This window comes from Mugil cephalus, chromosome 15 (genome assembly GCF_022458985.1).
Source record: "Mugil cephalus isolate CIBA_MC_2020 chromosome 15, CIBA_Mcephalus_1.1, whole genome shotgun sequence".
In the NCBI taxonomy this organism is placed as follows: Eukaryota; Metazoa; Chordata; class Actinopteri; order Mugiliformes; family Mugilidae; genus Mugil; species Mugil cephalus.
This window is the reverse complement of record NC_061784.1, coordinates 24,263,001-24,402,278: the sequence shown is the minus strand read 5'-3', so window position 1 is coordinate 24,402,278 and position 139,278 is coordinate 24,263,001. Positions and strand designations below refer to the sequence as shown.

Here is a 139,278-nt window from a genome sequence, read left to right as displayed (position 1 = left end):
CCCTGATAAGATAAACATCGAGTCCAAAAAGAACAAGTCATCCTGACGAGTCACTGGTGGTCCAAAAGCTACCTTAGTTACCCCAGAGAGAAAAAGCGCTTCAAATAAAATAAAACAAAGAAAAACAGACATAAACTAGTTACACAGCAATACTCTGTCCAGTGATTCCTCCTCTCTAAGAACTCCATAAAACATCTCCACACACTGTCAAAGAAAAGTACTTACCCTTTGACCTAAAAGAGAGTCTGACAGTTCTGCAAACCAGACACTAACACTGGGTTTGTTCATGGATTTCCATGATTTGGCTTCAATATATTTAACATGCAGAACGTGATCCTACATTAGACTGATTCTCCTGCATAAAGACTGGGTCAGGTTCACTGAGGAGGTTTAGAGACTCAGACATTTGGACGACTCCTGTTCAGTCTCCACTGTTCAAAGTGAAGCAGGAAGGAGAAACAAAAATTAACCTGGATGTCTAAAAAGAGACAGCGCCGCCTAGTGTTTGGGTGGAGTTGTTACAGAGTGAACCAGACTAACTAGAGTCCGGTAGAAATCACTTTTTATCCCTGATTAGTGTCAGACTTAAACTTAGACAGACTTCAATGATGCACGAGGGAAATTATTTCATAGTAGCTTCATTACTCATAAAAATAAACACTCGTAAAAACCACAAGAAAGATTTAATAAAATGAGATTAGATTAAAATAAAATACAACTAAGAATTATCTAGTAAAATAAAATAAACAGTCAAACACAAAAAGTCCATAAATAACAAAATAAAAACAGCACAAAAACACAAAAACGACTAAAACTATTTTAATTGTTTCAAGGCACAAAAAAAACACCCAATAACGCTGAGATTAACCTGAAAAGGTAAAAATCACGAGCTACTGGCAACATGCAGCCACACAAAACGAACAAAAAACAAAAAGAAGAAAAATGACGAAAGAGTTGAGTTTATTTATATATTTACTTATTTCTACTTCATTTATTTATTCCTATGTGTGATAAACGGGATCCATGTTGTTTTCACTGTGGTGATGATGTGAAGCTGCTGCTGTAACACAAGTATGAATAAATTATCTTGAATCTTGAATCTAAATGACTCGTACGTACGTCGTTTACGACCTCCAGGTCCAACACTACGATAAAAGACCCCGAACTCAGGAGCTGATTGGTTCAGAAGTTTGTTTTAAGTTTGACTATAAAACCTAGAGTATTCAAAGAAGAAATGAAGCTACAATTTCGGTCTGAAGATGAACTGATGGGGTGAGTTCTCCTGGTCCTCATCTGGGTCCAAACTGGGTTTTAAATCCTGTTCACACTCAGTCCAGTTTGGAGGTCCTCACAGAGATAGAAAGACGAGTTCACCTGGAGCAAACAAACAAACAAATGAAAGAAAAACGATTCATGTTTTTAATCCACGAGACTGAACCAAGATCATATGAGTTCACAGAGAATCTGTGTCCAACGACAACGGCTTCTTCCCATGACCCACTTAGATGTGTCACGCACAAAAACACACAAAAAAACAAAAAAACACACAACATCACACACGTGTGACACAACACAAATGCACAAGAACGCAGAAATTACACAAAAATACACAGAAAAACATGCAAAAAACACAAAACACAATATCACACATGTCTGATACGTCTAAAACTCACAAGAACACACAAAAATACACAAAAATACATGGACACATGCAGAAAAACTATGCGAAACACATCTCTGATATGACAAAAACACACAAACATAGAAATTTACCACAACATCATGCATTTTTTGAGACATCACAAACTCACAAGAACATACAAAAATACACACACAGAAAAAACATGCAAACACACGTCTGATATGACAAGAACAAAAACACCCCAAAATACATGGAACAACACACCTCTGACGTGACACTTTCTGAACGTTTCTTCTTTAATGTAAATGAAGGAGGAGGTGATTGACAGGTCATGTGACCGCTGGTGTTTATAGCCTCGAGCTTCTCTCACGGTTCTCACTCAGTGAAACAACACTGAGCTCGTTTCTGTCGTGATTTGAATAAACATGAGGTCAGTGAAGGCACCGTTAGATCTGCTTAATAAAGTTAAAGTTAAATAACGTTAATAAACTCAGGCTCATCGTTATTGACTTAACATGAACCCAACGAAGCTCAGAGTCTGGAGCACAGACAGTAAATAAATATGGAACAGCTCCCCTAAAGTGAAGCCAAAGCCACTAGAGCTCCCTCAGGTGGCTGGAGGCTGCAGTGTAGGTCTCAAGCTCCACCCCCTCCATGTTAGTGGGCGGGACTTGGGTCAAACTAAAACACTAAAAAATACATCAAATATTTTTTGTTTGTTTTTTTTTTGTTTTCCGGGATGATATTTGTCATTTTAGATAGATAGATCTTTAATCCCAAACTGGGAAATTTTAGTTAGTTAATATAATGTTGATGAATGTTGAAGAGAAAAGAATATTCTGCTGTTTCAGAAATAGTTATTAAGTTATGAAGTTAATTTCTCATCCTCTGCAGAGATGCAATAAGATGGAAAATTAAACATTGAAGCTTGAGACACAATAAAATGATTTAAATTCTTGAGTCTGAGGCTAAAATCTGAAGAAGATTCCATGACTGGCCGATGATTTATTGACCAGAGCTGGAGCTGTGACATCATGGCGACTATTGGTTGCCATGCCAACAGCTCCATGAAGAGGTCCCATGGGGCTGTGAGAGTTGTAAAAGCTATTTTTAAAAATATGTTCAGTGTATAACCAAACCTTTCCCAGACCGTAGCATTAATTAAATGAAAACACCAGCCTGGGCGGGGCATGGAAATCGTGGCTCCGCCCTCAGATCGTACTGACACTATTATCCCCGGGAAAAAACACCAGTTCGACCCATGAGAGGAAGTGGAGACGTGGCGTCCATATTTATATGCGGTCTATGGTCTGGAAATGTTCACGACGTTCTCAGATGTTGTGTTGGCCATGTTTTTTTTTTTTTTTTTTTTTTTTTTTTTCGTAGTCGTTTTGAGGATGCTAATGGTGCTGATGCTAACAATGCTAATGCTAATGGTAGTTACCAGACTGATCTGGATGCTTCATTTGGTGCCAGTGAGTTTTAATTAGCTTAGCCTCCTTAGCTCTATCGCTGTGACATCACGTCAGATTTTCTCCTGCATGGATGGAAATGAACCTTCAACATGTCTATGAACAAACATTTCTATATTATATTTATATTATTTACATTAATGTTCTGTTCAGCTTTCATGTCACAAAACACCTTAAAAATAAAAAGGCGCCGTTTTTGGACAAAGTTCATTCTTTAAGCACCGTTTCAGATAAACCCTGAACGCATCTCTATGTTCCAGAGGATTCATCCATTAATCAGCAAATAAATCTGAAAAGGTTGAGACTGTTTCAGCCAACTGAGCTGCTCTGAAGCTATTTAAAAAGTCTCCTCTCAGGTTTCCATTTTCCTCTGGAGGCGTTCGTGTCCCTGGGGCTGAACGTTGGATTGTGTCGTCAGGAAGCTTCACTCAGACCTGAATTATTCGTGCAGATGAAAACCAGGACATGGAGCCACAATGAGCTGATTCTCCTCTGAGACGCTGCCTCGCTCCGATAATCTCTGACCTGCGCACACTACAGGATGTGACTGAGATGATCCTGACAGACCAGGGTCAGTGAACGCACCATGCAAACAAAACCAAAATAAACACAAGACAGGGAGGAGGAGGAGGAGGAGGAGGAGGGAGAGGGAGAGAATTTCTTTGAAATTTATCCCAGTTTAAATCAAGAATAACTTAAAACTTCAATTAAAAAGAAACAAACACCATCAGACCCCATGTAAACAGTATTATAGTATCTAGTATTATTGTATTATAATGTTTCTATAGTATTCTTCTTCTGCTCAGTTTTCTTCTATTTAAATACATGATGCCAGGAAATAATGAGAAACTTGACTTCTGTTAAAACTACACGAAACCAAAACTAAAGAATATTCTGCTGTTTCAGAAATAGAATTAAATTATGAAGTTCATTTCTCATCCTCTGCAGACATCCAATAAGATGGAAAATTAAACGTTGAAGCTTGAGACAAAATAAATGATTTAAATTCTTGAGTCTAAAGAAGATTCCACGACCGGCTGATGATTTATGTAGCAGAGCTGGAGCCGTAGAAGGAGCAGTTCAGTCCTTCAGATACTTTAGAGGAAACGGGCTGAGCTGCAGAATGTGAGGAATGAACCAGAAAACGTCAGCAGCCTCCTCCTCCTCATCCCTCCTCTTCTCCCTCCTCCTCCTCATTCTTCTCCTCCTCCTCCTTCTCCTCCTCCTCCTCCTCATCCTTCCTCTTCTCCCTCCTCCTTTTCCTCCTCCTCCTCATTCTCCTCCTCCTTTTCCTCGTCCTCCTTGTTCTCCTTCTCCTTTTCCTCCTTTTCCTCCTCCTCTTCTTCATCCCTCCTCTTCTCCTCCTCCTCCTCAAATTCCTTGAATCACAACTTTATTAGAAAACTTCAGACTCATGTTCAGCATAATAATAATAATAGTAATAATAAGATGATGATGAAGATGAAGATGGAGATGAAGAAGATGATGAAGATGATGATGATGAAGATGAAGATGGAGACACTGAGTCCTGATGAAGTGAAACTAAACTGACAGTTAATCCCAAAGAGTTTGAGCTCAAACTCCTTCGCTCCATCTGGAGCTGAGAGATGGAAAAGATCAGCAGACGAAGAGGAGGAGGAGGAGGAGGAAGAGGTTGAAGAAGGAACCAGGAGGAGGAGGAGGAGGAGGAGGAGGAGGAGAGACAGGACGAGGAAGGGGGAGAAAGGTGGAAGAAGAGAAAGAGGAGGAGCAGGAGAAGTGGAGGAACAAGAGGAGGAGGAGGAAGGGGGAGGAGCTCCACTCTGATATGGAATATTGTCTCATTTTACTGAATAAACCAACAGACCAGAATAATATTTATGTTTTATTCTAATTTATATATATATATATATATCTACCAAAAAATGTCCCTTGAGGATCAATAGAGTCTAAATACGTTCACACTAATCATTACAATATCTAGTTTAATTTTTAATACGTCCAAAAGTAATACATATACATAAGACACTGTTTATTTATCCCACGTTTCCTTGGAACGGTAGCGCAGGATTAGACAAGAAACAACAACGGATTTGAAAGAAAATATACAAAAAGGATACAGCATGTTTCCTGTCTTTGATCGGGTTCTCTTTGTCGACTTTATAAAGAATTGTAGAAAATTGTGAAGCTAAAACTTTAAAGCAGCTCAGTGTCGGATGAACATGAACAGCTGATGAATCCAGATTGTGTCGTTATGTAACTGACTCAGAGATGGAGACGAGGATGATGATGGCAGAGGATGATGAAGACGAGGTCCAGCTGGAGTCTGATGGATGAATCTGAACATTTAAAAAACAACAACACTGTTTTTAATCTAAAGTCAGCAGCCATGTTTGTTTCCTTCAGTATGAGACAAACGAGTTTTCTTTGACTTCACAACATTTATAGTTGTAGAAATTAAAATAAAAATAGTTTGATACTTGGAGCCCTCTAGTGGTCATAGTAAATATGTCAGGAGGAGGTCTGAGCGATGGATGGGTGAAGACTGCTTCCTCTTGATGTTAATTGCAGGTTTGCTGTGACAGAATGCTAACCAACAGTATGCTAACGTAAAGGATGCAATAACAATGCGATGCTAAGGAGCAGGTTGATGACCAAAAGGGGCTAACCAAAGGAATGCTAGCTAACAGAACACTAACCAGTTGGATGCTAATCTAGTTGCTAGGCAACATTATGCAAATCATAGGGATATATGGGATATGTTCACTAGCGTACCTAATGAACTGGACAGGTCGTCTATTTAAACTTATGTCTACAGCCTGATGGATTTAAGTTATTTACGAGTTTTTGTAAATTTGATGGTTTATTGAAGGAAACATCCTCATGTTCCCAGAATAAAAGTCTCAAAACAGCTCAAGAGCAACTTTTTATAACAAGAGAAATTAAAGTGATGCTTGTCTGCTCTGATTTATTAAAATCACGCCGACCTCTGTAGACCTGGACAAATATATTCCTCTTCTATCCACCACGTTCTACTCTCAAGACTCTCAAAAGTCAAAAGTCTGAACACGTTCTTTAGGAACCTTTTTTATCTTTACCTCCATCTAGGAACAACTCTTAGAAAACATCAGGATTCTAAGAGTTTCTTAGAATTTGGCCACTGAGCAACTCTTACAGCTCCAGATTTACTGAAATGTTGTCTGTCACCTGAACGCATCGACCTCTCCTCTCGTCGGCCACTTGAGTTTTTCCATTTGAGGTGGAACAGACGAATGAAGCGACTCGTAAAGTCCACATCAAAGACCTGAAACAGGATCAGAGCTCTCAGCGCGTCGGCCGTTCGTTCATCCTTAAAACTGAAATGTAAATGATTCCCAGTGAGGCAGACACACGGATAAATACTGGAGATAAACACAGAACAATTTAGAAAAGATGATTTATATCAACTCCTCCTGGGCTCCTTCCTCTTCTCAACAAACTTCACACTGATTCTGTAAGAGACAGACTTTAAATGTCTCTATGAATGGTGACCAGCAGGATGCTAACCAACAGGATGCTAACTAGCAGGATGCTAACCACCAGGATGCTAACCAATAGTATGCTAACTAGCAGGATGCTAACTAACAGGATGCTAACTAGCAGGATGCTAACCAACAGGATGCTAACCAATAGTATGCTAACCAGCAGCATGCTAACTAGCAGGATGCTAACCCACGGAGCACTGACCTTAAATTAATAAAACTTTTACTTTCAGTCAGACTAATCCATGGAGAAGAAAAACTACAGACAGATGCATGATGGGAGCTCATCCTCCTGATGTTGATGCTACAGTTTAATATATTGTATAAATATATAAATGTACTAAGTGTTTGTGTTTCCAGTAGAAATCTGATTAAAGAGGAATGTGGCACAAAATCATGTCTGAGAGACGAGAGGCCAAAAACAACCGACCTCTGACCCCTGGATGTTTTCACTGTATGAGGAAGATGAAGATGAGGAGGAGGAGGAGGAGGAGGAGGAGAAACAAATCAGCCTCTTCTGGAGCAGGAAAAGCACAGGACTGAATTTGATTTTAACATTTAATTGGTCGGGTTTACGTGACCAGGAAATGTGTATATATGTCTATGTGGCGATGACAAACAAAATAATCTTCACTTTTTGATTTTTGATTGACAATTGAAAATAGAAAATGATATGAATGATACACAGGTTTACATGGATTCTGAATATATGGGACTAATAAAATCACCCAATATTTTATATATTTGCCATGATTAAACCATTTATATGCCTGTTTTATTGCACGTACTGGTACCAGTGACCAACGTTTACATAAACTTTTGAATTAAACCATTGTGTATTAATTAAACTCATTTCATGTGGTATGTTGTAATTAACCAACTCCACTCTGTCATTCAACTTTCTGAACGTGGTCATTGTGCCAGTTTACTGCAACGAAGAAAATCGAAACAACTGAGATTAAACATTTTCCCTGAGGGGATAAATGAAGTGATCTTGAAGTGATCCTGATTAACTGGTGGAAACATGTCCTCCTCCTCCACACTAGGTGGCGACATGTGTCTTATCAGCAGGTTAATGTTGCCACCTTTCCAGTTGATATATTATATCATGAACAACCATAGATATATAAACACTAGATGCTGCATTCTGTCTGGTCAGACCAGATCTAGTATATACAGTCACTGGGTCAGACACGTCAGCTCGGCCGCCATCTTGTTCAGGGGTCCTTACCAGTGTAGTCATTATATCTGCCTGAGTAAAATAACAGACTTTTGTGTCGTTTACAGATGTTCCCATGAAAGAAACACCAACACCAAGCAACAGGTAATAACATTTCACAAGTGAGAGGATGTTTAATATTATTAACTGTTATGAACGTTTTGAGTGTATCTCTAAAGCTTCCGTAAATCAAACTACTGTATCTTATTACTAAGGACAAGGAAACAAAATATGTTTTTTGTTGTAAGACATCAGTAATATGATAAAAGTGACATTTACAAAATCAGCCACTGTGTGTAACTGTATTAAGTAGGAAATGTTGTTCCTAAACCAGAAGTTTCATATATAACCTTCTTCTTCTTCTTCTTCTTCTTCTTTTTTTTATTATTATTATTATGTGATATATATCCCTCAGCAGACAAGGAAACACCATGCAATGACACAATCCATGCTAATCTTATTTTATTTGAATCTTCTTGTGTGAGTTTTTACAGCTACAGTGACAAAATAATTTCCCTTGTGGATCATTAAACAACAAGATGAACAAGATGGTGGCCACGCCGACGCATCGTTCACCTTCTTCTTCTTCTTCTTCTTCTTCTTCTTCTTCTTTTTCTTCTTCTTCTTCTTCTTCTGTGACTAGTTTTCTTGGATGTTTTTGTTTCGGGGTCAAACACCAGCTCAGTGGTTGTGGAGCATGAAGACACATGTTGTCTAGTTAAAGTCTGATTAAGTGAATACATGACAGAAAAACCATTTACAGTCTCATTATCTGGGTTAGTCAGAGAAGGTGAACTCTGATGTTAGTCGTAGTAGTAACATGTTTACATGCACTTGAGCTCTCTCTCTGTTTCTCTCTCTGTTTTTTCCTCCCTCGTTTAACTTTTTAGATTGTTAAGATCAGATTCTGAAAGAGGAAGTAGTTACAAAAAGGAAGTTACAAGCTCATCTGATCTGAAAATATAATATATGTAATATAAATAAAATATATCACAAATACACGGTGATGATGATGATAGAGTTACTGTAAGTATGTCATAGATCCAGGAACACCAAACCTTCATATATATGTGTGTGTGTATAAATTTACATACATACACACACACACACACATATATATATATATACATACACACACACATGCACATATATATGTATATACTTACTTTTGTACACACCGAAACAACAACAGTGTTTCGGCAAGTGGTGGAATCTTGCTGACGTTTTGACACTAATATTCGAGGTGTCTCAGATGTTGCTTAGTCTTCTTTTCCAGTCCATGCCTTACGTTGGGCGTCCTGCAGATGGAGGTGAACATCTTGTCTCCATGATGTGATGGATGATCATCAGCAGGAGACAGATGAGTCTAATGAATTTATAAATGAAATGACTCCCTGTGTCCATTTAAACTCAGATAAATGAGCTGCAGAGTTTCAGGTCCTCGGTGAGAAGCATCAGAAGCAGCAGCAGCAGTTCTGTGGTTTTCGTGAGAACAGCAGCTCTGTTTGTGGTTTTCCTTCTTTCTGCTGAGGGTGCTTCTAGTTTTTATTTTCATGGTAAGCGGCCAACGCTTATGAAGGCCAACCCATGTATGTTTTAACAGAGGGTCCTCACAGCGCTAGAAAGAAGAGGGAGTGTTTGTGTGGTGACGTGTTGTGTTAAAATGTGTTGAAATGTGTTGCAGAGTTTTCATGTTCAGACTTGAGTTTTCATCATGAGGATCGTACTGCTGCTCGCTCTGCTCTCAGGTAAGAGACACCTTTCTATCAGTTCATATAATATCATATAATATAATATAATATAATATAATATAATATATTGTAATATAATATAATATAATATAATATAATATAATATAATATAATATAATATAATATAATATAATATATTGTAATATAATATAATATAATATAATATAATATAATATAATAAAATATAATAACTTTGTGTTCTTCTTCTGTCTCCAGTGTCTCTAAGCAGCAGCAGCACAGTTCTTGTTCCATCTGGTTTAGACGTCACTCTGACCTGTAGCTATGATATAAAGAAACATGGAGCTCTGACAGTTTGTTGGGGTCGAGGAGATTTACCAGCCTCTGGCTGCAACGATCAGCTGATCTACACAGATGGATATAAAGTGAAAGAAAGAGCTTCCAGCAGGTATCAGCTGAGGGGTCGACTGGACCGAGGAGACGTTTCTCTGACCATAGAAAACGTCACTGAAGACGACTCTGGGAGATATGGATGTAAAGTGATGATATCTGGATGGTTTAATGATGAGAAATATTACACGGACCTGAGGGTGGACACAGGTGAGTTAGTAGAAACTGGATCCAGAACTAAAGTAATAATTATTATAAAACAATCCCAGACTGTGACTCTACCCAGTGGTTGAAGTTCATGACTGACATCAGGATGAAAGAGCTTCATGATGTTAATGGAGTTTGTGTCATTTATCTGTTTCAGCAACGTTAGCGCCCACAACAACATCCTCTCACACAGAGAAGCCGGCCTGGTCGACAACAGCCAATCAGATGACAGGTAATCAGACAACAGCCAATCAGATGACAGGTAATCAGACCAACCAGGAATTAGCTCAGGATAAAAGTAGATTACACTAGACGTCGCCTCGTTTCTGGCCGCCATCTTGTTCAGGGTGAATCTACTGTATCATTACGCCATTGAAAAGCGATATTAACAATAAAAACAGCAATGATTTATTTAATAATAATAACACAATAGAGTTTATGATATAATGATCAAAATAAAACAAGACATAGTTACAGGAAGAGTGTGTGTTAAATAACACTTAGACTTTAATGATCCACGAGGAAATTATCACCGTGGCTTCATTGCGCATGAAAGAAACTACAGGAAAAATTCAAATAAAATAAGATTAGCAGGGATCGTGTCATCACATGGTGTTTCCTTTTCTGCTGATGGATATATAGATCTATCATATATATAATAGTAACATTTTATTTATAACACACTTTACATTTTAAGGACAAAACAACTCCATGTGACCAACGCTGGGTTCTGTTTATGTAGCTACAGTTCAGACACTAAATCCAAAACAGTGTTGAATAAGGTCAGCTGGACTTTTAGAATTATTGAAGACGTTTCATCCGAGTAGCTTCTTCAGTTCTGATAAACTAGTGGGAAATTGAGGTTTAAATAGGAATAAACTCTGTGAGTAACACCCACCTGAAACTTGCTTGATCAGAAACTGGGGTCACTAATTACCATAATGGCTGGTACTTACCTGAGCTCTATTCATAGGATAAGTAGCCTAGTCACACAGTTCCCCCCATTCAAGGACAGGGAGGACCACTGCAACACATTTTGGGTACGTCAAGTGCAAAGTGGTTCACCATTAACACTAAAATTCCTTTCCAAAAATCCTCCTGGGGGAGTTTGCACTCTGGCCTGTTTCCCACGGCAACGATGCTGGTCGTTCCATCAAAAAACCGCGGAGGAGCAGAGCACAAGGTCCTCGCCAGGCTGAAACAGAACCATAAGGACAATATGGTGGAGACAGAACATGCTGTGCATCAAAACTGCTTAAAATAGTTGGGCTGTGGTGAAGCGGAAAGGTTTCCGTTAAGGGCGTGCACACACACACACACACACACACACACACACACACACACACACAAACAGGAGAGGAACCTGTAGTTGTGTTTGTAGGTCATGCTCTTGTAATCCATGTTTGATGTAGACTTTACTTTGACAGCAATGTCAGTGAAACAGTTGACAGACTGCACAGATATGTACAAAACAAAATAATACAGTCAATAAACTTGAACTAGAAACAGAAAACTGAAATTTTTATATTGAACTGTGAGCATGAATACTTTTATTTAATCTCTAGTGAACCTGAAGTTTTAAGTAGCTCTCGTTAGGTGTGAACATGCACAACAATATGAGTAAATGAAGACACATTACTGTGGCTGGTAAAGGACCAACATAATTCTCACTTTGAGGATATGAATAAAGGGAAATCACATCAATGACGCTAGATGCGAATGACTGACATAATGAACTGAGCATGCGAAGAAAATACTAAAAAATACTAAAAATATTAAAAATACGTTTTAAGATACCACATTTACCCTTAAAATCTGTTAATTAAAATGTATGTTAAATGGGAGTTATTTAGTATAAATAGTAATTAAAAAATAATTATTATAATTAGTAGTTTTTATCTGATTCTTTGTAAAATTGGTTGCCACATTAATGACATGTAGAGGTTGAGTCCTATTCATTTTATTGACCCCATGATCTCTCCTCTACCACCATCAGTTAAAAGTCTTTTTATTTATTTAAAATATAGCTTTTATCTAAATTATTTCAATAATGATCCCTAGATGATGAACCTTGATGATGTTGGTGGTGACCCCATGACTGATACACAACTACTTTGCCATAAGGGGCTTGATCAAAAGGAGGAGCAGCCTGCTTGTTGGTCACTGACATATTACATAAAATATAGCTCATGTGAAAAACGGACAAAAAATTAAAATAATACAGAATCAGCTATCTCAACATTTTAAATACCAGATTAGGATCTGAATGTTGAACATCAGTCTGTTGCATCTCTATGGAAAATCCCCATAGATCCCCATGTTAAAAAGGCCAACTTTACACCACTATTAAACATGTTTACAGCCTGGTGCAAAAAAAAACATGACAACTGTATGGGGGTGAATTTTAGTTAGTTTATTTTTTATTAACGCTTAAAATTCTTTAATTAAGGGCGTGAATTAGAGGCATTAACTTAAAGCACTTCGTAGAGGTTCAGTCCATTTCCTTTTATTAGTTTACGGTGCAGATCTGCCACATCCAATATGGCGGACGCGTTGACGTATCGCAGCAATGGACCAACCTGCTCAATGCAGCGTCTATGTATATGTCTGTGATTTCAGCTTCATTATTTAGAACCAGTTTGAATGAACTTTATCGAACAACAATAATTAAACAACCTGATTGGAACCAAACATCAAGAGGTTGATTTATTAAAGACACAAACGTACACAAACAATGTTACAGACACAAACTAGAGTTTTAGTTTGCTGAGACAGAGCTGATGAAAACACAAAGATTCGTTATTATATGTTTGGATGGAGTCAGTTCCTTATTTTCCAGCTGACGTCACGTTTAACTGGACGACCTGAGTTCAGTCCTCAACCAACAGACGGGAAGTTCCTGGAACCAAGAGTCCAGTTATATCAGTCCATCATGACGTCCTGCTGCTGACACAGCTGTCCTAAAAACATCTGCTTTCATTTCCTCCTCCAGGTCACATGACGTCCAACATCCTGACTTCCCCCTTCAGCGACGTCCAGGAGACGGAGGTAAGAAAAAGACATGGTTCAGTAACGATGAAATATTTTATTTAATTAGTTAAACTCTGAGATTCTTTAAGTCCTAAAAGAAGCTTTCAGAAGGTGTCCAACACATGACCCGTGGGACACAAGTGGCCTATCAGAGGGTCTGATCTGGTCCACAGCAAAAATTTACAAAAATTACATACAGTCCCCTCCAAAAGTACTGGAACAACAAGGCAAATTCCCTTGTTTTTGTTGTTCACTGAAGATATTTGGGTTTAAGATTAAAAGATGAGACCAGAGTTCAGAACGTCAGCTTTTATTTCCTGGTATTTACATCTTGATGTGTTAATTAACTTTGGATATATCACCGTTTGTATTACATCACAGCATTTTTAGGTGAACAAAAGTAATGGAACAAATAATCTTAAAGTAAATAACATTTAATATTTGGGCCACGGGGCAACGCCCGAGTCACTATTGTTATACCACGTGTTTCTTCTTCTTCTTCTTTTTAAATTTTTCATCTTACTCCTTTTTTTCATCCCTTAATGAGGGAGTTATATATCAAAATGTGCGGTTTGGTGGGGACTGGTGTGCTATTACTTTTCTCTACGAAATACGAATTTTTCGCGAAACTGTGAAAAATTTCCCATTGAAATGAATGGGAGGGGCGGGAAAAAAGAGCGAAAAAGAGTTTTTGAAACGTCTCCTGCTGAGGCATACTTTCACCTAGAGCAGGGGTGTCCAAAGTCTTTTTTAGTGAGGGCCAAATACAGAAAAATGAACAAAGGGCCAGGCCTCACACTAGAGGTGACACACTGACACATGAATACTGTGTGAGTTTCTAACTCACCTATAATGTGAAGAACATTGCACCCTGTGGGAGCAGTGATGCTGTCCTTTGGATTGAAGGATGCTGACATGTCAGGAGAAAGTTCACAGAGATCTCAGTCTGCTGTTGTTCTGATTTAACAGAGAAAATGTTTGTTCACATATGAATGTTGAGCCGAACTGGCTCATCATTCTTTTTGCGTGGCATCTCATTAGAGGAAACTTGGCATTATCCAAACTCTGATAGAAGTCAGGGAGGGAGAGAAGCTGATGTTGACTCTTCAGAGGATCATCACATTGCATTTCAATCAGTTCTAACTGCAGAATCTCTTCCACTCCTTCTGTATCCACCTGGAATGGGGTCGAGAACAGCTTGATTTGTTTTTCAAAGACAGAAAAATCTTGGAAACGCTGGTTGAATTCTGTCACGAGAGAAGCAATCACGGACACATATTTCTCCTTTTTAGCAGACAGCGCGGGGAAGTGTGCAGCGTTAAAGCGTCGTAGTTGTGTCTCAAACAGGTGGAGCTGTACACAGAAGGCTTTCATGTGGCATACAGGTGTAGAGCTGCTGGTTTAATGGTGTGTCTCTAAAAGGTCTCAGTGGTTCAGGTCATGATGTGAGTTAAGGCAGTGGTCTCCAACACCAGGCTGGTAGGTCGGTGGTTCAGTTGGTACTGGGGATGCACAGAAAGAATACATAACTGACATTATTTCCGTTTTATTTAGTATCTCGTTTTGGAAAATTACCGGATTCTCTCAACCACATCTGTCTATGACTCACTCTTGATGCAGCCCCACAGGGGACTGTGCTCGCTCCGTTCCTGTTCTCTTTATACACCACTGAATTTTAGCACAACTCAGAGTCATGTCACATCCAGAAATGTTCTGACAAGACCAAATAGATGGTGACTGACTTCAGGAGGAAGGGAACAGCTCCTCAGCCCCTCAGCATCCTGGGCAGGGATGTGGAGGTGGTGGAGGAGAACAGATACCTGGGAGTGAGCATCAGTAACAGACTGAACTGGAGGACCAACAGTACAGCTGTGTCCTAGAAGGCCTGCAGAGACTCTACTTCCTGAGGAAGCTGAGATCCTTCATCGTGTGCAGTAAGATGCTGGACATCTTCCACCAGTCTGTTGTGGCCAGAACCCTTTTCTCTGCTGTGGTCTGCTGGAGGAACAGCTACACACTGAATAACCTGATCAGGATGGCTGGTCTGTCACTTGCTGGGAGAGGAGGATACTTAACAGACTGATATCAGTCATGGATAATCCTGACCTCCCTCTCCACCAGACGATAGACATACAATGGAGCTCCTTCTCCAAGAGACTCAGACGAAGAACGCTACAGGAAATCTGTCCTGCCTCAAGCCATACACCTGTTTAATTCCTCACCTGTATGTGACAGATAACACTCTGGACATCTTTCTTTCTTGTATTCTTTTTTTCAATTCACTTATTTTTTATAATTCTGTAAATAATGTGTATATAGTAGATTGTGTTTTTCCTATATATACATATATATATATAGTATGTATGGTGTTGAGTGGCTGTAAATTGCTGCTGCAACTGTTAAATTTCCCAGTTTGGGGTTAGTAAAGCATCCATCCATCCATCCATCCATCCATCCATCCATCCATCCATCCATCCATCTATTTATCCATCTATCTATCTAATGGAAAAGAAAAGAAAAAAACATTTCAAAGCTTGCTTGGTTAGGATTAGGGGTGACGCTAGGTTTAGGAGTAATGCTAAGGCTAGGGATGAGGCTAGGTTAATGCTTAGGCTAGGGATGAGGCTAGGTTTAGGAGTAATGCTAAGGCTAGGGATGAGACTAGGTTAATGATAAGGCTATGGGTGATGCTAGGTTAATGCTAAGGCTAGGGATGAGGCTAGGTTAATGCTAAGGCTAGGTTTTAGGGTTTGTAGACTCATCATCATGTCCAGATAGAAACTCTATGTGTTGTCTCTGCTACAGGAAGCCGGTACTCTGGTGGTGGCTCTGGTGTGCGTTCTGTTCGGGGCGGTGGTTCTAGTCGCTGCACCTGTTGTCGTCGGTGAGTTCCACAGATTTTTTCCAAAGCTGACAACCTTTGTGCTGTGAAGACAAAATTGTCTCTGATCGTCCTGTTTGTGTCTCAGCAGCCAGAAGATGTCGGAGAATCGACAAAATGTGAGTGACTCAGATTTGATCTCCCACTTCATGATTCCTCTGATTTGCTATAGCGCTTTAAATTCAAGCCGTTACTGACTCAGATGTGCTGTGAGCCAGAGTCTGTTCAAACTGAAACTCAAGAACGAGAATGAGATCAGAAAACCACAAGGCAGATCTCAGAAGCTCAGAATCGAACACAAACCACAGCATCAATACTTTCTGCTCCAACAAGAAATGATCAGATGTTCATCATCTGCAGATGGAAACCAGGTGGTGATAGTATCTTAACTAACGGTCGTATTCACAGTCACAAAACCTCAACAAGTAAATATCATCACTTAACATTCAGCTAATTTCCCCTTCAGAGAACTTTACATTAATACCCAGAGTTAATTCAGTTAATGCAACGAAGCCCTTCACTTGTCTTTAGAGAAGTTCCAGTTCAAGGACTCCAAGTTAACCTTAAAAAACGTTAAGTTATTTTTAAGATTTAAGATTATTTTATTTTTATCTTATTCTATTTTTTTCCCTTGACTCGTGCTCTTATGTCTATGTCTGGTCACATTTATGTTCTCTGTTATCTTGAGACTCTCAGACAAAACAATTTCTCTGCAGGGACCAATAAAGTGCCCTTGAATCTTGAATCCTGAAATTCATAACTTTCAGAGAATCTTTTATGTGTCAAATTAAATATCTGGAACTGGTAAAAAGGCAAATACTGAACCATGGCTGTCACTTCTCAATTATCGTGGACAAAAATAAGTCACAATGACGATATTATCACAGTATCAACAAAAATGTAAATAATAACATCAAAATCCAGGAAATGCATCTTTAACTTTAGTTATGTAGTTTTCCCTACTTTAGGAGATGAATTACACTCAAAATAACAGGAAGAAAACAGATTTAAAACACACTGTGTTCAAGTGGCACTGGATCTTTTACACTATATCATTATATGCGTTTTTTTAACACCATATTCAAATTACAGTTTTTAATCTTCAATACCAGTATACTGAGACAGCCCTATACTGAACAGAACCTCAAAAATATTCAGATTAGAATGAAAATATAGAAGGAAAACAGAAAATCAAGGAATTTGAAACATTAAAGTTAAAAATGACTTTTAAATGTCAAAATAAAAGCCTCCTCCACCTGGATTTAACTGAGCTACTAGTAAGAATTACAAAGTATCATTTAAGTGCTGAGAGAAGAAGCTGTAGTTTTTGTACAAATTGAGGCTTTGAAATTAGTTCAGTTAGCAGCTGTCTTTTACTCAAAATGGCAAATTACGAGGAAGGCCAACAACAAAAGAAGAAGAAGAAATGTTTCCTGATGTTTCCTGGGTTTTCCGTTGGCCCTTAAACATGTTTTATGTCAGGTCTGGGACGAAGGGATTGTACAGTATTTGTGGTGTTTAGTTTTTAATCCTGACAGATGTTTGTTTAGTTTTGTAGTTGTCTTTGACTTGGTCGTGTTGTGTCTCTGTCTCAGTGTCCAGCAGCAGGTCAGTACATTGGTCCAGTTCACCTCCACCTCCTCTACGCTGCATCTGCACAGTCGAGGCTCAGCGGTGGAAAACAGAGACAGAGGCAGAGAATACGAGTGCTGTACATATGAGAGTCCAAAGGAGTCATTTAATGAATGAACTCTGAACACATTCCCCTTCTACGGCAAATGACTCATAGAGAATATCTCTCCTCCTCTTCTTTCCACCATGTTCTCCTCTCTAAGCCTCTTAAAGTTCTCCTCCCTGCTCTCAGCACATCTCACTGCAGACCCTTCTTTAGGAACCTTTCATCTCTACCTCTATCTAGGAACAACCTGGAGAAAACATCAGGGTTCTAGTTTAATGTTCTTATTCTTCATCCACTAGGATCAGATCTTTACTGAGAATCTTTAGGGATCTGGGTCCAGTTTGTTATTAACCTCTGTGTCAGGTCAACATGTGGAGAAAGAAACATAGAAAATAAATGAATTATATAATGAACACCAGCAGTCGTGTTCATTTGTTCTACAAGTCTGGACAGTTACAGGAACGTTAACAGGACCAGGCTTTATGAACGTTCAGTAAATCTAATTTTATAACCTTCAGAGAACCAGAGTTAATGTTTATGGACATGTCTGAGTTAGTCTCAGCTTTCATTTGAGTCATTTTTATCTTGTAAAGTTTTAGTCAGCGTCATTTCATTTTTGTTAACCTGTAGGTCAATAACTTCATGGAACTAGTGTCCTTAGATGGGACTTCTTTAACTTCATGACTTCCTGGTTTCAGATTCAGTTTCCTGCAGAGGTCACGTGTGATTCTGAGGCTTTAATTTACAGTTTTTCTCAGAGGCTGTGGTGCATTTCTCAGATCACTATTTACATTTGCTCAACAGTTAATGAATTTCTCAAAACAATTAGTACAAACTACAAAACCTAGTGGATAACCTGCTAAAGTGCCTCACTTGCTCAAAATGGATAGTTCGTTCTTCAAAAGCAAGTATTCATGTCAATGAAAGTGTCATCGAGAGGAAAAGTCCTGACACCGTCATCAGTTACTTATTTACTTATTTTTGATCATCTGTTATATATTATTGTTTTCATGTTTATTTTATATTGTATTTCACCTTCATTTTTTAAAATGGCCATGAGTTTCTGAAAGGCGCTTATAAATAAAATGTGTTATTATTATTTATGTACACGACAGTCGAGTGGCTTCATCATGTTTTCATTATGACAGTTTACTCTGTGAATGTTTTCCAATGTAAATTAGTCAGATGTTGGTGACACTACCTGAAAATGCCCCAGACAGAACTATATACTATTTACACAGCCATTTAAAAACCACAGTAAAGTTACACATTACTGTATTTAGTAAGGTAACTGAGTACACTGAATGTGCATGTTTCACATTTTTACTGCATGTGCTCTTTGTAATCCTAATTTGTTCACAGCATTGTGCAACAGAAAAAATACATATTTACAACAAACATAAAGTCCCTTTGGGTAGAGCTGCACACAACTGTAAACTATACTGCAGTACATACACAGTACTGTAAATCATTCACGCTCGTCCAGACGTTCCTCTCTGTCTGGCCACATAGTTTCCTCTACATCACAGCCAATATCATGTCTTGCAATGCAGCGAGGAATGTATCTGCTCCAGTGGTGAATCCACCCTGTGCAGGATTCTGCTGTGATGTCATCGCATGCTGCATCCATGGCTGCTAGCACGGCTGTCTGGGTATGTGGATTTGAATTTACAGTGGTTACATTTGGCTGCACCTTCACCAGCCCACTGTGAGGCCATGATTAACAACATGATCCACAACTGTAGCCCTGATTTCATCACGAGTCCACCTATGTCCTTGGCCTCTTCTTCTTCCCTTCTTCCCCCACTCTCACCCCTCTTCCATGATGCTGACCTTCCATTTCTGTGTCCCAGGAGTGGTTCCCACTATGTCCTGCTTGGTTCATATATGCTTGTAAAGATATGGTTTATGGGATTCAGCTCTGAGTGACTGTAGAGAAGTGGCTTATCACTGGTTGCAACTAATGCTTCACACACCGCTCCTCATCAGTGAAAGCTGAGGTTCACCTGAGAGAAACTGTTCATTTTAGGAGAAATTTTAAGGAAAAAAAAAAGATTAAAAATGAAAATTCAGTGGATTGAATCAGCACATCGTCTTTATTGTGGATCCTCTGTAGCTAAAATTAAACGTGATTAAGTTAAAAAGTCGCTCGTCTTCACAGCCAACGCTGGTGAACTGACAAATGTCTCCATCTAATGGTCAATGTCGGGTTTGACTCATCAGTTCAGACCACAGACTGTATGTAAAGGTGGAACAGCTCCTCTGAGCATTTAAATATAAATAACATATAAACATGTATAGTCCAGTGCAGTGAGGAAAGAACTGAAACCAAACAACTGCCCAAATAACACAGGTGAGACATGACTCAGATGTCCACCTCCACCTGGAAGACAAGGGACGTCTTCCTTTTGTTATGGTCCGGCTCATAGACCATCACAAATTTAAGAAGCACATTGGGATTTAAATGGAAACAAGTAGTTTATTTTAACAAAATGAATTCAAAAGTAAACAATATCACTCAGTCTTACTAAATTGAACCAAAGAAGCTAGCAGAAAACATACTGCCAGTTCAACTTAAAATAGAAAACTAAACAAAGAGAACTCAAACAAAGATGATCAGCTCCTCATGACTCCAGGGGAAAGAACAGAGACCGAACCCCTCAGGAAGGCGGGTTTTATAGGGCTGGAGACAGTGGCCAGCTGCCTCCAATCCGGTACAATCAGCACCCTGAAACATAAACACACACACACACACACACACACACACACACACACACACACCACAACAACAACACCACCACCAAACCCGGGTGGGGCCCTGGGGCCGTCACACCCCCCCCCCATAAAGACAGGGTCCCAACCCTGGACTGTTACGATCTGTCAACAAACTAAACATTTAATTTACACAACTACTTATTATGTTTCTGTTCTGTTTTTAAATCATCTTATTCTACATCAATGTATATATTTGAAATAACACAATCACAAAAATTACACTTCTCAAAATACAGATTCACCTTAAAATTTGTTCACTTGTCCGCCATCATGTAGTTCCTATTTCATCCCAGCTACTGGTACCTTGAAGCAATTTAAGAGAGACACAGAAACATCCACAATGAAGAAACACGAAACAATTACTGGCATGGGGCTCTAGACAGAGCATCCGCAACTATGTTGTCTTTTCCTTTAATATGTCGAATCTCCAACGAATGAGACTGGAGAAACAACGACCATCTCACAAGCCTCTGATTTGGACAGCGTAAGGAGTTTAAAAATGTTAAAGGGTTGTGGTCTGTGTAAACAACCACAGGCCCTGAACCCACATAAACTTCAAATTGTTGTAACGACCAAATCAGAGCTAAAGCTTCCTTCTCGACAACTGAGTAGTTTAATTGATGTTTGTTAAACTTCTTTGAGAAAAAGCTCACAGGTCTATCGACACCAAATTCATCCGCCTGAAGCAACACCCCACCTGCGCCCACGTTACTGGCATCGACCTGGATTTTAAAAGCTTTATTCATACAAGGGGCAGCCAGGACTGGAGCATCACAGAGGATCGTCTTCACATTCTCAAAAGCGTTTTGACACAATGGAGACCAGATGTATTTTGCATTAGCTTTCAGCAAATCTGTCAAGGGTGCGACCACAGTGGAGAAATTTCTACAGAAGCCCCTGTAGTACCCAACCAAACCCAGAAACCTCATCAGCTCTTTCTTTGTTGCGGGCGGCGGATACTGAACAATTGCCTGCACTTTCGCCTGCAGGGGACGCACTTCCCCATGCCCAACCTGCCGACCAAGGTACGTCACTGTCGCCTGAGCGAACTCACACTTCGCCAAGTTAACAGTTAGACGCGCCTCAGCCAGACGATCGAATAACGCTTTCATACACTCCAGGTGGTCAGACCAAGTACCTGAACAGACAACCACGTCGTCTAAATACACTGCACAGCCCTGCAAATTACCAACAACTCGATTCATTAACCGTTGGAAAGTTGCCGGCGCATTACGCAAACCAAACGGCATGACAGTATAAGAATACAGCCCACTTGGAATAATGAATGCTGCTATTTCCCGTGCCCTTTGAGACAAAGGAACCTGCCAATACCCTTTTAGTAGGTCGAATTTGCTAATAAACTTAGCAGCACCAACCTGGTCGATACAATCATCCATGCGTGGCAAAGGATAAGAATCGGGTTTGGTAACACTGTTGACTTTCCTAAAATCAGAACAGAATCGGGGAGTATTATCTGATTTTGGCACAAGCAAACATGGTGACGCCCAGCTCGATGATGACGGCTCAGCGATGCCATTCCTCAACATGTACTCCACCTCAGTGTCCAAGAATTTACGCCTCTCTGGGCTGACACGGTAAAAACGCTGCTTTATGGGCTTCGCCTCACCCACATCAATGTCATGCTCCATCAAGTGAGTTCGAGACGGCACATCCCCAAACAAACTCGGATATCCACGGATCAGGTCTACCAAGTCAGTGCGCTGCGACTCAGACAAATGACCGACAACACCATCCAAATCAGCCAATACATCAGAATTTTTTAGCCTACCTGTTAACACCGCCGAATCATGATTTGGCAAACCATCCTCACACAATGCTTCACCACACGTTGGAAGTGTGTTACAAACACACACTGGATGCACAACATCCAACGACATAGTCTGCTGCTGAGAAACCTCGGGAAACAACAAGATGTACAACACTGCCTTCACTCATGCGCAACCCAGGGCTACAACCCTCATAAAGTTGAGCGTCCCCTCTAACTGCCTAACCCGATCTACCTAACTCAACCCTAGTCTTCAGGGGTTACTGGCGGCGGGTACTTACGCACTAAAAACCAGTAATGTGGACAAAGGCGACCAGCACGCTGGCAACCCCGCCAACACTACGGACGTGCTCCCGAGACAACCGCTCCAACCACTTTCACCCCACACTACACATAAAGCACACGAATCCCAAGAGTGATCCGCGCTACGCCTACAGGGAGTCATCTCAACAGGTGCATTGTACGCATAACAACGTGCAGTGCTCACTTCCCGTTGTCCCATGACTGTCTCACAAAAAGGCAAAATCTGCACTACATGCTTTACTTCCCCGGACCACCTAGACAAGAAAAATAATTAAACGCACTCCAAGTCCCAACATGAGCTTCCTAAACTGAGCGCTAGAAAGGGAATTCCAAGGATGACGTCACTTCCTGGGGAAACCATCAATCCAGCCACTTCCCTGCTGGCACAAAGAAAAGGCGCGAACCCACAACAAAGCGCCCCAAAAAACATACATCACCGCGACCAAACACATGAATTAACACCACTCACAACCTATCCTCCTTTTAGACGAGCCCCCAATTTGTTATGGTCCGGCTCATAGACCATCACAAATTTAAGAAGCACATTGGGATTTAAATGGAAACAAGTAGTTTATTTTAACAAAATGAATTCAAAAGTAAACAATATCACTCAGTCTTACTAAATTGAACCAAAGAAGCTAGCAGAAAACATACTGCCAGTTCAACTTAAAATAGAAAACTAAACAAAGAGAACTCAAACAAAGATGATCAGCTCCTCATGACTCCAGGGGAAAGAACAGAGACCGAACCCCTCAGGAAGGCGGGTTTTATAGGGCTGGAGACAGTGGCCAGCTGCCTCCAATCCGGTACAATCAGCACCCTGAAACATAAACACACACACACACACACACACACACACACACCACAACAACAACACCACCACCAAACCCGGGTGGGGCCCTGGGGCCGTCACACTTTGAAGACAACAACGTCCAGATCTGAGAAGACAGATGGTTTGCAAGAAGAGAAAAGAAGATCTATGTCAGACTGAATACAGGAGGTGGACTAAAATATGTTTTTTTTCAGCCACTTAACTGTAAATTGGTTCATAATTCTGCACATATTTTGATGACATTGTTTTCTATTTTATTTTACTAGATTTAATAGATAATGCTTATTTTTATGTTATGTTACTTTAATGAATCTTATTTTGTTTCATCTGTTGTTTCCTTGTGGTTCTTTTATATGCAACTAAGCTACTGTGACCAAATCATTTCCCTCCTGGATCATATCAGTGTCTATTTACAATCCAGTCTTAACTTCTGTCCCCAAGAAGTTTCAACTCTATTTCCACCTGGAGACTGGAGCCGATGACTGATAATCATTCATAGGGACAGGGGATGGGACAAACAGCCCCCCTCAACTACAGACCAGTATCGATGCTAGTTGCAGCACTTACTGGTCAAACAAGTTTGTAATTTAAACCTCAAACTTCCCTCCAGTCCCATAGAACTGAAGAAACTGAAACCTCTTCCCAAAACTCTACATGTCCAGTTGCCTTTTAAAAGCCCCTGTTGGATATAAATGTGTGTAAGGAAACCAGTTACAGTCATATTCAATGTATTTAAATCGTTTGTAAATGAGAATCAAAGAAAACATTCAGATTCCTGAGTCAAAGCTAAGGTTCATGTGAGAAAACGCACACATGTGTCAGAACTGAAATGGTTCTGTTGTGAAGAATGGGCTCCAATTCCTCCAAACTACTGATCAACTGTTACCACTTATCATTTGATGTATATTAATTTAAACATTAATTTAACATCTTAAGAAACAGAATCAAATAGTTCCAGTAACAGAGAACAGCTCTGGGTCGTTTGGCTCCGCCCATCGCTTTAACTGAGACCATGTTCTCTATCACGTCCGCAGTTCGTATTTATATAGAGAGTCTCTGTCCGACAGACTCATATTCATCTGAGAATCTGTCAGATAAATAAACCAGCACCATGAGTGGAAGAGGCAAAGGCGGAAAGGGACTCGGAAAAGGAGGCGCTAAGCGTCACCGTAAAGTTCTCCGTGATAACATCCAGGGAATCACCAAACCCGCCATCCGCCGCCTGGCTCGCCGTGGCGGAGTCAAGCGAATCTCCGGCCTGATCTACGAGGAGACCCGCGGTGTCCTCAAGGTCTTCCTGGAGAACGTCATCCGCGACGCCGTCACCTACACCGAGCACGCTAAGAGGAAGACGGTCACCGCCATGGACGTGGTGTACGCGCTCAAGAGGCAGGGCCGCACCCTGTACGGCTTCGGAGGTTAAACCCGGACACGCTCCTACAAACACAACGGCTCTTTTAAGGGCCACCCACTCAAACCACAAGACCTCTCATTTCTGACCTTATACAGATTTGACTAATCAATACAGTCTGTGCCCAAACAGGAAATCATTGCATGTGTATGAGCAGTCCGTGGTCGGCAAGAGGATGAAACTCATTTCCTGTAAAGTTTAATAAAGAAAACTGGTGATTCAGTTATATTCTGTTAATATTAGGCCTATCATCATACAGGAATGATTTAGTTGCAATAAATGGTGTATTTCTTGGCCAAATATTTCGTACGTATTACATTGTTTTGCGAACACCAGGATCACTGTTTTCCATGTATATTAAAAATACTAGATTTCTATTTGTGCATAAATTATATCACAATAGAGAAAGGATTATTTAGAATTAATTCGTTATCAGGGTGAGAGAAAATAGAGAGAATAATCTGCGTAAAAGCATGGCAGCGTAGACCTTCCCTATGTGTAGTAATCGTTTCATTAAAGGATAATTGTTGGCCGTCTATATCAAGAAGTAATTCCAAACTGTTCTGGGCGTGAAATACAGTTAAAATGCGCATGCTCAGTCTCCCTCAGAAGACAGCCAATCGGATTCGAGCAACAGCACAGTGTGATTTACATGCAGTGGATATAAATAGAGCTCCGTGTGCATCCAGACTTCATCTTCTGAGGAAGTACTACCCGTCATCATGCCTGATCCAGTGAAAGCGCCCAAGAAGGGCTCCAAGAAAGCCGTGACCAAGACCGCCGCTAAAGGCGGCAAGAAGAGGAGAAAGAGCAGGAAGGAGAGCTACGCCATCTACGTGTACAAGGTGCTGAAGCAGGTCCACCCCGACACCGGCATCTCCTCCAAGGCCATGAGCATCATGAACTCGTTCGTCAGCGACATCTTCGAGCGCATCGCCGGCGAGGCCTCCCGTCTGGCCCACTACAACAAGCGCTCTACCATCACCTCCAGGGAGATCCAGACCGCCGTCCGCCTGCTGCTGCCCGGGGAGCTGGCTAAGCACGCCGTGTCTGAGGGCACCAAGGCCGTCACCAAGTACACCAGCTCCAAGTAGAGACTCCTCTACCGCCGCCACAACAACACAAAGGCTCTTTTAAGAGCCACCCACTGCTACTGGAAGAGCTCTGCTTTCTATACTGTTTTACATCTAACAATGTAGATCACAACACATTAACTCATCCAGATACGTTTCAATACATTACACAACTGAACTCCGTGTGTGCTTAATACTGACAAATGCACATGAAAAACCTGCTTATGTAACTACATAAACAGTACAAACTTGCTGGTCAGTATTTCATACCAGATTTGAGATATTCATCAACATTTTCTCTATCGGACACAGCACAGTGGCATGAAGCGTGCGAGAAGTACAAAAATACACTATTTAACACAACATCCTGGACTAAACAAAGTTGAGTCTGAACTAAATGTCCTCATGAAAATTTAAAAGGATGGTTTATTAAATATAAGTATTCTCATAATTTACTTTAATTGAAAAAGAGGAGTTGTTGTTACTTACAGGTAACAAAAAAAATCTGTTTTCTTAGTTGTTCTATTAATTTCTACTACTTTATACGCTGCTGGTAAGTTTACCTCCAGTATCTAAAATATATAACAGCTGTACAGGAAAATTTGAGCCGTTTTAACTTTTTATTTTTTTTTAAAAAAGATATAACAATTGGTTATGGAGCAGTGTTGTTTACCATCACGGTTATAAGGTTGAAACTACTCTTAGTAGCATTGTGGGATAAGCAACTAGACTCGCAAATGTGCATTAGAACACAACGTGTTGCCCATTTCTGATTCATCTCATGGCAAAATAGGATTGCCCTGTTTGGATTAATACATACACACACACTATATATATATATATATATATAAAACTAGCTCTGTCCACTGGTGATGAGTGGAACTGTGGGTGGATGTAAATAGATGTGTTTAACTGTGCTGTTTGAGAATTTATTGTTATTACTTATACACAAAAAATAGAAAGCAGAGCTCTTCCAGTGGTGGTGGGTGGCTCTTAAAAGAGCCTTTGTTGGGTTTGTTGAGTTCCTCTCGGGACCCGGGTTTACTTCTTGGCGGGTTTCTCGGTCTTCTTGGGCAGCAGCACCGCCTGGATGTTGGGCAGGACACCACCCTGAGCGATGGTGACTCCTCCGAGCAGCTTGTTGAGCTCCTCGTCGTTGCGGACGGCCAGCTGCAGGTGGCGGGGGATGATCCTGGTCTTCTTGTTGTCTCTGGCGGCGTTTCCAGCCAGCTCCAGGATCTCAGCGGTCAGATACTCGAGCACCGCCGCCAGGTAGACGGGAGCCCCGGCCCCGACGCGCTGAGCGTAGTTACCCTTCCTGAGCAGCCTGTGGACACGGCCGACGGGGAACTGGAGCCCGGCCCTGGAGGAGCGGGTCTTGGCCTTAGCTCTGGCTTTTCCACCGGTCTTACCACGTCCAGACATTTCGCTATGAGTTTATTTTCTCGGATAATGATACATGAAATCACGGAGCTATGTATTTATACCACTCTCATGCAAATCAGACTGTGCTGTTGCTCATAAGTGATTGGTTGTCCTCAGAGTGAGACTGAGCATGCGCTACACAACCGTCATTCCCGCCTAAGCCCTTTCAAACGTGAATGGTCTCACTATTTCTATATCATTGATTTCATTTCATATTTTATTTTATTTTAAAATATTTATTTTGCGGGAGCCAGTTCTTTTGTTTGGCTCTGTCAGCTCTGTCTCCTCCTCAGATATTTTTGTTGGTGTAAAGGGAATCATTACATAAATTGTTTATCATTTAAACAGCTTAATTTAAATCCTAATTGAACCGCTGCAAAAAAATAAAAATAAAAAATAAAACTTGACTTGAACTGGGAATCTTCACGGCTTTCTTTAAGTCGTTTTCCTCACCCGCCACCATCTTAACCAATCACGTTCAGTTTTAACAGACAAAATAAATAACCGGCTCCGATCGTTCACTCTCCATTACTATTGTGTATAGACTGATTTTATTATATTTGATATATAATGAATATACATTACAATTGCCCAAACGAAGTAGTGATTAGACGCTCCGAAAAAATAAACTCATAGCGTGATTAGACCCCATCATCGAGGTTCGTGACTAGGATCGTTATGTGACATTAGCCGCTTAGCTTCTACCTCATATATTCTCACAACATGGGAAACCGAGTGCATGTATTATACCGTTGCCGTTCGTCCGTGGTACAGTTGTTTTAATACACGGATAAAAACGGATTTATAGAATCATGGAAATGTGTTTCCATCACAAGCTTATATGGACATGATGCTGTTTGAGTTGAGATAGGTGGCTCTTAAAAGAGCCGTTGTGTTGTTGGGTTTCGGGGGGAGTGAATGAGTCTAAGCCCTCTCTCCGCGGATGCGGCGGGCCAGCTGGATGTCTTTGGGCATGATGGTGACCCTCTTGGCGTGGATGGCGCACAGGTTGGTGTCCTCGAAGAGACCGACCAGGTAAGCCTCGCTGGCCTCCTGCAGAGCCATGACGGCGGAGCTCTGGAAGCGCAGGTCGGTCTTGAAGTCCTGAGCGATCTCCCTGACCAGACGCTGGAAGGGCAGTTTGCGGATCAGCAGCTCAGTGGATTTCTGGTAGCGACGGATCTCCCTCAGAGCCACGGTACCGGGCCTGTAACGGTGAGGCTTCTTCACACCGCCGGTAGCGGGTGCGCTCTTACGGGCAGCCTTGGTGGCCAGCTGCTTCCTGGGAGCCTTTCCTCCGGTGGATTTACGGGCGGTCTGCTTGGTTCTTGCCATGGTTCTCTAGTTTTTCTGTATCAACAGAGAAGGAGTGAATAAAGACCGACCGCGAACGACGGCTTTATAAAGAGGTTGTCAGAGTCCGCTCAACGCTGATTGGTTCAGACGGGCTACGCACGCGCGCAGGAGCTACTCAGCTATTGGATTAGGCAAATTCAAAAATATAGCGTTAACAACGGCTGCTTAAGGAAAAAGAAACTCCATTGAATGCGTTCCATTTGTTTAAATCAAAGTTAAACCTTCAGAAATGTTAATGTTCTGCACACACTTTAAACAATCAGTTTGCAAAGTGCTATGTTTGCACTAGTTTAGGGACATTGAGCAGCTAGTGCTTCTATTTATTTAATGCTCAGTTCATCTGTAATGTATCATCTGAGATTTCCTTTATTGTAATTAATGTTATAGTTCCAGTTTTAAAGATGTAACCGAGTAAACAGTGTCAAGATTAAACACTCTTCATTCATGTTTTAAAGAACTGTTTCTGTGTTTTGTGATGTTTAAAGTTGATCTGTTCAAGGGATCAATAAAATGACCAGGTACATTCACACATGCATGATTACAGATAACACGTGATTACAGATCACTACGATCTCTAAGTGCAGGTCTACTTGTAGTTCCTAGAGTTTCTAAAAGTAGAACGGGAGGTAGAGCCTTCAGCTATCAGGCTCCTCTCCTATGGAACCTTGTTTCTCCTGTTCTTCTTATCTATCTATTTTCTCTATTGTATTGATGTGATAAGGTACAAGACTGCCTGTAAGAGTTTTTTTTTTTTTTTTTTTTAGTTTGATGTTTAGATGTAGTATAAAGACGTTTAACATGTGGGAGCATAGAACCATTTTAAAGAAATTCCATCTTGATAAGTGTTGGTTGAAGAACACGTGAAAAACTGTAAGACACAAGGAATGTCAGGTATTAAATATAAATGCCAGTTTAAACTGCACCTGGAGTAGTATTTAACCTGACTACCACATATAGCTCAGATAAGAGAGACATGTTTATTTATAACATGCACTGTTCTACATAGTACAACTGTACAGCGTTTTCTTAAGTCTATATGAAACAACAACTCTTATTTTTCCCCACTTATGGGAAACAACCTTGTCACAGTAGCACTGGATTTTGTACGAAAATATATACAAGCAATATTCAAACATTGAAAGACAATATCAACTATGAAAGAATGTACAAAATATAAAAATATACAAGAACATACAGCACTCTGGCAGTCAGTATATAGTTGGGAATTTAAAAAAATGCAAAAGAAATTGGAATATAATAGTCCCAGTTATTGTTAACTCAGGCTGGTGTTGTACAGCCCGATGGTAGTTGGGATGAAGGAGCTGTGGTAGCGTTCGTTCTTGCCATTGTTTTTTTTTTTTTTTTTTTTTTTTACATTGCATGTTGTGTGAAATTATTAGATATTACTGCAATCATTAGTGGCATGTGATGAATAAAACCTGGAATAAACCGTATCTACACTGCGCTACATTGCAGCACTGCCTACCCCTGTAGCCATCAACTAAGTGATATAAGTGATAAATGCTTAACAACTGTACAGGTTAGTTTTATAGCATATGTACAGTATTTAAAGATTTGAGACCATATGGCACAATATACTGTATGTACCATATACAGAGGACTAAGTATTATCCATGTGTATTTAATAAATATGTTCATACATTTCCCTTACTACTTTGCTTCCATGTGCCTTTTCACTAACTTGTCTGTAGTGTTACTGTATTAGTATTTGATTTATTAATTAATGTGGATGTAAGCAGACAGCTCTTTGGGGGAGGATGTGGTGGCTCTTAAAAGAGCCTTTGTTTGTTTGCAGTTTCCCAGAGGAGAGCTTTATTTCTTGGCCTTCTTGGCTGCGGTCTTCTTGGCTGGAGCCTTCTTGACGGGAGTCTTCTTGGCTGCCGCCTTTGGCTTCTTAGCGGCGGCCTTCTTGGGGCTCTTCTTCACCACCTTCTTGGCGGCGGCGGGTTTCTTGGCCGCTGCCTTCTTCTTGGGCGACTTCTTGACGGGTGTTTTCTTGACGGGCGTCTTCTTGACCGAAGCGGTCTTCTTAGCGGCAGCGGGTTTCTTTACCTTGGTGGCTGCCTTCTTCTTCACGGCCTTCTTTGCGGGCTTGGCGGCGGCTTTGGGCTCCTTCTTGGCGAGCTTGAAGGAGCCGGAGGCCCCGGTGCCCTTGGTCTGGGCCAGGGTGCCCTTGGTAACGAGCTTGGTGACGGCGGTGTTGATGCGCTTGTTCGCCTTGGCCACATCGACGCCTTTGCCGCCCAGCACCTTCTTCAGAGCCGCCAGAGACATTCCCTTGCGCTCCTTGGACTCGGCCACGGCGGCCACGATGAGCTTCGGGAGAGTGGGTCCATCTTTCTTCGCCTTGGGAGCGCTCTTCTTCTTCGGGGCTTTCGCCGGAGCTTTAGCCGGAGCCGCTGCTACTGGAGCTTCCTCAGCCATGTTCAGTATCAGATGTGGAATCTGAGCGTAAGATCTGGTCTGATCGGCAGGAGGCGGAACTTATAGCGAACACGAGAACCGTAGAGAAGCAACGCGCAGCAGGGGGCGGGGCTTACAGCGGCCATGAGAACCGTAGAGAAGCAACGCGCCGCGCCGCTCTGCCGCCGCCTCTCGTGCAGCCTCACTTTGTGTTTTCTCTTCCACTTCTAGGACACATAAAACACACAAAACTACAATGTACACTCACGAGTTGCACCGGAGCGGAGAGGACACCCGTGTCCCTCCACACTGAGCCCGTGTTTGTCTCCCTGGGCTCCTCCAGTGAGTCCCAGCAGGCTTCAAACCTCCCGGATTCACGGTGACTTTGTGCAACTCGCAGCGACTTTTCTCCACGTTTCGTCTCCAAAAAACTATCAAACCGGTTCGAATTTAGTAGACTAGATATGTCGATGGTAGCAGAGACATCTGGGGACGGAACCAGAGTCTAACAGCGGCTCTAGTGGGTTCTACTGCCTTTGAATTGAGACACTTTTCAGAGGGAGTAAACACACGGACGCCAGCGCTGCTCCGGGCGGATCTGTGTCGCAGATGATCCTCAGGAACAGACTTCCCTTCTCCACTAAACGATGCTGGAAACACTCAGTGACTCACTGATCATCACAATCAGAGGCTTCAATCTCTATCAAGAAATTATAGAGAGATTACAACATGTTTATTACATCTTCTGTGTTTGTATGATCTGTTCGTGGCTGGATGTGGAGCAGCAGATACCAGTATTCACACCTTATCAACATACATCAGTTTCGTTTATTTAGATAAGTTATTCACTTGTTGTTTCAAATAAAAACCAGCTGATCTGTGCTGATTTATAAAAAGAGATAATCCTTCATTCATCCCACAGTGGGAATGTTCATGGGATCAACTCGGAAATATTAATACGTTACCGTTATTACCATTATACGGTACATATTCAGAGATTACTGAATGTTTTTTATGCTGTTAACTACAAAAATGTCCCCATTGTGGTATGAATAAAGGCCTATCTATACTTCTATACTATATCTTGTCTTATCTGAGACATTTGTAGTTTGAGAAAGAGACACACGATATAAAGACAATAAAAAGTAATTATAAAGACATGGATTCCTACAGACAATCTGTGGAAAATCAATATCCCATGTCCTCTTACATTTATTTAACAGACCAAAATCATGTTAAATGAATAAAGTTTGGAGAAATAAACCTTTGTATGAACAATTTGATGGAAAGATTCAGACTTCACCTGGCCAGCACTACTGTTCTGTCTCTAACTGAATGGATTACCCACAACATAGAGTCTATTTGTGCTGAGATAGAAAAAAAAAAATCTTTACAAAACAGATGTGCACTGATCAATTGAGGTTTACTGGAGGATGTGTCATGAAAAAAAAAAAAAAAAAAGAGGGTTGTTAAGATGTTGGTAAATACTCAGATTCAGTGATCACTTCTGTTGAATTATTTGCAAAAATTCTGTGTAGAAGGAGACATGGACACAGAGTGGAACCTCAAGAGCATGTTACACCAAATGTTTTCGTCCCCTCATGTTGGTTCCATGTTGGGACACATGGAACCCTACTAACATCTGACTTCTGCACAGAAATGAGGTGAGAAGGTCAGAAGAAAGCATTTGTGAGGTGTCGCGCAAAACAGCACCTAGAAAGTTCAATATAACTGATCATGAACTCATGCTGAATTTATTTTGACTTATTGTGAACTCATGTGGGCTAAAAGCAAATGCAGACGTCGGATATATGATATATATGAGAGAAGTAAAAATAAAATTGTATTTTCTCATGTTTTTTTTAGCTTTTGTTCATTTATCACTGCTAACATGACGATAGGGGCAGAATTTTAGTTTGATTTAGTTTAGCTTACACACTGTGGTTGACTGAGTGAGACAAGACAACAGCGAGGAAGTACGGGGAAGAGAGTACAGTTAATTTCTGCAGCAGCAAATCTACTGAACTAGCAACATGAGTGTAGGAGGTTCAGTGAACAAAAGTCATTGTTAACCTACATTAACTTTGCACTAAACTAATCTGGGGAACAAACATTGAAGTGACTAAGAGATACAGAATGTATAAAGTAGGAACACGGGTGGTCTACGTGCTACTAACGTGATATTAAACTAAAAATCCATTTTATGAAAAGTGTTGTTGAAGCCCGGAGCAGAAATGTTCACTGGACAAAGGCCAGAACTAATGTTCTATATAATAAATTTCTCTTTGGAGACTGACAGAAGTTAATTATCTGAACATTAACTGGACAGTTTTCACCACCAAGGACATTTTTAAAATAATCAATGGCAATAAAAATGAGAAATTATTGATTATAAATAAGTAAACACGGGCTGAAAATCAGCAGATAATTAAAAATGTCAATGATAAACTCATATCCAATACCCTCAGAGACACCATCTGGTTGATCTCCGTTAATAAACTCCCAGTTAGAGCTATAGTCCAGTGGATCTGATACGTCACAACTAAATAATGTCCAACTGAGACGAGGATCAAATTAAGACACCTACTAAAAGGCTGTTACCGGACAAAAGAAATCAGGGACAAAATGAAAACTGTGGGTTTCAATGTTAGTATCAATGAGAAGTAAATAAAGAAAGAAAACTTTATTGATTCAAAGAGACGTCTGTTCTGTCTAGTGATGTGCATAATCAACTGCCACATATGGAAGATGAGCATAAACGGTTATAGAACAGAAGATGATCAACAGCGACAAATCTGCACAAGGACATTTATACCGTTCTGTTTTTGCTTGTGTGAATTTAAATGCAGTGTTTGACGCTGAGGCTCCAGAGCTTGTTTCACTCATATCATTTCACTGTGTCGAGGCTTCTATCAAATCTCTGATATCACATGAACAACGTCGCAATGAAACACCGGAAGTGGGCGTCAGCTTCGAAACGTTGGCACCTCACCATTCATTTAAAGAAACACGAAATCACGTGCTATAACCGCACATGGCCACTAGATGTCACTGGTAGGGGTTCTCTTTGACTCTTTTCGGGTCAGTCATAAAGAAGCATCAGAATCCTTTATTCACCATCTCTAAGCGAGAGTTTAGGAGTATAAAGTTAAGTGAGACAAGCTTAGCCATCAAGGCAAAAGACATATTCATTTGCCCGATCAGGCTAAAAGCGGGACGTGAACTAAACATTGTAACAGAAATGAGAGGTCTTCTGGTCTGAGTGGGTGGCCCTTAAAAGAGCCGTTGTGTTGTGTGTCGGGGACGTAGGGTTTAACCTCCGAAGCCGTACAGGGTGCGGCCCTGCCTCTTGAGGGCGTACACCACGTCCATGGCGGTGACCGTCTTCCTCTTAGCGTGCTCGGTGTAGGTGACGGCGTCGCGGATGACGTTCTCCAGGAAGACCTTGAGGACCCCGCGGGTCTCCTCGTAGATCAGGCCGGAGATTCGCTTGACTCCGCCACGGCGAGCCAGGCGGCGGATGGCGGGTTTGGTGATTCCCTGGATGTTATCACGGAGAACTTTACGGTGACGCTTAGCGCCTCCTTTTCCGAGTCCCTTTCCGCCTTTGCCTCTTCCGCTCATGTTGCTGATTTATTTATCTGACAGATTCTCAGATGAATATGAGTCTGTCGGACAGAGACTCTCTATATAAATACAAACTGCGGACGTGATGGAGAACATGGTCTCAGTTAAAGCGATGGGCGGAGCCAAACGACCCAGAGCTGTTCTCTGTTACTGGAACTATTTGATTCTGTTTCTTAAGATGTTGAATTAATGTTTAAATTAATATACATCAAATAACAAGTGGTAACAGTTGGTCAGTAGTTTGGAGGATTTTGAGCCCATTCTTCACAACAGAACCATTTCAGTTCTGACACATGTGTGCGTTTTCACACGGACCTTAGCTTTGGCTCGAATGTCGATTCTTATTATGAAAAGATAAACAACATGACGATGAACGTAACGGATAGAGTCGTGCCATATAATCGTATATCCTGGGTATCGGAACACTGCCTCCTCGTTAGTATAGTGGACAGTATCTCCGCCTGTCACGCGGAAGACCGGGGTTCGATTCCCCGACGGGGAGTTTATTTTCTATTCTCAAAAATAAATTTAGATCCTCAGTGCATGGACAGATAGACCTCCTATTTAAACACATAACTGTGTAACAAGGGATATGTAAAGAATATTGCCCCACCAAAAGTCCCTATTGCCTTTGTGATCCGTGGGAGGATCAGCAATTTTTTGCTTTGTTCCATTCTCTCTCGAGTTTCATCGGGCCTCATTTCATGGGTTAATGTGAATATATGTATCTGTGTTATGTTCACATTTTAGAGGCTTACTTGAGAAGTTTCATTCATTTCATCTTCCAAAAGGCATTGAATAAGTACAGGGCGACTGGACTTGTAGAATTTCTTCTTTGCCCTAAAACAAGTCTGGTGTTGTCGTGATTCATTCGTTGTGCTCTAAATAGGATTTGATCCTGTTCTAAAACACTGGTTTACTTGAACACATTGGAAAACATGTTCCCTGACCGGAAATCGAACCCGAGCCGCAAAGAAGAATTTTTTCAGAATTTGAGTGATAATTTTCTATTGTTTATGAACACAAACGTTTATTGAGACATAATTATCATACACAAAAAAATAGAAAGCAGAGCTCTTCCAGTGGTGGTGGGTGGCTCTTAAAAGAGCCTTTGTTGGGTTTGTTGAGTTCCTCTCGGGACTCGGATTTACTTCTTGGCGGGTTTCTCGGTCTTCTTGGGCAGCAGCACCGCCTGGATGTTGGGCAGGACACCACCCTGAGCGATGGTGACTCCTCCGAGCAGCTTGTTGAGCTCCTCGTCGTTGCGGACGGCCAGCTGCAGGTGGCGGGGGATGATCCTGGTCTTCTTGTTGTCTCTGGCGGCGTTTCCAGCCAGCTCCAGGATCTCAGCGGTCAGATACTCGAGCACCGCCGCCAGGTAGACGGGAGCTCCGGCCCCGACGCGCTGAGCGTAGTTACCCTTCCTCAGCAGCCTGTGGACACGGCCGACGGGGAACTGGAGCCCGGCCCTGGAGGAGCGGGTCTTGGCCTTAGCTCTGGCTTTTCCACCGGTCTTACCACGTCCAGACATTTTCTAGTTTCTGAGTTCTTGCGTTGAAGAAGAAGAAAAGAATGAAACCAAGGCCGTTAATCACCAAGTATTTATAGAAACTGAACTGCTCTGTGATTGGTCACAGTGAGCGTTTGCCTTATCGTCCAATCAGAGGAGAGCCCTGATAGTGCGTCACTGTGAGACGTCAGCCAAACCGTTACAGGCTGATCCGCACATTTCTGGCGCCAGCTTCGTATTTAAAATTTATTACATGAAAAAAGCGGCTTGTATTTTTGCTGTATTTAATTTATTATTTTTATTTAAAAAAAAAATGAGCCATAAACACCATTAAGCACACTGGAAGAAAAACAGGCCACAATAAAGCAAATAAATCTATATTTATGACCTCATAAAGGTTTGTTAGAATACCAAATTACCAGTTCACACAATGTCCGTATGTTTTTTATAGCGGGAATTTCCTCTTTACAGCAACTTGCAATTAATTGGTCTGAGTATAGCTTTGTTTTTCTTTCGATGTATGCGAAGATTGCCTTAACATATATATATAGGGTTAGGGGTTAGATATATATACACTTATATTTAATAAACCATCCTTTTAAATTTTCATGAGGACATTTAGTTCAGGCTCAACTTTGTTTAGTCCAGGATGTTGTGTTAAACAGTGTATTTTTGTACTTCTCACACTATTCACGCCACTGTGCTGTGTCCGATAGAGAAAATGTTCATGAAAATCTCAAATCTGGTATGAAATACTGACCGGCAAGTTTGTACTGTTTATGTAGTTATATAAGCAGGTTTTTCATGTGCATTTGTCAGTATTACACGCACACACAGTTCAGTTGTATAATGTATTGAAACGTATCTGGATGAGTTAATGTGTTGTGATCTACATTGTTAGATGTAAAACAGCATAGAAAGCAGAGCTCTTCCAGTAGCAGTGGGTGGCTCTTAAAAGAGCCTTTGTGTTGTTGTGGTGGCGGTAGAGGAGTGGTCTACTTGGAGCTGGTGTACTTGGTGACGGCCTTGGTGCCCTCAGACACGGCGTGCTTAGCCAGCTCCCCGGGCAGCAGCAGGCGGACGGCGGTCTGGATCTCCCTGGAGGTGATGGTGGAGCGCTTGTTGTAGTGGGCCAGACGGGAGGCCTCGCCGGCGATGCGCTCGAAGATGTCGCTGACGAACGAGTTCATGATGCTCATGGCCTTGGAGGAGATGCCGGTGTCGGGGTGGACCTGCTTCAGCACCTTGTACACGTAGATGGCGTAGCTCTCCTTCCTGCTCTTTCTCCTCTTCTTGCCGCCTTTAGCGGCGGTCTTGGTCACGGCTTTCTTGGAGCCCTTCTTGGGCGCTTTCACTGGATCAGGCATGATGACTGCTACTACTTCCTCAGAAGATGAAGTCTGGACGCACACGGAGCTCCATTTATATCCACTGCATGGAAATCACACTGTGCTGTTGCTCGGATCCGATTGGCTGTCTGCTGAGGGAGACTGAGCATGCGCAACTCAACCGTCATTCCCGCTCTAAACAGTTTGAAATTACCTCCTGAAGCAGAAGGCCTTTAGAAGTCCGATTATTTAATTTCCCCCAACGGACAAATAAAGTTTTCTGAATCCGAATAGAAGAAGTATAAGAATAGAACCTACAATAATAACTCAACATGAGTATAAATTTACACTCAAAAGATACGTTTTTTAATGCAGTGATAAAAAAATCTATAATATATATAATAAGTATGTAAGTCAAAGTATTATTCTCTGAAAGATGTAATGATAATACATATTTTTGTTCACATAAAAAGATCTATCTCTCCCAGTCAGTATTGCTTGCAAAACAAAATACACCTAAAACACAAATTCCTGCATGACAGACCCACAGGTGATCATATCACTGACTGGCCATTCTGACTCTGTACCACAGAGAACACCAGAAACCTTTAGATTTAAACATCACAGCATCAGGAAACAGAGTAATGACACCGATGAAACTCAGTGAAATCATCTGCTTAGCTGACATTTAACAAGTGTGCATTAAAGAGTCTGAGGCCCTGATTACAAGTGACTTAATCTTAATGTTAAAACACTGATCTGGTGTCAGTCCACATATGAAGCTCTGACTCTGTTGAACAACATTTGATCAGTTTTATTTTTTCATCTTCATTGGTCAACCTGGGTATTAATAGCCTTTTATATCTTGATACATTGATGCTGATCTGTATTTTACATGTTTTATACAACATGTTGAATGTGAAGCACTTTGGTGCAAATGCTCTTCGCTCTTAAGGTGCTATGTAAACGAAACAAACTTAAATGTACTGTGGATGATTTCCATCTAAATCCAGACTCATCACATTTCATCAGATATTTGCAGTTTTTTATTTTAGTTTCTATACAACATGAAACCAAGCAGGAAACTTTAAGTCTGAAACATGGAGCCTCCGCCTGCAGTTCCTCTATCCCCCACTAGAGGCTCCACCAGTCAAACACCATCGGTTCAAGGTTCTTTATTGTATTTTATACATTTACACAAACAAACAAAATTTATTTCTAGGGGCCAGGAGCATACATACAAAAATAATATAAAAACGTAAAATATAAAAATAGTGCAGAATTAAAAGATCTATTTCTGCATTAGAAGAGTCAGATGGAGAAGACCAGAGACTCATTTTTCATTGAAAAAAAGAGAGAGAGGTTATCAATAAAATAAGTAATATACAAGATTTAAATAAAAGTGCAGCCCTCACCGCTTCCTGCATATGGCTATTAACAAACCGTATATCACACATATTCCTGCACCGACTCCTGCTGCACCTACTGCTACACCTTTTGCACCTGAACCTGAACCTATTACTCCACTCACCACTGTAACTGCTACCACCTGTGGAATCACTGAATACAGCAGTCTTTCCAATACCCTAACTCTCCGTGATGGTTCTGGTTCTGGTTCTGGTTCCGGTTCCTGTGATGACTGGCCGCCCTCTTCTATGTTTAACGTCTCAGTTGATCCTGAAAAAATACTTCCATTTGTCTCCTCATCCAGGCTCCCCTCCTCTCTCATTAACCTTGCCTCCTCATGCAGGTTCCTCTTTTCTCTGATGTAGGTCTGAAACATCACGAACATGTCAGAGGTGTAATGTTTTCCACACAAGTAAAAAGTACCATGGTGTACTTAGAAGTATCACTACCAAACAGTTTCTTCAGTATCTCAAACATATTCATGTCTGCTTTGGAGATAATTTTACCTAATCTGACCACAATAACAAAGACATGTGGTCCTGGACTGGCCTCTACTATCATTTTACTGATCACCAGACCCATCTGTTTAGGAGTCAGATGGTTTTCAGTGAATCCTGGAGTGTCGACCACTGTGACCCATCGATCCTCCACTGTAGCTGACTTACAGATAGTGTTTGTTCCGTTGTCATGAAAGCGCCAAAGAGACCGTAAATAACAACTCATTGTGTTTAAGTGTGTGTTGTAATGACTTAAATGAGTGACACGACCATTCATAGAGGATCAATGAATCAGTCGCATTTTCCAGAGACTAAAACTGCTCTGGAAGCATTTGTTTTTTGGATATGTCAGTATTTAAGAATAAAACCAGACTTCTCTGAAGCAGCTGATCATCACTGATGTTCAGATAAATATCTCTGACTCTAGTGATACTAAAGGAAACTGACAACAGGAAGATCCTCAGCAGAGATGGGTTGTTACGGTTTACATTTACTCTTATATATACTTTACACAAGTATTTAAAAAAAAAAAATGTACCTCTCAGAGTACTTTTTTTTGCAGAATACTTTTTACTCTTACTCAGTTACATTTGCAGTGAAAAAAGTACTTCTACTCCGTTGCTTTTCGTTTAATTGATTGTGGTCATTTTTACATCCAGGGGAGCTCTCCTGGCGTTTTGACAGAGAGACCAACGAGCCTCGACACTGCAGAATGAAAACTGTGCTTAACCACTGATCCTCAGGCAGCTTCTCGAGTGGATTTTGTACCTGTCTGAATGTAGACTTAGAGTCAGGACTGACACTGACTAGTTTGACCTGGAGTGACCTCTGGTCTCTGGATGGCTGTTGAATTGTCTGAGCAGCTCTGATGGAGACAGAGTCTGAATCTGAGAGAAAACATGAGAGGTTTATCTTAGTACCTGGTGGCTCAGAGCGGAGGTGGCCCGACTTCTCCAGCAGTTCTTCAACTTGTTCCTGATCCTCGTTCTGATTGTTGAACAGATGATGCCTGCCTTCAAAGCTCATTTTAACAGCATTTAGACGTGAACCTCCAGCATCTGTCAGGAGGAACTCATCCAGCTCCATGTTTTTTAAGGCGTCACCACCTGTGAATAGCAGATAAGTGTTTTTGAAGCCCTGAGGCCCGATGACTCTGATTGCTGCCTCTACGGCCTCCTGGTCCTCCTCAGAGAACTGGTTGATGGAGGTCACCACCAGGAACAGAACAGGTCTGTTGGACTTCAGGAGGTCCTGACAACAGGTCTCAATCTCCTGCTGTGACTCTAATATTCCTGGAGTGTCAATGACTCTGATCTGTTTCCCAAACACTCGTCCTGTTTCCTCCCTGATTCCTTGAGTCACTGCTCTGAAGGAAGACTTTGACTCAAACACTGTTCGTCCTAACACGGTGTTTCCTGAAGCACTTTTACCAGCTCCTGATTTCCCAAGGAGGACGATGGAGAGATCTGGATCTGGATCCATGTCTGAGAAACTGGAGAAACAGTAGACCTGCAGGAGACGATAAGAAATTAGAAAATGTGTTACTGGAGTTCATTCAGCTCAGTGCAGCTCTATGAGGTTCTCTGGATTCACTGAGTCCAACATCAGCTGGCCTGATAACGCCTGGTACCATGTACTTGGTGATCAGCTGTTTCTGTTCCCTCTGGTTTATCTCTGAATACCAGCAGCTCCACGTGTTGGAGGAAACATGAATGAACATGTTGGACATGCTTGAATGAACCATAGGTTCAGGTCTAACCTGAACTTTGTCTCTAAAATAAAGAACTTAACCTGGACGTGTCGTTGAAGTGGCGATAAATACAATTGACCACACGATGTCGCTGTTGTCTCAAGGTTCATTCTATCGTCCTGATTTAGTCAGATCATCATCCAGTCTGACCATAGTGACGTTCACTCAGACTGAAACACCAACACCTGCTTCTCTTGGGTTTAAAACAGGACCTCTGTTGTGTAGTGGTCCTACTGAAACCTGGAGGAGAATCAAACTGAATCTTACCTGTTCATCCGCGGCAGCTTTATTCCAGGAGAGTCTGTCTGCAATAACATATCAAAAACTTTTTTCATTCATGTAGAGAAAAGAAAAGATTTGTTCCGTTTTTACTGTTTAATGTCAGGTTGACTGTTGCGGAAGTCAAGGAAATGTCACTGCGCCACTGCACGCGCCGTGGAGCACGTAAAATCCGACCGCAAACTTAATACTTGTTCGAAGTGACTAAGAAATCCAAAAGTCAGACAAAGAGAATAAAGCTGCACCCTGAGCACAAAACTAAACCAGAACCAGATTCATTTACCAGTCACACACACACCTGTCATCAATGACAAATAAGATGTAACTTATAAATATAATAAATGGACTGGCAACAGTAAAGATCAAATGAAGTCTCATTTAATATTATATTTAACATTCATATGTAATTGTAATATAAATGAACCAGGACCTCATCAGGTGCAGAGAAAAAGAAAAAACCCAGAATCAGTTGAAAATAACTCACTTAACATCTTCGGTGAAGAAGAGTCAGTCCATCAGCTGTAGAGTTGATCTGAGTTACTGATAGATGGCGTCACACTGCGCAGCTGCAGCAGGTTCGCCTTCACAATAAAAGCACGAAGAGTGAAAGCTTCTTCCTAGTTTCCAGTGTTCTAGATTTTATTTTGAATGATGCAGAAAGTCGAAGAAGGAGACGATGGTTTCAGCTTCCACACACTGGATCTATGCAATACGTATATTGTACATTGTCATGCGCTATGTCGTGTTCTCTTTAGTCTACTTTGTATTCAGTGTGTAAAATAAGTATTGAACACATCACAATTTTTCATAGTAAACATATTTCTAAAGGTGCTATTGACATGAAATTTTGAGCAGGTGTTGTTAACAACCCCAGTAATAGAAATAGAAATAAACCAAAACAAATACGTTAAGAAATTAAGTTACATGTAATAATGTAAGATAACAGAGGGAAAAAGTATTGAACACACACAGAAAGGGGGGTGGAAAAAGGCACGGAAAGGCAAGATATAGACCTATCAGCTGGTTCAGTCCAAACTGATGGCCTGTAAAAAGGAGTTACATCTCATGATGGTTAAAGCAAAGAACTCTCTCAAGACTTTCACAACCTCATTGTATAATAAGTGATGCATTGAGGGCATCACTTATTGTTTTCTTTGAAACTATTGTATGCACGCTCACAAGACACAAGACTCCATCTCTGAAGAAAAAGCATGTTGAAGCTAGATTAAAGTTTGTTGCACAACATTGGACAAGCCTGTAAAATACTGGGAGAACATAGTCTGGCCATATGAGAGCAAAACTAAACTCTTTGGATGCCATAATACACACCATGCTTGAAGGACAAAATGCACTGCACATCATCCCAAAAACACCATACTGACAGTGAGGACTGAAGGTGGGAGCATCATCATGGTGTGGCGTTCTCATTCCCAAGGCTGCAGTCCTCCATTCACTACAATAATAACCCGTTGGCGGCGAAATATAACGCTGCGAGCTTCAATCTGATTGGAGAATCGAGGACCCTCTGCCCGGAAGTGATTTCCCCACTATTTTAAGGATTTATTCCGATGACATCGTCAACATTTCTCAACACAAACACATCCGAATATTTCAACAATAAAGTAGCTTCATGTTGTGTCCTTCACTTTTAATTTTCCCTCCTTCGATTCTGAGAAATAAACTTTTATTCGTGTTTTGGATAGCGGGAAAGCCTACACTACCCATAATCCTCGACCACCGGCGATTTGTCACGCCCCTAAATTTAAAACTATCGCAATGGGTACTCTTTCACCTCTGTATGAAACGCTCTGCCATCACAGTGTTTTGCAGACTGATTCAGGATCAGAAGGTGAACAGATTTAACGTACTTAATGCTTTGTTAGGTTTATTATTTTCTTTTTACACGTAAAACATACTTATAGATTCATTCACCACTCCTGTCAGCTTTGGACGCTCTGAACTCCAACCAATCAGATGCAACCAGTGTACTTTCTTAGAAAGACAGATTAGCTTAATTCACTTCATTTTTTTTTCTTTCAGAAAAGCTTCAAACAAACAAAGGCGTCTGATTTTGGAAGCAGTTTAAGACCTTTAAAAATGTTTACTGTGTCCTTCACCATGCTTGATAAATAGAGTATAGTAACGACTACACGTGGCTACTGCAGCATTAGCTATTTAATCCACCAATGATGGATTAAATCTATTACAAACATTAAAGGAGTTGTATGTTGCTAAATAGCCAAATAGCCTCATCATTGTTATTATCAGTGTTGTTATGTCATGCGGATTGATTTCGTTATGTGTTTGTTTGTGTCACTGAGTTCTGTCAAAATGTTTTTCCTCTTTAGTTTAAAAAATGAGTGATTCAGAGGATCTTGAGTTGGAGGAAAAGCTTCAGGGGCCGACGAACTTCTTCAGGATATGGAGGTAAACACTTTTTAGTGCGCTGGAAAAAACGCGACAGACAGGAGATGTTATTCCTCAAAGGCCGTCATCCAGTCGAAGTACTAGTGGCTTGGCACCTGGTCAGTATTCACGCTCACAACTTTTATTCACCAAAGAATTTCAGTAAGTAAATATTCAATCTCTTTTTTCAGTGTCAACTGATCAGCATTAATGTCCAGGTGAAGGACCTAGTTGTGATGTTGCCAGTGTCGACCCAACAAAAGGTACTTTTGTTGACATTTATAGTTGTTGTTATAGTTGAGTTAGGCACAAGTGTAGAGGCTGTTGTGGAGTCCTAAGCCAAACCACCTACAGTATTTAGTTCACTTTGTGGCAGGTTTCTGTATTTCTTTATTTTTTCTGTTAGTGCTTCATCAGGATCTCCTTCAGTTGTTGGAGGCAGTGACTTGTGAGACGTCATCTGAGTTGGCTGCTACTGACTGGGAGATCAGAAACATGGACTCCTGTTAAAGCGGAAAGAGGCCAGGCCTTCTCTTATTGACAATATATTGGCTACTCTGGATCCACAGAGTCTGTGATATTACAGTTCACACACACTTTGTCCTGCACAGCAGAGAGGCAGTAACAGGAGTCACACTACTTTGACTTATGTACATGTCACTACATCAAATGCTTTCCAAAACATACATTTGATTAATAATAAGTGAGTCTTGATTGTAGTGTTTGCAGTCATGACTGGACCAACTATAGGAAGTTGTTTGTCATAGCATTTATATCAGGTATGTATAAAAATAGCTGTAAGAAGAACCACAACGTGGCATCCATCAGGGATGAAGCCATTATCATGGTTTGTACAGATTTCTATATGACATTAAACTGTTAAACTGGAAATATTTGAAGGTTCTGTGGTAAATACCTGGGAGTGACCATCAATAACAGACGGAACTGGAGGACCAACAGTACAGCTGTGTACAAGAAGGGCTGCAGAGACTCTATGTAGCAGACCCTTGGTTCAAAGGATGAGGCGGAGAGTTTCGTACGGGTGCCTTGGTTTATTATCTTGCATAGTCTACAGCACCGTGAAAACTATGCAGAAAGAACACAAAAGAAAAGGAAGAAACAGTTATACACATTAAACAAAATCTCGTTATTCAACAATACAGAGTTTATAAGAACAAACAAATAAAAATACATTTTATTAGGCAATTAAACAATGTTGCTAAACTCAAATAAAACATTAAAATGACGTGAGTGGCATCACCAGAGATAACAATAAATCAAAACATCAAAATGAAGCAATAACACAAATCTGAAGCCCACATACCTCGTTCCACTCTACCAAGGCTTGATTTTAAAGGTGCCGTCTCTGATTCTGCCTCCTAATAATAGCAACGACATCAGACTATGCTGAGACAGTATCAACGCAAAACGATACATAATTACAATACACCAAAGGAAAACTTAATCGAAGAGCCACAAAGATGAGCCAACAAAGAAAATGCCAGCCCAGAGAACAAATGATTAGGGATGGAGGTGCGTACAGGTGAGCGCACACACACACAGAGACACAGGTGGAGCTTGCAGGGATGCGTAGCCTCCTCCCTTTTATAGCCTGCTCCCTCCATAAAAGACACTGGCCACCAGATGGCAGTCATTCGCAGACATTTAAATAACCACAGGGCACAGGAAGACTGAGATGGCAACCCACAACAATTTACTGTCAGTTACACTCTACTTCCTGAGGAAGCTGAGATCCTTTAACATGTGCAGTAAGATGCTGGACATCTTCTACCAGTCTGTTGTGGCCAGAACCCTTTTCTCTGCAGTGGTTCTGGAGGAACAGCTACACACTGAATAAACTGATCAGGAAGGCTGATTCTGTGATTGGCTGGGAGAGGAGGATACTTAACAGACTGATATCAGTCATGGATCATCCTGACCTCCCTCTCCACCAGACGATAGACAGACAACGGAGCTCCTTCTCCAAGAGACTCAGACAAAGAACGCTACAGGAAATCTGTCCTGCCTCAAGCCATACACCTGTTCAACTCCTCACCTGTATGTGACAGATAACACTCTGGACATCTTTCTTTCTTGTATTCACTTTTTTTCAACTTATTTTTATAATTCTGTAAATAACTTTGCTGCTGCAATGGTGACATTTCTCAGTTTGGGATTAATAAAGCAACCCTTTTTAACCTGGTTAAATAAACTCTTTATCCAATCAAGCTTGGTCTTGTTTGTGAATCATTATTTGAAATTTGTAATTTAATCTGTTAAGAGTTTATCGTTTATTGAACATTGTTTATTTCTCTTATTTCTATTTATCTGGTGGAAATACAATTTCCCTAAGGGAGTCATCCCAAAGGGTTCAATAAAGTTGAATCTAAGTCTAAGTCTAATCTTATGGTACACTAGAATCACACTGTGCTGTAGCTCAAATCCAATTGGCTGTCTTCTGAGACTGAGCATGCGCAATTTAACTGTCTGTCCCGCCCAGAGCACTTTGAAATTACTTCCTGAAACAGGAGGCCTACAGAGATCTACATTTATTGTTAATATCATGATTATTTATAATAATAAAGAATAGAACCTAGAATAATAACACAACATGAGTATACGTTTACACTGTAAAGATACATTTTGCAGTGATAAAAAATCTATAATCATGGATGGTCGGCAGAAGACTTTCACTCACAAATCATATTTTTGCAAACGTGATCTAAGACCCATCTTTATTCCTGGGCCTTTAAACTCAAGGACAAGAAAAACAAGAAAGAGAAGCACAGAGGGACACACAGCTGTTAACTTTACATGACTAGTAATAGAGCTGAGATTAGAGGACAGGAACTTGGTGGCAGAGAACAGAAAGTAGACGACATGTCCTCAGTGCATCGTCCCCACTCTTAGGCTTATTGCAGCATCACTGAGGGACGGTTCAGTCCACTTATATCCAACTATGAGCTGGACAGGACGTCAGCGCTCTGTTTCTTATGTTCGTCTCTATTGTCTGAACAGAGATCAGGTCGTTTTATGGTTTTACCTTCAGTGTCAATGGAGCGCGAGCAGATTGTTAAATGTAAATCTACTGCCACCTGCTGGCAGATGTAGGACACTGACTCTAGTTTTACACCAGTGTAGTAGTGTAACAGTTCTACACAGTTTAAGGCTTTTCTGAGATACTTTGCAGAAACAAAATACACCGAGTGGATGACGTCATAACTGTGCAAACTTTAAAGTGTTATTTAAAATATGAACAGTGAATATAAAGAAATAAAATACAAAGTGTACCTTTCAACCAGTGGACCACAGTGGGTCGACAGGTCCCAGGAAACAGTTTCTCTTTTGGAGGAAACTTGTTTGATCAGTCTGTGTCACAGATATAAAACATGCAGTCAAACCAAAACTAGTCCGTGAAAGGGCCCGATCCGGCCCACAGGATTAAGTTCAAAAATCACATTGAAGACATTCACTGCATTTTTTCCAATAAAAGTAACTGATATTCCAAAGGTTCATAGTTGTGGACAGAACTATACAGAGATTTCACCTTTTCTTAAAAAATGTCTGGTTGTTAATTGACTAATTAAATAGCTCAACTACAAATAATTAAAAAATATCAATGATAAAATCTTGTGACGCCATCTTCAGTGATGGACGATGAAACTCTCCAACACCTTCTACTACAGCGTTATGATGGGATGGTGGTTTTTTATTATTTGTCTGGATCTGAAGACACATTTTCTGGCAACAATTTATTAAAGAAAAGCCACAATGAGACTTATCATCTCAAAATGTTTATTATTATTTTTAAATTTTTTACACAAACAAGGTTCATTGTCACCATGGCTCCCATGACTCACCAGTTGCTTGGCAACCGACTCCTTGCACCGAAACTGGTGCAACTGCTCCTGTCTTCAATAATTACAGGCTCCTTTACGATGTTTTCTTTTTTTATCACATTTAGTAAATGTTAAATCTAAATATAAATGTTAAATGCAGAGCCAAACAATATAACCCTCCTATTGTGTTCGGTCAAATCTGACCGATTTACAAGTGTTCTCGCTTAAGAAAACGCAGTTAATTTAATCTGTTTGTCATGCGATTCAGAACACATATGAGTCCATTTTTCACAGTTTATGATCACAGAATAACATCTGAACCCCTGCGCTATGACTGAGAAACTGCAGTTTAAGGTCAGTGAGGTCAAATTTCATGGACACATTTTGTCAGCAGAGGGACTCAGGGTGGACCCTGAGGAAGCCAGGGATGTTCAGGACATGTCTCTCCCCACAGACACCAAAGCAGTACAGAGACTGATAGGCTTCATGACCTACCTGGCGAGGTTCACCCCACACCTCTCGGAGGTGTGTGAGCCACTACAGAGGCTGCTGGACAGGGATGTCCCGTGGCACTGCACTGTAAAAAAAAAAGAAAAAAAAAAAAAAGGGGCGCCATAAAAATACCGTAAAATAACGGAAAATTACTTTCTCGTAAAAATACAGTTATTTTCCATAATTAAAATACAATTTGTGCTTGTAATTTTAACACGATGTTGTCGTATTTTCAGGTTGTTTTAACGTTTAATTAGAAACATTTTCACATTCTAAAACAATTAAATCACCTAGAAATATGGTAAATAAATGTTGTATTACGAACAATAATGCTTAAATTTACAGAAATGTGCTGTTATTAATCGGTTTTAATTACATTATTTTATGGGAAGAGATTGTATAATAATTTATATTTGATGTAATATAATAGTACATGACACAAAATAATGTGATTAATCTTTCAAAACACGTCAAAAAACTGTTGCAAAACTAGATATTTGGTTAGATTGCAAGAATTTACTGTTAATTTTAGAAAACATCAAATGGATATTTAATTGTTTTACGTTGTTTTTAATGTTTAATTACAAACATTTTACATTTTAAAATAATGAAATTACCCATAAAGACGGCAAATTAACATTGTAATATGATTAATAATGCTTAAAGTTACAGAAATGTGCTCTTATTAGTTTTTTAATGGCATTATTTTATTTTAAAAAAAAAAGGTTGTAGGCTATATTAGATTATATGTAATATAACAGTATACAACAATAATTTGATCTTTTCAAAACATGAGAACATGATAAAAAATGAGACCAAGCTGAACAAGAACAGCTACAATTTCCCATTCTCTGTATTTTTATTCAACTGTAGCAGGTAGCCATTATTACAGCAATATTCAAAAATCTGTTCAATTAAAATGACTGGTTCTGAAACAGAAAAACAAAACAAAACAAAAACAAAATTCAACTGAACTGGTAATGAAAGAAAAAAGTAAAAAAAAAAAAAAAAAATAGTTGAGTTACCAATTTACATACAAGTCACCATACATCCACAACACTGATTAGGAAATGAATCCATACTCTATACCAGGGGTCAGCAACCCTCCACACTCAAAGAGCCATTTGGAAAGAAAACACTGGGAGCCACAAAATCCCTTTGACATCATATCGTTTTTACCTCTATGCTAGGTCTATAGTGAGTTGTATTTATGAAATGAAATAACCGCTACAGAGACAACAAAATCGCATTATGCATACATAACGGGGATTTATCCACGGTTGGCTTACCTGGGGTCGAAAAGTTCAATAAATAGCGGGCGGGACCTGCAGGCGGGTGTCGCACGTCGGCAGTTGCGGCGTATATTTTGTGCACAAAAAATTAAATACATTTTACTTTAATGTTAAAAGATCACCATCAATTCAAATTAAGAATTATATTTAAAAAACTAACGCACTAAAATAAAAATACATTTGAATTAAATACTCGACAGCAACCAGTAAATGAGCTGCAATGCACTGTGGGAGTTCAGTGTTTTTTGGTTGATGTTACAACCATGAGTGTGGTGTGGCATTCAGTGTCATTCAGTTGTTGTGTAACTCTCACTCGTTCACTGATGAGTGACTAGTTGCCGCTATTCTGAGGCAGTTAGTTAGCCTGACAAAGTGAACACGTTTGATCAGCATCCTTGCTCCGCACCGCTCGCTGCAGAGCTGCAACAAAGGAACGAAAGAGGCTCCGGAGCCGCGAGTTGCCGCCCCCTGCTCTATACAGCTGACGAGGTGTGGTGTCCATACTTGAACTACTTGTCAATTGTAGTGAAGTTGCTGTTTCTGAGCTGTAACCACCTGAAGAGAAGACAGAAATTATTAGCGGTTATTAAATAATAACAGCTTATAACAGTTTAAGAGGCAGGACCAGGATAAAGGTGCAAGAAGATACAGCCTTTTCCAACACCACAGCAGTCACACGAGTCCCACTATAGATGACACCATTGCTTTGGGACAGACAAGCTTGCAAGATCTCTACAAAAATGTAGAGAACGATTCTTTGAAGTATAATTCGTAGTAGAACTGCTGTATTGGACTGCATTGATTAGTACAGGTGGATCTAATAAGTAGATTTTGACTATGCACATTTTTTAATGTGAAAGTTTATTCCGTACAAACTGAAACACATACTTGTCTTTTTGAGCAGTGACAGACATTTCCTGGCTTCAACTGGTCTCAGGACAGAAAGGAGGTCAGATTGTCCAGATTGTTTCTGTATTTTTAAAATACGGAAATAATCTGTAAAAATAATCTGTAAAATTCCGTTATATTACAATTTTTGTTTTTACAGTGTGGCTACCAAAACATGACTCTGCAGTTGAAGAGATCAAGCGTCTGGTCAATGTGGCCCCAATCCTGAAATACTATGACATGACCAAGCCAGTCAGGGGTGCTGTCTATTACAGGAGGGACAGCCGATAGGGTATGCATCACGGGCACTAAGTCAGACTGAACAGGATTATGCACAGATAGAAAAAGAGTGCAAAACACAACATCTGTAACCTGCAGAGGGCGCAGGAGGACACAGAACAGTTAAACCAGGCCGATTACCTAAATGTCACCAGCAAGCAATTAAGTCAGATCAAACAACACACTGAGGGAGATGAAGCTCTTCAGTTGCTGAAGGCAGCAGTGCTCCAAAGATCCGGGAGGACAATCCTCTGTCCATCAGACAATACGGGTCAATCAGGGACGAGATCAATGCACAAGATGGAGTGCTCTTCAAAAGCCAGAGAGTCATAGTCCCAAAATCACTGCGTGCTGAAATGTTGAGACGCATTCATGCCAGCCATGTAGGAGGAGACGCTTGCTATAGGCAGGTGAGAGACACGCTGTACTCGCCAAATATGCACGGGAAAGTCAGGACTACATGAGCCAGTGCTCAGCATGCAACGAATACTAACATGGAAGGCAGCGTGAAACAATGCTGTCACATGGCAGATTGTGAGTATGGACTTGTTCGGGCAGACAAAGACTTCTGCTTATTGTAGATCATTATTCAGATTTTTGGGAGATAGAATTGCTCCCAGATCTTTCAGCAGAGACCACAGGACTGAGATGCAAGGCCCAGTTTGCAAGGCACGGGCAACCTGACCAGGTGATAACAGACTGTGGCCCCCAGTTTGACTGTGAAATATTCAAAAGGTTTGCAAAAGAATGGGAGTATGAACACGTTCAGTCCTCACCCAGACATTCGAAATCCAATGGAAAAGCAGAGCGTTGTCACTGGGGTTCCAAGCAAAGTGCGGGTCAAACATCGAACAGCTAAGCTCTGGTTCGACAGGTCAGCCAGGGACCTGCCTGAGCTGAGTATTGGCCAGGTCATTGGAATGAAGGGACAGGCGGAGAAGAGGAGTTTGCATGCAGCAGGTAGGACCCAGATCATACCTGGTGGATGTGGAAGGGACATACTACAAGCGAAACCGGGTTGACCTGCAACCAGCAGAGGACAGAACGCCACCCCGAGCAGTACAGCAAGCAGCAAAGCAGCCAGCCTGTCGAGCAGCCCAGCAGTCCATCCTGAAACGCAGTGGACAAGGTCACAGGAAGTCCAGCCCAGGAGTGATTCTCCACCCACACCAGGGCACAGCATGGCCAGCGGCAGGCTGGTGAAGGTGCCAAACAGACTGAACCTATAGACTTGTCTAAATGTTTGGGCCAAATTTTGTTCTGTTACTAAACAAAAACAAACAAACAAACAAAGGGGGTAATGTGGAAACGATCTGGAATTTATTTTACTTTTTGTACTCATTCCTGAACAAGCTCTCAAACTGTGTTCACTGGATCCACTGGATCCAAACATGAATAAGAGAACAAATCAATAACCAGAGCCTCAGTCAGAAGAAGAATCATCTTTATTAGACGGATACACATTTACAATCACAAAGCCTGAGAGACACTACTGAGGGCTGAGAGAGTAGAGAGACACAGGTTTATCATGTCTGACATTAAATCATTTACTAGAACAAATAGAGCCATCATTTAGTGACTTCTGGTTCTATTTATTCACATGAATCATTACACATTTTACAAACAAACTAATGGTGTTAATAGAGACCGATGATTGGCTGAAATCTGAATGAGATGAAACAACATGACATCATGGTTTCAGAGCTGCTACCAATCAGTGTTTATGAAGATGCTCAGGATTACTGTGGATGATTTCATCTGAATCCAGACACATCACATTTCATCACATATTTATATTTATTTTAGTTTATATTCAACATGAAACCAAGCGGGAAAACCTTTGAGCCTCAGTTCCTCTATTGTCCACTAGAGGCTCCACCAGTCAGTCCCCATAGATCTCCATGTTAAATCAACATGTTTCTAATCTGCTAGTAAATTAGTTCTGGTCTCTAGAGATAATTCCTCTGATCATGATGATTGTTTTTTATAGCTCACTTGTTTAATTAGATCAAGGATTAAAGTTCTGCAAATTAAGGGTATGTCTGCTTTAACTACTTTAGATGGAGACGACCAGAGATTACACACTGAGCTTGAAAACAGACAACCTAGAGTAATAATAATAATGAAGTGATAAAGTGAACAGCACAGGACCCTGAACCCAGGGATACAGTAAACACATCTACACAGAACAACATGCTGGAGATTAAAGCTACACCTGATAACACCAAGTCAGTCTGACTGACCTCCAACCCAGGACAAAGAGAGACCAGTCTGACAAAGCTAAAACACCTGGTCACTGTCTGTATTTTATTATCTTTATCTTATTGGACAGTGTAGTTGAGTAATTATTAAACTTTCGGATCAAGTTTTTGTTGACAGAGAGATTATCAATAAAATCACCAATGAAAACAATTTCCGTAAAACTATAGTCTTCAGGGCTTAGTTCCTTTGACTGATGGTCCAAGACATATCTTGGCAGCTACTGCACCTCCTACTGCACCTCCTACTGCTGCACCTACGGATCCACCTAGCAAACCACCTACTATCAGACATATCACAGATGGCAGCAGTCCTTTCAATACCCTGTTCCTCCCCTCTCTACTGTAGGTCTCAACCATCCTGAACATGTCAGAGGTGTAATGTTTTCCTCCATTATCTGTGACCATCTCATCTATTTTCCTCAGAAACTCTCTAACCTGCTTCCTGTTTCCTCTCTGGTTGTTCTCAAACACACAGTATCTGCCACCACACATGGAGACCAGATCAGACAAACATTTGTTATCTTTGATTTTCTCCTCAATGGACCGACCTCTCAGCTCATCTCCACCAGTAAACAGTACCATGATGTACTTAGAAGCATCACTACCAAACAGTTTCTTCAGTATCTCAAACATCTTCTTGTCTCCTTCAGAGACACTTCCTAATCTGACCACAATAACAAAGACATGTGGTCCTGGTTTGGCCTTTACTATCATTCTACTGATAGCCTCACACATCTGTTCAGGAGTCAGATGTTCTTCAGTGAATCCTGGAGTGTCGACCACTGTGACCTGTCGACCCTCCACTGTAGCTGACCTAGAGACAGTCTCTGTACTGACTGAACCAAAGCTAGAGTCTGGTTTAAACGTCTCTGATCCCAGGATGGTGTTTCCTGATGAACTCTTCCCTGATCCAGGTCGACCAAGAAGAACGATCCTCCTCTCCTCCTGAATGTCTGGTTCAACAGATAAAAAATGTAGTTTGTGTTTCATTTCAGTCTCAAACTGCTTCAACACAAGAAGAAAGTCAGTGAAACTATTGAGAGCAACAGTAAAAAGAAGAATGGAAAGAGCTGCAGTGAACATCTGGACTACAACAGATGAACACATGTAGTGGACATGGAGGGTTCTCAGGTTAAAGGCAGTAAATGCAGAAGCTGGATGGAAGTCATTCATGTGGGTGAAATTCAGTCTGTGTTAATGAAGAGCATCATTATCTCCTCTCAGCAGTAAATATAGATGGTGGAGGTGAATCTATTGATAAGTTGCTATTCCCTTTACACACTTAATTTATCCGATTCTTAACCCTACTTGTTCATTGTGTTACAGTTCAAATTGCCTAAAGCATGTTTATTGTTTTAACCTTCACACCAGCGTTAAAGTACATCATTATCATCAATACTCCATAACTTAGACTTCCCAGATGCCATATTAAACTGTAGTTTACTGCTTCTTTGCATATGATAATCATGTCAATCATGTCTGTAGTTTTGCATATAGTTGTAGTTTTATTACTTCTTATATACTGTATAGTTATTGTATAGTTAGTGTACTTTATGTATAGAGTCATCATGTGCAAACTGTATTGTCATTTTAAGTGTTTAATTGTTGTATTATTACTATTATTATTATTTATTTACCTATTTACATTGTTTCATTTTGTGTTAAGGGTATTTAGATTATATTTTTACAGTTTTTATTATTTTTACTTACTTGGGTGAATATCTTAGAAATGAAAGACAATGGTAAAAACAATGCTATTTGATTTCCTTTCTGAACATATGTAAATATAAAACATTGAGACTCGGCTGTGGTCATAGATAATAAGACAGTTACTGACTTGGTCTGAGGTATCCAGCCTTCAGCAGCAGATTTCTGACTTGTTCCTTGGCTCCATCTTCATTGTTGAAGAGGTGATACGCCCCTCCAAACTTCATCACTACATCTGGAAGATAACCTTCACTCTTCTCAAATATAAAATTCGTCAGCGTCATGCCCTTTAAGAATTCTCCACCTGTGAAGAGCAGGTAACTCTTCCTCAGACCCTGAGGTCCAAGGACTCTCATTGCTGCCTCCAAAGCTTCCTTTTCTTCATTAGTGAATCGACCAATTCTGATCACCACCAGGAACAGAACAGGTCTGTTGGACTTCAGGATCTTCTCACAGTAGGATTTAATTTCCTTCTCTTTGTCTAATATTCCTGGAGTGTCGACCACTCTGATCTGTTTCCCAAACACTCGCCCTGTTTCCTCAGTGATGGATTTAGTCACTGGTTTGAAGGAAGACTTTGACTCAAACACTCTTCGTCCTAAGATGATGTTTCCTGAAGCACTTTTACCAGCTCCTGAGTTTCCAAGGAGGACGATGGAGAGATCTGGATCTGGATCCATGTCTGAAGAATGGAAGACAGGGAATTATAAAACGTGTAACTGGAGTTCTTCCAGCCCAGTGCAGCTCTATGAGCTTCTCTGGAGTCACATGTTCATTAATACAGTCATTCTCAGCTGGTGGGTTGCGACCCAGAAGTGCGACATGGATTTTCTTACTGGTGAGGCAGTGGGGTCAAACTCATTTTAGTTTCTTTCAGCCCAGATTGATCTCATGAGGGCTGGACCAGTCACACAACAGAATAATAACCTACAAATAATGACAACTCCAGATTTTTTCCATTTGTTTTAGTGACAAAAAGTGCAAATTATGAGAATTATCACATTTAGAAAGACATATTTTAAAATTGGGTTTTGTTTTGTGTTTAAATGAAAGCGACATTGCTCTCTGCTATGTAGTCCTTGGTCTCAGTGTTCACTTCTTAGTGGAAAAAACTGAACACACTCAATCAGAGAGGGAGCCAAAAATAAGAACAAACTTCAAACCACAGGTCAACCAGAACAGTCCACAGTTTGGTTTCCTAATTTTATCTGTATCTGTATTAATTGTTGTTATCGACCTCACATCCATGCGATCTGATAGAAAACATGGTCCATCAGACCAGAACCATCTTCTTCCAAGTCTCCATGGTCCAGAGGTCAGAGGTCAGCATGGACACTCTGACTGGTCTGAGGCTACAGCCACAAACTCTGTATAACTCCTTTCTATCAGAACCAGCATCAACGTCTTAATCAGTCTGAGCTACTGATTTGTTTGTCTGTTGGGTCAGAACCACATAGACCTGGAAACACTGACAAGAATAAACCAGCAGATGAATGTGTAAACTGTGAGACTTGCTTTGTGTATTGTTTGAAGAAATGGATTTGTTCATATTATTTTTTCGGTAAAAGGTGATAAGAGAGACGAGGGAAGTCAATGAGTCATTTGGTCTGAACACAGTGATAAAGAAGTTGCTACAGAAACGCAGGTAATAAGGAAACAGAAATAAAAGAGGACATAAAAGTGTGGAGAGATGTCCAACTGAATTACTGGAAACTTTGGCAAATTAGTTTATTTGCCACAATTACAGGAAGAGTTTCCTGACATATCATAGAAACAAGTTATACAGTTGGACCTGAACTGGTTCAAGTGCTCAGTAGTTGTACAACAACCCTAGAGCAGCAGCAGCTATCTCTTTAATCCAGACACGAGGAGGACCAGAAGCTCTGGGCGTCAATGAATGAAAGAATAATGTGTATAGTAACACCCACTGCTTTGCTGTGTTCTGACCTTTGCCCACATGAACAGAAAGAGAGCAGGTTTCATAATATATGACATAATGCAGCTGTTTATTGTCCTCATCCTGCTCATCCACCTGTGAACAATCGAACTGATTCTCACCTGTTCGTCAGCAGCAGCTTGTTGATCTCAGAGGAGTCTGTCTGCAATAACACATCTAAAATTGGTTTCATTCATGCAGAGAAACAACAAATCAGTTCATTTTTTACTGCTTATTGACAGGTTGTCTATTGCGAAAGTCAAGGAAATGTTACTGCGGCACTGGGCGCACCCGTGGACCGCGTAAAAGCCTGACCTCAAACTAAACTACAACTTGTACAAAGTGACAAAGAAGTGTAACACTCAGACAAAGAGACTAAAGATATAGTTTGCGTTTAGTTTTGGGCTTATCATTTACATAATTTATATACTTGTAACTGAAATGAATCAGGACCTCATCAGGTGCAGAGAGAAAGAAAATAACAGTTGAAAATAACTCACTGAATATCTCCGGTGAGGAAGAGTCAGTCCACCAGTAGAGTTGATCTGAGTTACTGATCGTTGACGTCAGACTGTCACGGGTTTGTCCAGACTGAGAAGCCTCCTGTCCGGCCCAGCCCTCATCCTCATAAACGTGAGGCGGCTGCACCTAGAACAGAAACACAGGACAAACAAGCCAACACCCACCAGGAAGACGTACAGCAACTACTTTTACTTTCATCATGCCTCCATTTTAAGGCCAGGGACAGTTTGAGAGGAGCAGCCATCTTGTTTGTCACTGACCAGAATAAAATAAAGTTTGTCAAAGTGCAGCCATCAGAAACATTCTTAGTTTATTAGATTTACAACCAGTCACCTCCTGACATTTTCATTTCATTCACTTTCAACACACACACAACACAAAGTAAAGGTTCACATTTCTGACGGATATGATGTGGTTTAAAACTCTCTTTTCATGTTGGTCATTATGTGAACACATCAGCACTTCTCTGTGACCATCTGGAGGACGTCTGGTGTTTCAGGTCCTGGAGAACAACTCTACAAACACCCTGAACATCGTCTCATCGTCTTCTCTGCTTCGTCCTCTTGGATTTGTTTCTGTTTGTGGCCTCCAGCTCAAACCGCTGCTTAAATTCACCACATTTTAATGTAAATGTCCTGAGTGAAGTTCCCTCCTGGTCGGACCAGTGTCTTTCTGTCTGAACTTCAGCAGCAGCTCAGGTCAGTTCAGCTTCAGGCTCTGATGGAAGTTGCTGCAGATTTCTTCAAAGGAGTCATCTTTGGTCATCTGCTCTACAACGTGACGGACTCCGCTCTCTAACGCCTGATAGAACCTCCTCAACTCCTTCAGCTCAGACTGCAGTCGTTCCTCCACCTGCTGTCGTTCCTGCTGAGCCTCACTCAGCTTCTTCTCGTACTTTAACTCCACAGCTTTTACTTCTAGTAACAATTAACAGAATGTAAGAAACATTTGGAGTCGCAGCACGGCACAGTGAACATCTTGAGGAGCAGCCTGAGGAAAAACATCCTCTACTGGGCCCGTTTGATGACCTGAGATGAGTGTTTCTCCCACTTCAAGTTTCAGATTAGTTTTCCAAGGTAACTGTGGCTTCTTCTTGGTGGCGTTAAACTCAAGGACAAGAAAAACAAAACAAAACAGGAAGAAACGGGATGATGATACAAATACAAGAAAGAGAAGGACAGAAGGACACACAGCTGTTAACATGTTGTGTAACAGTAGCACATGACAAGTAGTAGAGCAGAGATTAGAGGACAGGAACTCTTTTGGAGATGAGATGGTTCAGTCCACTTATATCCAACTATGAGCTGGACAGGACGTCAGCGCTCTGTTTCTTATGTTCGTCACTATTGTCTGAACACAGATCAGGTCGTTTTATGGCTTTACCTTCAGTGTCAATGGAGCGCGAGCAGATTGTTAAATGTGAATCTACTGCCACCTGCTGGCAGATGTAGGACACTGCCTCTAGTTTTACACCAGTGTAGTAGTGTAACAGTTCTACACAGTTTAAGGCTTTTCTGAGATACTTTGCAGAAACAAAATACACCGAGTGGATGACGTCATAACTGTGCAAACTTTAAAGTGTTATTTAAAATATGAACAGTGAATATAAAGAAATAAAATACAAAGTGTAGCTTTCGACCAGTGGACCACAGTGGGTCGACAGGTCCCAGGAAACAGTTTCTCTTTTGGAGGAAACTTGTTTGATCAGTCTGTGTCACAGATATAAAACATGCAGTCAAACCAAAACTAGTCCGTGAAAGGGTCCGATCCGGCCCACAGGATTAAGTTCAAAAATCACATTGAAGACATTCACTACATTTTTTCCAATAAAAGTAACTGATATTCCAAAGGTTCACAGTTGTGGACAGAACTATACAGAGATTTCACCTTTTCTTAAAAAATAAATGGATCTCAAGACACATTTTCTCGCAACAATTTATGAAATAAAAGCCACAACGAGACTTGTCATCTCAAAATCTTTATTATTATTTTTAAATTTTTTACACAAACTGTTGGTACCACGTCTCATTGTCGCCATGGCTCCACTCACCAGTTGCTTGGCAACCGACTCCTCCTTGGAACTGATGCAACTGCTCCTGTCTTCAATAATTACAGGCTTCTTTACGATGTTTAGCAAAACAAAAAACTAAAACAACAATAGAAGCCAATTATCTAATGAAGCTGGAACAGAGTCGGCTCTACGCTGCAAGAGTAACACGTCTCTGAGTCTGGTGGAGAACGCTGTGTTTCTTCATGTATCCGTGGGTTTTATCTTTGTTCCTGCTGGTCTAGTAAGTGATTCCTCGTCCCCCTGTAGGGAGGCAGAGCTCCTGAACCTGAGAAGCTGCTCTGAGCTCCAGGAAGAGCCGGGGAATTCACAAAAAGACCTGGAAGATAATTAAACATCTGTCAGCGATTTAGAGGCGTGAAAAACAGATAATTTCTCCGATGAGGTTTGAGAGCGTTTGTCAGGTGGTGGAGGAATAAACAGAATAAACAGGAATATCTGAGAAGACTGTTCATTGTGGATAGTTTAATTTATCCTGCATTGTTTATCATCCTTTAGCCTTTCTAGACGTTAGCTCACCCAGGTTCGGCCTCTTGCAGGATGAGTCTCTCTGGCTGGAGTCGGAGGAAGCTGACGTACTGTCTGTGGAACTGGACTTGACCGAACGCACCGATGGTACTGACACTTGTGGAGGTTTGATTTTGGGTTTGGCCTGAACTCCAACAGATGCTGAGTTGCTCCACTCTGGACCAGAACACCAGACACAGTTTAATAGAAATCAGGCCCAGATCTGAATGCATCATTTATCTCAACGCCAACGTGACAGATGATCACAGTGTTTGTGGTTTATTGTCGTACCAGAGAACTCCTCAAGTTTAAAACGTCCGAAGCAGAGATGAATCCTCCACTGTTTCCTCACGTTCTCCTTCATCAGACAGTGGAAGAGGAAAATGAAAAGTCCTGCAGTTAACAGAAAAGAGACGTCATCAGATTCTATGGCAGAGATCTGACAGAGCTGGTTTCATTAGACTAAGTTAAACCAACAGATGCATCATGAAGCTGCTGAATTTATTTTATCTGAGTTTCTTTTGGGGCACAGTGAGTTTAGGAAGACGAGGTCGTTCTAATCTTTCTTAAATGTGTCAGGAATTAATCTGAAGTACATCTCTGTATTTGCTCTTTAGAAATAAAACTGAATATCATCCCTGCTTGAACTACCTACAAATAAACAAAAGAATCTTGTCTTGTTTTCCAAATTGGTATAAATAATAATAAATAAAACCTTAAGTAATTTAGCAGCTCAAGAGATCAGAAGCTGAAAGCCATCTTTTTAAAACCATAAAACATTTATTGATCTCAGTTAACTCTCTGAACGTGTCATCTTTATTTGACTCCAGCCTTCAGTTAGTGTCTCTGGACAGAAACCAGACGAGAACCTTGCAGGGTGTTGAGTCCAGCGAACAGGTAGAGCAGAACGACTCTGGCTGGTCCCCAGGTGAAGAAGCCAACGGTCCACGTTAGTCCCAGTAGCAAGGTCAGACTGGAGACCGCCTTCAGGTCGTGCATGAGTCCACTCTGTGAACCCGCCGGGCTGTTGACACGCATCCGACGGATCTGGACCAGAACCACTGCAAACACCTGAGAGGAGGTGGAATGTTTTTATCTGAGATGTTCTGTGGGAGCTACAGAGCCTGGTCGGTCTGAGGGAAAAACATTTACCCCAGTGTTGAAGAGAAAGACGAGCGCAGCGTAGGCAACCACGGTCACGTAAAACGTCACATCGTCCTGGATCCAACAGCTGAGGAGAAACAAGGAGGAAGAAGAGAGAGGCAGAGGAAGAGATACATCATGTGTCGATATTTAGATGCATCATTTCACCACGTAAAAAGATGGATCACAAGACTGCTAAGAGAATCGGTAAGGAGGTCTGGAGATACAGACATTTGCGTGACTTGTGAAATTCGGCGGAAATTTCAGTAAAAGTTTCAGTCGCCATTGTTGAAAGTCAGTGTGTTTACATCCACAGTTTAATGGAGCTATGCTCAAAATTCCGCTTTCTGAATGAGGTCCTTGATCCTTAATGCAATAATTTGTTTTGTTTTGTGTTCATGTCCATGTAAATAGAAATGACTCAGACTGTCATTGGCTACGTACGTAGACTATGACGTCTAGGTAATGCACTACTATAAGAGTCTTTGCTGCTGATGTAAACCTCTGTGTTTGGAAGATGAAGCCAGAACTCACAAGTTGTCAGCGTTGCCCGGTGGTTCCAGCGTAGACTGAGTATCTGTGTAGAGGTGACGGCCGTAAGCCTCTCTGTCCACGATGAGCACCAGGATGCAGGTGACCAGAGGGAGACCTGGACCAAGACATGTCGTTTATTTACGTTCAATGTATCAACACCTCCTCTCAGTGTCTGAGGACTCACCCCATCCCAGAGCACAGAATTTGAGGATGTACGAGGGCACATAGACGTTGAACACTTTGACGAGGGCAAAGTACATGTTGACGGCCTCCAGTCCCATCCAGGTGAACGACGCCAGGAGGAAGTAGTGCAACATGGACGCCACAGCTACACAAAGACCATCCAGGGCCCAGGAGGTCAACCAGGAGTTGAGCAGAAAGACCAGGTTCAGACCCAGTAGAGCCAGAGAGAGGTTGATGAGGATCTGAGAGGGATAGTCTCGACGAAGCTTTCTGGTGATGGCAGAAGATGTCAGACACAGAGACATTAAACCCTTTATTCTCATTTTTATATGATGTTAAATGTTGAGTCTTTTAGGGGCATTGAGTTCATATAACTATCTAAGGAATCAGCACCGTGAGCAATCTGTGATTCATAAAACAAGTTTTAGATTTATCAGTGTCAGTGATTCTTAAATTCTTCTTGAGCAGCTGCATGTGAATACTGTCAGGGTATGAAATATGAAACAACTTTACTCGAAGGCAATGTAAGTGAGAATAGTGATTCCCAAGAAGAGTGAGGAGACTCCACAGCCGGCGTAGGTGATGATGGTCAGGATCTGTTCATTAGCCGGGTCCAACTCAGTCCTGGACACGTCCTGGACACAAAGTACAACAAATCAGGAGGCTATGTGTCATTTATATTATCCAGTAAAAGCTCTGAGCTGGTCCAGTCCTGGACCTGAATCTGTCAAACCCTCCTTCCGTAAGATTATCTGGGTCCATATTCCTAAAGATTCTTAGGGCAAAGCGCTGCTCCTAGTGGACAAATTCTAAGAAAACTCCTTTTTCCCTCCAGGTTGTTCCTAGATGGAGGTAAAGATGAAAGGTTCCTAAAGAACTTTCTGCAGTGAGATTTGCTGAGAGCAGGGAGGAGAACTTTAAGAGGCTTAGAGAGGAGAACACGGTGGAAAGAAGAGAAGGAGAGATATTCTCCAAACACTGAATGATTGGATGGAGCAGGAATCCAACCCCTGAGCCATTTTCCCTGGTTAATACCAAACGGATGAAGAGCAACAATGAGCATCTTCATGGAGATCAGATTCTAGGATTCAGTCTATTGATCACAGTTTCTGTCCATTCCTTCATCAAATGTCCTGAGTCCCTCCTCAGATCAGATCAGAGTCCTTTAGGCTCAGCTAGGACCTACACCAGAGGACTCTCAGAACCTTTACTATCTCGTCTGTAAGAGACGGTTCTTACCAGAAGAACTCCAAAGTGTGTGAGATGATCACACAGGCAGGTTGTGTATTCAGAGCTGGTGTTGTATTTTCTGCAGCCGTGGTCGTCCCAGCCTCCATGTCCATCTGGACAGAGGACACTGACATTTAATATCATATCACACCTGGTCCAGCGTTTAAAGTCTGATGGCTCAGGACCTACCGTTTTTATTGAAGTTCCAGTAAACGCACTGAACGTCCTTGGAAAGCTTTAACAGAGAAGAAAGTGCAATCAGACAACTCAGCCTTTCGCTACAGTGGCAGGAGTTTAAGCAGCGTGTTAGCATGTCCTACTGTGTTAGGTACGAGGTGGTGGAGGATGACTTTGACGTCTTCAGCCAGGTCTTTGATTGGAGAGCTGGCGTTGGTCACACAGGCAGACACCACGAAGGTGTTCAGGGTTTTCCCAATTTCACCACTCTGAAAATAATGACAAAATACAAAAGAATAACTGTTCTAAATCTAAGTTTTCTCTCTAGAGGAAAGTGGATTTGTATGAAACAGTACATTGAAGAGCAGCGGGATGCCGTAGAACTGAAACTGGACCCTTGGTGGGTTCTGGTCCGGGTCTCGCTGGGGGAAGCTGTACTGCAGGGCTGAGGGCAGCGAAATGAACGCTACAGTGCCATTGAAGGGATGCGTGTTGATAAAAATCTGCAGCATCAACAGAAGTATCTTAATTCTCATTGAAGCTTAGACACCACAGACATCTTACAAGTCTCCAGACGTACTGGATTTTTATTTTATACTTGACTGGAAATTAACTGATGTGCGAGTCATTGGAGATTTAGATTTGACTGAATTCAACCCTAAAGACGTTTTAAAGCAAAATCAGACCAAGATCATGTAGAATAAACGTTATGTCAGTTGGTGGTGATGCAGACAACATTTACATCACTAATGCTACTGAAAAACAGATAACTGCATGTTAGGCTGTAGTTTATGCTTCTGCATAACTGACATGCACCTCCCCAGAAATGAAAAGGCTCTTTTATAATCCTTCAGGAACTTGATATAGTAATCTATGTACGAAGTCTACACTGGTGTGAGTCATTTCTACTTGCACCTTGTCGGTGTGTCTCACTCTGTAACAACTCCACCCAGACACTAGGCGGCGCTGTGTCTTTCAAAAAATTTTCATCAAACATGAGTCGTCCAAATGTCACCAGACCTCCTCAGTTAACCTCACCCATTCTTTATTGATCCAAAAGAAAACCGCGGAGATGAAGAAGCAGCCGTAAATACTAGAGAGGAAACACACTGCTACCGAGAGGACCAATCACAGCTCCAGTTCTCTGCATAGTTACATTTCTAGTGGACGTAAGTTACCATGCTAGGCTTTATGTCAACTTGACTTATAAGTATAAACTGCCTATACCTGCCATGGTGATAGCGTAAGAGCTGTGATTGGTCCTCTTGGTAGACGTGTGTTTCCTCTTTACTATTTCTGGCTGCTTCGGTTTTTAAACTGATTATTTCGCCTCAGTAAAGGTTAACTGGGTAAAGGTCAGGTTAACTGGAGGAGGTTTGGAGATACAGACATTTGGACGACTCATCTTCTGCAAAATTTCAGCAAAAGCTTCAGTCGCTGTTGTTCAAGTGAAGCAGGAAGTAAAAATAAAAATTAACCCGACTGAGAAAAAAGACACAGCGCCTACTAGTGTTTGTGAGTGAGACAGACTGATGAGGTGCAAGTAGAAATGATTCACACCGATGTAGACTATGTAGATAGGTTACTGCGTCGTGCGATAAAAGAGCCTCGATGACGTTTAAGTGGTGGTGTTGTTTGGGTGGAAGTAGGCTCATCTTCACATCTTTATATCTTAGGTGCTTTATCGTCAATGGCTCCTGTTCTCAGTAAGTTTAGTCAATCATCAGATTAACTGAAACATAATCAACACAATAAACTGAATGTAAAATTGTGGGAAAATGACCAGTTCTCTTTAGTTCCAGGTTCTCAAATGAGAATCTGCTGAGTGTCTTTGTTACAAACTAAAAACAGGATGACAGGAAGTTCCTGTTTCTCTCCATTCTTTGACATTTTGTAAATATTCTCGGTATTTTAATATTCCTTCTTCTCACACTTGACTCATTTCCTGAATACCAATGCATTTAAACTCATTTCATGTCTATTTGTCTGTTGACGTCCACCAACCTCTGGCTTAGTGCCGGCCTGGTCAGATGAAACTCCAAAAGTTAAACTGGAAAACTGTCCTGGGACGACGTCCACCACTGAGATAGCAAGAGCCGGAGCGATCAGGGTGAAGGAGCCCTTGTAGCCCACCATCTTGTCTCCCACCGCCTCCGTCATGTTCAGGATGCTGGAAAGAGAAGCGGTGACCTCAGCAGACATCGGAGTAGTGGAGCTCTCGTTTGGGTTCTCGGTTCCTTACGTGTTCGTGAAAGGCATCAGGTCGCTGTCTGACTCCAGGACGTCTGAGATGACGTTGACGAGCGCTTGGCCGAGGTTTGGAGTGACCATGCTGACGTTAACCACGTCCTCCAGCTTGTTGAGGATCGTGGCCAGTTCATCATAGTTGAGGTTGGAGTGGTTCCCAAGTAAACTTCCAATCACCTCCACCACGTTCAGAGCGTTATCTGGGGATAGAGGACAGGAGTCATAGGAGTCAAGGTTCTTAGAGCAGAGAGTTGCTCCTAGTGGCTGAATTCTAACAAAACTCATCCTGATGTTTTCTAAGAGTTTCCCTCCAGGTTGAGAGTAGTCAGGACTGAGTGGACGTCGGCTCCTAGAGTCAGACTCTGCTCCTTCATAGCTCTACACTGTCACCTTCCAACATTCAAACACAGCTTTAACCGGACGAGGTCCAAAACATGAAACGAAAACGGCCATTTTTTGGTATCTGTCACATTTTTACTCACTGTGGTCTCATTTTTCAGTGCACAGTGAAGCCCAACACCTCTCTAGATTCAGGACACACAGGGCTATAGGCTGACGTAACTCAATTATGTCTCCATGTAGTGTAAGAGTGTTTTATTGTGTGTTATGCTCCTTATCTGGTCCAGATAGAGGAGCTCAGGTGGTTGATACGCTTCACACACAGATATGTTGCAGTAATCAGAATATAACAATACAAACACATCACTGGGTTTTATGGCTGCCTTAAAGCTGAATTAACCTCTAAACCTGGAGAGAGGAGTGTACCCAGCACTTGATTACCTCAGTTAAATGATATCTGAAATCTGTTAAATATTTGATGATCACATTACGCGATTTAATTTCCTCTGATTTATTCTCCAAACACTGAATGATTGGATGGAGCAGGAATCCAATCCCTGAGCCATTTTACCCTGGTTAATACCACATGGATGAAGAGAATCAGGCTCAACCACCTCCTCACTAAGATCCGAGTTACAATGAGAATGTCCTGGAATGACTCCTCAGATCAGACTCCTTTAGGCTCAGATAGGAGCTACATCAGAGGACTCTTTAGGAATATGGGCCCTGGCCGTGAGATAATGCACTGATTTGTTGTTGGTGGGGATTTTTAAGATATTAAATGCATTGAAGCAGATTCGTGTATTTGGTAAAAGATACAAACAAACAAATATTTAACACATTTCTTCCAAACACACTGAATGGGATCGATAGCACTTTGTTACTGACTCTTCTGTGTCGCTTCATTTGTTTGAACAAATCCTCTTTTTGGATTTAGTGAGCACTACCAGTCTTCTTTGTTCTTTTATCTGGTTTTAATTAAGCTTTACTGCAAATTAATTCCTGGTGGAAAATGAAAAGATCAAACCTGATGTCATCTGATGAGAACGAGAGGCTTCACATCAGAATAAATATATTAGGAACTGTGCATCTAAAATACACTAATATGTCCAACTAAAACACAAAAATACTTCAACTGAATATAAAATTACATTCAAGGTTAATTGTTGGACAGAAAACGTCTCTAGATGCTGAGTATTGGACTGAGTGGAAGTCGCCTCCTAGAGTCAAACTCTGTTGCTTCATAGTTCACTCTTATGCTTCAACGTTCAAACACAGCTTTAACTGGACAGGGTCCAAAAAATGAAATGCAAAGAGTTTAACAGACCAGCTGTGACTTCAACGTGCTCCAGATCAGAGATGGTTTCCACCACTGGAGGGCAGTCCTCCACATCTGGAGCCATCCAGTGGGTACTGAGGTGAAGTTTGCTGTCAGACAGACGGAGGAAGCTTTAAAAGACTAAATGAAATGACCTAAATCACTATATCTGCAGTTTCTAAGACAAACTAATATGTCAACTGATCCATTCTGACGCCAAGATCCTGATTAATGCTTTTACAGCTCAGAATGAGTCCAGGGATAAAAACCAACGGATGTGATCAATACTGGGATAGACCCAGCTATAAAAACATTAAACTCATCAGATTAATTCTTCTGTAAATAGAAGAAACAACAGAACATTGTGTTTAATGAAGTTTGCTACAGATTCTAATTCATTTCCTGTTTCTGAGCGCTCACCAGTGGCGGGTGGCGTAGTGTGTTGGGTCTCTGGGACACGTCTGAGTGGCGTTTCTTCCTCCTGAGGTGTCGGGCCACGTGAACAGACCCTTCAGGCTCTGGTGGGTTTCTGCAGTGCATCTAAATTTCACTGAAGACAACACAAGAAGAAGATGGAGATGTGTTGTTTTATAGGTTTCTAATTTGTATGCGTTGCTGAATCCAGACGTCACTCACGTATGCGGCTAATCAGGATGTCCTCGGCCACTAAGGACACAGATCCGTCGTTGTAGGGCGTCAGGAGGAGGCCTCGGATCTGCTCCTCTGTTTCCTGTGGTTCTGACAGCAGCTGTAGGACCTGGACCTGGAAAACACAACTCTCTCTGCAGGAGGTGGTGGGTTAATTATGGTTTAACACACAAAGAACAGACGGTGAATGGGTTCTAGTTACTTTACACATAATCTGTACCTCGAGTCTCCGTATACGAACACCTGAGAATAAATGAGAATAAAAAGTTTTAAGGATTAGTTTGGGTAATTTACCACTAAACAATGAGCAGAAAAGCTGGATATTGTGAGTAAAGGCCTTTCAGGTCAGTAATCATGAGGCTACTCTTGGCTAAGCTCTGAGGAGAAGTAGTTTGCTAAGTTTTGGTGAGTAGATTGAATCATGTTTACGTCTTTTATGTATATTTTTGTCATTTTTGGGGGTCGACAGTGAAGCTTCTGGTTGAATTTGATATATGTGGTGAATGAGAGGAGACTTGGTGAATAGTTCTAAGAGAGTTTCTCAATATATGTGAAAATACATCTTGTTTTATTATGTATCTGTGTGTGGTTGATTGTTGCTACAGCATAGCAAGTTCAAAAGAAATAAACAGCGTAGACACCACTAGCATCTGCTCCAAGGAGTCAGAACCAGACCAGGGTCAGACAAATAAAACTGATGCTTCTGTATCGTATCGTATCGCATTGTATCGTATCGTATCGTATCGTATCGCATCGTATCGTATCGTATCGTATCGTATCACATCGCATCGTATCGTATCGTATCGTATCGCATTGTATCGTATCGCATCGCATCGTATTGTACCGTATCATCTTACCTTTCTATATTCACTCCCTCCGTCAGAGGTGGGGAGGTTTGACTGCAGCTTAGAACGTTGTCTGAAACAGAGACCAGGAGTTAAATGAATTTGTCCTTGTTTCCAGTGCGACGTTGATGGTGATCGACGCTGCAGGTGGCACCTTTGAAGCCGAGGGTTCATCTGAAAGTCGAGCACCATCATGGAGTCGTCGGGTAGACTGGAGTTGAGCTGTGGAGAGTGTTGTAGTGTGAGATGAGCTCACACTAATATAACATAATCACATCACGCTTAGAGGCTTCTGATGGACGTACCCAGGTGAAGAGGATCTGCTCTGGGTCGGGGGCGCCTGTTATGGACACGTTCATCTTGACCTCAAAGTACAGCTCTGCAGAGAAGAGACGTTTAGAGGTTTAACTCCTGGTCTGAATCTGTGATGAAGGCTGGTGAGGATCAGACTGACCGGAGATGTTTCCAGGACCGGCGGTGGAGGCTGGGGGTGTAGAGGAAGAAGAGCCTGTGGTGGCATTAGTGGTCGGGGTATTAGTGGTGGAGTCAGGGGAGGGAGTCGAAACGTCCTCAGGGCTGACGGTGGCATCGGTGAAGTTCTCTATGAAGGAGATGAAACGTTGCCATGAAGCTGAGTTTCTGGTCTTTTGTTCTTGTGTAGAACCGTTTCAGACCTGTAGGGGTGGTGTGAATGCTGTTGGCATCAGCCAGTAGCAGGAGCCTCCCGAGGGCTCTGTAGGGGATCCTCAGGTCCTTGTGCAACTCAAACTGCACGGCTGCCACATTCCAGCTGGGCTCGACGTTCACGTGAACCAGGCAGTGGAACCTGAGGAGAACCCTGGGAGTCATATGTTCTAAACCCTTGAACTAGCTTCAGGTTTTCTAACAATGTTTATTACTGGTGTCAATTTAAACCTCCAAAAAATTATCACAATTAAAAAAAATACCAATTTTATGTGTCAGGTTCTTTATGTTTGTTTTATTTAAAGAGCTATTTAGGTAGTTAACCAACCCCCCACCCCACATATCCATCCAGAACACCTGTTAATATGGAGAAATATGCAGATAAAATCACTGATTAATCTTAAAGTGGAAAAAAGGATACGCTTAAATGACTTAATAAGTTCATATATTTGCACACAAGACACTTTAACTAAATATTTTATTTATTATGTAAATTAGAATGTAAATTTTTTTGTAAATTTTCCTTGTAACTCATTTTTATTTTATTTTATTTTATTTTATTTTATTTTATTTTATTTTATTTTATATCTATGCCTTGTTCAGATTAGTTTTTTTGTTTGTTTCTTATCTCGTGACATGGACAAAATAATTTTGAATATTCTTGTTCTATAACATTTGGTAAGAAAAACTAAAACAGTAACATATATCATGTTGGGACCAGTGTCCCCCTTAAATTAGGTTAAGTTATTAAATAATGAAGCAGACGTGAGCAGATCGGCTCCTCCTCAGTTTGTTTCCTTTCATTGTTTGCAGAATTAGATATTAAATTTTATCTTGCCTCACTCCAAAATGATCGACATACTCCACGTTTGCATACATCAACACTGCGTGTGAACCTTCATCCTACAGCCTCCACATTATGACCTATTATTATCTACTGCACTGTTACCTGTTCATATTGGGAAGACCCCAGTTATATGGGACTGCTGCTCCGCGGAGCTCTGGTCTGATTACTGCACTGTCTCCATGTGATGCTTTTACAACCTCCTCTGTTGTGGGTCTGTGTAACAGATCAGAGAATCTCAATGAACTCCTCCGTTCTGACATAGGCTATAAAATGTTTAATTGATGAGACGTTCGGAGGTATTTTGTTACACGTTATCAGTGCTGTAAACCTGAATCTTCTCCTACCTGGTTACATCAAACACAGACACGCTGTGTAAATACATCCCGACCGGCAGCTTCTCTCTGAGCTGCAGGAACAACAAACACAATTAAACCAACAGACCAGACGTCTTAGAGAGAAACCATACAATGCTGCCTGAATATGCATTGACCTCTTATCATTTCAGCCTTTTTGCACAAAAAAAAAAAAATCCTTTTAGGACCAAAATAAACTGAATGCTGCTGATGAACATGTTGGAGCTCTTGGTCTCTGACGTTTCTATCAAAAAAGTCAAAATCACTCTACGTGGTTTTATTCTGGAGGAATCAAAGTCTAAGTTTATCAATGAAACCAGAAGAAAATGACACATTGCATCATGCAGCATTTACTCAAACACAACTCACAGTGTCCAGAGCTCTGATTGGTTCAAATAGATGCTGCCGTCCCATAAACCACCAGAGGAACGATGGAGGGTTAAACAGATACTCTCAGACTGTAACTAAATGTTCAGCTCAGGTTTCACATCTAAATAAGCACTTAAACTTTTTTTACCCATTGATGTGCGACGTCTCTGGCCGTGTGGAGCTCAGTCTCGTTCTTATCGAGACGTAAAATAACGAACATCAGTGTCACGTCGTAGAAGGACCATTCTGTCAAAGAGTAAAACGTCAGGAACAAATAGCAGGCAGCAGCATCAGGTTTTTAACCAGTTTTAGCTTCATTTCCTGTTTAGTTATTATCATGATGGATGTGTTCGTCAGGGTCAGGGTTCACGGTCGGCCTACACGCTATCAAACTTAATTTTCTCCCATTAATCTTATCTTATTGGAGCTAGCTAGACTTTTCAGGTCAGTAACTATTAGCGCTACCATTGACTAACAGGCTCTGAGGAGAACTCTGAGTTCTGGTGAGTGAAATTAATTCTATTTACATCTTTTCTGTATATTTTTTGTCATTTTATTGGGTCGCCATTGATGCTTCTGCTGGATTTGATGGATGGATGTAGTTGTGAGTTTCTTGCTTTAGTCAAGACCTTTATTTATGCCCTTAAGTCTCATCATTCATTATAGAGGACCAGTTCTCTGGAACAATCTGCCTCCATCTCTTAAAGCATCCTCTTCATCTTCAAAGACCAAATGAAAAAGAATTTAATCAATCAACTTAACTTGTGTGATATTATCATTTTGTAATTGTAACTGTTCGTACGCTACCAGAGTAAATCTGTCCTTGATTTTGATATTTTGATAGAAGAGACTCTTTGCTAAGCCATCAGTGGCTTCTAACCTCCTTTATTCTGTATTTTTAACATTTGTGCAAATAAACTAAACTAAAACTAAAAGATATGATGTGGAAAACAATACTGGATGACAGACATTGTTTTTGACCATTTTAATCCGCTAACACAAGGGACATCTGCAGCTTTCTAAAACATTATGAGGGTTGACCCAACAAAATCCCTGACTGCTGTTTGCAAAACGTGCTACAAAGTGGACTCACTGCACTGCAGGGTGGGATCAGGGAATGGAGTACAGAGCCGAGTGTCCCAGTAGTCCTCCTCCCACTTCACCAGGTCGCCCTCCGTACAGCTCAGTGACGCCAGCTCCTGTTCGCTGCGCTCCTTCGCCCACATCCGGAACAGGGACATCTTCCCAAACAGAACGGTGAAAGGGATGATCTGGATGTTCCCGTTGACGAGGCCGTGTCCGATGCCCAGAGTGAGCGATCCGTTCGCGGACAGGTTGCAGCTCGAGGGCGAAACGAAGCAAGAAGTGTTTGCGTCACGGTCTATGGAGACGTGACGGCAAACAGTGAAAACCTGGATTTATGTTAATATGAGACGTTATTAAAGCAAAGAGTGAAACCCACCTGCCGTTAGGACCACGGCGTCTCCGTTAACGTACAGGGTAGGTCTGTCCTTCGTATGTGACCAGGTCAGACAAAATGAGTACCACTGGGACAGGAGGAGGTCCATCTGAGGGGTCGTCCACTGCACCCCGAACAACCAGACCACCAAACTGCCCATCTGCCCCCCCAAGCCCAGCTCAACGTGCCGACCGTAAGGATGGCAGTACATGAAGGCGGTCCAAGGAGAGGAATCCCATGTCTAGATGTGATTGATGAGCAAGAGAGATCCAGTTACTCCAGGTTCAGCTTCTCTTCACTGGTTCCCCTTAAAACCCAGATTCATACTTTTCAACCCTTCAGATTAATATGAACCAGGAACCATATGTGGTAACCTGGTTCCTGGTTCCTCTCAGTGAGATTTATTGTCATGTGGTTTTCATTGAGTCAATCAGAGAAGATCAAAGAAACATTGTCAGGTCTAATCAGGGTCTAATGTGGTCTACAAGGTCCCCCTCTGCATGAACTCTGAGCACAACTGATTCATTAGGACCCATGAAGAAGAACAAGAAGAGGAACCAGCTCCCAGTTTGGGTTCTGGAGGCAGACACCGTCTCTACGTTTAAGGTCAGGACTAAGACTTTCCTTTTTGACAAAGCTTATAGTTAGAGCTGGACTTAACCATCCCTTAGTTATGCTGCTAAAGGCCTAGATCACCTATCCTCACACTGAGCCCCTGTCCTGTTACTACTCAGTATTGTGTGCTAGTAGCATGCTAATAGCTATGTTGTCCTCGCTCCATCTCCCTCCCTCCCCCTTTTTGAAGTGAATTGAAAATGACAGTGAAATGATTACAGCTGATTTGTGTCAGTGTTTTATCTCAATACCTCGAGATTCAGGTGGAAGCAGACGGTGAACTCCTGCAGGGCGGGGATGGAAACATGGGGCTTTAGTCTCCAGTCGCTGCACAAGAAGGTGAAGTCGGCCACCTCCCCCCACAGACTGAGCCAAGGCACTGACAGAAAACACGAGATAATGTACCATCAACATAAGGTGATTAAGTTTAAAGTCCTGCTCAGGTTCAGTTCTGCTCAATGCAGGACAGACCCTAGTGTTTCACATTTTATATTTGACTAGCTGCTATGCTAACTAAGTTGGCTAATGTCAACACAATGATTCTTCAAACTACTCGACATTCAACACTGTGGTTTCTCCTCATTTTATGCCCAGAAATATGTGGACAGTGACACAATGTTCATGATCTGGGTTCTCTTTGCCACCACATTGGTTTTGAGATTAAATGACCAGATGAAATGGAAGAGCATAAGTTTAGGCTTTAACTTAAACAAAAGTCTTCTTTCAGGGGCTCAAAGGTAATAGGACAAATTAATAAAATGTTCCTTTTTTTAAGTATTGTTGAGAATCTAATGACTGAATGAATAATGGGTCTGGAACCTGTGAACGTCCTTTGTGATCTTTTGCCAGGTCTTTACTGCGTTTTAGGGCCTTTCTGCCCTAAATTCTGTCTTAAGTAAATGAAATGCAGCTCAATCAGGTTCAGATCAGGTTGAGATCAGGTTCAGATCAGGTTCAGATCAGGTTCAGATCGGGTTGAGATCAGGTTCAGATCAGGTTGAGATCAGGTTGAGATCAGGTTCAGATCAGGTTGAGATCGGGTTGAGATCAGGTTTAGATCAGGTGAACCTAGAACACTAACGTTATTAATAGTTGCACCATCACTAATGTCAGATAGGTTGAAGTACAACAACAGATGGTAAATAGAAGTTCTTGTCTTAATAAAACAAAGGAAAGTTGTATCTCATGGAGTTCATATAAAAAATGTGAATCTTTAACAAATAGCTCCTTAAAAATTAACTAATAGCTTTAGGAACTTGAGACTGGGTCCACCTGTTCCTGGAACAAACATGGTTTATTATGGGCTGATCTGAGTAATTAAAAATGTTGCATTGATAATAGTCTACTCATAATAAATAATACACAGTAGATATGACTAATACCAATATGTTTGGCTTCCGTATGTAAGTATTAGGATAACTCAGGGCTACAGCTGGTGGAAGGTTCAGCTGGTGGAGCTGTGTGAGGATTAATGAAGCACAAGATACAGAACGGACGTTACTGCTATTATATTAAATATACATCGAAATGCATCAGTGAAAACAACAATTCAATAGTTTATATTTGATATTCTACTGGTAGCGGTTTCAGTGTAGTTTCTAGACTAGAGTCTATTATAGTTCATTATTCTTCAATTCAATTCAACATTTCAATCAATCAAATTAACGGTATACGACATTAAAATTATTTCACTTCATGCAATATTTCGTAGCTCATCAGAAATGATCCAGAAACAAAATGTTTAATAAACCAGGGAGTTAATGAGCTGGTGTGTGAGAGGTCACAGTTTAAACCTGAGAATAAATCAGGAGACGGATCCATTTTAAAGACTTCTCATGTATTATTTCTCACTGTTGAACAAATCAAATAGGAAGGACGATTTCTATCTGTTCTTTTACCTTCTACTTCTGATTTTTACACCAATCTTTTATCTGTTATTGACAGACCACACATGTATGAGTCCATACAGGGTTTAATGTCTCTATATGATGTTTGCTTTAGATATGAACCATGCAGGACCAAATCATTAAGATAATAAACCGGTTTAAAGCAGGTTTTTTGCTCTCTGGTTGTTTTTTTGTGTTCTTTATTGTGATTCATACCTGGCTCTGTGGTCGAGCCCAGGCTCCTCAGCAGAGACACAGCGATGAACGCATTCAGGAGGAAAAACATCACGAGTCTGCAAAAAAAAATATCAGTTTCAATTCAGCATTAACTACAAAACACATCAGACAGAAAAATGTCGAAAAGCTCTTACCTGGAACAGAACAATGTGAGAAGCAGAAGAGGCGACGCTCACGACAAACGCTGAGCTTCAAAGAGCCGGACTGAGTCCATGCATCTCGCTCTGAGATGGAGCCCAGATACCTGACAAAGCTCCCTCAGTAAATAAAGTTGGGACGAGCGTCGCCTCTCTGTGATTGGACGTCACGTTATTATGTTTGTGCAGGTGAGAGAGACACTGGTGAGAAGTCAGAGGGAAAGAGAGAGAACACATGTGGGAGCCTGTTGAATATCAGGAGCCAGTCAGTCCAAATAATAAAGAAAGAAAACAGGCTGCAAGGTCAACACACACACTGCAGTATAACACAACCTTTATAGCTTTATTAGTGTGTTAACATTAATTAATCATCATCATGATGATTAATGTGATTAATGAAGCATCTGCAGCAGAACGTGTCTCAGTTTGTCCAAGTAGCGTTAGCGTTAGCACCAGCTGATCCGGTAGTGACAGGCAGCAGAACCAACCCATAAAGATGGAAGACGCTAAACAGCACGTTGGTCCTCTCCATGGGACATTTGAGGACAAAGAAACCAAGAGGGACCAGTGGAGACACATAAAGTATCATCACACTCTGCAGGAAGGAGTTTTCTTTCCAGCTTCAAACAGCACATGAACCAAGCCAAGCATACGTTAGTCGGGGATTCTGCTAGCACTTGGGCTAACGCGGCTAACAGCTGGAGACAAACCAAGACAAACCAGGACAAAGACAAGCTGCCAATGCTGCTGCTAATATGTGTCCACTCCTGCAGCCACTGTTCACTGGGAGACACTGTTCTCAATAAGAAGCGTCAGCTCTGCTCTGGTTGGACAATGTCAACAAGTTAGTTTGTCTCCGTAGCAACAGGGACACATTCATGTGGACACATGGTGGACAAAAAAAGACACAAAAAGTTGTTTGAATTTGAAACTGTTGAATGCAGATATATTTTCTTCTTCCTAGAGTCTGTTTGCTCATCGACAGTGAGACAAGATTAATAGAGATTAAACATGAATGAAATTAACTCTGAGATTAATCTGATTAAATACTTTAATCATTTGGCAGCACTAAGAAAAACACAACTACTTTTCCATATTGTAGAAAGTTTATTAGATTTTAGCGACACATACATGTAATTGCACATATTCAAATTAAATGTTTATTTTCTCCTCAGAGTAAAAATAATGCATCAAGTTGTTTTACTTAAAATACAGATCAAGTCATACAGATCAGCTGAAGAGGTTAAAAACTATTCATTTCAGATTTAGATCCCCTCATTGAAACACAGCGTCAGCTTTAACCCTTATATTGTGTCAAATTTAACCTGAACACGAGTTCAAATGTGTAAAAGGGGAAATTTTCCTTGACTTTTTTGGGACGAGAACAGATACTTTAACACTACAAAAGAAGTTTTCATCATAGAAAATGTTTTAGTTTCTCTGTGGATCCAATTTGACTCAATGTACTCGTTTTTTTGGTGAATTCAAATAAAAAAAATAACATTTAATCCAGAGTTTACATGGATATGAATGAATGAATGAATGAATGAATGAATGAAGACAGATATGAGATGAACAGCGCTGGATGATTAGCACATTTTTTGGGGCTGGATTAAGTCATGAGTCAGTTTTGACGTGTTCAGCTTTCTGACACATTATAAGGGTTAAATAAAAATAACCTTTAGTTTTATATTGTTGAAAGTGAAAATCGGATCTTCCCCCATAATAACGTCACGGCTATGAGCTTTAGACTCATAGAAAGCATCAATGCATCATGATATACTGGATATTATTCATGCGTCCGGCGGTTTGGACAATAAACAGAGCGCTCACTGGTCTTTATGTGCAAACACACACAGCGGTTGTGTAGCGCTGCTACTTGTTGCCACAGTCGGTGCAGAGGACGTCTCGTCCCTGGGCCACGAACTTCTTGTTGGCCAGACTCAGGGAGCATCTCTTACAGTTGAAGCAGTACTCGTGCCAGGAGCCGCCCTCGTAGTTCACCACGTTCACTCCTTTACCGAAACCTGTGAGGAGACGCATCAGGGTTTATATCCGCAACCGACCGACTGTTACCTCAGACCAGCTCCTTCAAAGTCAGGACACAGTGATCACACGTCTCCTGTTAGTTATTTATCTTTGGTTTGACCCAATTCAATGTTTAACGTCTCTAAATATATGATTTACATTTTTTTTTTGCTTCATATTTAATGACTTTTCCTGATTTACTGGAGACACATTTTATACCAAGAATATGAACTTAGAAATGACATGAAGACACTTAAACACGTCTCGTTTTTCTAATTTAAGGTCACTCAGTGAGATTATATCTGTATATTAGAGGTGTAACAGGTGTAACATGTGTTTAAAGAGTTTTTCAGCAAACAAACAGGAAGACCTGGACCGTTTCCTCAGGTTTAACTTGCTGGAGTCAGACTGACCCAGTGATAAACGGTAAACTGAAGGGGACAGGACCTGTGATGGGGTTTTGGCAGCCGCTGCATTTCTTGGCCACTGAGCTCTTGTAGCAGTCCACACAGAAGACCTGGTCCTGGTGGTTGGTGAAACTGGTCCCGGCCAGAGGTTTGGAGCAGGAGCTGCAGACGAAGCAGTGGCTGTGCCACGGCTGGTCCTGGTAGTTCACCCCCCCAGAGGTTATAGGCTGGAGACACGCACGGAAAGTTAAATCCTCCTCACATTTCACGTACATGACGATGCGACGCTTCGCTGGACAGATTTTACCTTTTTGCAGCAGACGCAGGTCTTGGCGAACTTCTTGTCGTGGCAGGGGCTGCAGTACACGTCGCTGCCTTTGGAGAGGAAACTCTGGGATCCTATCGGTTGTTTGCAGCTGAAACAGGTGAAACATTCGTCGTGCCACGAGTTTCCTTTGTACTCGACGCTCTCAGTTCCTGGAGGAGATGAAGACGTACGAAACATCGTCAAAATAAAATGTTTACTGACGACATCGTGGTGGAAACATGAGAATCATATAAATAGTTTTTAATAAGAATTAATTCTTCTTTTTTAAATTGTGAAATGAAACAATTCAGATATGAACAGTTTGAACAAGACGTGTGTGTGTGTGGGAGCATAAATGGTTTATTGGCAGATTATGATCATAGTGACAGTTACAACTGCAATAATAATAATAATAGTATTTAATTATAATGATAAGAACAGCAGAGATGATGGAGGAAAGTGTCATATGAAACTGACAGACTGATCCATCGCTGCTCTTTGTTCCTGGTTAAAATGCCTCTGTGCATACTGGGTGTTTCATACTGAGGTTATTTATTTATGTGGCTTTTAAGACAAGAGTCTCTGCAAAATCTCATCATGTTTTCATAATGACAAAAAAGATTCTTAAAATCCGAGGACGGCTTATTGCGTCTGAGCTGTGGACCAGGTTGATGCTCGCTACAGTGACGTCCTCCTCCCTTAGCTTTAGCTTCATGTGTTGTGCGTCTGTAAGTGAAGCTGCAGGGTGTGGGTGGTCGTACCAGCCAGAATGGGCTTGTAGCAGCTGTGGCAGCGTGGAGCGTCCTCTCTGGAGCAACACTTCCCGCACATGATGCGATCATCCTTGGTGTTGAAGGGCTCCTTGGCCAGAGGCTTGTAACATTTGGCACAACGGAAACACTCCTCATGCCAGTAGCGTCCTTTGTGGCTGAGCTCCTGTTTCACATTCAGACCCAGTCAGTTTGGTTCAGCTTGGTCATTATTACACAACATGCAGATATAAGTGGAATAAAAAGGCCGAATGGAGCGAGTTAAAAGCCAAAGATCACAGTGGAATCAGTGGCTCTTATAGAGGTGGCCAACGCAGAAGATAAAATGTTGGTTCACATCCTACGAGTTTGTTGGTCATAAAAGTTAAGTCATTAAATTTCCCTCCTGTGATCCTGGAACGTGTTTTTATAATGTTACGCAAGAAACACGGGAGATAAAAGGCTGATAAAAACCACAGAAGATAACAGGACTGATACAGAAAGAATTGAGTTTGTGGAGAGGATGGATTCACAGTGTCTGCACTGATCCCTTCAATACGAAGCGACTTCTCCACATTGTGTTACAGGATGATGTGTCATTAATGCCCTGCATGCACTTTAACCTCCTGTGAGCTGGTACCTTGTTTTCCACGGAGATGGGTCGGTGGCACTCGGCGCAGGAGTTGGCGCAGAACTTGGTGTGGCAGCGAACGCACACCGGTCGACCCTCACTGCGCACAAACCTCTTCCCCCCGAGGTCCTCGCGGCAGTAGAAACACTGAGAGCTGTCGGACATGGTCACATCCACATGGACTCACACCTGGAGCCAGAACAGAGAGGACAGAGGGAATGAACCCTGCTGCAGGGAGACTCCTATTCCAAACTACCACAGGGGGGCGCTGTGGTGTGAAAAAGGCTTCAAAGAAGAAACCCCAGAGGTAAATAAAGAGGAGGCCGAGAAGTCAACGTCCACAGAAAAACACTTGTAACTTCATAACAGAAATCAAAACCTTTGTATTTCTGCAGAGTCTCTGAGGGGAGGAGCTTACGACTGGTGGATTTAAAGAGCAGGTCTTCTTGTTTTTTTTTTTTGTTTTTTTATACATTTCAACAGCTGCTATAGTTGTTGTTGCTGGCAACAGATAAAGCAACACGGCAACTTCCAGAGTTTAAAGAGATGACAGGAAAGAATCAACGTCAATAAAACATCTCGAACTTCATAAAAGAAATAAAAGTATTTACAGCCTGGTCCAATAAAACCAATAAAACCATCTTATATTTTTGTAACCATATTGTGCAGGCGACTCATCATAGGATGGACATGGACTTTCAGAGGGGGCTGAATGCTGTTAGTTGGGGTGGGGGGGTCTTTGAGGGTAGGGGGCACTAGGGTCTGGTCTAGCTGGGGCTACATTTCTAAGTAAGATCCACATGAATGAACACCAGGACCAGAGGTTTCCCTGCAGAAACACTGAACTGTCACACGATGGTTTAAACATTATGAACTTCTCCTGTGGGTGGTCATAATGTTGTGGCCGGTCGGGGCACTGAAGCACGTTGCTCTCTCTGAGTTGCACCGAGCTATTTGTTCAGCTGCCAGGTGCACACACCAGTGTCGGTGTTTTATTGTGTGCTATGCTCCGTCTCCATCGCGTCTTATCTCGTCCAGATAGAGAAGCTCAGGTGACTGATACGTTTCACGTCTGATCTGAGAGGAAAACAAATCTATGTGTATCTAGATACGACGCAGTAATCAAAATATAACAACGCGCACACATCAGTCGGTTTTATGGCTGCCTTAAAGCTGAATGAACCTCTAAACCTGGAGAGAGGAGTGTACCCAGCACTTGATTACCTCGGCTAAATGATCTGAACTTTGCTAAATGTTTGACGATCACATTACGAGATTTAATTTCCTCTGGTTCTGATAAGTGGAGGTCTCTGTTTGCAGGAATCAGTCACACAACACGACTCTCAGCATGAAACGTAACCACCTCCATCCTCGACTTGGGACTGATTGAGGCACCAGGGTCCATATTAATGAAAGATCCTTAGAGAGAAGAGCTGCTCCTACTGGACGAAGAATAAGAACATTAAACTAGAACCCTGATGTTTTCTCATCCAAATGGATGAAGAGCAACAATGAAATGAATCCAACTATTTTTATCTCTGTCTATATTTTCATTCTCTTCATTCCTCATTAAAGTTTGACTTTTCCTTTCTCGTGTCTGGACCAGGTTCATGTTCACTTCTTTAAAACCCGTCTAAACTTCTGCAGCTTCCTATTCATTTCTGATGTGTTTCTAACATGTTTTACATCCATATAACTGTTGTGAGTTGACGTAGAAGTGGAGCTGGATGCAGAGTTTTCCCACATCACGTTCACGCTGCCTGACCACCAGGAATCCTCCAGAACTCTGCACGGTGAGCGAACACATGAAGGAATGCCTGGTATGACTAATGTGGTGAGATCTGGATCGCTGACAACTCAAACACACATGAGCCACTCCCTTACAAACCACAAACTACAGCACTGGCCTCTCGGATGGAGCTGCACGTCGGAGCAGATGCTCCAGGAAGTTCTGGTTTTGGCCGATTACGTTTCCACGAGTTTGGGCTGTGGTGGAAAAGTCTCGGATGTTTCTCATGACCTTAAGTTCTCTGCAGAACCTGAGATGATTTGATTTGGTAACTTCTATTTTGAACACGTTTTGAAAATAAACAGATAAAAATGGCTCCACATAGATTCAGATTCTGTGTCTTTTTTCATAAGTTCCTGTTTTATTTTGTTACGTTCTTAGGTTTCCTGTCTTGTGTTCTCCAGCCTTTGTTGCTTCGTCGGTTTCTCCTTGTGTGTATACAGCCCTGCCTTCCCCTTTGTTCCCTGTCGTATCATTTTAGTCTCCATGCTTTTGTTTCCTTGCCAAGTTTTTGCCATGTGCCACGTTTTTGTCCTTGAGCCACGTTTTCTGACTCCTTGTGTATTTTTCTGTTTGGATGTGGAATATCTGCACAACCTCTGCAGCACCTTTTGTTCGATTTTCTTATTAAATACTTTTTGCCTCGATCTCCTGCACCTGTGTCCTATCACAACCTTCAAATCCTGACAAATAGTTAGAGTAGTGACGCATGCTGTGTGTCCATCCCCCTAGAAATGCACACAACCTAAATATCACAATAAAAACTGGTAATGGAAACACCTACATTTCTAAAAACAGACTTTGTAAATGTCAGACTTTGTAAATGCTAACCACTGACTGCAGACGTCCTCCCCACAGAGCAAACCTTAAACAGTTGTTTTATTTAGATACGTTAATTACATGAATTTGCTTAGAATCTCACAAAAACAAAAGACAGACAATGTACACTATAATTTAGCACGTATTAGTAAACACAGCTAAACTCGTACCTGAGGAAAAGTCCCTGGAGTTGATCCTCTGGGAACCACAAGAGTTCATGTAATGAATTATTTCAGTCTGTCCTGAGACTCACACTGTTAGCATCTGATTCACAGCCACATTTTTGTTGCAACACAATGAGTTTTCAAATGACATGACTCGGTATGTGACTGTTGCTTCCTATTAACCAAGATCTGGGCTGATCCTGAGTCATCACCAGATGATGACCTAGTTTGGTCTGAAATAATCTTGACTGTTTGCTCCTTTAGAAAATACTGAACTTATCAGTTTATCTTGTGAGTTTGGAGCCAGAGGCTGTTCAGTACGGCCCGAGGGCGGAGCCACGGTATCGATGCCCCGCCCACACGTGTTCTGCTCTACCTCCACCAGCTACAAGGAAATGTTGGATTATACACTGAACTTAACTTTACAAATAGTTTTTACAACTCTCACGGTACAACTGGACCTCTTTACAGAGTGGTTGGAAACTGGTGGTCGTCATTATGTCACATCCTGTTTCTAAAGCGTGAAATAACGAACTAAAGCAAAACTAAGCAAAAAAACATCCATCAACTTTATATTTACTACCTAAAATGACAGAAACATCCTTGAAAAAAAAAAGGACGTGCATATTAGTGTTTTAGGTTGACACAAGCTCCGCCCACTAACATGGAGGGGGCGGAGCTTATGACCTATACTGCAGCCAGCCACCAGGGGGAGCTGTACTAGCTTTGGCTTCACTTTAGACCAGATGTTCCATATTTATTTACATTCTACGGGTGCAACTGACAATAATGAAATGACTTCTTTTGTGGCCTGTTCAACAGAAAATAATGTGAGGCTGACGTCCTGTGGAGTGGACGTAAACCTCCCTCTGAGTTACCTGTTAACACAGATATTATTAACAGGAAAACCAGACGCTGCTGTGTTGGTTGTCTCCCTCCACATAGAGGTTTGGTATTTACCTGTTATCTTCTCTTAGATATGTGACTTCCTGCCTCTCCTTAAACTAATAAGGATTGAGAAGAATTATATGTGCATTTGTGTATTATCTTTTATCCCATGTGTTTATTTTTGCTACATGAGCAAACTTGTTGGAGATCCAGCATGTGTGCAGCTCCATAATACGTGTGCAGGCGGTAATAAATCTTGGCTGTTGACATGGTTATCTGATGGAGCTGAACAATGGCTGACAGGAAGCCAGCCAGTATCCACACAGGTTGGAACTGAATAAGTGGCTGACGTCAGCCGGCTCTGAGGCTGCGGCATGTCTTTAGTTTTACGGTAATAAATATTCTTGCAGAGTCACGTCGCTGCAACGTGTTCCCAGCTTCCATCCAGGCTACCAATACAAAACTCCATGTTTGATCTCCATGGAAACAGTGCAATGTGAAATGAGGCTGTGGCCAAGGAAAACTCGGGAAAAGTCAAATGATTTTATCCACAGCAGGGAGAGGATTCCTGGGGTGAGACGCAGAGCAGTGTGTTTGGATTTAAAATAAACGTCAGTAACCTCAGCGTGGTTAATTGATCTGATTTTAATAGTTTTGGGGAAATAATGGGAGCTCTATGTTCCTGAGGAAAGTCTAGTATGAGGCTTTAAATCAGAGGGTCAAGCTCATTTTAGTTCAGGAGACACATTCAGCCTCTATTTGAACTGAGCTGTAAAGTAATATTATAACATAACGTATAAAAAGATCCACGTTTCCCTTTGTTTTAGTGTAAAGAAGAACAAGAAAATTATGATGAACTTTCCTTTTACAAAACATTTTAAGAGCAACCTGACTTTTTTAAAGAACAATAAGCACATTCCAGCTCATTGCTGCATCTACAGTTTAGTTCTGGATTATTACAAACATTTGTACGACTCGTATTCAGTTTCTGTCGCCGTTGTTGAAAATGAAACAAAATTTAACCCATGTAATAAAAAAGCCACAGCGCCACCCAGTGTTTGGGTGGAGTTGCTGCAGTGAACCAGCCTGACCAGGTTCAAGTGACGAGCTCTTTTCCAAAATGTGATAAACACCACGTAAACATGTTGAACCTGTTCATCAGTGTTTCATGTTAAAACGTTACATTTATTTAAAATATTCTACTAGATGCAGTTCCTCTCCAAACCACAACAAGCACCGACTCTATTTTTAGCCCGAGTGTGAAGCGTCCTCTCGACCAATCAATGATCTAAACAATCCAACATGGCGGCCAAACAAGACGGATGAGGACTTCTTCTCATGGACGTTACGCCAGTAAAAAGGCAGCGTCCAAAATTCAGGACAACAACAAGCAAAAAGATCACAACCCATCAGTGAAGTACATTTGGCCATTATTTATTACATATATATTCATTTATTCTATGAGCACCATGATATCCTTTGTTCTCTTATTTAAAAAAAAAGACAAAAACTATCCATGCATTTTGACATAAAATAAAATAAAGCTTAAATTTATAATCAATCGTTTAATACCAAGTTTTCGAAGCCAACGACTTATTTTAACAGGATAAACTGAATAGTTGTAAAATGCATTTGCATTTTCCTGAAAACTATTAAAATGGCTTCATAGCGTTTTGGAAAACATGGTACGTTACCATGTCTGGGTCCTACAGTCTGATAAAAGAGCCTTAACTCAGACTAAAACAGGACGCCCCCTGGAGGAAGACGTAGGAATGGCAGCTGCTACTTGTGTTTAACCCCCCCTGACTATTAGCAGCCCTGGTTCATGTCTCATGTTTTTGTCTCTTCGGTCAGTTTGGTCCACCTGGCTCTAACGCTTCCAAATCTGTTCCACATGGCGCTGGGAGGTCTGCAGGAGGAGAGGTGACGTCATGTCACACCAACGAACGAGGAGAAAATCACGTTTAAGACAAAGAGACCACGGCGAGACCAAACCGGTCGGGACAAACATGACCAGACAAACTGAAATAGTTGGTATTATTTCAGACTGAGCATGTACCAGCGCTCTGTGTGTTCCTGTGTGTGCTGGCGTGAGCTTATCGCTGAAGAATGTGGTGGAAAACTGAGAAACAGGAAGTCTCCATCAGGACGGTGAAGCTGGCACAGCCCAGCGACACTCGTCTACATGTACACGTTATTAACCGGGACAGTTTACACCATTAACACAGATTCAGAAACTCCGTCTGCACCGAGGTTCTTCACTGCGTCTGCAGGAGAAAACTCTTCTTCTCTTCTCTTTAATCACTGACTCAGCCTGAAGAAAATGTTTCCACCTAATGGGACTTCCTGAATCAGATCAGCTTGATTGGTCGAGTGTGTGAGCACGTACGAGTCTTGTACAAAAACACAGAACTTAAATAAGCTTCAAAAATAAACCCAGAACCATCAGTACAACACACAATGGACTTAAACAAATACAAATAAAGGATAAATCAGATATATAGATCAATTCATGAGTTTAATTATATATCATTTGAAAAACAAATGGAAACCTCACGTGTAAAGTATTCAGGCCACACCATGTCCTCATCTTTATCTGCAACTTTCACCAGTTATTGTGTCGCGTGTCACTTTAAAACCATGATCTCTAACAAATAACAACAATAACAACCTTTGTTTGGCCTCCTGGTCGTAGTCAGAGGATAAAGTGTCACTTTCACACTGAAAACTGAAGGTTGTCGCAGGATTTTCTGACCAGACTCGACCTGCTGTGAGAGCTGTGCTCCAGTTCCTCCATCTCATTCATCATCGTGTTGACAACGTCATCGTTACACATTTAAATGCATCGGAAGAACATGTTGCAAACCTGGAGAGGGACTGGAATCAGACTTAAACACAACAACTGAAGAAACGTAAACTATGGACAACATGGACGTCAGGGAGACCAATGTCAGCTTTGTTGTTTTGTGCATTGCAATTTGGTTCCTTTTGCAAAACATACAAACTCAATGAAGACTGAAAAATGCCCACGTGTTGCCATGATCAATAAAAAAGTGTCCCTGACTTATCAGTAACCAGCTAAAGATTGTGTAGCTACGTATTTGTTTGATTGAAAACAAATGGAAAAATATCTCTGCCTTTCAGAGACTGGTCTTGAGACCAACAAGTGAATCAAAACTTTGCTCTGTTTCAAGATGTGAGTGAGCAGCTCTCAGCCCTGGAGCTTCTACAACGACACAATCAGAACACAACAGGCAGGTACATCAGTGTCATCAGTTGATTTAACGCGTCGACGCAGGACAGGTCAAAATCCCAGGTGACTTCAGGAGCAGAAACACCACGACAACCCTTTCACAGTGGAGAAAAGACCCGGGACGACGCAGTGTGAAAGGGGCTTTATTGTTTAAATGTGGAGGCAGGACGTGGATTACAAGTGTTGGAATATGAGGGAACGAAATGACCTTTAAATTGAGGAAGTTCAAATACTTGTGGCTGTAACTTAGCAACAGACTGAGTTCAGCTTTACACTAAAGCTTCAAGTTCAGGGGCCTCGTAACGCACCAGCCGATCTGATCTGAGGGAGTCTGGACCAGAAACTCAAGAACATAATAACCTGCAAATAAAGACGACTCCAGATGTTTCTCTTTGTTTTAGTGCAGCTCATCCACGGTTTAGTTCTGTAACTCTGACCAGAGTCATATATCAGAGAGAGTCTGTCCAACCAGGGAACAGAGCGTCTGATCTGTCCCTCTGTGCTGATTGGTTCTGAGCTGGTCACATGTTTCATGGGCGCCATGTTGGATCCATCTAACCAATATTCATCCATAAAAAAGTGGCAATAACAGAGAATAAAGTTGGATTAAAAGTTAAAATATAGCGTCATATATACTGTGAAACCCATGTGTTCATGTAATTTATGTCCATGTAGATAAACACATTTAACTGACACGTAACTTTACCACAGTTACTACTAAGTTATTATGGCTAGCATGCTAATGCTATAATGCTAACACTAAATAACAGTGAGACTAGTTTTAGTTTTCAAATTCTCTGATAATTTGAACCTTTTAACGGTGATGGATGAACACGGAGACTGAGGAGAAGGTAAACACAGCTCCATGACTGATGAGGTGATTGGGCTACAAAGCATTTTACAGCTCATTTAAGATATTTAAAGGAAGTAGACGCTGGGATATTTAAGTGACAATAACATTTATAGGAACGTTAATGGTGGAAATAAGACGTTTATTTAAACATAGAGTTACACTGTAGAATCTAACCTCTGATGTAGCAAACATGGCGCCATGATTAGAGTTGGACAGACTCTCATTTATAACGTCTCTGATTTTGACTAAAACAGTAAATGTTGCAGTTAATATCGCCACTCAACATGTGATTTACAGCCCTCACAGCCCGGTTTATCCTCAGATAAAACAAAACTATGAGACCAAGAGCACGTAAACTCCACAGAAACTCTCAGAACCTTCTGTCCATGAGGCATCAGCCCACGTCACACATTCGATCCAAATATTAAACAGGGACCGTTCCCACCCTCCGCCTCCATCATCCCATCTGAAAAATAAATACACGTTTGAAACCGAGCAGCAAGTTCAGCTAAACATTTAGAGAAAGAGAAAGGGCGAGTAATTGTTTTATCTGGCTCAGCTCAGACACATTCCTGAGAGGAATCTGAGCGACGGCTAAGAAACATGTCCTCTACACCGGGACGGACCGGAGGAAGATGATGATGATGATGATGAAGATGATGATGTCTTTACCAGACGCTGATGCCTGGACGGATTCGTCCCACCTCACTTTGTCCTGACTAACATGCTCCAGTTTCCTCATTTGATTCTTTATTCGTGTCTCGGAGCAGAGAAAAAAACAAATCTACGTCCGATTTATGTTTCACAGGCGTCTACGAACTAAGCATCGTTCTTTCTTTACTCTTTGTTAGGATCCCCGTCTTCCTGGGGTCCACATCATCTCTGAGCAGGAAGTAGTTTTTAATATCTCATATCTTTAGTTCAATAAAGTCACCAAATATAAAACTATTTATTTCAGGACTGCAACAATTAAATCCCAACGTCCTCAAATGAGGTTTTTGCTAATTAGCCACGTTGTAGCTCGTTACTATTGATAGAATGTGTTAAATCTTCATGTTTTATCAAACTAGAGAAGTTAAACCTAAATTAACAAGTTACATCCATAAAACTTGATGAGGTTTTGTCCTGATCGGCTGCAGAATGAATCCACGCTGTCGTGTTTTTACTCTGACTAGCGTCTAGTTATGATGACATCAGGTCTAAAAGAAGCAGAACGAGAAACTACCACAAACTTTAAACCTAATGTCCACATGTGAGGACGCAGGGTCTCAGGAGGACATGAATTTCCCTTCAGAGGACCAACCATTAGAAAAGCGGTGATAGTGAGAAGATTAAAATACAGAAGGCGGCATTTAAGATACAATGTCGTAATCTACCCCTCCCTCTTTGTTTCCTTCCTTTTCTTGGCACATTTCACCATCAAGCATCAAAAAAAAAACAGCCTCAGAGAAAGTCATCATGTAATCAGAGTCCATTAAAACATTACATCACATTTCTACTGAAACCTCAGCTCGTACATGTACCTGAAAACGATGAGCTACAAGCTGCTACAAGAAGGAGGAACGTATGAAATCATCTCCACTGTCCTACACTCCACGTTCAATGTACCTGAACAACGCCTTGTTAGTTTGAGATATATTGGTTTTTTATCTTCTATATTCTTATATTTTATTCTTTAGTCCATCAATGTGTCCACTGTCTCTGCTGCTGTTAACAATGAGAATGTCCCCATCGCAGGACGATTAAAGGCATAAATCCTCTTATCTTATCTTATCTTATCTTTATTAATTAAACAAAGAACAGCTCCGGACAGATTTGTGTGAACAAGTCCACCCACTCCTATTCGTTATGAGTTTCTTCACCAACTTTACTCAACCCTGGAGAAACGACACAAGTCTGGACCTGACTCATCTGAGATGTGCTGGTGCCTTTAGATGCAGAGTGGAGTCCATTAGATAAACTCTGAACAATCACTGGATCCTTGACAAAGATATTTTATGTGCAGGTAGGAAATGTCTCCTGTCCTTATTTCTAGATGGACCATGGAAAACCTGTAGTCCAGCCTTTGAAAACATATGATATAAGAAAAGGACCCAAACCCTTTAGGATCTTACATGTGTAAACAGCACATAAACCCACTGTGACCTGTAATAAAACGGTCCATGATGCTGAAGTTCGTTCATTGTGTCTGTGTCTGGTCACACATGGTTTTTATTCGTCTGTTTCGTTAAAACAACATTTCATGAGGTCTGGAGATGAATAAAATCCACGTTCTTCTGCTCCTGGACTCTAAGCGCCAACGAAAACGGAACATTTACACTCGTCTTTAACTGAATCCATGTTTCACTTTATTTATTGCTGAACTGAACCTATTTTACATTTTTATATTTACTACTATTAATCTTGACTCTTTATAGACATATCTGTCTTATTCCCTCCTCTCTGCTGTTACTGGCAGGAGGCCTGACATTAGTTTATAGTTTATGGACCTCTGGTTCTGGTTCTGGTTCTGGTTCTGGACTGGGCGACATGGAGCAGACTGGAGCTTTCTGTTCATTCTCTATGTTGTTATTAATCATCATACTCTTCCTCTGTTGCTCCAAGATGTTTCACTTATTCATTTATTTTCATTTTGAACCAGTTGCATTGGGCAGAAACTTGTGACAGGATTTATTCCTGTGTCCGGTCACTTTAAAGTAGAACCTGACGTTTATCTGTAAAATGAGTTTGAATATTGATGCAGCAGAAACAGGACGAGCAGCTTCTTCCTCTACACTCACATTTAAATTTAATTACTGCTATTTTTGCTGTTTTCGTTATTTTAAACAGAGTATTTTTATTTTACTGGAGCTCTGAGCCACTAAATGCAGGTTTTAGATTTAGATTTAGTCCCTTTAAAGCCGTGAGTTTTAACAGGGAAGAAGAAGAAATAGCACCAGAGGGATTTTAATTGACTGTGTGAAGCATTTTTTAGTCTCAGTGGTTCCATCAAAGGTGCGTCTGTAACGTCGACCTCCTCTCCACTCGTTTAAATTTCATCACCACTTTTCTAAGTATTTTTTGTTGTTTTCTGTTGTTTTTGTCTGAGCTGCTAAATGCAGGTTTTACATTTATATTTTATAAGTTTTAAGCCGTGTGCTGCAGGAATATTCATGCAAATATTCATGCAAATACTCTAAAGTCGACTGTTAAACTCGAGTAGAGTCTTAAGTTTGCAGGATTACGCTTCGAGCACACACAGTATTTACTGGACACTTTTAAACTCCAGCTCTGTGTGATCTGGGACATGTACGTTAATAACAGGGGTCACGTCTCAAAGCAAATGTTCTGCACGATTCACTGACTTCACCTCATTCTGTATCGAGACACATTAGTGCTTTAGTACAAGTCTTAGTACTAATGTGCTGTTTCTTTACTTTTCAGTATGAGTCAAGTAAACGTCACTAAACTTTCCTAAACTCTGTGAAACTCAGTGTTGGTGTAAAACGAGGACACTCGTAGTAAACTTGGATGAACTAACACCAACAGGAGCCGTGTAAAAGCAGCACCGGGGGAATTTTAACTGACTCTGTGAAGTGTTATTTATTTTTATTTTTCAGCCTCAGTGGTTCCATCACTGGGTGAGAATAAAGAGAGGGAGGGAAAGAGAGAGAGACTTCCTAACTGGAACCAGATTTCAGGAGCAGCCCAGACAGAGACAGAGACAGACAGAGACAGAGACAGAGACAGAGACAACGCCCCAGACACGTTTAAAAGCAGCTTCCTCTTCAGGTTAAAGTTACACCATGAGGGACACAGTTACTCTGAGGTGCAGCTCATTATTTAATGAGATCAATAACTTTCCTCTGGTTTCCTCTGATCATGAGGAGCATGCAGGTCTGTCCCAGAGACAGAGGAGACTGTCCCTGTCCCTGGTCCCTGTCCCTGTCCCTGGTCCCTGTCTCTGTCTCTGTCTCTGTCTGGAGGCTCTAAGGGGACTCACTAATAAACGCTGCCGAGGATCGGACGCTCTTACCGGGATCGGGGTGACGTCTGCAGCCGTGGATGAGCTGCGGAGCTCCGCTTTAACGAAATCCAACACACCGCGGTTATAAACACGGAGCGTCTGCGCCTGCGTCGAGTCAGCACCGACCCAGCAGGAGGGGGGCGGAGCCTCCGGAAGGGGGAGGTTCCAAATAAGTCACTCATTACATCCTGGAACTGTTGCTTGAGTCCACGAACTAATGTCTTTTACCGTGGACTGAATATAAATATGTGAAGCCAAATCTGTAGAGCTCCTCCTGGTGGCTGTAGGCTGCAGTACAGGTCGCTATAAGCCCCACCCCCTCCAGGTTAGTGGGCGGGACTTGGGCCGAATTAAAGTAGTAAAATACACATCATGTTATTTTATTTCAAGGATGTTATTTTAGTAGGAATGTGCGATACCAAATCATACCGAGGCTAATATCCTGAAACGACATATTTATATACGGTCCGTACGTTTTATAGTTTTACTTTATCCGACTTTAAAACACCATCCATCTCCATTTCTTGTTCATTTGTTCATATACTATTGTATTTTACTCATATTTCATTTTTTATTTGATGTGAATCTTATTTTATTTTATCTTTCTGCTGGATGAAACTAAGCAGTTCTTCTCTGTATAGTTCAAATTTAGGAAAATATTAAGGAAATATCAAAACTTAAAACGTTTTTTACAACAATTCGAACAAAGGTGGATGTAAATTGTTCTTTCTGTGAAGATGTTTTTCATTTGTTTTGGTTTTGTTCTTTCTCCACCAACAGATATTGTTTGGCTTCATTGACTCATTCATCTGCCAATAGAAACAATTCTATCATGAATCTATTATTATACATTTAGTTAATAACATCCATCTTTGAAGCGACATATTAAAGCCATCAGACGTTCCACTTATATTTTATTTCTATGATGTTGTGTTGACTTCAACCAGGGAACAGAGTCTGTGTCGATCTCAAAATGTGGTTTTATTTTCTTTCCGTTCACTTGCAGGATGTCAGACATGTTAATAACTAACACAGGAGGAAACCAGCGCATCTGATTATTTTCTCCCCGAAAAACATTTAGAAAACATTCACATGTTGCATTTTCACAAAAAAAGAGAAAAAAACAAGTTTCCACGAACGGCAGAAACAAGAAACAATTCAGATTTTTAGATGTTTTAAAATGAAATAAATAAAATCAACAGTTAGCTTAGATTCTTCTTTGTCCGTATCGGGATGAACTTCACGTTAAGAACTCAAGATCAAAAAAGACGACACACGTGCAGCAAGAGTCAAACTAAATAAATATTTCTGCATTTAAAAAGCTTTTCTGAGGACGACTTCGCTGTTTATTTCATTTAAACCACGTTGGAGCTCGGTTCCCAAACAAACTCGACAACACAGTGTCTCCTCTGCACTCAGATTTAATCTCTCACACGCTATTAATCATCATTATTAGTAGTAGTAGTAGTATTATTAAGGGGAATACTGGATACAGAACATGAACAGGTTTGACGTCGCATAGAAAAAACAAACGCTGTCGTCTTACTGCACGTTAGCAAATCAAAATATGTACAAATCTACATAAAGTCAGTTTCTGAATAGGCACTTTAATTAAAAACAGTTGAGCCCTCGGTTCATCACTTCAACATCACCACTTGTTCTTTTTTTTTTTTCCACCAGATGTGACAGAAACAAATATTAGCCCTAATAAACAGGTTCTGGTCACATCAGCAAAATACTGGACACACTCAGAGGGAAGCGCTAGTTTAAAGTAGAAAGCATCTGCTACAGAACAGGAAGGAGATTATTATTATCAACATTAGTATTATTATTATTAGGCATGAACACTCCTCCTGATGGTCACTTTCTTTCTGGGATAAATCATCTGTCACACTTTTAAAAATAATAAATAAATAATAAATAAAAGACAGAAAAACATGAATAAATCATCAATAAATTAAGATTATGAGGCAGGCGGAGCTAAATCTGTGATCTAAGATTAACGTTCTGCTTTAAGAATCACAACCAGCCTCCTCCTCCTCCTCCTCCTCCTCCTCCTCCTCCTGCTCCTCCTCCTCCTCCTCCTCCTCCTGCTCCTCCTCCTTCTCCTTCTCCTCCTCTTTAAAACAGACTGAGGAAGAATTAGTGTGTTTCTGTCTGTAGTGTAAATGCTCTTTATGTTATGAACCAGATAAGTTTGTGCATCAGTTGCAAAGAAAGAAAGAAAGAAAGAAAGAAAGAAGGAGGAAGGATGACAAACTTGCAGCCTCCCTGGGGGAGGAAGGGGAGGGAGGGGGAGTCGACCCTGGTCCAGGAGGAGCTGAGGCCGGTGGGTTAATTCGCCTCCTTCAGCGGCGGCTAAATGTGCATCTGGTTTAATTTGTCATTATTGATTTAAAGTACCGTAACTCACATGTAGCGCATTCACATTCACATTCACATTCAACATCAGGTTAAATCAGCTCCTCAGATCAGAATCGAGTCGCCTCCGTCGCTCTTACAGTCTGTGGCGGCGAGGCGAGGACGGAGGCGGGGATGGAGGGGGCGGCAGGGTGGCGACGTGGGGCTCCACGGGTTCCTCCGTGGGCAGGACCAGGCGGGTGCCCCGGATCGCCACCTCGTGCTCGGTGGCGGCGAGCTCGTGGTCCAGGCCCTCCTCTTCTGAGGGCGCCCCCCCGGCGCCGGCGTTGACGGTCCGGGACCCGGAGGCGTCGGTGCTGACGGTGACGTCGGCGTACATGGAGCCAACGCTGGTGTCGCTCATCACGAAGTCAGAGTCGTCGTCACAGAGCGGACCTTCGTTCTAAAGGGACGACGACAAACAACGTTAACGAGATGATTCTTATACGTCATTTATGCTGCATCAGCTGACGTCCACCAACCCAGAAACGAAACTAGGAGAGACCGAGAGCTGTGATTGGTGTGTTTCCTCTTAATTATTTCCAGTTACTTCTCCACCTCCATCATTTTCTAACTGATTGTTCTGAATCAATAAAGAACCGTTAATGGAGATTTGGAGACACAGACATTTGCATGACTCGTCTTCAGCAACAAAAGTTTAAATTTCAGACGTCCGTGTTGGAAAGTGAAGCACAAAGTAGAAAGAAAAAAAGACACAGCACCACCTAGTGTTTGGGTGGAGTTGTTACAGACTGAGGAAGTACGTAGACAACCATAGTACGTAATAATACCATAAATTACGTAATAGCTGCGACTCAGAATGTGTAGTCAGCATTAATCTGCAGATCGATACTGATATCGATACCGATACCTCCGATACCAGATCTTAATGCACTAAAATCGATTCTCAAATCAAAATATCGATACTTCTGATACTTCAGTCCTTCAGGTCAGTGATTCTCAGTCACATTGTTTATGTGTCTTCCTGACTATCGTTAGCCCGTTAGCCCGTTAGCCAGTTAGCCCACTTTCCAGCCGATGAATGCTGTGAAATGTAAAATAAACACTGACTACGGGGGGATTTGTATTTACCCCCAGTGGTTTGTTTTCACCCAAATGGGGGCGTGGCCTAATTTGCTACTGTCATCTATACATGATGCATGTAATACCATGTGTCACCATGGGAGGCGCTAATAATATTAGCCACTTTATTATATTATATTATCATTATTATTATTAATATAATATTGTTTGAAACTTTCCCTCCAACAAGACTGAGACAGAACGTGTGGATAAAAATAACCGTCTCATGGGAGAGAGCGTAGAAACCTGTCACATGATAAGTTTGGTGGAAATAAATGAAGTTTTGCGTCCAGACCTCGTACGCCTGAGGGCTGGTGAGGCATCGGGCCAGAGGTCCACAGCAGGACGGCAGGGTGGCGGTGAGAGGAGGTCCACTGTGGGTCAGGAGGGGCTTCAGGTAACTGGAGGAGGAGCTGGTCAAGGACTAAAACATTCAACACGTTTCACACGTTAATAAAACCTTTAGGGCAACAGGGGAAGATGATTAGAGCGATTAAACGTTAGGAACACAAGGGAAAATTATATGTATTATGTGTCTCATGATGTCTACACTGATCAGCCACAACATTATGACCACTGACACTATGACCATCATGCAAACACTTGATCTGATAGAAGAGATCTCTCGGAGGTTTATCATCTGGTTCATTACGAGGGTCAAAGGTCAGAGGTCAGTATCAACTCAGTTTAATTCAGGTTTATTTATAAAGCACCAATAACAATACAAATTGCCTCAAGACGCTTTACAAAAACCAGCCTGAAACCTCCAGAGCAGCCTGAGGGGAAAAACTCCCTTTTAACAGGAAGAAACCTGGAGCAGAACCAGCTCATATGGAGGAACCATCTGCTGAAGACCAGCCGGGTAGAACCAGTTTGACCGATGGCTGATGTGGTTTAAATCTCGTGTGATAAATCTTGGACAAACTTCCAACATCCACTCGGACTCAACCATAAACTGATAAGAATGAAAGTCTGACGCTCCTTCCCCTGATCAAGTATCGACCCCTCCCCTAAAAGACCCCCCCACTAACAACATCCAACACTCTCAAAAGACCCGAGTCACCTACACAGTACTAGGGAGCTGGTCCTAATGTTATGGCTGGTGGGTGTGCAGGTGCTGGTTGGTAAAGGGGGCCCTCTGCTGGTCCAAGCTGAACTCTGCACCTACAGCAGACTGAGTCTGGAGGCTCAAAGGATACTTGTGGTCAAAGTTGTACCAGATCCTGAAGGGCCAGGCGCTCTCGTGTTTGGTGTTCCTCCGCTGGGTCCCGTCCAACGCCATCGAACTCTGTAAGGCAGGAAGCTTCATCGTACATTTATACGTTTAGGTAAATAGAATAAAGGAGATTTCAGTTCATACTCATTCCTTACAGGGTTATCCTGATCAGAGTCCACACCCACCCTGAAAACCAAAAACACACGGTTAGTCTGATGAACAGTCGTTCACAAGCTGAGAGGATGCGGATGGAAACGGACGCTGAGCCTTACGGTATACTCATGAAAGACAGCATGGGGGTGGTGCCCCCCCCACAGACCCAGACAGTGAAGAAGACGATCAGGAGGGTGGTGGAGAACATCATCTGACGGGCGTAGGTCGCCGTGTCGCGGATAGAAAGGGCGAAGGTCATGGCCCCACGTAGACCTGGAGGCGACAGGACAGAACAGAACAGAGTTACTTCTGATTTAGACCAAGAGAAAAAATGTTTAATTTTACAGTTCAATGAATAATTCAACGGTCCAACACCAACAAACACAAAAGCCTCGTCCGCCTTCATGTAACTGAGCTCATAGTCCAGCGCCTCCTGGTGGATCATTAGTTCAACAGGTTATTTAAGACCAACTGGTGCAACGAGGAGCTTCTCATTTCCTCCACATCCCGTGGTGGAGAAGATGTTAATCTGGTGGAGGAGATGTTAGTCTGGTGGAGGAGAAGATGTTAGTCTGGTGGAGAAGATGTTAGTCTGGTGGAGGAGGAGATGTTAGTCTGGTGGAGGAGATGTTAGTCTGGTGGAGGAGATGTTAGTCTGGTGGAGGAGAAGATGTTAGTCTGGTGGAGGAGGAGATGTTAGTCTGGTGGAGAAGATGTTAATCTGGTGGAGAAGATGTTAGTCTGGTGGAGAAGATGTTAATCTGGTGGAGGAGAAGATGTTAGTCTGGTGGAGGAGAAGATGTTAGTCTGGTGGAGAAGATGTTAGTCTGGTGGAGGAGATGTTAGTCTGGTGGAGAAGATGTTAGTCTGGTGGAGGAGATGTTAGTCTGGTGGAGGAGATGTTAGTCTGGTGGAGGAGGAGATGTTAGTCTGGTGGTGGAGGAGATGTTAGTCTGGTGGAGGAGAAGATGTTAGTCTGGTGGAGGAGGAGATGTTAGTCTGGTGGAGAAGATGTTAGTCTGGTGGAGAAGATGTTAATCTGGTGGAGGAGAAGATGTTAGTCTGGTGGAGGAGGAGATGTTAGTCTGGAGGAGAAGATGTTAGTCTGGTGGAGGAGGAGATGTTAGTCTGGTGGAGGAGGAGATGTTAGTCTGGAGGAGGAGATGTTAGTCTGGTGGAGGAGAAGATGTTAGTCTGGTGGAGGAGGAGATGTTAGTCTGGTGGAGGAGATGTTAGTCTGGAGGAGAAGGGTCAAATCATTGGCTGCATCAAGCAGAGGAAACATCTAGAAACTACTGAAACTGGCTTAAGACCTTTATTCCAGACTGGAAGGATAGTGGAGAACCATGTTCTACCAGGAAGAAATAAATCCTGATTGATGGAGAAACGTTTGGAAGAAAAGCAGCAGTAGAACTCAGGGCTGTGTTTAATAGTGGAAGGAAGAACATTTCACACCATGGACAATGTGAAGGGAACTCAAGGGACTGAACAGAAAACCACTGATCAGGGAGGACAACCGGGAAAAAAGGCTCCAGTCTGATAGGGAGCAGCACAAAGACTCTAGAGACATGGGGGGAGGTCATGAGGTCTGAGGAGTCCAGACTGGACCTGGTCCAGGGTGATGGGGAACCAGGGGCAGAAAAGAGGCAGGAGAACTAGAAACACTGGATGAAATAAACCTGGAGACGTTGGAGAAGCTTCTTACTGAATGAATGGAGTCAGAGCTGAAGGAGCTCCGCCCACAGACTTAGAGGGGAGGAGCTTTTATTTTTGGTCACGCTGTGAATGAGTAGAGACATTAAACTCTGTACCTGCAAACATCATCACGTGCTGAAAGTTGGATCTGATCTTGTTCCTGCGGCCCAGGTTGAGGAGGAAGGACAGAGGGTATATGTTCGCGGCCCGGCCCAGAAACACGGCGAGCTGCAGGACACGAGACAGTCAAGGACACAACACGGTCCACCTCACTGCTAACGTGGCTAATCTCTAATCTGACTTTACTGGTGTTTTAATCATTAATCCAGAGCTGCCTTTAAAAATCTATTCACCCTTCAGATGTTTCAGAAATGTTTTAGACATTTTAGTTTTTATTTTGGACCAAAAACAAAACTAAACTAAAAGTAAAGAGAATTAAACTTTTATCAGGTGAAATAAAAATATCGTTTTTAACACCAAACCCTCCTGGATTTATTGTTTATTTCTTTCTGAGTTCTGCCTTTTTCTCCTTTTTTTCTCTTTTAGTTGTGTCTGTATTTGTATTTTACCCATTCGCTTTATTATTTTATTGGTGTTTCATTGTTTTTTACTGTTTGGTACTTTGGATCAAATTCTACTGTTTTAAATGAGCTATAGAAATAAAGTTGACCATAAAAAGGTCAGAAAACGTCCTGTCAGTGCTTTTTGTTTTTCCAGAATTCTTTTAATATCTGGTGTTTATTTACAGTTTAGTGCGTCTCATGAGAGCGTAATGACGCTAAGTGGAGGTGCAGATGATCCAAAGAGCAGCGGTTTATCGTGGGTTTATAGTGGGAGGTGAACTTTAATGAACTCTAGGCTGGTGAAATAAAGATCACATGAGTGCATGGATGTGTCTGCAGAGGCTGAAAGGTTCAGTCCTAGTGTGAACTAGATGCTGCTACATTCAGAGACGTGGCCGATGCAGCTTTGTGTGAAGGATACGAAGGCTCCGACGATGAACAGCGGGTTGAAGACGTGCGACTGGAAGGAGAAGAGAGTCAGACCCATGTAGGAGAAGATGAAGTTCTCGGCCAGAAAGTTCAGGAGCTCAAACAGCTGAAAGAGACAAAAGGAAAGAAACACTGAAAACCTGCAGGTTTCTACCAGCTCTACGGCCGCCGCCATCATGAGTCTGGATCCAGAGTCTGATCAGTGCGGTCTGAGGGCGGAGCCATGATATCGATGCCCCGCCCACACGTTTATTAATGCGACGCTCTGCTCCGCCTCCACCAGCTACAAGGAAACGGTGGATCATACACTGAACTTAACTTTAAAAACAGTTTCTACAACTCTCCCGGTCCTGTGATCCTTTACCTGGCGGTTGGCATGGCAACCGGTGGTCGCCTTTATGTCACATCCTTTTTCTATAGCATCCAATAACGAACTAAAACAAATCTAGTTCAAATAACTGACTTTATATTATATTAACTAACTAAAATGACAAAAACTATCCTTGAAAAATATTATCTATTTGTTCTTTAGAGGAGCAGTTCTACATCTTTGCCTGGTTGTGACTTTGTCCAACGAGGAATCTGTGGTGAAACAGACACAGAACTCAAACTGGAACAGGTCCAGGCTTCAGATCATAAACTCTTTAACCTACTTTTCCTCTCTGACGTTCTGCTAGTTTGGACTTTGGCTTCATTTCAAATTAAAGCTGGACTTTAAAGCAGCCTTTGAGATTATATTTTCAAATATCTACAAATGTCTCCAGTAGAAATGTTTGTGTTTGTGTTCTGACATGAGCTGGTTTTTACTCCTCAGCCAAAATAGAAACTCGACTGATAATTTAGGAAGCAGCGCTTGCACAATAACTGAAAAACCTTTAAGCATCTCCGAGGTAACTGACCACAGGTCGGGGTTTTTCTGTTCACATCCTGTGCAGCTCTTCAGATACACATCACTTTAACAAGTGTTATCGACGCCGCGGTGCGAAGGAGGCCGGAGTCTATCTGGCCTGAAGCTGCTGTTATTATATTCAACACATCTCTGCTTCAGTCAAGCAGCTCGTGCGTTTCTCAGAATTATTTCCAGGAAAGCAGTTGTGTTTCCAGGAATCTTCAGTACTTCTTCAGAAATTAGCTCTTTTTTTTTTTTTTTTACGTAGAACCTGTTGCATGAGTCACTGCCGAGCTGATCTGTGACCAGTGTCGTAACGTCGCGTAAAAACTAAAAGGACGGCGGCTTCACCTGCTTGGTTCTGTCCTGAGAGTCTGGGGACAAGTTGTTGAAGGTGTAATGAGCCTGAGTGATGCCACAGAACAGAACCGCTACCACACCTGCAACAGAAAACACACAATCGCCTCAATCACCTCAACAACGTGAACACACTGAAAACATGACAGAACCAAAGCAGGAGTCAGGGCTGTTCACAGGCGATTTTTATCTTTATCATATATAAAAAAACGTCTAATCAACCAAACATGTTGACGGAAAATGACGGAGGTGAAAAGCTACTGTTTGGCCTTTTCATGGGATTAAAACGTGTTTATTATCCAGGTCTGAATCACTGAAATCACCTGCGTTCACACCGACCTCAGTGGAAACTTCCTTTCATCCACAACTAATTTCTTCCAATGAAAACATAAAGGATTTTACATTGTAGAACTTTTAAATGAGTTTTTCTGCTGCTCTGAGCCGGAAATCTCCACTTCAGCCGCTCTGACACAAACCAAACGTTTATTTCTAACTAAATGCTGCAGGACTTTTCATATATATTAATCTATATAGATTTATAGAACATTTTATCAGTACAAACAAGGCAAAAATGGATTTTTTTCTTGTATTTTATGGAATGATATAAAGAGATATTCACACAAATAGTGCATATTTAAGTAGATAACTCCTCATTTGCATATTTAAATATAAATTGTAATACAAAGCTTATATTGTGTATTCGTGTCAGGTTTCGTGGTGATATCTGCTGGTTAAATATTTTACCCTAATCGCCTGCAGTGAATGGTTATGAAGCTAAATGCTAAAGCTACAGGCTGTGGATCCAGGTGCGTCCGGGTGCAGGTTTACCTGTGAAGCCACAGGCCTCGGCCAATAGGAAGGTGCTCCAGGACATGAGGAAGAAGAGAGCGGTCTCCAGCAGTGGGAAATCCCGCAGCTTAGTGAACTTGGTCACGTGCGGAGGAAACGTAACGTTAAGGAACAAAACCGCATGCAGACAAGGACACGAGCAATTTAGAACAAGACGCTTCATTTATCTAAACACTCAGGCATCAGTTTAATTTACTACATCACTTCATTCAGGAGAGAAATGTCCAAAAACTGCTGTAAAAGCTTCACTGATTAATGTTTTGTCTGCTTTTCCTTCACAAAACCAACGAAAATGTAATGATTTTGTTTGATTTCTTGAAGTCACTGTTGTTCTTTATAAAAAAAAAAAAAGAATTGACTTTTTTTAATCAGTCCTGGATTTGACGTCAGCATAATTCATTTCTGTGTAGCATCAGATTCCCACTATAACCACATCTACAAACGAATCAAAAATGAAGCCTAATGATGCAGATTAACGTTTATATTGCGTCATAGACTGAAAACTGTGGTTTTAATGGGAATCAATGGGACATTTTCGTTCAAAAAACTATAAAAACTCCAAATCCAAGTCTGATCTGAAGAAACTAAAATGCCGCAAACTCCCGACATCAGTTTTACAGAAAATAACAACTTCTTTGTTTGTTTTTTTTCATTAAAAAAGAGACTTTAAGTAAATAATCAAGAGTTTAAAGGATTCAAATCCTCAAAATGACGGATTGTTTGGTAGTTTTGTAGTTTTAGAGATTTATAGAAACAAACAAATCAGTTAAGTTTTTATGTTAATTTTTTTTTTTGGACAATTTTGACAAAAATGAGTCTAATGATGGACGAGAGTTGAGACATGTTTCATGTTGTTGATCCAGGCTGTGACTGCCTGAGTATAACATATGTCCTGTGTGAACATGTGACGCTGCAGTGAAAGGATATAAAAGCCGTCATGACTCCGGTAGCGACTCCCAGAGCGAAGGATCCGCTGAAGACGCCGAGGAAGATGCCGAAGGACTTGAGCAGGGCCATGCCCTCGAAGCTGTGGCTGTTATCTCCTGCAGGCTGGTACGCCACGATGGAGCTGCAGGGCGCCGCCACGACAACCACACGTCAACATCAGCATTTCCACGAAAAAAGGAAACGTGCTTTTACTGAGAAATGGCCAAACACATGCTCAAAGGAAGAGGCAGAGAGTGAAATCCAGTGACCTCAGTCTGGTTTCTACTGAAGTACAGGGTTTAAAAATGCGTTTTCACAGCAGTTCACACATCAGGGCTGGAGTCTGGGTTTAAACTCATAGGGCCTGATTTACTAAAGGTTTACACGAAGGAAAAACACAAACTGAAGATGAAGCAGATCAGAGGCAGCGATGAGTCTTAAATAACATGAGCAGCGGATGTAGTTTGGTTTAATGGATACGAGCAGAATCTGGGGCCGATGCAGAAGTAATGGATTCATGCGCCGTGATTCATCAGAGCTGCAGCTGATGCACCGACTGGTTTATTTAACGCGTTTGAAACGTGTTAAACAAAACTCAATGAAAGTCAAAGGAGAGAGAACCAGTGTTTTTCTGCTCACGTCCAAGTTTTTTGGATCGACAGAAATAAAAATAACTGAGACATGTCTCCCGTCTACAGCCACTTTTTCCCTTCTTCTTCTTCTTCTTATTTCTTCCCATCTTTTCTTAATTTCATCCAGGATCTTCTGGTCCCAGATAAACTCCCATATTCTACGTTATTATGTTTATTTTCCTCTAATTCCACGGCTTCAGGTTTCATTTAGTGCTTCGGTCTCTCTGCTAAAATCCTCATTAAATAAAGAACTCTCCCTCCTGTTGATCTTTTTTTACGTGCCGCTCTCTAACATCCTAATCGCCCTTCAGAGATAAATTAAGTTTTTTCTGATTCTGATTCTGACTGAACACTAATAAATAACCAACGACACTGACTCTGAGATGAACTGGTCCATATTTATCTGCCTCCACAATCTACACGGCTTTAACAATAAATGACTCAGAGCATAAATATATAATCAGAACCAGAAAAACCCAACACTGTCAGAGATCCATCCATCCTCAGGTCTGTGGGCGAAGATCATAACAAACAACTCAGTACAACAATCAGAGACTTTCTGGATTTTTCATTTTCACTTTCTCCTCCTTCGTAAGGTTTTTGCTTTTATTTTATTTTAAGTTTTTCCCTCCCTGTCGTCTTCTTTAGCTAACGGCTTCGTCTTTGTCTGGATTCACCATGAGCCAATTAACTAAACAACCTGCTACAGAGTTTTCATCAGATCTTTCTTGGAGTCATTCACTTCCCGTCGAAGCTGAGACACGTAACTGTAACTGTGATCCAGTAAAAGCGTTTTACTTTATTGTTTTCCAGTGTTTTTTTTTGCAGAGCTCTGACTTGGTTTGACGCGTGCAGCCTCTGAGCGTCTGGACGTTTTCTGAGATGTTAGTAAATCAGGCCCGTAGGAGCAGAGGGAGTCATGCGCGGGTTTTATCGAAGCATCTAGAAACCAAACCCCAGAAAAAAACGTTTTCTGGTCATTTTCAGGGGAAAAAAAAATAAAAATGAGACAAACTGGCTGCATTTACAAAAGGGGGGGGGCTGGATTCAGGGAGGCTCATTCTACCAGGCATCAAACCAGAGGGTCTAACCCCCCCCACCACCCCCCCCACCACCTCCACCCACCGAGGAGCCAGCGTCTGGTTCCACTCCTCCACCCCCCCCTGGCCTCCAGCCCCGCGCCCCCCCTGCTTCTCCAGGCGGAGGAGGACGCTACATACATACGTACAGGCAGGAGATGACGGGCGGAGGAGGAGGCGGCCGGTGAAATGACAGGGACGGACGTTAGTTCATGGACACGCAGGACAAACGGACACAAGACACACACACACACACACTTCCAGAGCTGACGTAACTGTTGCTCTTGGCGACGCGGAGCAACACGAAAAAATAACATCCAGAGGTTAAAGAAATTAAAGTAAAATGAGGTCAAGCAGCCGACGTCCGAAAGAGGTCGGTGAAACATTTACAACTTTATAACGGAGATAAAAAAAAACTGGGCCAATAAAACTGTTCAGACTTCGACTAATGAACAGACACTGGGAGGGTCAGCCATAACATTAGCACCACCGTCCTAAGACTGTGTGGGTGACGTGTTAGTGGGGCGGGGGGGTCTGGTCTGGTCTGATCTGGTCCGGTCTGGGTCTGGGTCTGGTCTGGTCTGGGTCTGGGTCTGGTCTGGGTCTGGTCTGGGTCTGGTCTGGGTCTGATCTGGTCTGGTCTGGGTCTGGTCTGGTCTGGGTCTGGTCTGGTCTGGTCTGATCTGGTCTGGTCTGGGTCTGGGTCTGGTCTGGTCTGGGTCTGGGTCTGGTCTGGGTCTGGTCTGGGTCTGATCTGGTCTGGTCTGGGTCTGGTCTGGTCTGGTCTGGTCTGGTCTGATCTGGTCCGGTCTGGGTCTGGGTCTGGTCTGGTCTGGGTCTGGGTCTGGTCTGGGTCTGGTCTGGTCTGATCTGGTCTGATCTGGTCCGGTCTGGTCTGGTCTGGTCTGGTCTGGTCTGGTCTGGTCTGGGTCTGGTCTGGGTCTGGTCTGGTCTGGGTCTGGTCTGGTCTGGTCTGGTCTGATCTGGTCTGGTCTGGTCTGGTCTGGGTCTGGTCTGGTCTGGTCTGGTCTGGTCTGGTCTGATCTGGGTCTGGTCTGATCTGGTCTGATCTGGTCTGATCTGGTCTGATCTGGTCCGGTCTGGGTCTGGGTCTGGTCTGGTCTGGGTCTGGTCTGGGTCTGGTCTGGGTCTGGTCTGGTCTGATCTGGTCTGATCCGGTCTGGGTCTGGGTCTGGGTCTGATCTGATCTGGGTCTGGTCTGATCTGGTCTGGTCTGGTCTGGTCTGGGTCTGGGTCTGGTCTGGTCTGGGCTACATGTCTAAGTAACATCCACATGAACAGACTCCAGGTCCAAACGTTTCCCAGCAGAAACACTGAGGCGTCACGAGACGTTGAATGTTATTTACTGCTCCTGTCGGTGGTCATAATGTTGTGGCTGATCATCTAATGTTGGCAGGTAAAAAGATTTTCTCTCTTTTTAAATAACATTATATTAAATATTACAGCTGGAGAGACTTTGTTAATCTGAGGGAAATATCATCTAATGTTATATTATTATATATTATTATATATTATATTATATATTATTATATTATATATTATTATATTTGGGTGAATTAACACTTACGACGAGAGGACGATGGCCACGGCGTCGTTGAGGACACTCTCCCCAAACAACAGCGCGTACAGGTCAACGTCCACCTTCAGCTCATTGAAGATAGCGAGGACGGTCACTGAGGACACAGGGACAGAGAGACAAAGGTCATTTATTATTATTAATATAGTAGAGTCACCAAATATACAGCTGATCTGGTCGACGAGGGGACGAGGGGACGAGAGGACAAACCAAGACCAAGACAAGCTGGTTTGTAAATATCAGCTAATTAAAAGTTCACATAGATTAAAAATGAACAATATTTTATTTGCGATTAATAGAAATTAATCCACAGCGACGCTGAGATTAATCTGATTAAAATCAGCACTAATTGACACTAATTGACACTAATTGACCCTGGTTCCTTGTCCGTGTGGACACAGGTGAGACGGGTCCTGGAGACAGGTCCTACCGGGGTCTGTAGCTGAGACGATGGCTCCGAAGAAGAGACAGTCAGTGAAGAAGAAATCTCCCCCCAGCTGCCCCACGGCCTTCATGAAGGACACGAAGCCGTACATGATGAGCCTGCAAGGACAGAGGGACAGGGGACAGAGGGACAGAAGGACGGGGGACAGAGGGACAGAGGGACAGAGGGACAGGGACAGGGACAGAAGGACGGGGGACGGAGGGACGGGGGACAAAAATAAGTGCTGGGAACAGATTTGAACAAAACTAAAAGTTTCTACTTTCAAAGATTCTGTCACACGTTGAATACGGTTTATTACATGTTGGTCACAAAAGAATCAAAGAATCACTCTAGAAACTAATGTGCAGGGAACTAATACACAGGGAACTAATATACGGGGAACTAATATGCAGGGAACTAACGTACAGGGAACTAATGTACAGGGAACTAATATGCAGGGAACTAATATACGGGGAACTAATATGCAGGGAACTAATATGTAGGGAACTAATGTACAGGGAACTAATGCACAGGGAACTAATATACAGGGAACTAATATAGAGGGAACTAATGTACAGGGAATTAATGTACAGGGAACTAATATAGAGGGAACTAATGTGCAGGGAACTAACGTACAGGGAACTAATATAGAGGGAACTAATGTGCAGGGAACTAACGTACAGGGAACTAATACACAGAGAACTAATGTACAGGGAACTAATGTACAAGGAACTAATGTGCAGGGAACTAACGTACAGGGAACTTATATACCAGCTCTTCTTGGATCTGTTGTCCTGTTCTATGTCTTGTCGTGTTTTCCTGTTACTGTTTTTGCGACTGCAGATGCTAATTAGCACCGTTGCTATAACGCAGCATATTTCCGTCTATTGCTGCCTGAGTAGATGTTTATTAACGTGCTCTGTCTCCATTAAACAAATAAAATGAAGCAAAAAGAGGGAACTCACCCAATGACGAAGCAGGAGATGAGCGTCCCCACGAAGGCGTAGACCAGGATGGAGCCGATGTTCCTGAAGAAGTGTCTCTGAGACACGCGAGGGAACAGGTTCATTAAAACAGAATAAAAATAAAAAGAGATTCCAGCCTGTGAAATGATGCGTAACGTAGAGTCTGAGCCCGCTCACCCTCTTCAGACTGTAGCCAGCGTGGAAGATGATGGGAGGCAGCAAGATGTTGAAGAACACCTCAGGGTCAAAGGTCACCTGAGAACACAGGTGAGTTAGAACGTTAGAACGTTAAAGAGAGAAGTGCAGCGACGCAGTGGAACTAATACATCACATTCATCACATTCATCACATATATCACATATATCACATATATCACAAGTCCAGTTAAGATCAGACGGAGGCAGAAACTCTTCATTTATACAGACGAGCATTAGATGCACACATGAGAAAAAAGTAGAGCAAGTAGATCATATATTATAATGTTGAGAATTAAGTGGAAATACAAAAAAGTCAAAAAGTCAAGGAAAAACTTGAAATTTCAAGAAAAAGTCCAAATATGGAATAAAAAGTTGAAATGGTGAGAAAAAAGTTGGCGTATTATCTCGACTATTCAACTTTGTTTTTCACTATTTTGACCATTTCCTCTACTTCTCTCTGCACCAGCACCTGATGCAGAGAGAAGGTTAAAGGTCGGACTCAGTCCCGGGTTCTGTCCCGTTGTGGACGGACGGTCCCGGTTCTGTCCCGTTGTGGACGGACGGTCCCGGTTCTGTCCCGTTGTGGACGGTACGGTTCAGCCCATAAACAGCTCTGATCACCTTCCTGAGCATCTCGTCGTCCTGGACCTGGTGCTCCTGCCCCCGGCTGACCTCCCCCTTCAGCGTGTACTCGTAGAAGCGTCCGCTGATGTTGACCAGCAGCGTGGCCGGGCTGGCGTTCACCGCACAGCTGAGGACCAGGTCGCTGGTGCTCTGGGGCACGTGGACGCCAAACCGCAGGATCACACCCACCAGCAAACCTACAAGGAGGAAGAGCCCATGTATGTGATTAGATATGAAGACCACTTCCTTGTGTTTCCTGACACTTGAGCATCAAACTGCACAAACCACAGGTTAAGTTGATTTATACATTTCCTGAGTTGGTGTAATTGTTTCTCTTGGCAACACTGAGCAACGTGGCAACGTCCAGAGATCAAATCTACAATAACTGCAATGAGGCCAAGCAGTCAATGTCCAAAGACATCAATAAAACATTTCATTGGTTCCCTGTACATTAGTTCCCAGTATTTCCAATATACTATAGAACTATTTCATTTGCATAGCGCACAATAATAATAATATTTTAGCTCTGAGGATAAGATGAGCGGATTTCTAGATTGAAATCCTGGGACATTTTCAGCTCTGAGACAAAAACATTATCAATATGAAATGAAGAAACAGGGACAATTACGGTTTGATTTATTTTTGACACATTTATTCATGTTATTCATATTTATTCATGTTGTGTCTCTAATGTCAATAGCAGGTGGACCGGTTACCGTAATAATTATAGCCTGCGCGCAACATGCTAACAGGCACTTCCTATACCACTACCGTAATAATCGCTGTTCTAGTGCGTGCGCAACATTGTTTTTTTCTCATTAATAAAACGCTAAAATCTGGGACATTTTCGGGGGACAGCGTAAGCCACACAAAACGGGGACTGTCCCCAAGACATCGGGGACGTGTAGTCGCTCTAATCCGAGGAGCTAGCCGGCTAGGATACATGCTAAGGCGTCCTCTCACCGTAGATCATAGCTAGCCCGGTTTCGTGCAGGAACCTGAACCTGCGGTGCTTGAAGAGCCATATTGTGAGGATGGTGAGGGTCAGCAGCGTGATGAAGATCAGCAGGTTGGCGCTGTCCTGCCGGTGGCTCTCCTCCGCGATCCTCTCCGTTGCTACGTTGTCCTCCATCGCCGAGTTGTCGCCTCGACTCCCGACGACGAGCAACGCGCCGAGAAACAGCAGCAGCGACCGAGCTTGAGACGGTTTAAACCCGAGGAGGCGCCTCGGTTCGAATCCCATCCAGGTCCCCGGGGTCCAAACTATCACATTCGTCGTGTTTCTGTGTGTCGCTTTTCTTTTAGCGTCAGAAACGAGACCGGTCGGACGAGAAATCGTTTTGTTTTCCTCAACCGTTACCGTAAAACACTAGTAGCCCCGCTCCTTCAAAATAAAAGCACGCTGCTTTGGTGGTGGTGAGCGGATCGATCCAAAGCGGATACCGTGTTGTTATCGGATTGATACTTGCGTAATTGAATCGATACTTAAATTTCAGTTTCCGATTGTCGTGGTTTCGGTGAAGATTATTTCGCAAAATAAAAGCAATATTTCTCAAATTCCGATAACATACAACTGCTCGTTGTACGTGTTTCCACTGGAACGTGTTTTGCGAAAGAGCTTGTAAAGTCTCAACTTGCACACATATAAAATTAAATAATAAAATTCTCTTAAATACTCTTCACTTTGAGGAAGATGAACTTCAAATGAGCTGGACACGTGACCTCCTGCGTCATCTCCACTGGCACCAGTGACGGGAAAATGCGAAAATGCGATTTTTATTGCGATATTTAGGTTTTGCACACAGTGGGAACGGAAACGCGGCATGTGTTTGTCTAAAAGCTGCTCCTGTCAAACTAGACCTTGATCCAAATAAATACTTTTATTGGAACTGAAACAAATATTTTTGTTTGCTAATTGTATTGTAGTTTCTGAACACGCTACGTGAAAAAGGAATTTGTTTTCATTTGTTCTCAAGTGATTATTTTGTGTTGTTTTCTGAACGCAAAACTTTTATTGTGATTGTGAAGTATTTTATACTTATTTATCAACTTTGCCTGAATTCTGCTCTGGATTTAAATGATTAACAATCCAACAGGAAAATCACAAAAACGCAAACTCATTCATTTATACCTGATTATTATAAAGTATCGATGTTGGTATCGGTACTACTGGTCATGTGTTTACTTGGTATCGGGTCGATATTAGACCTAGTGTCTCTCGCGTGTCTGTCGCGGAGCTGATTAACAATTAACGAATAAAACTACCACAAACACTCACTCTAAACGAACACAGGACAATATGCATCATCACACACTTACATCCCGATCAGGTTCATATCTGCCAATAAAAACTGATCAAAGAGCCTCTGTTTTTATAATTGTCTCAGTGATACATATGGATGGAAGTTAATGAGATAATGTTATTTGACAGCACCTTTGGAACAATCCGCAGTCATATTGTAATGGCTTTGCTAAGAACTTTGGTGTCATCGTAGACAGAGATCTTAAGCTTGATAAACAATAAACCTGGGGGGAAAAGGTTAAATTCAGTAGAAGTTTCATTCTGAATGCAACAACTGAATGAATCACCAAAGAGACGTGTGTTTGGTTTGTGATGTAGTGACATGGTGGTGTGGTGGTATTCTCTATGGACTGTGAAGAACAAATAAAACATTCATCCATCATCAGATCTGTAATTAAAACACAATGACGGGTAAGAAAACAGGCGTCTCCACGTTAGTCCCGTCCTTGACTGCCCGTTTATTTTAGAATAAACTTTTATTAATTGTTTTCAAATGTATAAATGTCTCCGTCCTATTTGGACCCAAAACTGTTTATCCTTTATCTTTTATTCCCTATCTTCTTTTATTGTTTTCATTTTTAGCCGAAACAAAAACACTTAGTCATGGTGCTGCCACGAAATGATCTGAGTCACAAAACCTTTATGCAGCAGAGGTGTTGGTGGGAGGTTTAAGGAGAGTGTCAATGTGTTTGTATAATATAATATCTATATTATACACTAGGTGTAGTCTCACCCATTCATTTCTAATGACCGGACATGTTTTTACCATGTGTGTACAAAGGGCTGAATAAAACACACAAATGAAACAAAAAAAATCTAATTTATGTTATGTTTTCTGAAGCCACATGTGAACAAAGTCATTGAGTCTTATGACAAACAGATGAAATCAACTGAATTTTCTTCAGAGAGAAAACTTGTAAATGCGCTCGGGTTCATTAAATTTGATTATAAATCCACAATAATACAAAGATTATCACCTGATGTTGTGTTAGATGTTTTACCAGCTTCAGATACTGTGAAAATTACAAGTTTTGAAGTTTTGAACTTCCCTGTTGGACCAATGTATTTATGTTATGTTATAATATTATTTATATATTTATTGGTGTTCGTGTCAGTGGAGTCTGGGAGGAAACGCTGGGAACAGGACTTCATTTCATCCTCCCTGGATTCGTCTGGTCTCGGCTGGAGATGACGTCTCCTTCCTCGTCAGTGGGTTCGTCTTCTGTTTGTCCTTATGATGTGGTCAAGTTTTCAAGATTTGGGCCTTTGTCTGAATAAATAAGTGACGTTGGTCGGTTTTGACCGTGAACACAAGAAATGTTATTTTGCGCAACTATTTAAAAAAATAAAAAAATAAATAAATAATGGTTTCAAAACAGTGGCCTTGATAAACGTTGAGATAAAATACTTAGAAATATTGCAACATGTTTCATCAGTTTTGGTCAAAATAATATCTAAATAATGTTTATTTCCTGCAAGGACATACGTGACGAATAGAAGCTCAACACTTACGACATTAGGTGATAATCTATGTAATTATTGTAGATGGTTTATAACCACTGGCTAGTCACACGTTAGCTGAAACGAACACAATGGGAGGGTTAAAACTGCGTTTTATTTTTATTCCCTTAGAGTTTTTGCTCATTGAGTTTGCTATTGAGTGCGTGATTACTTTGTACCTCTGTGCAGCCCTTTGGTTCAACCCAGGTCGTTTTTAAAAGTGCTTTAGAAATAATGTAGACGTCGTTTTAAAGCCTGTGGGTTAAGAATGAGCAGTCACTTATGTGTGTAAATGCAGACACGTACATAGCGAATAGTTTTGGTAACATAGTGTATTTCAACATGAACATATTTCACAAGTGATAAAAGTGCTAGATGAGCCAGCACAGATAACACAGTCTGCAGAAAGATGTGGCTGATTTGATGGAAAAAAACCAACACATTCTGGCTGTAAACTGTTCCATCACAGATCAAATGTCAAGCTAAATGTCACATGTGGAGGTGGACAGGGTTAGTAATAGTGGTAACTGGTGGGATATAAGACCAGATTTCAGTTAATACATGTTTACTAAACAGCTTTTATTTCCGTGTGTGTTGTAACTCGTGCAGGTCCTGCTTCATTTCTGCGTGTACATCTTGTCAATCTTTATTTTTGAGATGGTTTCCTCTAACAGGAAACCAAACCCACACGTCTGACTTTGGAGCAGCGCACGCAGAAACTGATGCTTCCGCCATGGACCAGGTATCATTCAGCTGCTGCTTTCTCTTCTTCAGAAAGGTCAACGTCGAGCTGCACAGACCGACCGTCCACGTACATGAAACAGAGAAACCTGAAAGAGGTTCATCCACAGCACCGTGGAAGGGTTCGAGGCAGGTGTTTAAAATGCAGTAAACTAAGAATGCTTTCAAAAAATAAAAGCGTTAATAGTTTATTTTCATCATGAATGAGCAGAAGAGAAATCAAATCAGTATCTGGTGCGACCCCCCTTTACCTTCCACACAGCATCAGTTCTTTACTTAAACAGTTTTTGGAGGAACTCAAACATCTTGGAGAACGGTCGACGGCTTCCTCACATCCTTCTGTCTCTTCATGTGATCCCAGACTCTCTCCATGATGCTGAGACCAGGACTCTGGGGGGGTCATGTCATGTTCTTCTTTCCTCTGAAGACACACAGTAAAACCAACAAACCCAAATTAACACTGTAAGAGTTGATCGTAACACTTTTAAAGTGTCTATATGGGTCCACACCTCAGAGTGTTAATAACTTTGACTCTTCTCGTAGTTAAATTTAACACTGACTAACACCAACCAGTGTTAGTTTTTAATACTTTCATGTATTGTTAGCAACTAACTCTCTCAGAGGACTATTTCTTAACACAAGTGTAAACCCCATAACATTTAAAAGGTGGCGATATAATTCTTACATAATCCTACAAAAAAATGCTTGATAAAAATAAAAAAGTTACTCATGTTTGTCAGTTCAAAAACATTTATTTTCAAACTTGCAGCACAAATATGAGAACATGCACCAGTAAGGCACAGTGTATGTGTGTAGTGTTAGCACCACTTTAGCACGCTAGCTAGCAACTCCGAACCATTAGCATCATCTTATCCTGTTTTGTATCTGTGGTTACAAAGTGCATGACTCGTCTCACTCAGACAAAATGTCAAGACAAACGTACCGTTTAATGGACAGGATGTGTCTAAACTCTAGTTTAGAGTAAGAAGTTCGGAGTTAATAGTTAATATTCAAGCGTTTACATCAAGAGGTTTGATTTAGTGACACATCCTCTTTGCACTCGGTTTCGACAACAACTATTTATCAACTGAGAGTTAATTATAATGGATTAACTCTACCCAGAGAATAATTAACTCTGCTAGTGTATGTCTAGTTTAACACCAAGAATTCAACTCTTCTCAGTTTGCTGTGTAAAGGATGAAATGCTTCTGCATTAGATCTCAGAAATGTTTGATTTTTGTATGATTGCTGCTTGGCTGAGGAAATAAAGACCACGCACAACCTCCACTTCACATGAAAGAAGATCAGACTGTCCTGTCCGCTGCTGCTAAACCCGACGACTCCTTAGTTCACTAACTGTGGGTGGGGAGATCTGGTCTGGTCTGGTCTGGTCTAGTCTGGTCTGGTCTAGTCTGGTCTGGTCTAGTCTGGTCTGGTCTGGTCTAGTCTAGTCTGGTCTGGTCTGGTCTAGTCTGGTCTGGTCTGGTCTGGTCTGGTCTAGTCTAGTCTGGTCTGGTCTGGTCTGGTCTGGTCTGGTCTGGTCTGGTCTGGTCTGGTCTGGTCTGGCCAGTACCATAGTTCCAGAAGTTTCTGAATTGCCACCAGATGGTTTTAATATCTATTAATTCTCCTGTCAGTGGTCATAATGTTGGTTCATAATGACACGTGTTCCTGTTATTCTGACCCCCCCATTTTAGATTAGAAACACTTGTTTAATGTTTGATTTAATCCAGTTTAACAGCAAAGCAACTACATCCCCCAAACCGATCGTCCAGTTCTGTCTGAGGTTGTTTCTGCATAAAGATATTTAAAGTTCCATATTATATTGGACGCTAACACAGTTATCTTGTTTTCATCTCGGTCTTTTAGCACCAGTCGACAGTGAGTCATGTTGTTATGTCCCTGCAGTGACAATATGTGTTGTTTTCTGAACGTATTGAACCAAACTTCCCTGTGACCAAATACTGTACTAGGTTTCAGGTGTTGTTTAGGGAAGTGAAGCAGGTGGAACTTTCACACCTCTTGCTCACACACACACACATATTATAATCCATGCCATATAAATTAATATATTAATATACTAAAAATTACACAACACTACGGCTAAAAGACTGGAAGTAACATCAAATTTGTACATGTTTCATTGGTATATGTGCATCATGATAAACATGATTATTATATTATATATTATTATTATATAAAGAGTAACTTAGCAGGGGCGGCACAGTGGCTCAGTGGTTAGCGCTGATGCCTGAAATAGTCGTTGAAAATTGGGTTGTGTTTAGCCCGTCCAATGTGGTCCAAATTTAGTCCAAAAATAGTCGTTAAAATTCTTTACTCTACATTTCAGAGGGAAATATTGTACTTTTTACATCACTACATGTAATATACATAAGCCCACCATATAATAACAATCAGTAGTATGCTACTTTCACTTTTAAGATTTAAATTATTTCTTTTTGTGGATATATGTTTTTACTTCATTGAAACTTTCCCTGCAGATGTACTTGTATTGTAGCAGAGTGGTGTTAGCATTTTGCTTCGGTTATGATTTGCCCGCTTTTTTTTTTTTCTTCGACCTGTGAGCATGCGCAGCTCCTCCCTCTCTACCTCCGTTAACCTCCAACGGACGAGGAGCTGGGCTAATCCCTGCAGCGGCACATTAGCCTTATCTTCAGCATCCTTGCGCTTGGAACACTCATTTGGTGAGTAATATTTTACCCTTGTTTAGACCGTTTTCTTTCTGTAAGTGAGCGCCATATTTTCCGTGTTTGCTAGTAATGATGTGTGTAGTAATGTGCTAGCTAGCTAACCTAGCTAACGCTAGCTCAGAGCTGTAGAGCTCCGCGCTAACTGAACTATATTCTGGACGTAACGCGGCTAAATTTCGACTGAACTTGCTCAATGTTTTCAACCAACCAGCGACTTCCTCGGAGTTGAAAATAGGGAACATTAAACGCTTTCGTCAGGTTAAATTTGAGGAGAAACTAACGGTCGCGGGCGTGTAATGACTGGTAATGACTCACGATGAGAGACTGATCCCGGCGGTTTGTGATTTTCCATGAACCAGACCAACCTATTGTATTTCCTGTCTGACTTGTAAATAACTCTGTTAACTGGTCTTTTCTCTCCGTGTATCATTAGACACCAGATGTGACAGTTCTTCGCTCCGTTGTCCTCAAAGACATTCCTGTTTTACTTGGTGACGACTCCAGTGAATTCTCGCAGACCTGCTCTGTAAGTACCTGATAAAAAGTTTGGTCTAAAATAACATAGAACTGTATCTGTGCTCACATAGAGGATGTAATTCTATCTCCACAATTAACAATACACCTTTTGTACAGTGATGGATGTATTTTGTAGAGCAGTTCCTCCGCAGCTAATCTGAAATTTGCCACATAAACATCGTTCACATTAATTGAGTGTAAATCTAAGGAGCAGGAGTCCAGGTTGAATATATGGACCTTGTGGACCACAGCTTTAGTTAAATCATACCAGATGAAGTAGTGTTCATGAAGAACATGTGTTTGGTGTCAGTGAAGATCAGTCCTCATGAAGTTCAGTAAAACTCCAGCTCATCTCCACTGCCATCGTTCTGGAGGTGACGTCATGGATCAGATTAAAAACTTACCTCAGGCCGTTTGTCTGTTATTTGGGCTTAGATAGGTAATAACAGGTAATAACAGCTTAAATAGATAAGAAATGGGAGAGAGAGAGAAGAAGGACAAGGACCCATTCAAGGAAACTGGTTTATAAGTCGGGTTAGATTTATATCAAGCTGTCCACACAAAATGAAAACAATAAGTCAACACTAAGCATTGCTGTTAAGTTATATGAACTTTCTTAATTTTTTTGAGGCAACAAGTTTGCATACTTTAAGTAAGGTCAACTAATTAGGTTTTACATTAATGTTGTGTTGCTTTGAGCTTCCTGCCCAGTTGGTTTATGACTGACTGACAAATGAGAAATGTCAAATGTTTTGAAATAGGTATTTTAAAATATTATTAAAATTGTTATTACATATTATGGAGAACTAATCTTTTACTTTGTGAATTATGTCTATGTTTTTTTTATAAGGGGGTGAACTTTTTAGTTTTTTTGTGAACTTGGTGGTGAAATATTGTAAACATCATGTTACCGTCATGTGTTTGCATTTGTTGTTAAATGTTAATTTCTTAGGTATTTTTTTATGTTAATGTAAATTGTAAACAATAAATGTTTCACTTTTTTATAGAATTATGTCTAATTCGTGAGTTAAAATTCAGTCATGAATTTGTGATTGTATTCTTCATAACATGGTAATAATTATGAATATGCGATTCATAATTAAGACTAATTCAGGGACGTCTCTGTAGACGTTGTTTGGACGCACATGAGTTACGTCTTTTCAACGTCTGAAACGTTGAAAACTTTTGGAAAACTAGAATTTAGAATGAAAACAGACCTGAACGGTCACTTACAGCTACAAGACTGAATCCAGACTATACGGCAAATTCATTCTACGTCAAATCAAACTGGGAACAAGAATCCAGAGTCACATCATCTGAGAGCTGGTTGATTTGTGCAACACAACAATGTCCAAGTAGCTCGAGAAGGTGGCGACAACAATCACCGCGCACACAAAGACTGAACAGTCACTACAGAAATGTTGGCGAGAGTCTGGACTCGGATCATTAATGCAGATTTTAATCATGACTTTAGGAACAACCTGGTTTTAAACCTGAACGTGTCCAAAGATCCACACGTAGAAAACTGGGACCTGGCGAAGTCATAGAAAAGAAAAAACAAAGAAATACGTATTTACCCTGTAAAAATATCTGTGGTGAGAGTTAGAGAAGAGGACTGTGAACAAAAGTGTTAGTTATTCAAGATAAAAGCTGGCAGATTGAGCAGCAGGACACAATCAAATGCTTCATTTCTCATTCTGTGCTAAACATTGTTAGTCATTCAGTCTGTGAGATACACAAATCTGCATTAGACTAAACACTGCAAATGTCTAAGCTGTGGCTGTTATACTTTTAAAGATGTGGAGCTTTAGGTCGGACGAACACAGCTTCAGTATTTACTGTATATTGCATCGGTCTGTGCGATGTGTCAGAGCATTTTAATGACATGTCAGTAATAAGTCAGCTCCTCAAAGTGCAGGAAGTCACTGAAGAAGGAGAAGCAGCCGTGAAGCCGACCTGAAAACATCCTGTTTCAGTTCGACACGATGGCGACGAGACTCCTGCTGCTGCTTTGTCTCATCCAGCATGTGTTTGCTCTGCCCGGTAAGACTCTCAATATATACAGAAAGAGAAATATACAGAAGTATTTAAATATATAAATATGTGTGTATCATTAATAATAACGCTAATAACGCTATATCCTGCTCAGCGCGTATGTTTATTCGTTTAAGAGCTCTCATCGTATCTAATCACGTTCTGATTCCTCGTTAATATTGATATAACTATCGATACTTTAAATAAACTTTCATTCATCGCATTGTAAAATAGAATTAAAATCAGTTTAAGTTTAAACGCTACTTCCTCCATTGAGCACATTTTGGGCAAATTCCCCTTACGTGACTTTCTACTTCCTAGTGACTGTGTGTGGGTGTGTGTGTGTCTATTAACCTTTACATCGGCTAAGTTTGACGTGTTCAAACGTCTAAAAAGTTCATTTTTCTTGTTTTTATGGAGACGAGGCTTCGTGACGTCCAGATGCTTTAATGCAACAAAAGAGTTTTTCAGTTTTTTATCATTGTATTAAAAAAAAAGTGTTGCCACTGGAAAGAAACCAGGTCATTTTCAAAAGGAGATGTCAGATTTTATTTTTATTACATAATTAGTTATAATGTGTTTGTCACATAGAGACTGAAGCTGTGGAGGAAGCACTCGATTCATTTTTACTAAAGTAAACAGACTTTTATCAGTTTTTATTAACTCACTGCTCCATTATCGCCAGAGATTTCAACACAACTAAAGAATTTTTCAACATTTTAGTAAATTCTGAAAGTCTTTAAAAAATAATAAAAGTAAAGTGACACCAGTGGAGCTGTTGGTCAAATATGAACGAACCCATGGATCATGGAAAATGATTTAGGTTCCAATTAGGCTCAGTTTACACTCTGACTGTAGCATTAGAACTAGAACTAGAATTAAAAGTAGAACTAGAACTAGAATTATATTTAGAATTAGAAACAGAACTAGAACTTAAGCCAGAACTAGAACTTGAATTAGAATCAGAAGCAGAGTTAGGATTATAAAACCTTCATGTCAACACGATACGTGGAGACAGAACAAGAACAGGAGCAGAGACTGTATAAAATATAAATAACGGGATGAGAACGACATAAATAGAAGAAATCTTGAATTGCACAGGTGATTGTTGTGAATGTTGTTCAGAGTTGTAGACGTCAAGTAGTGAAAGGAGGACGTGTTGAAACCCTGAGGGGAGATGATATTAATAATAATAATAATGTTTAACTAGTGTTGGATTCAAAATAATAATATAATTATGATAAATAAAAACCCACATTTAATCAGTCACAACTTCTTCCTCCTCAGACGTCAAGTGTTTGGTGGTGAATCTGGAACGAGTTGAATGTCACTGGAACAGCGACGGGATCCCGGAGGACAACTACATCTTCACCAGCCGGTTAGTGCAGGAAAAAACAGCTGATACTAGTTACACAAGGAAATACGTTCTAAACTAGAACCCTGGTGTTTTCTCACAGCTGCTCCTAAAAGGAGGTAGAGATGAAAGGTTCCTGAAGAACGTTCTGCAGTGAGATGTGCTGAGAGCAGGGAGGAGAACTTTAAATAAATAAATGTCTTAATAATAACAATTCAATTCAATTTTATTTATAAAGTGCATTTCATGCACAAGGCAGATTCAAAGTGCTTTACAAGAGGTAAACACAGTTACAACACAAACAGTTACATAGAAATCAGTGTGGAATCGAATGAAAGGTACAAGTGCAAGTAAACAATCACATGTGTGTTATTTTCACCACGTACACACTTAAACTCACACAACCACACACACACTCAGCAGAACGCTGTTATAAACAGGTTTTTAATCTGTGTTTAAAGATGGCCACTGATGTAAATGTGTAACTGTGTCAGGCAAAGTGTTGCATGTGGGACGAGTGAAGTGTTGTTGCTGGGGTGTAAGTGATGAGCATGTCTGTGATGGACTGAGGTGCTTTATAAACCAGGAGCAGTGTTTTCAGACTCATTCTTGTTCTAACAGGGAACCAGTGCAAAGGTTTAACAACGGGTTCCAGTCAGAATACGTGCAGCTGCATTTTGAATTAGTTGTAACCTCTGGAGTCCAGTGAATAAACCTTTACACTAATCTAATCTACTTGTTATAAACGCGTGGATTCATTTTTACGAGTCTGATTTTGACAGAAAGTCACTCAATTTGGAGATATTTTTGAGATGATAAGAAGATGATCTTGTAATGTGGTTGATGTGACGTCTGAGATTTAGATTGATGTCGATAATTACTCCCAGATTCGTTGCTTCAGTTTTGCTATGAAGAGAGAGAGAGTTGAGATGTGCTGCGATTTTCAGCCTCTGAGCCTTTGCAGCAAAGATGATTCTTTCTGTTTTGTCTTTGTTTAGTTGTAAAAAGTTTTCCATTGATTAATGTCTTTGATACACTGAGTGAGGGATATTATGGGTGACAGGTCATCTGTTTGTAGTGAAATATAAAGTTGTGAATCATCTGCATAATCCAAAAAAGCGTTGAATAAGGTCAGCTGGACTTGTAGAATTTCTTGAAGACGTTTCGCCACTCATCCGAGTGGCTTCTTCAGTAGCAAGAAGCTACTCGGATGAGTGGCGAAACGTCTTCAAGAAATTCTACAAGTCCAGCTGACCTTATTCAACGCTTTTTTGGATTACCATGACCTGGATGACTGAGAACCTTCACAGACATAAATCATCTGCATAGTTATGGAAACTAAGATTATGTTTTATTATGACATGAGAGCGTGGAAGCAGGTAGAGATTTGAGTTGAGATGTTGAATTCACCAATGGAGACATAACACTGCAGATCATAAAGGTTCTGAACCAATTTAGAACTGGACCCGACAAACCAACCCACCTTTCAAGCCTTTCCAGTAACATTGTGTGGTCGACGGTGTCAAACGCAGAGTTAAGATCAAGTAGAACAAGAATCGAGAGTCTGTGTTTATACGTAGATCATTTAAAACTTTAATAAGTGGAGACGGAAACCAGACTGATAAGTGTCTAAAATTTGATGCCAGATAATTCTTGAGCTGAATGTAAACTGTTTTACTCAAGTATTTTGATGAGGAATGATAAGTTGGAGGTGGGCCTGTAATTTGCATCGACACTTTGATCCAGATTGTTCTTCTTCAGAAGTGGTTTGATGACGTCTGTTTTTAGTGACGTGGGGAATAAACCTGACTGAAGAACCTCTGGTGCAAGCGAGTTAAAGGCAGTTTTGAAAAAATGGAGTTGGATCCAGGCAGCAGGTCGAGAACCTGACTGACCAACAATACTGTCAAGTTCTGTCAGATGTAAACAGTTAAAGTGAGACATGACACAGGTGGAGTTCCTGGAGAAAGTAATGGTGAGTTCAGTGTGATCATGGTCTGTCCAGTCCTGGTCTAACTAGTCCTGGTCTAACTAGTCCTGGTCTAACTAGTCCTGGTCTGGTCCTGGTCCACAGGTTAGAGGTTAGAGTTCACAGTCTCCTGTGTGCGATCAGAGCCTCTGTGGTTTATTGACTGTCACACATCATGTTGTGTTCTACAGTGTCTTGTTTCTTGTGCGTCTCCTCCCAGGTTCCACGGTAAAACGCTGAGCGAATGTCAAACCTACGTGAGGGAGGGAGGCAGAAACGTGGGATGTATCCAGCCCTACACGGAAAACCTGCTCCGGTTCAACACGTTCACCACCTGGCTCTCAGACAACGTCACCAACAAGGAGCAGGACCATCTCCTGAAGGAGGAGGTCAAGTTGAATCCACCCACCAACCTGACGGTGCAGAACGGATCTGACTCCAACCTGCACTTCTACTGGAACATGACCAAGGCCAACTGTGCCAGGAGTGAGGTCCGCTACCGGAAGAACGACCGGAACTGGGAGGTGAGACCTTAAAGAACAAAAAGACTTTTATTTAACCTACGTTTTGCTCTAGGGCGAAATAATAATAGAGAGTCTGTCCGACTCTAATCATGGCGCCATGTTTGTTGTTTTTCACCATTAACGTTCCTATAAATGTTATTGTCACTTAAATATCCCAGCGTCTACTTCCTTTAAATATGTTAAATGAGCTGTAAAATGCTTTGTAGCCCAATCACCTCATCAGTCATGGAGCTGTGTTTACCTTCTCCTCAGTCTCCGTGTTCATCCATCACCGTTAAAAGGTTCAAATTACTCAGAGAAATTAGAAAAACTATTAAACTAGTCTCACTGTTATTTAGTGTTAGCATTATAGCATTAGCATGCTAGCCATAATAACTTAGTAGTAACTGAGGTAAAGTTACGTGTCAGTTAAATGTGTTTATCTACATGGACATAAATTACATGAACACATGGGTTTCACAGTATATATGACGCTAGCTGCTATTTTTCTAAGCCTTTAGTCTAGATAACTAGCTAGCATAAGGCTAGCATAAGGCTAGGCTAACTTCAAACTTCATGTGTAAAGTGGTGTTGGGTGTTTCTGAGCTCAAGGTTCACATTAATGATGGTGTGACTTTATTTTTCTATATAAAATCTTAACAAACGTCAAACAGAGACATTGACATTTACCTCATCACATAATAGAGAGAAACCAGCTGACATCCAGTTCTTCCTTTTCATTTAAACATTGTTTTATCAGAGAAGTGAACACAACACAACACTGAGACCCAGGACTGAACAGCAGACAGACATGAGCCCAGATTACACTTATTTTTATTAAGACGTTTCTTTCTAAAGAGACCGAGACCATGAACGAGCTGCAACATGATGAGAGGTTGTAGGATATTTTGTTAAATGTGAATATCCTCCTGATTTACTCGTCCTAACCTTCGTTGCACTGAAACACATGGGAATGTTCCCCTGTTGCAGACTTCTGCCGTCAGCCTGGCGAGAACGTGTTACTGCATCAACCTTCCCTCCAAAAACTCCCGCTACGAGCTGCAGGTCCGCAGCAAACTGGACAACATGTGTGGAGAGTCCAAGTACTGGAGCGACTGGAGCGAGCCGGTGGTCTGGGGATTCAACAACAGCACAGGTAAAACCACAACCAGCGCAACACAACAACGTCTCATTAGCTCATTATCAGCAGCAGAGGGAATTAACGTCCTCATATGAGGACATCAGGGTTTATGTATTTGCTCCTCTGGTGTAAAAACATTGACAGCAGGTTGATTCATTCTCAAACAAAAGGAACAAAACTTGTTTATTCATGTTTATTAACTTTAATGAATTAATTACACCTGTCAACGAGTTCTAACTTCTCTAATTAACAAGTACTCGCTTCATTATTTGCCATTATGTCAGTTGAATATTTTGTTACATATTTGTGACTTTATTCTAATATTAAGTGAAATAATCTAACAAAGCAAGAAACTTTGTTTCAATTAAAATTCAAGATTTCTCTGTATTTTCACAACGTAGAAAAAAATCTAAAAAAAAAACACTTTCTCTGTCTCTTACACAAACTGATTAAAAATCTAAATGAGTAAAATGGAAAAAATAAAAACAGATATAAAATAGTCATTAATCTTCAAGAGATAAATATCTCAACAAATAATAATAATAAAAAAAGAGAGAAACGTCCAGAAACTTTTACTTTGACCTTTGAACTTTTACTCAAATAAACGCCCTGAAAACTTTTCAGTGACTTATCATCTGTGCATTTCCTCAGCTCGGTGGAAATATTGGTCCCACTCTCGTCTCCAGCTTCATTCTCTGTGACACTGTCTCCACATTTATTTCCTCCAGTGTTTTCAGTTCAGATCCTGTACTGATGCTGCTCCCTCGTAGGTTGGAGCCTTTTTTCCCGGTTGTCCTCTGAACTATTGGCTCAGTCGGATCCAGGTGGAGACTTTTACTTTGTGTTTAGAGTTTGACGTCAGTGTTTCTTCTCCCTCCTCAGACCCTAATGTGGGGGATGAGATGTCGGTGTGGATGCCGGTGCTGTCGGTGATGGGGGGCATCACCCTGGTCCTGCTGGTCCTGATGCTGCTGCACAACGAGAGGTGGGTTAGTTTAAAGAGGGAAAGCACAGAGGAAGCTCTCAGCCTTCACTCAGTTTAGTTCAGTCTGAACTTTGGTGGGAACGTCAGACTAGAAATCGTTTTGTTGTCGGTACGATGGGACGTTCGGGTTCATTATATTTTCAAAAGTGATTTGAAATTCTGGTTAAAGAAAAGACAAAAGGCACATTCCAGATTTTTTACCTTCATTTCTTTTGTAGCATAATCGTTGTTATTTCCTTTAGACAAGAGAGATTTTAATGGATGAATTTAGACGTGTTCACAGAAACATGTTTGACACATTAAAGCAGGAACATAGAGACGATCTCAGGAAAAATCACCTCACACTGAAAATGTCCTCACGTCTCATTCAGGCGCAGGATCATCCTCATCCCGGCCCCCAAGCTTTCCCTGATCCCCCCCGACCTGGAGGTTAGTAGCAGCCATGACACCATGAAACCATGAAACCGTGAAACCATGAAACCGTGAAACCATGAAAACATGAAACCATGAAAACATGAAACCAAGAAACATGAAACCAAACAATGGAGTTAACAGAGGACAGCATCAGGCAATTAAAGGAATGAAAAGATGGAGATAAAGAGGGAAAGCATTAGGCATTTAAGGAGAACAAGATGGAGGAAGGAGAGGAGAGGAAAGGAGGAGAGGAGGAAGGAGGAAGGAGAGGAGAGAGGAAGGAAGGAGGAGGAGGAAGGGAGGAGAGGAAGGAAGGAAGGAGGAGGAGGAGGAGGAGGGAGGAAGGAAGGAAGGAGAGAAGAGGAGGGAGGAAGGAAGGAAGGAAGGAGAGGAGGGAGGGAGGAAGGAAGGAAGGAGAGGAGGGGAGGAGGAAGGAAGGAAGGAAGGAGAGGAGGAAGGAAGGAAGGAGAGGAGGAAGGACGGAAGGAAGGAAGGACAGGAGGAGGAAGGAAGGAAGGGAGGGAAGGAAGGAAGGAGGGAGAGGAGGGAAAGGAGAGGGAGGAAGGAAGGAGAGGAGAGGAGGGAGGAGGGGAAGGAAGGAAGGAAGAAGAGGAGGAAGGAAGGAAGGAGAGGAGGAAGGACGGAAGGAAGGAAGGACAGGAGGGAGGACGGAAGGAAGGAAGGAAGAAAGGAATGAAGGAAGGAGAGGAGGGAGTATGGAAGGAATGAAGGAAGGAAGGAGAGGAGGAAGGAAGGAGAGGAGGGAGGGAGGAAGGAACGAAGGAAGGAGAGGAAGGAAGGAAGGAAGTAAGGAGAGGAGGGAGGAATGAAGGAAGGAGAGGAATGAAGGAGGGAGGAAGGAAAGAGAGGAGAGGAGGGAGGGAGGAAGGAGAGGAGGAAGGAAGGAAGGAAGGAGAGGAGGAAGGAATGAAGGAGAGGAGGAAGGAAGGAAGTAAGGAGAGGAGGGAGGAATGAAGGAAGGAGAGGAATGAAGGAGGAAGGAAGGAAGGAAGTAAGGAGAGGAGGGAGGAATGAAGGAGAGGAGGAAGGAAGGAAGTAAGGAGAGGAGGGAGGAAGGAATGAAGGAAAGAGAGGAGGAAGGAAGGAAGGAAGGAAGGAGAGGAGGAAGGAAGGAACGAAGGAGAGGAGGGAGGAAGGAATGAAGGAAAGAGAGGAGGAAGGAAGGAATGAAGGAAAGAGAGGAGGAAGTGTGTGAGCTCTGCTGAAGCCTCAGAACTAATAAAAGTAATAAAAGTAATAAAAGTCTCAGAAGTAATAAAAGTAATAAAAGTAATAAAAGTAATAAAAGTCTCAGACGTAACAGACGTATGAATAAGTTCCCGGTATAAATCATGTTCTCCGGCGTTTCGTTGCAGGACTGGTTCGAGTTCCCTAAAGGGCTGAAGGAGAGTTTTAAGAGCAGCTACACTGAGCGGGCCTGTCCGGTCCGTGAGTACTGCTACGTGTCCCAGTCCAGCTCCGACTGCTCCGGCTCCTCCGTCACCACCGACCAGACCGACTGCTCCATCACCGTGACCGAGCCCGAGGACCCCGCCCCCCCGGCCTCCGCCCCGTCCGACCACCACCTGCAGGTGTAGCGGGTCCAGGCTGGACCGGGTTCCTCCAGAACCTTCAGGCTTTCTCCTCCGGCTGGAATCAGGAATTAGACATTTTTATTCAAGAAAACCTCAATAAACAAAAACAATAAAATCCAGTTGAACTGGAGCAAAAATAAAAAAATACTATAGCAGCTACACACAATAAAATACAGTATAAACAACAACAGAATCAGAAAAAAACGTTATTCATCCTGGATTATGAAGATCAGCACAGAGAGAAACACACAAAGGCTTCAGCAGCAGATTGTGTGTAACATCAACCTGCCAGTAACACAAAGAGTCAAGATGAATAGTCGTAAATATGAAAAAATATATTTAAAAAAAGAAAGGAAGTAAAATAGCAGATTGGGTGCAGCAATAAATAATGTGACGGGTGGATTTAATTAAGGGCGACATTGTGATATTGCACAGAAATGAATGTAACTGGTACGATGAGGGAAAAACAGTGTTAAACAACACAGCAAATGGTAAATATGTGTCTAGATAGAACAGGGAAATATAAATATGTCTGGTTTTTACTCTGTGGGTTAAATAAATAAATGAGTCTCGTCTTATAAAACCCTGCAGCCTTTAAATTAAATACTCGGTCATTTAAAATCTCCTTTAAGTCGCAGTTTACTACAAATCAAAGTCAGTCTGGAAAACATATACAAAAACAAATGTTCATTCACTACACGAGAGAAACAACTTCAAGTGTTTTATATTTAAATGGTTAAATCCGTCTTCAGCTTCGTCACTGGAAACGTGGGTTTAGTGGATTATGTCGCTACGTTAATATTTTATACGTTAAACATTTAAGGTCTGAAGCAGAAACGTAACCGACCGATAGCAGCGTATGTTCTGGAGACAAAGCCACACTAAAAAAATGTGATGAAAGTCTTTACCAGCAAACCAGGATCATGTTTATATAAATCTATATATACACATTAGAGGTTTTACTCGTCTCTAAACCGAGCTTGGCGACACCAGTAAAGATGCGTAGTAGTACACGGTACATGAACATTTAAATGCATGTAATACATGTAGGACTGAGTGGAAGTTAATGTCATTTATCAGTGGATGATAACGATGAAACGTCTGGACAACGTGGCTTAAAAAGTTTGTTCCATCATGATTATTTCTTGTGTTTTATTGTTTGTGTGTAGAGTTATGTTGGTTATATGACAACACAACTACTTATTTCTGAATAATTTACCCTTTTTTAATTGTGATACTTCCTAATAAGGCATTTTTTATGTGGGATTTGTAACTGAAAACACAAACTTACAATGAATAAATCTTGTGTTAGTAGATCTGTCTACATCAGACACAAAGCGGAAACGAAAGAAAATAGTTTTTACAGTGGAGTATTTATAAAGAACCTCACTAGAATCTATCGGTAAATGATTTTAAACCAAACAGAGTGGATCTGGAAACCCCAAAATAAGCCTTCAATAATAATAAAATATTAGGACATTATTAAAAAGTGACACCACAAACTCACATTGTTATTTGTCTTAATTCTGTATCTTAAAGGAATGTATCTTTTTTATTATGACCGATTTGTCTTTTTAATGTTTTTATTCTATATATATTCCCAATAAACAGTCTCTTTTATTTAAAGGCTCAGTGTCATGAATTAAAGCTGATGTTGAACCACTTACCCCGCAGCAAAAGAGCCGATTCTTCTTTGGGAATCAGCTCTTCTTTGGGAGCCATAGCAAAAGAGCCGAATCTTCTTTGGGAGCTGTGGTAAAGAGTCGATTCTTCTTTGGTAGACGACTCTTCTTGGGGAGAGCTGTTTCTACGGCAGCCACGGCAAAAGAGCCGATTCTTCTTCGGAGGGCCGTGGAAGGAGTCGATTCTGCTTTGGGAGCCGAGGCAAAAGAGCCGGTTCTCGTAAAGAGCCCGTGACTACCCTGTGTTTGCCCCGTCCACCATTTACCCCGGTGTCCGTTAGAGGGAGCACGGTCCCGCACCCTCAGTCCGGAACTGAGTCAACGCATTTTTCAGACTGAAGGAGGGTAGGGCGCAGGCAGGGCGGCGGGCCCCCGCAACCAGACACCGAGACACCGATACACCGATACAAGGCTGCTTACTCCCCCCTCCTCCCCTCAGCTGGACCGTCTATTGATGCCTTCAGATGAGATTTAAGACTTCGCGGTGCATTTAGCTGCTTTGTTGCAAAAATAATAATAATAATAATATCTAAAACAACAACCAGACAAGATGACAGATCCTGTGGTGGCCGACACTCGCCGGTTGAATTCCAAACCCCAGGACCTGACGGATGCCTATGGCCCCCCCAGCAACTTTCTGGAAATAGATGTTTATGACCCACAAATCGTCGGAGTTGGACGGAACCGTTACACAACTTACGAAGTTCGCATGCGGGTAAGGTGTCGAGTCCCGTCCCGACTCGTTTTGAGCTGTAATTGGTAATTAACAGTTAGCCACTTAGCATCTTTTAGCCGCTGCGGCTACGGGACTCTGACGTTAACGGTGGCCTCCGGGAGTAGCTCAAGATGGCGCCCGAGTAAAACTCGAGGACCGGGGATCGTGTGCGGCCTAGTTTGTGATTTTTCGCCAAGGTCCGTGGGAGAAACATGACGAAGTCAGACTCACGACATTTAAGCCATGACATCTGTAAAGAGTCAAATATTTAAATGTGATTAACTAACTTCCAGGTAATGCTTCTGTTAATCCATTTAAACAGAAATTATCGTTTCCAGGAGAAGCAGTGAAGCTAATTGACTGTTAGCACCTAGCAACTATATTTACCAAAATAAGGTCATTTAACGTCGCTTGTCTATCTATACATGCGTCTAACATTACGTTAACAGCTCATTTCGATGTCAAACGTTTAAAACCAAACCCAATTAGTTTATATTTCTCAATAAAATGGAAATAAACAGTTCGGAAGAGCTAACGACATGAGGATTGCTAACGTTAACTGTGTCGGTGGGTTTGGGAAATGAGTGATTTAGTTTGTCACTTAAATAAAGTTTAATGTATTTATTATTATTATTATTATTATTATTATTATTATTATTATTATTAACAGTATTATTGATGATATTGTTATTGTGAACAGTGTATGTTAATGGAGTGATGAGAGTAGTAGTAGTTGTGGGCTAAACTTCCTCCTCCACCAGATGGTTCAGGTTGGATGTGTAAGACACAGTAAATCCCTAACGCAGCTCATTTTAAAGATGTTCAGGAAGTTGATGCTGACACAATACAGACACACTAATTGCGTAATTGCAGCCCACCAGGCCTGTGTTTCCTCCAGATCCTCATTTTCTAACGCTGCTGCTGTCTCCTAGGAGCATTTGTCCATTACAGTGTATAATGACATGTTTCCACAATAACAAACCCAAACGAAGCATCATCGTGTGGATTTAAATGAGCCAATAGGTAGGAGCCTCAGGTTGGATAATTAGTGCATGGGCGATCATCTTTCAGCTGGTATTCAACAAGTTGTTTAAGCCCAACAACCAGGGCTGCGTTTAATAGTGAAAAGGAAAAACATTTCACACATGCGATGTGAAGGGAACTCGAGGGACTGGGACTGAACAGCTGTGTATAAAACCATTAATCAGGGAGGACAACCGGGAAAAAAGGCTTCAGTCTGATAGGGAGCAGCACAAAGACTGGACTCTGGAGACATGGAGGAAGGTCATGAGGTCTGAGGAGTCCAGACTGAGCCTGGTCCAGACTGGACCTGGTCCAGACTGACCCTGGTCCAGAGTGATGGGGAATCAGGGGAAGAGGAGAAACCTCCATCACGACTAGTGTCCACTTCACCAGCCTGTGTGGAGGCTCCAACATCATCAATACAAGATCTGAACCAAAACACTGGATGAAATAAATCTGGAGACACTGGAGAAGTTTCTTATTGGATCATTGGAGTCAAAGCTGAAGGCGCCTCCACCCACATATTAGAGTGGAGGACGTTACTTTCTGTCCTGTCCACAGCAGCTTTATTAGAAGTCAGGGTCTATGTTTATAATCACAAACCTTTCTATAATGAAATGCTGTAAAATAGTCCTTAAAACAATTCATAATTTATGTGAAATTACAGATGCAGCTAAAACCATGTGTGGACGTTCGTCTTCCATTTAAACATTGAAGCAGAAGTTGTTGAGCTGTGTGTGTTTGTTTGTTGACTTTGTTATCAGCACATATGTGTCAGTCAACCCGACTCTGTGCTCACATTTAAACACTGAACAAAACATTTGAATTTAACGTGAGTTAAGGTTTATCGCTTATATTTTCTTTCCTCCTCTGTGTAGACAAACCTTCCCATTTTCAAGTTGAAGGATTCCTGTGTGCGGAGACGATACAGCGACTTCGAGTGGTTAAAGAACGAGCTGGAAAGAGACAGTAAGGTGAGCGGGAAGTGCAGATATTAAATTATGTAAAATTAAACGGTAGCTTTGACTGTGTCCTCTGATGTCTGCGTGAGATTCATGCATGTGCTCAGATTAGCCGGTGGAAAAGCTTCTCTGTGTTATTTTTGTCGCTCGCTGCCGCCTCCAGATTGTCGTACCTCCTCTGCCGGGCAAAGCCCTGAAGAGACAGCTGCCGTTTCGTGGAGACGAGGGTCTGTTTGAGGAGTCCTTCATCGAGGAGCGGCGATCGGGTCTGGAGCAGTTCATCAACAGGTCGGACACAGCAGCGTCTTCAAAACTTAAAATATCACATGAGTCAGGAAAGAAATATCTATGTCTCATAGACGCTCTGTAAATATGGACTCAGGAACTGCTCCTCTAAAGCGGAGCCAACATGAGTAGAGCTCCCCCTGGTGGCTGAAGGCTGCAGTACAGGTCATAAGCTTCACCCCCTCCATGTTAGTGGGCGGGACTTGGACCAAAACACTAAAATACTTTTTTTTTCAAGGATGGTTTGTGTCATTTTAGGTGGTTAATAATAATATTAATGTTTATAAATGTTCAAGCGTCAGTTTTATGGATAAGTTTTAGTTTAGTTAGTTAAACTATAGAAACAGGATGTGACATAATACCGTGTACTGATACTGGCTACCATGATGCTAACGGTGCTGATGCTAATGTTAGTGACCAGACTGATCTGGGTGCTTCATATGGTTCCAGTGAGTGTTTAATTAGCTTAGCCTCATTAGCTCTACAGCTGCATGGATGGAAGTGAAGCTTCAACATGTCTGAGACCAAACGTTTGTCTAAAGTTTGTCTGGACTTCACCTCTAAAGACGCAACGAGGAGGAAACACCTGGAATTAGACTCAACATCTGACCACACATAGCATTAGCATTAGCATAGCATTTTATTAAAGGACCAGAGATGTAGCGTCTTTGATGCCTGACAGACGCCACGACTCTGGTTTATTAGGAGAATTATGAACTTTACTTTATATTGGTTAATTTTGTTAATTTCCTGGTTAATTTTAAGTTTGTTTGCATTCATTCTTTAAGCACTGGTATCAGATAAAACCTGAACCAGACCCATCTCCAGTTCCCATGCCAACTGCTACCGGAAAGACGTCCCGTGGGACTGTGAGAGCTGTAAAAACTGTTTTTAAAAATAATTCAGAGTATAATCTAACATTTCCTTGTAGCTGGTGGAGGCAGAGCAGAGCGTAGGATTAATTAAAAGAAAACACCAGGGAGTCTGGAGGAAGTGTGTGGGCGGGGCATCGATATCGTGGCTCCGCCCTCAGACTGTACTGATCAGACTCTGGATCCAAACTCAGAAGATGGCGTCTTTATTTATTTTATTTTAGTTGAGTCCATATTTATATACGGTCTATGGAGGAGACGTGTTTAGTCCATATTTATATACGGTCTATGGAGGAGACGTGTTTAGTCCATATTTATATACAGTCTATGGAGGAGACGTGTTTAGTCCATATTTATATACAGTCTATGTTTCCTTGGAGCTTCCCTCTGTATTTTTAAATGTGTTAATGTCCTACTGTCTCTGTCTCTGTCTCTGTCTCTGTCTTCGTCCTACAGAATTGCAGGTCACCCCTTGGCCCAGAACGAGCGCTGTCTTCACATGTTCCTGCAAGAGGAAAGCATCGACCGCAACTACATTCCTGGAAAAGTACGACACTAGTGTAACTGGGGGAGGTTTTTAAAGTCTCTGTCTCTGCGTATAACATTACAGAGTCGGTTTATCCTGTTAGAGGACGTGTTAATGAGGCTTCCTGCAGCTTCTGTGACTCTTCTGTCCCGTGTGCATTTGTTTTATAAGTGTACGACAATGAGCCGCTGCTCACGGCTCCAAATCACAATATTCACGAAGGAGTTTAATGTCTTTTATCTATGACTGTAATATAATGTGAATAAAGTAGAATAATGTGTAAATGTGTGATGATGTAAATGAGATTTCTGATCCTGTCTTTGTTCTCTTTGTTGTTGTTGTTTTTTTTTTTAGGTATGAATGAAGTAAGTTTGATTCGTTCTCTCTCGTCTCTAAAGTTTTCTGGGAGGTGTTTGCATGAGCGCTGTTAAAAAACCAAAGGCCATAGTTCACAGAACCACACTGAATATCACACGATGATAAAACGTAGAAACATTCCTCAGAATGTCAGTGATCGTGGTGTTAAAAGGGAAAAACATTTCTAATTTTCATTTGGTGTTTTTAAGTGATGTGAACTATTGTTTAACACGGAAGAAGAATTTATTTCTCATTTACTAACACGTGATCCCGTCCTCCGCTCTAATCACGGCTGCATGGCTTCATCCCTCCTCTGATCACCTCTGTTCATCCTTTACTTCCCCTAAATTCTTCTTCTTCTTCTCCTCCCTCCAAACCTTCACAACCTGTTTCCATGTGAATCTGCACCTTAAAGTTAAACATGTGAAATTCAACCTGTGACGGTTCATTGCAGAGTGTGATGAGCTGCACGAGTTGAATTTAAAGTCGAAGATAAAAGGGACGGGACGGTTTCTCCGCTCGTCCTCAGGACGTCTTCAGTTAAACGGTTAAATGTGGAGGAAGAAGACGACGTGTGGACGAGCGGTGAAACCTCCTCAAGGAAAAACTCAAACCTCGTATAAACCGGTGTGTTGCATGAAGCCGCCTGCACTCACATCCTGCTGATGTTTGACCGTTTATCCGACGAAACCGTCACTAACACAGAAACATGTTCGTCTCTTCACTCGTCTTCATTCAGAGACAGAATCAGCTCGTTTATTGGACGTGTCTCACGTGTCTTTCTTTCTCTTTCTTTCTCCTCCTGTTGTGGACCCAGTATTGACTGCTGCACCCGACCACCACGTACATTTATTTCTACGTCACGTCGTCATAAAGCTGACGGGGGGGAAATCCCAGCTCCCGCTCCAGGACAGAAACTAAACCCATCTGATGTGTAACTGGTCTCATGCGGTCGCTCTGTTATCGTTTCATTTAGGAATCAGTGACATCGTGTCCGTTTCTTTTTCTTTAACCATTCCATCATTGATTATTTTTATTTTTATTTTTTTTACAATGATTACTTTGTCTCTGAATGTCTTTTAAATAATTTGATTAGTTACAAGAAAAAGTAAATTCCTGCTTTGATTTGTTTCTGCTAAGCAACGTTTTGATGATGACCTGAAGTCGAGCGACATGTAGCAGCATTAAAACACGACGCGTCTGTTTCCGTGTGAACGGACGCAGACGTGTCCTCTGTTTTTTCTCCCTCCCTGAATGTTCGCTCTTAAAACTGTGTCTCGGCTCCATCGTCGTTTCTTTTTCCGGCTCTTTTTTGGGAACGTGAGGCAGACGTGACGTTAACCATATCTAAGCACTGTGACGACGAAGAGCTTCATCGTGTTGTTTCATAACCGGCGTCTGGTTTTGTTCTGGGCCTGTAACGCGAGGCCGTCTCCATCCTTTCTGTCTGTCGGCCCCTTTTATCGTGACCTGTATTAATTCATGTCGTCCTCACGGTCGCGCTCTGGGCGACCTGGGACGTCCTTGTTGATTCTGTCCACCATTAAATTTCCTGCTGCCTGCCGCCTCATGTCTCTGCTCAGTTTGTGACAGGAAATGGACAAGAAGGGGTTAAACATGCATTATTCATTTATTGTGCTTTATTATTGTAAAATAATTATGATTATATGCAATAATTAGCTCCACCAACACAATCAAATCATGCAAAAATGTTTTATTCTAAATGAGACATTTTATTTCCCATTAGTGTAATAATTTAAATACATTTTTCTTTAGGTGTGAACTTAAATAACCACTGGGTGGTGACGCTATTAGTTGAGTTTCATCCTACGTTTCCAGCAAGAAAACAAAAAAAAACAAGCATTAGTTTTGTTTCCCAGTAAAATATCGTGTCCTGAGTAAAACTGTCGACTCATTAACTGAAAAATGGAAGTAAAACCGTCCTGTTCTCACCTCTTCCTCTTCATTATCGTGCGTTTTCTGTTTGTTATAATCAGCCGCTCTTAAAAGAATTAAACTCTGAGAAGCTGAAACATGTGTGAAATATGTGAAACAGGTCAGAACATTATTTACCTGTAAATATCCTGTATATGTGGCAGCGCTGCCTGTTTGTCTGATTTAAGGTGAATATTCAGGCTGCTAATCTCTCTCCTCGCCACAGTCCTGAGGAAACGAGGGGATTATAGGAGGAGGAGGAAGGAGGAGGAGGAACAGGAGGAGGAGGAGGAAGGAGGAGGAGGAGGAGGAGGAGGAGGAGGAGGAGGAGGTGGAGGAGGAACAGGAGGAGGAGGAGGAGGAATTCTGGCCACAGGTGGATTAAAGTCGGCCCAGAATAGTGAACTCGTGATCCCGGCTGAGGGAGATTAAACGCCCCGAAAATATTTGTTCAGCTCGTTAAAACCGTCTTTAAACGCACCGTTGGAAAATAAGAGGTTTGAGACCCACACCGATCAGCCACAACATTAGGACCGCCTTCTGAACAGTGTGTAGGTGAATGTTGTTAGTGTCTAAGTACGGAGGCCAGCATCACCTTGTGCTGCACTTCATGTTTTTGTGTTGAGTTGTTCCCAAGGTGTTTTTGTGCATGTGTGTCTGTGTCTGTGTGATAGTTACGGGGTGGGAGGGGGGTCTGGTCTGGTCTGGGTCTGGTCTGGTCTGGTCTGGGTCTGGGTGGAGGCTACATGTCTAAGTAACACGAATGAATTCCAGGTCTAAAAGTTTAACATCAGAACATGAAATTGTCACCAGGTGGTTTTATTGTTGTTAAATTCTCCTGTCAGTGGTTATAATGTTGTGGCAGATCTGTGTTGCTCATCAGGTTTTGTAAAACGCTGACTCCTCGGGCTCGTTGGTGCTGGTGCCGTTACACATTCACGCTCAGCTTCAGCAGCAGCGTCGACGCTACGTGGGCGTCATCACCTCCAACAAACACCATCAGAGACGCCCACAAATAGTTTCAGGTCTGTTAGTGTGAAAATGAGCTGCAGTAACATTCAGCTGAGTCTGATGGACCAAACAGAGACGGAGGGAAATGTTTTTAAAAGCCTCCTGTCACCTTCAGTTCTGATCACTGAATCAGTTTAAAACAAACAAACTAAAAAATCCCAAGTTTATGTGTCAGGTTCTTTATGTTTGTTTGTCTCCACCCAGAACATCTGTTACTACGGAGAAATGTGCAGATAAAATCTCACTTAAATTGGAAAGAGATGCGTTTAAGTGGCTTCATATCATTTCTAAGTTTAGTTTTTTTTTTTTGTTTTGTTTAGTTTTTCTCTCTCTTCTGTCGGTGGTCATAATGTTGTGGCTGATCGGTGTAAATCAGGGCAAAAATAAATGGGTCAAACCATCAAACACCTGCACACGTTTCCGTCGGCAGATGTAAAAAAAAAAATAATTTGCTTTTCTGATCATTTAGTCCAACGTGTCACAGCAGAGACCTCACACACACACACGAATAATAATAATAACAATAATCATAATAATCATAATAATAATAACCATGATAACAACAACAACAATAATAATAACCATAATAATAATAACCATAATAATAATAACAATAATAATAGCAATAATAACAGCAGATGGTTTTATGAGCGTCCATTTTTTCAGGGTCCTGCAGGTTTGAACAGGTAAAGTTTAAGTCATTTAAGACCTTTATGGGTTAAATTTTGAGGAATAATAAGGAAAGAAGTCGACTAATGAGGCCCAGAAACACAATAGGCCGGAGCAGCGGGGGCGACGCTGGAACCGGGACCCGGCAACGCAGAACAACAGTGGGTGATGTTATGAGATAGTTTTAAGAGCAGCCTGTTATTTCTGCATATTTCTCAGAGCTACATTTTTATAAAGAACTACAGGGAAATAACTGAATGTCACCATCAACGCACTGAACAAACAGTCAATGAAGTGGGAAAAGGACTTAAACTGAATGGAATTTAAGGCCTACGATGATATTTTAGAGTTTTCTGGACGTTTATAGACTCTGTGTTTGAACGTCCCTGGCTTAAGGAACTAAGGGAGGATGACTCTGCAGAATGAGCCGGACCCAGGGACCGGACCCTGGGTCCGGACCCTGGGACCGGACCCTGGGATCGGACCCAGCGTGACCCCCCTGGTCTCTGAGGCCTGTGACCTATAAAACCAAAGAGCTTTGAAGTGTCGGCCTCGTCCCGAGGAATGAAAGTTTAGCAGACGGGTCGGGCTCCGCGGGCCCGGCCGGAGATTAGGTGGTGTTTGTTTTAGCCGTTTTGACTCCGGGGCCCAGTGGGTTTTAGCGGGAGGCCCGATGTGTCGGCCGGGGCTCCGGGTCGGGCCGGTTTGATGAAGTGGAAGTAAATGAAAAGAGCAGCGTGACTGGGCAGGAACAAAGGAGGCTGAGACACGGCGCTGCTACAGTCAGCGCACCGAGAGGAACACGACGCAGTTTATTCTGAGCAGATTTTACTTCACTCTCAACAACGTGTCCAGATCTCATCCTGAACCTGCTGCTCTGAACTCCCTGCAGAAAACTCCAGAGCTAAAGAAACTCCGTGGGAAAGACCTTGGAGCAGCTACGTCTCGTCCTCGTCCTTGTTTTCATGTACATCTGTCTGTAGTCCTGTGTGTTTCTCCTGATCTTGTATCCTGATTTCTGCTTCCCTGAAAAAGAGGTTTTATCTCAGTGGGATCAGTGGTTAAATAAAGGCTGATGATAAAATAAATAATTACACAGCAAATAAATGTTTAGTATCTAACCAGACGTTCAGCAGTAAGAGCATGTAGCATCAACAGTTTGCTATGTAAGAAACTATGTAACTTAACAAAATATACACAATGAATGTACATGTATAACATATTATACAGATATAAGCAGATTATAAACAGGAGCTAGAACATTTACACTAAAGGAAAAGGACCAACAGAAATAAAGTGAGTGTTAAACTATAGCAGCTACTTAATGTTACTAAACTAGTGCAACGTTTAAGACACAAGTTATTATTTATTGATCCTACGTATGAGAAACGTCCTTGTCACAGTAGCATGGAATTAGACAAGAACATATACAACGACAACAACAACAACAACAATAATGATAATAATAATATATAGAGGAACATTCTGTACAGTGTGTTTAATGGGAATAAAGATTCACCAGTAGCTCAGTGATGTTGACCTGTTGTTCTTAGTGTCTCAGTGTTTTTTTGTTTTGTTTTGTTTTGTCTGACTTGTTCTTGTTTTTCTGTGCCTTGAACCAGTCACAGTGGTTTTTGGTCGTTTTTGTCTGTTTTAATATAATATAATTGCTAAGATTCTAAAATGTAGACAGCGACGTAGCTTGTGCACGATAGTTATTATGCAAAAAGAATCTCTGTAAAAAACAAAAAGTCTCAAAATAAGAATCATAATACTGAGCAAACCTTTAATACTTATATTCTATTTTATTTTAATGTTATTTTATTTATTTACTTGTGTTTCTTTTATGTGCAGCTAAGCTGCTGTGACCAAGTTATTCCCCTCATGGATCATTAAAGTTTATCTAAGTCTAAAAGTCGCACACATTCAGCCTTTACAAATAACTGGACTAATTAAAAAACGACATGTTTTTCCCTGATATTAGTTGCATAGTCTTATCAGCCTGTCTCACTCTGTAACTCCACCCAAGCACTAGTCAGCGCTGTGCCTTTTTTTAATTATTATTATTATTATTATTATTATTATTATTATTATTTTAACCAATTTTAGTTTCTACTTCCTGTTTCACATATTTTTTGCTAAAGACGTGTTGTCCAGACGTCTCTAAAAACCTCCTCAGTTACATGCTGAGGAAACATGCTACTACCAAGAGAGAGGACCAATCACAGCTCTCGCTCTCTGCGTAGATGGATCAGCTACGACGCTACGGTCTGCGTCAACTTAACGCATAAGCATAAACCACCTATTAAAGGAAGAATACGAAGCTTATGGGTGATTAATAAAAACAAGATAAAAAATAAATGAGTAAAAATAAAAACAAATGATTAAAAACAAAATAAAAGTAAAAAATAACTTAATAAAATAAATAAGTAAACTAAAAATGAATGATAAAAAAACAAAATAAGAATAAATTTAAAAAAATGAAAATTAAATTTCAAATAACTACAAATACAATTAAAATGAATGAATGAAAATTAAAATTTCAAATAAATAAAATGACTATAAATAAATAAAAAATAATGGATAAAATGAGTAACTTCCGTTTCCATATAAGGGCAGAACAAGCCGCGCCGCCCACACACACTTCCGCATTCTCTCTCGCGGTAATATCACTGTATATATATATATAAATGTCTCACAGCCGTTTCATATGTTTTACAGTCGATGTTCGAGTTATTCTAAATGAACGTGATGATAATCGTTTATATAAATTACACGCCGCTTCTCTCCGACGTCCTTCATTCATGAGTGGAAAGCGCCGTCCGCTTCCTCCCATTACGTTTGTTTGTATACACCTCCCCCCTCCTCCCCCCTCCTCCCCCTAAAAGAGAGACACGGCGGCACAGCGGGCTTTTATTCCATCACACCGGACAGCAACACATCCTCCTTCACTACAGCCGACGAAACGACATCACAGGTAAACAAACGCGGCATAATTACACGTTTATATATGTGTGTAAGTAAAAGTTTTGTTGCGGTATTTTCCGTCCAACGGTTCAACCGTAACGTAAAAGACGTTGACTGACGCAATAACCCCGCGTGTGTTGTCAGTTGTATCTACGTTACGGTTTAAAACTGACATTATTTTTTATATATATATGTTTTATTTTAAAATAATATTCTGAGTCGACCGTGGTTTAAAAAAAATAAATAAATAAGATTAATAATGTTTTTTTTTCTTAATTTGTCATTTGAGCTGATGTGCTCGGTAACGTTACCGTCACCCTGAAACCGTAGAAAGGGGAAACTTAATGAGTGGTGGTGACCATTGTGTGGAAAAAAAAAAACAAAAATAAGAACCGGTTGAGTTGTTTTTCTGTGTATTTTCATTCATTGTTTTGGTTGTAGCCGGCTAGCTCCCCCCGCTAATAGTAAATCCTATGCATCAAGGCGTGGGTGCTGCTTTCAAAGAGCCGCGAAAAGACACGAGTTTCCAAAAAAAAATATATATATAAATAAATACCAAGTGCATCATTTAAAATAACAATGATAACAGTGTGATTTGTGTAATTCTTTAAATCGTGTGTGTGTGTAACCGGCGTGTGTCCGCCATGAATGATGCAACGTGGTGCTTTTGTTAGGTCAGTTTTTGAATGCAGCGTGTGTAATTTCCACGTTTCCCTCTGAATGCAACACTCTGGACACGAGCCGCGGTGGCTCGCGGACAGATGGGACACTACCCACTCCCCAGATGGACACCTACCCCCCCCCCGTCCTCCCCCCTTTCAAAGTTCTGGTCGTAGCTACGGATCAATCAGTTGTCGATGATTTTTTTTTTGGCGGAGCCGATTCGACCAGGAAATAAATCTCGTGTGACTCATACTTCCGGGAAACATTTTACTGGCAGAGCTCAGGTAACGTTACCATGCGCGTGTTGCATCAGCCGGATCCGCAGCTCCTGCACAATTAACTCAATTATTCTGGTCGGGTTTGGATGTGTCATTCAAGCATTCAAGCTAGTCTGGGTTTGGGCGGACAGTGAATGCATCACGACGAGCTTAAGAAAGTGCAACTATTTGTGTTATTGTGATATTAATGTAGAAATCCTGAGACACTGACTCAACATCACTGATGTTTCAGTGCTGCTGAAGCATCTCGTTTGTGTTTTGTCAGACTCGAAGTGTTAGAAATGCCCCTTTTGTTGATGTGAAACCCGGGTTGGGTGGAGTTAAGCTGCAGCTGCATGACAAGCTTCAAGAAAATGCAACTATTTAAGAGAAGATTAAGAAAAGCTGTGTTTGTCTGACACTCGGGGGGAAATCATGGTGTTTATGAGCCGCTGAAACAGCAAAAAGCAAAAAAAAGTGCAGAGTATGAAAGATAAATAATAAAAAGATACACGTGTTGGCATCTATGCAAAAGTACAACGGACTATAAAGGGTTTTAATTGCACAGATCTGGGTGTGACTGCGTTATAAACGTGTTCACTTTGCACATTAAATAGTAAAAGTGTTAAACCTTGAGGTGTAATAATATCGCTCGTG

General features: G+C 41.4%; 17 protein-coding genes and 1 non-coding gene across 21 annotated transcripts in view; 7 read left to right on the top strand and 11 right to left on the bottom strand.

Moving 5' to 3' along the window:
* Positions 1-9,547: 9,547 nt before the first annotated feature.
* LOC125021638 (hepatitis A virus cellular receptor 1 homolog) lies at positions 9,548-18,838 on the top strand. Its single transcript, XM_047607764.1, has 7 exons — positions 9,548-9,581; positions 9,807-10,142; positions 10,297-10,371; positions 13,132-13,187; positions 15,975-16,053; positions 16,139-16,169; positions 17,646-18,838. Exons 1-7 carry the CDS (start codon positions 9,548-9,550, stop codon positions 17,797-17,799), a joined length of 765 nt encoding a protein of 254 aa, XP_047463720.1. The 3' UTR covers positions 17,800-18,838.
* Positions 18,839-24,301: 5,463 nt separating this feature from the next.
* On the top strand, positions 24,302-25,095 carry LOC125021548 (histone H4). Its single transcript, XM_047607664.1, has one exon. The coding sequence runs from the start codon at positions 24,536-24,538 to the stop codon at positions 24,845-24,847; it is 312 nt and encodes a 103-aa protein (XP_047463620.1). The 5' UTR covers positions 24,302-24,535; the 3' UTR covers positions 24,848-25,095.
* A 296-nt stretch (positions 25,096-25,391) lies between these two features.
* Positions 25,392-26,403, top strand: LOC125021565 (histone H2B-like). Its single transcript, XM_047607679.1, has one exon. The coding sequence runs from the start codon at positions 25,558-25,560 to the stop codon at positions 25,927-25,929; it is 372 nt and encodes a 123-aa protein (XP_047463635.1). The 5' UTR covers positions 25,392-25,557; the 3' UTR covers positions 25,930-26,403.
* Positions 26,404-26,544: 141 nt separating this feature from the next.
* LOC125021557 (histone H2A-like) lies at positions 26,545-27,370 on the bottom strand. The gene has a single exon (XM_047607673.1). It carries the CDS (start codon positions 27,331-27,333, stop codon positions 26,950-26,952), a length of 384 nt encoding a protein of 127 aa, XP_047463629.1. The 5' UTR covers positions 27,334-27,370; the 3' UTR covers positions 26,545-26,949.
* Positions 27,371-28,255: 885 nt separating this feature from the next.
* Positions 28,256-28,998, bottom strand: LOC125021549 (histone H3). Its single transcript, XM_047607665.1, has one exon. It carries the CDS (start codon positions 28,666-28,668, stop codon positions 28,258-28,260), a length of 411 nt encoding a protein of 136 aa, XP_047463621.1. The 5' UTR covers positions 28,669-28,998; the 3' UTR covers positions 28,256-28,257.
* A 682-nt stretch (positions 28,999-29,680) lies between these two features.
* Positions 29,681-31,943, bottom strand: LOC125021541 (histone H1-like). Its single transcript, XM_047607655.1, has one exon. The coding sequence runs from the start codon at positions 31,132-31,134 to the stop codon at positions 30,523-30,525; it is 612 nt and encodes a 203-aa protein (XP_047463611.1). The 5' UTR covers positions 31,135-31,943; the 3' UTR covers positions 29,681-30,522.
* Positions 31,944-33,786: 1,843 nt separating this feature from the next.
* On the bottom strand, positions 33,787-35,438 carry LOC125021573 (histone H4). The gene has a single exon (XM_047607687.1). It carries the CDS (start codon positions 34,735-34,737, stop codon positions 34,426-34,428), a length of 312 nt encoding a protein of 103 aa, XP_047463643.1. The 5' UTR covers positions 34,738-35,438; the 3' UTR covers positions 33,787-34,425.
* trnad-guc lies at positions 35,171-35,242 on the top strand. Its single transcript has one exon. It is a non-coding gene; the product is annotated as a tRNA-Asp (tRNA).
* A 299-nt stretch (positions 35,439-35,737) lies between the features above and the next one.
* Positions 35,738-36,310, bottom strand: LOC125021556 (histone H2A-like). The gene has a single exon (XM_047607672.1). It carries the CDS (start codon positions 36,269-36,271, stop codon positions 35,888-35,890), a length of 384 nt encoding a protein of 127 aa, XP_047463628.1. The 5' UTR covers positions 36,272-36,310; the 3' UTR covers positions 35,738-35,887.
* Positions 36,311-36,606: 296 nt separating this feature from the next.
* LOC125021560 (histone H2B-like) lies at positions 36,607-37,658 on the bottom strand. The gene has a single exon (XM_047607675.1). The coding sequence runs from the start codon at positions 37,615-37,617 to the stop codon at positions 37,246-37,248; it is 372 nt and encodes a 123-aa protein (XP_047463631.1). The 5' UTR covers positions 37,618-37,658; the 3' UTR covers positions 36,607-37,245.
* A 2,549-nt stretch (positions 37,659-40,207) lies between these two features.
* LOC125021637 (GTPase IMAP family member 6-like) lies at positions 40,208-42,017 on the bottom strand. Its single transcript, XM_047607763.1, has 4 exons — positions 41,996-42,017; positions 41,500-41,537; positions 40,403-40,991; positions 40,208-40,254 (listed from the first exon to the last, which is right to left on the bottom strand). The coding sequence occupies exons 1-4, from the start codon at positions 42,000-42,002 to the stop codon at positions 40,208-40,210; spliced, it is 681 nt and encodes a 226-aa protein (XP_047463719.1). The 5' UTR covers positions 42,003-42,017.
* A 10,117-nt stretch (positions 42,018-52,134) lies between these two features.
* LOC125021525 (GTPase IMAP family member 8-like) lies at positions 52,135-57,254 on the bottom strand. Its single transcript, XM_047607635.1, has 3 exons — positions 57,112-57,254; positions 54,806-55,357; positions 52,135-53,921 (listed from the first exon to the last, which is right to left on the bottom strand). The coding sequence occupies exons 2-3, from the start codon at positions 55,353-55,355 to the stop codon at positions 53,140-53,142; spliced, it is 1,332 nt and encodes a 443-aa protein (XP_047463591.1). The 5' UTR covers positions 55,356-55,357; positions 57,112-57,254; the 3' UTR covers positions 52,135-53,139.
* Positions 57,255-59,098: 1,844 nt separating this feature from the next.
* On the bottom strand, positions 59,099-75,136 carry LOC125021275 (adhesion G-protein coupled receptor G4). The gene is made up of 31 exons (XM_047607271.1): positions 74,957-75,136; positions 74,802-74,878; positions 72,951-73,078; positions 72,088-72,325; positions 71,719-72,006; positions 70,774-70,871; positions 70,248-70,309; positions 70,006-70,116; positions 69,047-69,198; positions 68,827-68,973; positions 68,678-68,751; positions 68,527-68,594; positions 68,385-68,445; positions 67,748-67,770; positions 67,516-67,661; positions 67,300-67,429; positions 66,889-66,989; positions 65,218-65,422; positions 64,980-65,145; positions 63,332-63,478; positions 63,119-63,244; positions 62,988-63,033; positions 62,808-62,911; positions 62,082-62,203; positions 61,570-61,838; positions 61,386-61,500; positions 60,861-60,939; positions 60,578-60,779; positions 60,000-60,101; positions 59,721-59,885; positions 59,099-59,520 (listed from the first exon to the last, which is right to left on the bottom strand). Exons 2-31 carry the CDS (start codon positions 74,869-74,871, stop codon positions 59,402-59,404), a joined length of 3,864 nt encoding a protein of 1,287 aa, XP_047463227.1. The 5' UTR covers positions 74,872-74,878; positions 74,957-75,136; the 3' UTR covers positions 59,099-59,401.
* Positions 75,137-76,046: 910 nt separating this feature from the next.
* Positions 76,047-91,009, bottom strand: fhl1b (four and a half LIM domains 1b). The gene is made up of 6 exons (XM_047607994.1): positions 90,863-91,009; positions 79,091-79,270; positions 78,463-78,637; positions 77,702-77,871; positions 77,435-77,621; positions 76,047-76,986 (listed from the first exon to the last, which is right to left on the bottom strand). Exons 2-6 carry the CDS (start codon positions 79,244-79,246, stop codon positions 76,835-76,837), a joined length of 840 nt encoding a protein of 279 aa, XP_047463950.1. The 5' UTR covers positions 79,247-79,270; positions 90,863-91,009; the 3' UTR covers positions 76,047-76,834.
* An 806-nt stretch (positions 91,010-91,815) lies between these two features.
* On the bottom strand, positions 91,816-108,339 carry LOC125021322 (sodium/hydrogen exchanger 6-like). The gene is made up of 16 exons (XM_047607333.1): positions 107,896-108,339; positions 106,930-107,129; positions 106,289-106,366; positions 106,112-106,188; positions 105,153-105,265; positions 104,714-104,819; positions 101,415-101,556; positions 100,467-100,572; positions 99,633-99,721; positions 98,385-98,498; positions 97,517-97,628; positions 95,825-95,978; positions 95,708-95,738; positions 95,536-95,624; positions 94,632-94,737; positions 91,816-93,656 (listed from the first exon to the last, which is right to left on the bottom strand). The coding sequence occupies exons 1-16, from the start codon at positions 108,173-108,175 to the stop codon at positions 93,351-93,353; spliced, it is 2,103 nt and encodes a 700-aa protein (XP_047463289.1). The 5' UTR covers positions 108,176-108,339; the 3' UTR covers positions 91,816-93,350.
* Positions 108,340-114,581: 6,242 nt separating this feature from the next.
* Positions 114,582-126,317, top strand: LOC125021858 (cytokine receptor common subunit gamma-like). Of its 2 annotated transcripts, none has more exons than XM_047608093.1 (8): positions 114,582-114,712; positions 116,616-116,745; positions 118,024-118,114; positions 120,280-120,583; positions 121,553-121,718; positions 122,586-122,688; positions 123,060-123,117; positions 124,479-126,317. In XM_047608093.1, the coding sequence occupies exons 2-8, from the start codon at positions 116,688-116,690 to the stop codon at positions 124,698-124,700; spliced, it is 1,002 nt and encodes a 333-aa protein (XP_047464049.1). In that variant the 5' UTR covers positions 114,582-114,712; positions 116,616-116,687; the 3' UTR covers positions 124,701-126,317. The 2 variants fall into 2 exon arrangements, with proteins under 2 accessions (XP_047464049.1, XP_047464050.1); XM_047608094.1 differs by having other exon boundaries at positions 114,611-114,712; positions 116,621-116,745.
* A 319-nt stretch (positions 126,318-126,636) lies between these two features.
* On the top strand, positions 126,637-132,683 carry snx12 (sorting nexin 12). Of its 2 annotated transcripts, XM_047607263.1 has the most exons (6): positions 126,649-127,094; positions 128,996-129,091; positions 129,243-129,367; positions 130,693-130,783; positions 131,117-131,127; positions 131,937-132,683. In XM_047607263.1, the coding sequence occupies exons 1-5, from the start codon at positions 126,930-126,932 to the stop codon at positions 131,120-131,122; spliced, it is 483 nt and encodes a 160-aa protein (XP_047463219.1). In that variant the 5' UTR covers positions 126,649-126,929; the 3' UTR covers positions 131,123-131,127; positions 131,937-132,683. The 2 variants fall into 2 exon arrangements, with proteins under 2 accessions (XP_047463218.1, XP_047463219.1); XM_047607262.1 differs by lacking the exons at positions 131,117-131,127; positions 131,937-132,683 and having other exon boundaries at positions 126,637-127,094; positions 130,693-130,795.
* A 4,895-nt stretch (positions 132,684-137,578) lies between these two features.
* slc7a3a (solute carrier family 7 member 3a) overlaps positions 137,579-139,278 on the top strand; it is a 12,910-nt gene continuing 11,210 nt past the window's right edge. For both annotated transcript variants that reach the window (XM_047607384.1, XM_047607383.1), the window contains exon 1: positions 137,579-137,711. The gene's annotated coding sequence lies outside the window, so the exon portion shown is untranslated. The remainder of the gene's footprint in view (positions 137,712-139,278) is intronic.

Coding starts and splice junctions, on each gene's coding strand:
- snx12 (XM_047607262.1), top strand. CDS start 126,930: ATGACAGATCCTGTGGTGGCCGACACTCGCCGGTTGAATTCCAAACCC. Junction 127,095..128,995: donor CTTACGAAGTTCGCATGCGG/GTAAGGTGTCGA, acceptor TCCTCTGTGTAG/ACAAACCTTCCCATTTTCAA. Junction 129,368..130,692: donor CTGGAGCAGTTCATCAACAG/GTCGGACACAGC, acceptor TTCGTCCTACAG/AATTGCAGGTCACCCCTTGG.
- LOC125021541 (XM_047607655.1), bottom strand. CDS start 31,134: ATGGCTGAGGAAGCTCCAGTAGCAGCGGCTCCGGCTAAAGCTCCGGCG.
- LOC125021638 (XM_047607764.1), top strand. CDS start 9,548: ATGAGGATCGTACTGCTGCTCGCTCTGCTCTCAG. Junction 10,372..13,131: donor AACAGCCAATCAGATGACAG/GTAATCAGACAA, acceptor TTCCTCCTCCAG/GTCACATGACGTCCAACATC. Junction 13,188..15,974: donor GCGACGTCCAGGAGACGGAG/GTAAGAAAAAGA, acceptor TCTCTGCTACAG/GAAGCCGGTACTCTGGTGGT.
- LOC125021322 (XM_047607333.1), bottom strand. CDS start 108,175: ATGGGATTCGAACCGAGGCGCCTCCTCGGGTTTAAACCGTCTCAAGCT. Junction 106,189..106,288: donor CTGGCTACAGTCTGAAGAGG/GTGAGCGGGCTC, acceptor CGCGTGTCTCAG/AGACACTTCTTCAGGAACAT. Junction 93,657..94,631: donor CCAGCCCTCAGGCGTACGAG/GTCTGGACGCAA, acceptor TCGTCCCTTTAG/AACGAAGGTCCGCTCTGTGA.
- LOC125021565 (XM_047607679.1), top strand. CDS start 25,558: ATGCCTGATCCAGTGAAAGCGCCCAAGAAGGGCTCCAAGAAAGCCGTG.
- LOC125021557 (XM_047607673.1), bottom strand. CDS start 27,333: ATGTCTGGACGTGGTAAGACCGGTGGAAAAGCCAGAGCTAAGGCCAAG.
- LOC125021560 (XM_047607675.1), bottom strand. CDS start 37,617: ATGCCTGATCCAGTGAAAGCGCCCAAGAAGGGCTCCAAGAAAGCCGTG.
- LOC125021525 (XM_047607635.1), bottom strand. CDS start 55,355: ATGGATCCAGATCCAGATCTCTCCATCGTCCTCCTTGGAAACTCAGGA. Junction 53,922..54,805: donor GGCTGGATACCTCAGACCAA/GTCAGTAACTGT, acceptor CTGTTGAACCAG/ACATTCAGGAGGAGAGGAGG.
- LOC125021573 (XM_047607687.1), bottom strand. CDS start 34,737: ATGAGCGGAAGAGGCAAAGGCGGAAAGGGACTCGGAAAAGGAGGCGCT.
- LOC125021637 (XM_047607763.1), bottom strand. Junction 40,992..41,499: donor AAGCTGCCGCGGATGAACAG/GTAAGATTCAGT, acceptor CGTCTCCTGCAG/GTCTACTGTTTCTCCAGTTT. Junction 40,255..40,402: donor CCTCCGCTCTGAGCCACCAG/GTACTAAGATAA, acceptor GTCTACATTCAG/ACAGGTACAAAATCCACTCG.
- LOC125021549 (XM_047607665.1), bottom strand. CDS start 28,668: ATGGCAAGAACCAAGCAGACCGCCCGTAAATCCACCGGAGGAAAGGCT.
- LOC125021548 (XM_047607664.1), top strand. CDS start 24,536: ATGAGTGGAAGAGGCAAAGGCGGAAAGGGACTCGGAAAAGGAGGCGCT.
- LOC125021858 (XM_047608093.1), top strand. CDS start 116,688: ATGGCGACGAGACTCCTGCTGCTGCTTTGTCTCATCCAGCATGTGTTT. Junction 116,746..118,023: donor GCATGTGTTTGCTCTGCCCG/GTAAGACTCTCA, acceptor CTTCCTCCTCAG/ACGTCAAGTGTTTGGTGGTG. Junction 120,584..121,552: donor AGAACGACCGGAACTGGGAG/GTGAGACCTTAA, acceptor CCCCTGTTGCAG/ACTTCTGCCGTCAGCCTGGC.
- LOC125021556 (XM_047607672.1), bottom strand. CDS start 36,271: ATGTCTGGACGTGGTAAGACCGGTGGAAAAGCCAGAGCTAAGGCCAAG.
- LOC125021275 (XM_047607271.1), bottom strand. CDS start 74,871: ATGTTTTTCCTCCTGAATGCGTTCATCGCTGTGTCTCTGCTGAGGAGC. Junction 63,034..63,118: donor ACCACCTCGTACCTAACACA/GTAGGACATGCT, acceptor TCTCTGTTAAAG/CTTTCCAAGGACGTTCAGTG. Junction 61,501..61,569: donor ATTCTGTGCTCTGGGATGGG/GTGAGTCCTCAG, acceptor GTCTTGGTCCAG/GTCTCCCTCTGGTCACCTGC.
- fhl1b (XM_047607994.1), bottom strand. CDS start 79,246: ATGTCCGACAGCTCTCAGTGTTTCTACTGCCGCGAGGACCTCGGGGGG. Junction 78,638..79,090: donor CCATCTCCGTGGAAAACAAG/GTACCAGCTCAC, acceptor AATGTGAAACAG/GAGCTCAGCCACAAAGGACG. Junction 77,872..78,462: donor CTACAAGCCCATTCTGGCTG/GTACGACCACCC, acceptor CATCTCCTCCAG/GAACTGAGAGCGTCGAGTAC.